Here is a 144,179-nt window from a genome sequence, read left to right on the forward strand (position 1 = left end):
ATATATTCCATTGGTGTTTAGGCATAATTATGCATGATCAAAGGGGGTTACTGTTTATGTTTTCTTAGGGACATGTGAGATAGGGAGCGGTCAGCCATGATTTTGAAGTGGGGGTGCCTCCTCCCCTGTTAGGCAGGGATAGGCTTGCCTTAAGGAGCTTGGTATCAGGGACAGGAATTTTCTTGCCATTTATTTGGGGTATAATATACCATTTATTCCACATCAGCTCCATGTACTACCCAGGAAGAAATGCATCTGCTCCAAAAAATGGGAGTGAATCTTGACATATATATATATATATATATATATATATATATATATATATATATATGTATATATATATATATATATATATATATATATTGTATTCTAATATTTGACTGTATGCACTCACCTGAAATCCTGATTTAACAGGGTCCCATTTACATATATGTATGTTGATGTTATGCCACCTATAATTTGAGTATCACATACCTCCTTTACATGATGTGCTGTTAACTTGATTTTTGTTGTTAGAGTATCTTTTAATCTGTATTGAGTAAATTACTATATATAATGTACTGCATCCCACACATTTTTGTAAGTAAGATTTTCACCTTACTTTTTGCAACAAAGACCAATTTTATTCAGGAATAGTTTGATACAATCTGTTACAAGATACATTTTACCTTTTTTTCCATAGTTGGTGACTTTTATTTGTAAGTGAATGAGTGAAAAGGATTTAGCTGCAGGTAAGGACCCTATTAATGGTGCTATTGTTAACCAAACTGGCCGATATCGTCCTGTGTAATAAAGATGGTGATCAGCCAATGAACAAGTAAACGCTCGTTCTCTGACGTAGCAGACCATTTTTACCTGTCAAAAAATCATTGGCCTCAGCTGAACATCTCACTATGTAGTAATGGATGACAACTGATGGCTAATGGCAACAAATGGCCACACAAACCGCCCAGTGCTCAAGCCATGTAAAGGAAAGGAAATATATGATCATGCGAGTGGGAGGGAGATGTCCTGTCCACCAGCGTGCAGAGCTTGTCAATGTTCTGAAGCCCCATAGAGAATGAATGGAACACTGGCTGTGTGTTCATTATGCGCTCTCTTTATTCCAGGGTATATTTCACCTTTGTTCTCATGAATAATGAAGGTATCTAGCTGATTTGACCCAGCAAATCAGCTAGATACCCCCTATCCTATCAAGAGGTGTTAACTTTTGACTGTGATACAGCCATTTTAAAAGTTGTGGCCCCTATTGAAGGTGGCCCTTGTGATGTCATTAGAAAGACCCCTCAAAAGAATAGATTGATGACCCTTGTCCTCTGTATGTAAAAATATGAAAACTTTCTTGTGCAAACACAATGTGCAGTAGGTAAATGTATTGAACAAATATTTAGGGGATATGTAAAATAAATATATATATGACACTTTTATAATGTTGTTTTGTTACTAAGTAGCAATAAGCAGTGCATACTAGTGACCATTGCAGATTCTCTACCATCTGCGTCAATGTCTCGTAAAATTATATAATTGAAACTTCATCTTCCTGTGTCATAAACGCATAAAAGTAGATGACGTGCTTTGGAAAGGGACATTTTTCCTGCAAAAAGCCGTGCAATAATGGAACTTAAAGGGGTACTCCAGTGGAAAACATTTTTTTTTAAATCAACTGATGCCAGAAAGTTAAACAGCTTTGTAAATGACTTCTATTAAAAAATCTTTACAAGTACGTTTTAGCAGCTGTATGCAACAGTGGAAATTCTTTTCTTTTTTAATTTATTGTCCACAGTGCTCTCTGCTGACATCTCTGTCTGTGTCAGGGACTGTCCAGAGCAGCATAAGTTTGCAATGTGGATTTTCTCCTGCTCTGGACAGTTCATGATAGGGGCATCAGGTGTCAGCAGAGAGCACTGTGGACAAAGAAATTCAAAAATAAAAGAATTTCCTCTGTAGCATACAGCTGCTAAAAAGTACTGAAAGGGTAAACATTTTTTAATAGAAGTCATTTACAAATCTGTTTAACTTTCTGGCACAAACTGATAAAAAAAAAATGTTTTCCACTGGAGTACCCCTTTAATGATTTCATTGGGCTACTCAGCATTTGACCCCTTTATAACCCTACAAGAATGAGCATGAAAACACTGCAGCCAGTTAAAGCCATTGCATTCACTTTATGTACATTTTTCTCATCCATGGAAGAAAGAAGGAGATTGACTTTACTTCACCTAAATGCAAAGGTTTAGTTTACTGCCTTAGCCCGCTATCTGAACAAAACTAATCAAGGCAAAGATGATGGTTGGCCCCACCCTAGTATCCAGGGCACATGTTTTGGTGGCCTTCCCCCTGGCTATGGCTGCTGGGCCTGCAACCCTGGTAGTTACATCCATGATCTATACAGCCTTACCTTTATTCTTGCTTTGTTTTCTTTCTTTTGAAAGTTTTTCCTCACATCCTTTATGTGCTTTTATTCAAACAGTTACAAAAGTACCGTATTTATCGGCGTATAACACGCACTTTTTAGGCTAAAATTTTTAGCCTAAAGTCTGTGTGCGTGTTATACGCCGATACACCCCCAGGAAAGGCAGGTGGAGAGAGGCCGTCGCTGCCTGCTTCTCTCCCCCTGCCTTTCCTGGGGTCTAGAGCGCTGCTGTCGGCCCTTCTCACCCCCTGGCTATCGGCGCCGCTGCCCTGGCTATCAGCGCATAGCAACGACGCCGGGGACGCACGCCGGAGGCCTGGAGCAGCGCGGACCCGACTCAGGTAATTATGCCACCGGGAATGGGGGGAGGCAACGGGGCAGCGGCGCCGGCAATGGGTGCCGCTGCCCCTTCTCTCCCCCTGGCTGTCGGCGCCGCTTTTCTCCCCCTGGCTATCGGCGCCGGCAATGGGGCGCCGGCACCGATAGTCAGGGGGACAGAACGGGCAGCGGCGCCGATAGCCAGGGGGAGAGAAGTGCCGGCAGCAGCGCTCTAGACCCCAGGAAAGGCAGGGGGAGAGAAGCGGGCAGCGACGGCCTCTCTCCCCCTGCCTTTCCTGGGGGTATATCGGGGTATACACGCGCACACACGCACCCTCATTTTACCATGGAAATTTGGGTAAAAAACTTTTTTTACCCAAATATCCTTGGTAAAATGAGGGTGCGTGTTATAGGCCGGTGCGTGGTATACCCCGATAAATACGGTAACTATGAATCCAAATTTCTTAAAATTTTCTTTCTAGTATTACGGTAAGCCCCATTTGAACCCCATTTACGGTATACATTCACATATAATCGATATAAAAAACTGAGTAAGTTAAAATATCTAATATTGTTAAAAACCTTTCACATGTCATAATGACAGCGATGCAATGTATACTGACTGCAAAATCATTTAAAAACATGAAAATCTGTATTAAGTAGTTATTAATTTTTTAAAAAGTCTATATACAATAAGGATAGATAATATGAGTTACTTATGTCTGCTAATGTTGATTCTTAAAGGGTACTCCAGCTTTTATCAAGCAAAGACTATTCTTTCTATAATAAGTTATACAATTTCCCAGTGCTCTTTGGAACTTTCAGTGTAGCAGAATGTTTTTTATACATTTCTCTAGATCTGTGCCTCCTCACAATCCTGTCTCTGAGCTCTACAGGCAGTTATTTCCACCTTATGGCTTGAACTTATATAGACAGGGCTGTGTCTGTCCAATGAATAAAATTGACCACAGGTGACTGCAATCAAGGTGTAGAAACATCTCAGAGATGATCAAAATGGAAAGGGGGAGGAGTTTGTCTTTATGTGAAATGAAGTCTGAAGGCCGCACTGCGGGAGGATATATGGAAGGGGGGCGATAATGGGGAGGCATTATGGGTAGAAATATATGGAGATAAAAAAAAAAAATTCTAATAGGGGTTTGCTATAAGCCACCAAACATAATGGAAGAGGCAGAAGATCAATTACTGAGGCAAATAAACAAGGCAGCAAATCAGAATGAGGTGATAATAATGGGGACTTTATCCTGATATAAACTGGGAGACTGAGACCTGTGAATCTCGTAAAGGAAACAGGTTTCTGACTATAACTAAAGACAATTATCTGTCCCAAATGATGCAGAGCCCGACCAGAGGGGGCGCCCTACTAGACTTTATATTAACCAACAGACCTGACAGAGGAACTAATGTGCAAGTAGAAGGACACCTAGGAAATAGTGATCATAATATAATACATTATAACTTGTTCTTCAATGAGGGAATCTCTCAAGGGGCCACAAAAACAATGAACTTTAGGAAGGCAAAGTTTGATCAACTCAGAGAAGCCCTTAACAATATAAAATGGGATTATGTCCTCAAAAAGAACAATACTGACACTAAATGGTAGACTTTTAAAAATATCTTAAATTATCACTGTAATAAATATATACCTTATGGGAATAAAAGGGTCAGAAATAAAAGAAAACCAATATGGATGAATAAAAACATTAAAGGGGCAATAAATGACAAAAATAAAGCATTTAACCCCTTAAGGACCGAGCACGTATGAGTACGCCCTGCCCCCTGGGTCTTAAGGACCAGGCACGTACTCGATATCGATCAGCAGTCACCCCGCGCAAATGCCCAGGGGGGTCATCAGACCCCCCCCCCGATGTCGGCGATCGGTGCAAATCGCAAGTGAATTCACACTTGTGATTTGCGCGATTCCGGGTCATTACAGGTCTATGGTGACCCGGAATATAAGGGGGATCGCGGGTGTCTAAGACACCCACAATCCCCCTGAAGAGATAGGAGTGAGGTGGCAGGGTTGCCACCCCTCCTATCCCTGCTATTGGTGGTCTAGACGCGACCACCAATAGCAGATCTGGGGCGGGGGGGTCAACTTTCGTTTTCCCTGTCCTGCCCACCCACAATAGGCAGGGCAGAACGGGGAAACGGCAGAGAAACGGCGCCGGAGTTCACTTACCAATCTGCGGAGGCTGCGGGCGATGATCGGCGTCGGAGATCGGCGGGCGGCGATGTCGTGTAGCAGACTCCATGGATCCGACGGAAGACGGTAAGTTGCCTAGCAACATCTGGAGGGCTGCAGTCCGAGACCACTATATAGTGGTCTCTATACTGTAGCACTCCAGATGTTGCAAAACTACAACTCCCAGCATGCACAGACAGCTGTTTGGGCATGCTGGGAGTTGTAGTTTTGCAACAGCTGGAGGGCTACAGTTTGAGACCACTATATGGTAGTCTCTGAACTATAGCCCTCCAGATCTTGCAAAACTACAACTCCTAGCATGCCCAAACAACTGTTTGCTGTCTGGGCATGCAGGGATTTGTAGTTTTGCAGCATCTGGAGGGCCACTGTTTGAAGTGGTCTCTATACTGTAGCTGTCCAGATGCTGCAAAACTGCAAATCCCAGCATGCTGGGAGTTGTAGTTGCGTTCCCTTAAGCTGTTGCATAACTACATCTCCCAGCATGCCCTTCGGTGATCAGTACATGCTGGGAGTTGTAGTTTTGCAACAGCTGGAGGCACACTGGTTGGAAAATATTGAGTTAGATAACAGAACCGAACTGAAGGTTTTCCAACCAGTGTGCCTCCAGCTGTTGCAAAAGTACAACTCCCAGCCTGCATGGTCTGTCAGTACATGCTGGGAGTTGTAGTTTTGAAACAGCTGGAGGTTTGCCCCCCTCCCCCCCCCCCATGTGAACAGGGTACATTCATACGGGCAGGCTTACAGTAAGTTTTCTGCTTCAAGTATGAGCTGCGGCGCAAACTCCTAGCAGGGAACTCACTGTAAACCTCCGCCAGTGTGAATGTACCCTAAAAACACTACACTACACTAACACATAATAAAGCGTAAAACACTACATATACACCCCGTTACACTGTCCCCCCCAATAAAAATTAAAAACTTATTGTACGGCAGTGTTTCTAAAACACTGGAGCCTCCAGCTGTTGCAAAACAACAACTCCGAGCATTTCTGGACAGCCACTGACTGTCCAGGCATGCTGGGAGTTTAGCAACAGCTGGAGGCACCCTGTTTGGGAATCACTGGCATAGAATACCCCTATGTCCACCCCTATGCAGTCCCTAATTTAGTCCTCAAATGCGCATTGGCGCTCTCTCACTTTGGAGCCCTGTCGTATTTGAAGGAAACAGTTTAGGGCCACATATGGGGTATTTTCGTACTCAGGAGAAATGACACTACAAATTTTGGGGGGCTTTTTCTCCTTTTACCCCTTATGAAAAGGAAAAGTTGGAGTCTACACCAGCCTGTTAGTGTAAAAAAATAAAATGTTTACACTAACATGCTGGTGTTGCCCTTTACTTTTTATTTTCACAAGAGGTAAAAGGAAAAAAAGACCCCCAAAATTTGTAACGCAATTTCTCCTGAGTACGGAAATACCCCAGATGCGGGCGCATAACAAGGCTCAAGAGTGAGAGCGCACTATGTACATTTGAAGCCTAAATTGGTGATTTGCACAGGGGTGGCTAATTTTACAGTGGTTCTGACATAAATGTAAAAAAATAAATACCGACATGTGACCCCATTTTGGAAACTACACCCCTCACGGAATGTAACAAGGGGTATAGTGAGCCTCAACACCCCACAGGTGTTTCACAAATTTTCGTTAAAGTTGGATGGGAAAAGGAAAACAAATTATTTTTTTTCACTAAAATGCTGGTGTTACCCCAAATTTTTTTCCCAAGGGAAAATAGGAAAAAAGCCCCCCAAAATGTGTAACCCATTTCTTCTGAGTAAGAAAATACCACAAATGTGGATGTAAAGTGCTCGGCGGGCGAACTACAATGCTCAGAAGAGAGGGAGCGCCATTGGGATTTTGAAGAGAAAATGTGTCCTTGTGTAAACGTGTGTTTACAAAGCCCCCATAGTGCCAGAACAATGGACCCCCCAACATGTGACCCCATTTTGGAAACTACACCCCTCACGTAATGTAATAAGGGGTACAGTGAGCATTTACACCCCCCAGGTGTCTGACAGATTTTTGGAACAGTGGTCCGTGAAAATGAAAAATTTAATTTTTCATTTGCTCAGCCCACTGTTCCAAATATCTGTCAAATGCCAGTGGGGTGTAAATACTCACTGCCCCCCTTATTACATTTTGTGAGGGGTGTAGTTTGCAAAATGGGGTCACATGTGGGGGGGTCCACTGTTCTGGCACCACGGGGGGCTTTGCAAACGCACATGGCCCCTGACTACCATTCCAAACAAATTCACTCTTCAAAAGCTCAATGGTGCTCCTCCTCTTCTGAGCATTGTAGTTCGACCGCAGGGCACTTGACGTCCACACATGGGGTATTTCCATACTCCGAGGAAATGGGGTTACAAATTTTGTGGGGTATTTTCTGCTATTAACCCTTGCAAAAATGTGAAATTTGGTGGGGAAACACACATTTTAGTGGAAAGTTTTTTGTTTTTTTTACATATGCAAAAGTCGTGAAACCCCTGTGGGGTATTAAGGCTGACTTTATTCCTTGTTACGTTCCTCAAGGGGTCTAGTTTCCAAAATGGTATGCCATGTGTTTTTTTTTTTGCTGTTCTGACACCATAGGGGCTCCCTAAATGCGACATGCCCCCCGACCCAAATTTGCTCTCAAAAAGCCACATATGACTCCTTATCTTCTGAGCATTGTAGTTCGCCCGTAGTGCACTTAAGGTCAACTTTTGGGTTACCTCCATACTTAGAAGAGATGGGGTTACAAATTTTGGGGGGTATTTTCTGCTATTAACCCTTGCAAAAATTTGAAATTTAGGGGGAAACACACATTTTAGTGAAAAAAACATTTTTTTTTTACATATGCAAGAGTTGTGAAACCCCAGTGGGGTATTAAGGCTCACTTTATGCCTTGCTACGTTCCTCAAGGGGTCTAGTTTCCAAAATGGTATGCCATGTGGGGTGTTCTTGCTGTTCTGGCACCATAGGGGCTTCCTAAATGCGACATGCCCCCCAACCAAAATTTGCTCTCAAAAAGCCAAATATGAATCCTTCTCTTCTGAGCATTGTAGTTCGCCCGTAGTGCACTTCAGGTCAACTTATGGGCTACTTCCATACACAGAAGAGATGGGGTTACAAATTTTAGGGGGTATTTTCTGCTATTAACCCTTGCAAAAATGTGAAATTTGGGGGGAAACTGTCAGGATTCGGCAGGCTGGATGTGGATCCTCTGTGTCAGAGAGGGATTGGCGTGGACCGTACCGGTGGACCGGTTCTAAGTTGCTACTGGTATTCACCAGAGCCCACCGCAAAGCGGGATGGTCTTGCTGCGGCGGTAGCAACCAGGTCGTGTCCACCGGTAACGGCTCAACCTCACTGACTGCTGAGAGTGGCGTGGGACAGAAGGACTAGACAGAGGCGAGGTCAGACGTAGCAGAAGTTCAGGGCAGGCGGCAAGGTTCGTAGTCAAGGGCAACGGCAGAAGGTCTGGTAACACTGGTAAGGGCAAACACAGAAACGCTTTCACTAGGCACTGAGGCAACAAGATCCGGCCAGGACAGGAAGGGGAAGTGGGTTTAAATAGGCATGAAGCAGATGGGAGCTAATTTCACTGATTGGGCCAGGCACGGCACGTGCACGCCCTAGAGAGCGGAGCCGAGTGCGCCAGGACGTGACAGCCGGGGAACGGGACAGGTAAGTAGATTGGGATGCGACCCGCGAGCGGGAGCGTCCTGCTATGCGAATCGCATCCCCGCCGGCAGTGACAGTGCAGCGCTCCCGGTCAGCGGGTCTGACCGGGGCGCTGCAGAGAGGAGAACGCCGCAAACGCTCCGGGGAGGAGCAGGGACCCGGAGCGCTTGGCGTAACAGTACCCCCCCCCCCTTAGGTCTCCCCCTCTTTTTATCTGCTTGTCCCTTCATACGAGACGAGGCCAGTGGGAGCGACTCTTGAGTCTCCTTCCAGATAAGTCCTGGGTTACTTCCTCTACGGCAGGAACTCCAGAAGAAGTGGGAATGGGGAGGGGGGGCAGAGGGTGAAGCTTGCCACGGGGCAGAGTGGTACCAGGAAGGAGGTAAGATCTCTGCTTGCTTTTTGCAGAAAATATCAGAAAAGTCCTGGTAAGCCTTGGGAGGGACCGGTAAGGGTGGAACCTCAGGAGTTAGACAAGTGGGAGCAGATGTGAGGCATTGTTTGTGGCAAGAAGGACCCCAATTTTTGATCTCCACGGTGGTCCAGTCAAGGGTGGGAGAATGACGTTGGAGCCATGGCAGACCGAGGAGGACTTCAGAGGTGCAGTTGGGCAGAACAAAAAATTCAATTTTTTCGTGATGCAGTCCAATGCTCATAAGCAGGGGCTCTGTGCGGTAACGCACAGTGCAGTCCAATTTTTCTCCGTTGACAGAAGAAATGTAGAGCGGCTTGATGAGACGGGTTACTGGGATGCTGAACCTATTAACAAAAGAGGCCAAAATAAAATTTCCTGCAAAACCAGAGTCCAAGAAGGCCACAGCTGAGAAGGCGGAGTAGGCAGAAGGAGAAATCCGCACAGGCACAGGGAGACGTGGAGAAGCAGTATTTACACCAAGGGACGCCACTTCCACGTAAACAGGGTGTGTGCGTGCGTTTCCCAGATGCAGGGGATGAATAGGGCAGTCCACTAGGAAATGTTCGGTACTAGCGCAGTACAGGCATAAATTTTTATCTCTGTGACGAGACCTCTCTTCATGGGTCAGGCGAGACCGATCCACTTGCATAGCCTCCTCGGCGGGAGGCACAGGGGTAGATTGCAAAGGATTCTGGGAGAGAGGTGCCCAGAGATCAAGGTCCTTTTCCTGGCGGAGCTCCTGGTGTCTTTCAGAAAAACGCATGTCAATGCGGGTGGCCAAATGGATAAGTTCAGACAGGTTAGCAGGAATTTCTCGTGCGGCCAATACATCTTTGATGTTGCTGGATAAGCCTTTCTAGAAGGTCGCGCAGAGGGCCTCATTGTTCCAGGCTAGCTCTGAGGCGAGGGTACGAAACTGGATGGCGTATTCGCCTACGGAAGAACTTTCTTGGACTAGGTTCAGCAAAGCAGTCTCGGCAGAGGAGGCCCGGGCTTGCTCCTCGAAGACACTACGGACTTCAGCGAAGAAGGACTGGACAGTGGCTGTGGCAGGATCATTGCGGTCCCAGAGCGTTGTGGCCCATGACAAGGCCTTTCCATACAGAAGACTAACTACGAAAGCCACCTTAGACCGTTCTGTGGGAAATTGGTCCGACAACATCTCCAAGTGTAGGGAACATTGAGACAGGAAACCACGGCAGAGTTTAGAGTCCCCATCAAATTTGTCAGGCAGGGACAAGCGGAGGCTAGGAGCGGCCACTCGCTGCGGAGGAGGTGCAGGAGCTGGCGGAGGAGATTGTTGCTGCTGTAGAGGCAGAAGCTGCTCTAGCATGGCGGACAACTGTGACAACTGTTGTCCTTGTTGGGCGACCACCGTGGCGAGGTCAGCAAGACTTGGCAGTGGTACCTCAGCGGGATCCATGGCCAGATCTACTGTCAGGATTCGGCAGGCTGGAGGTGGATCCTCTGTGTCAGAGAGGGATTGGCGTGGACTGTACCGGTGGACCGGTTCTAAGTTGCTACTGGTATTCACCAGAGCCCACCGCAAAGCGGGATGGTCTTGCTGCGGCGGTAGCAACCAGGTCGTGTCCACCGGTAACGGCTCAACCTCACTGACTGCTGAGAGTGGCGTGGGACAGAAGGACTAGACAGAGGCGAGGTCAGACGTAGCAGAAGGTCAGGGCAGGCGGCAAGGTTCGTAGTCAAGGGCAATGGCAGAAGGTCTGGTAACACTGGTAAGGGCAAACACAGAAACGCTTTCACTAGGCACTGAGGCAACAAGAACCGGCCAGGACAGGAAGGGGAAGTGGGTTTAAATAGGCATGAAGCAGATGGGAGCTAATTTCACTGATTGGGCCAGGCACCAATTAGTGGTGCACTGGCCCTTTAAATGTCAGAGAGCCGGCACGTGCACGCCCTAGAGAGCGGAGCCGAGTGCGCCAGGACGTGACAGCCGGGGAACGGGACAGGTAAGTAGATTGGGATGCGACCCGCGAGCGGGCGCATCCCGCTATGCGAATCGCATCCCCGCCGGCAGTGACAGTGCAGCGCTCCCGGTCAGCGGGTCTGACCGGGGCGCTGCAGAGAGGAGAACGCCGCAAACGCTCCGGGGAGGAGCAGGGACCCGGACCGCTTGGCGTAACAGTACCCCCCCCCTTAGGTCTCCCCCTCTTTTTTTCTGCTTGTCCCTTCATACGAGACGAGGCCAGTGGGAGCGACTCTTGAGGGGAAGTGGGTTTAAATAGGCATGGAGCAGATTGGAGCTAATTACACTGATTGGGCCAGGCACCAATTAGTGGTACACTGGCCCTTTAAATCTAAGAGAGCCGGCGCGCACACGCGCGCCCTAGAGAGCGGAGCCGCGTGCGCCAGGATGTGACAGCCGGGGAACAGGACAGGTAAGTAGATTGGGATGCGATCCGCGAGCGGACGCGTCCCGCTATGCAAATCGCATCCCCGCCGACAGTGACAGTGCAGCGCTCCTGGTCAACACATTTTAGTGAAAAATTAGGGTTATTAAGGCTCACTTAATTCCTTGTTACGTTCCTCAAGGGGTCTAGTTTTCAAAATGGTATGCCATGTGTTTTTTTTCTGTTCTGGCACCATAGGGGCTTCCTAAATGCGACATGCCCCCCAACCAAAATTTGCTCTCAAAAAGCCAAATATGAATCCTTCTCTTCTGAGCATTGTAGTTCGCCTGTAGTGCACTTCAGGTCAACTTATGGGGTACTTCCATACTGAGAAGAGATGGGGTTACAAATTTTAGTGGGTATTTTCTGCTATTAACCCTTGCAAAAATGTGAAATTTGGGGGGAAACCCACATTTTAGTGAAAAATTTGGGGTATTAAGGCTCACTTAATTCCTTGTTACGTTCCTCAAGGGGTCTAGTTTCCAAAATGGTATGCCATGTGTTTTTTTTTTTGCTGTTCTGGCACCATAGGGGCTTCCTAAATGCGACATGCCCCCCCAAAAACCATTTCAGAAAAACATACTCTCCAAAATCCCCTTGTCGCTCCTTCGCTTCTGAGCCCTCTACTGCGCCCGCCGTACACTTTACATAGACATACTGAATGTCATTTTGAATACTTTGGGGGTGCAATTTTTATAATGTGATCTTCTATTGGGTATTTCTAATATGAAGACCCTTCAAATCCACTTCAAACCTGAACTGGTCCCTGAAAAATAGTGAGTTTGAAAATTTTGTGAAAAATTGGAAAATTGCTGCTGAACTTTGAAGCCCTCTGGTGTCTTCCAAAAGTAAAAATTTGTCAATTTTATGATGCAATCATAAAGTAGACATATTGTATATGTGAATCAAAAAAAATTATTTGGAATATCCATTTTCCTTACAAGCAGAGAGCTTCAAAGTTAGAAAAATGCTAAATTTTCAATTTTTTCATCAAATTTGGGGATTTTTCACCAAGAAAGGGTGCAAGTTACCACAAAAATTTACCACCATGTTAAAGTAGAATATGTCACGAAAAAACAATCTTGGAATCAGAATGATAACTAAAAGCATTCCAGAGTTATTAATGTTTAAAGTGACAGTGGTCAGATGTTCAAAAAACACTCTGGTCCTAAGGTGTAAAATGGCCTGGTCCTTAAAATAGCACAGCAGTGAAGAGGCATTAAAAAGCTATAGAGAAAAATGTAAAATATATCAAAAACAAATAAAAGCCCCAAAAATAAATACAGAAAGACTCATTGCCAAAGAGAGTAAAACTATCCCCAAAATGTTCTTTAACTATATTAATAGCAAAAAGGTCAAAAATGAAAGTGTAGGACCCTTAAAAAATCATTAGGAAGAAATTATAAACGGGGATCAGGAAAAAACAAATATATTAAACAAATTCTTCTCCACTGTATTCACCGGGGAAAATGAAATGCCAGGTGAAATACAGCGAGTTAAGATAAACTCCCCAGTACAGGTCACCTGTCTAACACAGGAAGAAGTACAGTGCCGCCTACAAAAACAAAAAAAAAAAACACAAATCACCAGGTCCAGATGGCATTCACCCCCGTGTTCTAAAGGAATTAAGTAATGTTATAGACAGACCCCTATTTTTTATATTCCGGGACTCTATAGCAACAGGGACTGTTCCCCTGGACTGGCGCATAGCAAATGTGGTACCAATATTTAAAAAGGGAACAAAAGATGACCCTGGGAATTATAGACCTGTTAGTTTAACCTCTGTTGTATGTAAATTGTTTGAAGATTTTCTAAGAGATGCTATTTTGGAATATCTTGATACAAATAAATGTATGACTCCATATCAGCATGGCTTTATGAGGGATCGGTCCTGTCAAACTAACCTGATCAGCTTCTATGAGGAGGTGAGCTCCAGACTGGACAACGGGGAATCGCTGGATGTCGTATATCTGGATTTTTCCAAAGCATTTCATATGGTGCCACATAAAAGGTTGGCGCATAAAATGAGAAGGATCGGGCTGGGGGACAATGTGTGTAAGTAACTGGCTCAGTGATAGGAAACAGAGGGTGGTTATTGATTGACTGCTACTAGTGGGGTACCACAGTGGTCCGTCTTCGGTCCTGTTCTGTTTAATATATTTATTAATGACCTTGTTGAGGGGTTGAATAGTAAAGTAACAATCTTTGCAGATGATACTAAACTCTGTAAAGCGGTAAACACAATAGAGGACAGTGCACTGTTACAACTGGATCTGGATAGGTTGGAGGTTTGGGCTGGGAAGTGGCAAATGAGGTTCAACACTGATAAATGTAAGGTAACGCACATGGGGAGGAAAAATCTGGGCTGGGGTTATGTACTAAATGGGAGAACACTTGGGACAACTGACATAGAAAAGGACTTAGGAGTCTTAGTTAACAGTAAATTTAGCTGTAGTGACCAGTGTCGGGCAGCTGCTGCCAAGGCTAATAAAATCATGGGGTGCATCAATAAGGGGCATAGATGCCCATGACAAGGAAATAATTCTACCGCTGTACAAATCACTAGTCAGACCACACATGGAATACTGTGTACAGTACTGGGCACCAGTGTACAAGAAAGATATAGTGGAGCTGGAGAGGGTTCAAAGACGGGCAACCAGAGTAATACGGGGAATGGGAGGACTACAGTACCCAGAAAGATTATCAGAATTGGGGTTATTTAGTTTAGAAAAAAGAAGGCTTAGGGGCGACCTAATAACTATGTATAAATATATCAGGGGACCGTACAGAGATCTCTCCCATGATCTATTTATACCCAGGACTGTATCTATAACAAGGGGGCATCCTCTACGTCTAGAGGAAAGAAGGTTTCTACACCAGCACAGATGGGGGGTTCTTTACTGTAAGAGCAGTGAGACTGTGGAATTCTCTGCCTGAGGAGGTGGTCATGGTGAACTCTGTAAAAGAGTTAAAAACGGGTCTGGATGCATTTTTTGGAGAGTAATAACATCGCTGGTTATGTATACTAGATTTATAGGGACAGAATGTTGATCCAGGGATGTATTCTGACTGCCATATTTGGAGTCGGGAAGGAATTTTTACCTCTAGTATGAGGGTTTTTTGCCTCCTCTGGATCAACTCAGTAGGGACATAGGTTGAACTTGATGTACTTGAAACCACATTGTGATCCATAGGTGCAGGTCCTCCACTCCAACGTAGGTGCACAACTGCACTTGGAGTTGAGCACCTTGTATCACCTTAGATCACGTCAATGTAAGTGTTTGTTTAAAGTCAGTCATGTTTAACGCATCCACATACACATTTATCTGGTGTCAGGATGCCATTGTGGAACTTGTGACCGTTTGCAGGCATCCTCCATTGTATGCAATTTTTGCTGGGGGTCGCCCTTAGCAACGGTTTACAAGTGCAGGACCTCTGCCCCAGCAAAGGGGCACAACTGCACTTGGGGTTGAGTTTTCCTGCTATAACCATGTTCATGCAAATATAAGCTGTTATGTCTTTGCTTAGAGCTTATACTAATGCCCCCTTTTATCTTGCTGGGTAGCATTAGGGTTTCACCTGTGAGGCCTGCTATAAAAGAACCAACCAGGGTCGGGCTTGTAGATTGTCTACTCCCTCCCATTGTATGTGTGCTTAGATTCACACTGGAGGTGACTGAGGAGCAATCTGCAAGTCGGGCCTATGGCTGCCGTAATTTGGTTCCTGGTTTTATTTATCTGGCCAGGTAGGTTAGTTCATAGGACCCGCATCATTTGAGAAACCTTGGTGTGGTGTGCGGGCTCAAGTGTGTCCTTCATATAAGGATATACTGGCTAATGTCTCAATTTTACATCAGTTTTGAGGGTTAGCTAATGTCATTGTTTACATTAACCACAGTTGTGAAACCACATTGTGATCCATGGGTGCAGGTCCTCCACTCCAACGTAGGTGCACAACTGCACTTGGAGTTGAGCACCTTGTATCACCTTAGATCACATCAATGTAGGAGTTTACAATTGGTTACCTTTGCTTCCATACACTTTAACTGTATTAAAATAGTAGTAAATAATACTTCATAGTAGTAAATAATACAGCATTCGGCCTATAAATGAAAACCGTCATCTGTTCTACTAGAACACAATACTGGGCACCCTCTTGCCATGATCTTATACTCAAGCTGAATCTTCTGTAGCGTATTCTTGTAATGAAGTCATACATGGCAGTGAATTGATGGCATTCATCCAAGAAGAGGCAATGGAGATGTAGAAGATATGAGCCGATGAAAGATTCTGTCTGTCAGAGCGATTCCTTCGACTATTTACTTTATATATTCACATTCATCACACAATTGACAGAGTTATAACAATCTGTAGGATATTAGTTGACAGATTAAGATGTGAGCTCCTTAAACTCCTTCCTTCAAGATCACTTGTGCAATAAATGTGCATTTTTATGAAGGAGGGTGAAGTGGGGTAACCGGTGGACTCTGCAAGAACCCCTTGGAGCAAATAGGTTCCCCTCCTTTCAAAGAGTTATTCCGCGCCTAGACATATTATCCCCTATCCAAAGGATAGGGGACAAGATGTCTGATTGCAAAAGGGCTCGTGTGATCTCCCTGGTGCACCTGGCGTTCGTTTAGAGCGTCGGGTGCAGGGCCGGAAGCTCGTGACATCACCGCCCCTCGATGCAAATCTGTGGGAGGGGGCGTGATGGCTGTCAAGCCCCCTCCCATAGACTTGCATTGAGTGGGTATGGCCTTGAGGTCACGAGCCCTCACCCGTTCGCTCCGTGCACTGGATGTCCCAGACAACCCCAGGTGTTGCAGCCAAGATCACACAGGTCCCCAGCGGTGGGACCCCCGCGATCAGACATTTTATCCCCCTATCCCTTGGATATGGGATAAGATTAGAGATGAGCGCATTTTTTATAAATTCAATTTGGCCGATTCGGCAAATAAAAAATAAATTCTCAGTGAATTTTTATTACTAATGTATTTTAATAATGTGTTTAATAAAGTGTGTTTGTGTGTGTTTCACTTTTTTCTCTAAATTTTTTAGGTAGTACTACTATTTCCAGCATAGAACAGACAGTTCCATGATGGGAGCTGTAGTACCTGTGCTAATGGACAGATCGCCCCGGGTGTCACCCCTGACACCCACTGCGATCACCCTGTATAATGTATACATGCGGGCGGCTTTCACGCATCTAGATAGGACGATCGCATCGGGTGTCAGGAGTGACACCCGCTCTGATCTGTCCTCAACTGCAGGTACTACTGCTCCCAACATGAAGCACACTCTGCTCCATGCTGGGAGCTTTAGTACATGCATTAATAGACAGATCGCAGCGGGTGCCACTTCTGACACCTGATGCGATCGTCCTGTATAATGTATAGATGCGTCCAGCCGCTCTTCTCTGGTCCCACTGTAGTATGAGTATATGCCGTATATATACCTATTATTATTTCCCGCAGAGATCTGTGAGTGGCTGGAACCATCTGGCCAATAAAAGCTCTCTGCGGGAAATATGAAAAAGTTATGTGAATTCTATTCACATCACTGGCTGGCCGGCCGGAGTATAGTGCAGAGATGCGAGCGCAGGAGAAAGCCGCTCCATCTCTGCAATAGATAGGACAATCGTTTTGGGTGTCAGGAGTGAAACCTGCTGTGATCTGTCCTTAACTGCAGGTACTACTGCTCCCAACATGGAGCACACTCTGCTCCATGCTGGGAGGTGTAGTACCTGCATGAATAGAAAGATCACAGGGGGTGTCACTTCTGACACCCGATGCGATCGTCCTTTATAATGTATAGATGCGGGCGTCCGGCCTCTCTGCCCTGATTCCACTATAGTATGAGTATATGCCGTATATATACATATTATTCATATTTCCCGCAGAAAGCTGTGAGTGTCTGGAACCATCTGGCCAATCACAGCTATCTGTGGGAAATATGAATAAGTGATGTGAATTCTATTCACATCACTGACCGGCCAGACACAGTGGTTTGCTACTTGTTTCACAACCAGTGTGCCTTCAGCTGTTGCAAAACTACAACTCTCAGCAGTCACCAACAGCCAACGTGCATGCTGGGAGTTGTAGTTATGCAACCAGCAGATGCACCACTACAACTCCCAGCATGCACTTTAGCTGATAAGGGAATGCTGGGAGTTGTGGTGGTCTGCTAAGCAACAGCAGGAGGCCGTCACTCACCTCCTGCTGCTGCTCCGGGCACAGGTCAGTCCCGCCGCCGTCGCTCCTGGGGCCCCGATCGCAACATTGACGCCGGGGATTGGGGTCCCCAGCTCCCAGGGTCCACGTCCTGCACCCGCTCACGTCCTCCGGAAGAGGGGTGGAGCAGGTTGCGGGAGTGACACCCGCAGCAGGTGCCCTGATTGGTCGGTCGGTAAACCGGCCGACGAATCAGGGCGATCGTGAGGTGGCACCAGTGCCACCTCACCCCTGCTGGCTATGGCTGTTCGGGGCCGTTGGTCACCGGGTCACTGGAGACCCGATTGACCCGGAATCTGCCGCAGATCGCTGGACTGAATTGTCCAGCGATCTGCGGCCATCGCCGACATGGGGGGTCATCATGACCCCCCTGGGCGATATGCCGCGATGCCTGCTTAACGATTTCAGCAGGCATCGGGCACCGGCTCCCCTCCGGCTAGCGGCAGGGGGCCGGGATTTGACAGGACCTACTCAAACGTCCTGAGTCCTTATGGACTCAGAAAAGGGGCCGTTTGAGTACATCCTGCGTCCTTAAGGGGTTAAAATACATTAATAATAAAAAAAATTATTATAAAAAATATATAATTTTTACATTTAAATGGCCCCTTTCTACATTTTTATTTGTTTGTTACATTTACATTTGTTGGCTACATTTTTAGCTCTATGCCCGTCCACATAAATTGATACCTGTTTAAAAATTTACATTGACATTTTTTTTTTGTCTTTCAATTTTCTGGAGCGGGCAGGGACCTAAAAATGTAGCCGACAATAATAAAAATGTAGAAAGGGGCCATTTAAATGTAAAAATAATATATTTTTTATAATTCGTTTTTTTTTATTTTTTTTTTATTAGTAATGTATTTTAATATGGTGTTTAATAAAGTGTATTTTTTAGGTAGTGCTCCATGTTGGGAGCTGTAGTATCTGTACTAATAGGCAAATCTCCCCGGGTGTCACTACTGAAACCCGATGTGATTGTCCTTTCTATTGCGAAGATGGAGCAGCTTTCTCCTGCGCTCGCATCACTGCACTATACTCCGGCCAGCCAGTGATGTGAATAGAATTTGCATCACTTATTCATATTTCCCACAGAGAGCTGTGATTGGCCAGATGGTTCCAGCCATTCAAAGCTCTCTGCGGGAAATATGAATAATAGATATGTATACGGCATATACTCAATACAGTGGGACCAGAGAAGAGCGTCCGGCTGCCCACATCTATACATTATACTGGAGGATCACAGCTGGTGCCAGGAGTGACACTCGCTGTTGTCTGCCATGTGCTCCATGTTGGGAGCAATAGTACCTGAAGTTAAGGACAGATCACAGCAGGTGACACCCGAAATGATTGTCCTATTTATTGCAGAGATGGAGCGGCTTTCTCCTGCCCTCGCATCTCTGCACTATACTCCGGCCGGCCAGTGATGTGAATAGAATTCACATCACTTATTCATATTTCCCGCAGAGAGCTGTGATTGGCCAGATGGTTCCAGCCACTCACAGCTCTCTGCGGGAAATATGAATAATAGGCATATATACATCATATACTCATACTACAGTGGGACCAGAGAAGAATTTCCGGCTGGCCGCATCTATACATTATACAGGACGATCGCATTGGGTGTCAGAAGTGACACCTGCTGGGATTTGTCTATTAAAGCAGGTTCTACAGCTCCCAGCTGTGGTTAGGTGGATCCACTGACCTTTTGAAGAAGATGTCTTGGGCCATTCCAGGGAGAGGAGTCTAAGGTGCCACTGTTTTTTTTACCAGGGCTCTCCGCAAAGCGGAATTGACTTGCTGCGGCAGGCGGCACCCAGGTCGCTACCACTGATATGACTCGTCCCCACAGGGAACCGAGGTATAACATGGCACAGGAAGGATCAGGCACACAGAAGTAGTCAGGACAGGCAGGAGGTCAGGCGGCAATGAAGCAAGTTCAGGTCACGTAGCAGGAGATCAGAAGGCAGGCGGCACAGGAGCAAGGTCAGTATACCTAGCAAAGGATCAGATACATAGCAAGGCAAGGCACAAATATACACTTTCTCTTGGCAACTAGGACACAAAGATCCTGCAGGAAACAGAAGGAAGTGCCGGAACTAAATAGGATTGGTTTGGGACACGCACCAATTTTTGGTGCACTGGCCCTTTAAATTTTTAAAAGCCAGCGTGCGCGTGCCCTAGGAGGCGGGGAAGCGTGCGCCGGCAGGGCTGGGCAGGAGGAGAGGAACAGAGTGGGGCTCACAATCGAGTGTGCCCCGCAACCTGAGGAGAAGGTCCAGTGGGGACAGAAGAGGACAGGGCGGAAGGTAAGTGGCAGTCCGGGGTTCACATGCGGGCGCGTCCCGCAATGCCAAACGCGGCACTGCCGGGAGCAGAATATCATCCAGGTAGATGACTACACAGGTGTACAACAGATCTCGGAAGATGTCATTAACGAATTCTTGGAAGACAGCGGGAGCCTTGCAGAGACCAAAAGGCATGACAAGGTACTCAAAATGGCCATCTCGGGTGTTAAAGGCTGTCTTCCATTCGTCGCCTTCACAGATTCGAATAAGATTGTATGCTCCCCTAAGAGTCAACTTAGAGAAGATTCTGGCTCCCCGTAAACGATCAAAAAGTTCAGAAATCAAAAACAAATGGTAGCGATTTTTGATTGTAACCTTGTTTAACCCTTTAAGGACTCAGGGTTTTTCAGTTTTTGCACTTTCGTTTTTTCCTCCTTACCTTTTAAAAATCATAACCCTTTCAATTTTCCACCTAAAAATCCATATTATGGCTTATTTTTTGCATCACCAATTCTCCTCTGCAGTGACATTAGTCATTTTACCCAAAAATTCACGGCGAAACGGAAAAAAAAATCATTGTACGACAAAATCGAAGAAAAAACCCATTTTGTAACTTTTGGGGGCTTCCGTTTCTACGCAGTGCATATTTCGGTAAAAATGACACCTTCTCATTATTCTGTAGGTCCATACGGTTAAAATGGTACCCTACTTATATAGGTTTCATTTTGTCGTACTTCTGGAAAAAATCATAACTACATGCAGGAAAATTTATACGTTTAAAAATGTCCTGTTCTGACCGCTATAACTTTTTTTTTTTTCCACGTACAGGGCAGTATGAGGACAAATTTTGCGACGTGATCTGAAGTTTTTATCGGTACCATTTTTGTTTTGATCGGACTTTATGATCCCTTTTTATTCATTTTTTAATGGTATAAAAAGTGACCAAAAATATGCTTTTTTGGACTTTGGAATTTATCGATGTGTACGCCATTGACCATGCAGGTTAATTAATGATATATTTTTATAGTTCGGACATTTACGCACGCGGCGATACCACATGTTTATTTTTATTTACACTGTTATTTTTTTTATGGGAAAAGGGGGGTGATTCAAACTTTTATAAGGGAGGGGTTAAATGACCTTTATTAACACTTTTTTAAAACTTTTTTTTTTGCAGTGTTATAGCTCCCATAGGGACCTATAACACTGCACACACTGATCTTTTACACACATCACTGGCATGTATTAACACACCTGTGATCAGTGTTATCGGCGCTTGACTGCTCCTGCCTGGATCTCAGGCACGGAGCAGTCATTCGCTGATCAGACACCGAGGAGGCAGGTAAGGGCCCTCCCGGTGTCCTGTAAGCTGTTCGGGACGCCGCAATTTCACCGCGGCGGTCCCGAACAGCCCGTCTGAGCAGCCAGGTTACTTTCACTTTCACTTCAGATGCGGCGGTCAGCTTTGATCGCCACGTATGAAGGGTTAATACAGGGCATCACCGCGTTCGTTGATGTCCTGTATTTGCCGCGGGTCCCGTCCGTTGATAGCCGCCGGGACCGACCCAATATGACGCGGGGACACTGCGTGACCACGCGGCATATCGCGGGAGCCGGCGGAGGACATAAATATACGTCCTTTGTCGTTAAGGGGTTAAACCCCGATAGTCAATACAGGGACGCAGAGACCCATCCTTTTTTCCTACAAAGAAGAATCCAGCCCCGGCTGGAGAGGTGGACTTCCGAATGAAACCCTTTTGTAGGTTTTCTTGGATATATTTAGCCATAGCTTGCATCTAAGGTACAAACAGTGGGTAAATTCTTCCCCTGGGAGGATTACTGCCTGGTTGAAGATCAATGGGGTAATCATAGGGACAATGTGGTGGAAGAGTCTCTGCCTGCTTCTCGCAGAACACATCAGAATAATTTTGATAAGGGAGAGGTAGGCCCGTCTTAATAGAAGATGGGGCTGTATTACGCTGGGTGGACTCCAGACAGTGTTTTTGAAAGTTCCCCAACGAGAAACCTCTCCAGTGTTCCAGTCAAGTTGCAGAGAGTGGCGCTGAAGCCAAGGAAGTCCTAGAAGAAGTTTAGAGGTACAATGAGGAAGCACAAAGAACTCTATCTTCTCTTTATGTAACACTCCCTCCTGCATGATGAGAGGTTCAGTGCGAAACAGGACTGTACCATTCAGGTTCTCTCCATTGACTGAAGAAATATATAGAGGCTTGACAAGCCGAGACACAGGGAGAAAATGCTTTTGGACCAAGGAAGCATCAATAAAATTTCCCACGGAACCGGAATCTAAGAAGGCAGAAGTGGAGAAAGAAGCCTTCGTGGATGTATAGACGTGAGCAGGCATGGTCAAACGTGGAGAGGTACTATTCACACCCTGGGACACCTCTCCTACATGCCCTGGGTGCGAGCATTTCCCGAACGCTGCAGACGTATTGGACAGTCCTTAAGGAAGTGCTGCGAACTGGCACAGTAGATACACAAATTCTCCTCACGACGACGAGACCTCACCTGTGAAGACAATCTAGTCTGATCCACCTGCATTGGCTCCTTCTCTGGTGGCATTGGAGAACAATGGAGCCTACGTGTTCGTACAGGTTCCCTTTTGCGACAGAGCTCTTCCTGTCACTCAAAAAATCGGACATCAATTTGAGTGGCCAAATTGATTAGGTCACTCAGGGAAGTTGGAAGGTCTCGTGCAGCAAGGGCATCCTTGATTCTACTAGTAAGTCCTTTTTTGAAGGTAGCGCACAAGGCCTCATCATTCCAAGCCAGTTTGGATGCCAGGATGAAGAATTGTACCGCGTAATCCCTTACAGAAGAGTTCCCTTGACATAGATTCAACAGAGCTGTCTCAGCCAAGGAAGCCCACACCGGTTCTTCAAAGACATTGCAGAATTCTGTGAGGAAGGACTGGAGGTTAGCAGTTACCGGATTATGATCCCAAAGAGGAGTAGCCCAGGCCATAGCTTTGCCAGACAGAAGACTGGTGATGAACGCCACTTTAGCACCAGTAGGGAACTGGTCAGCCAAGAGTTCCAGATGCATAGAGCACTGAGTGACAAAACCTCTACACAACTTGGGATCTCCGTCATAACTAAAAGGCAATGATAAACAAATCTTGGAGCCACCGGAATATACTGAAGGTTCCGCTGAAGCCGGTTGTGGCTGTTGTGAGGTAAGAAACTGCTGCATCAGTGGAGTGAGCTGTGACAACTGCTGCGTTTGCTGCTCAATCTGCACGGACTGCTGTGCGAAAATTGCCGAGAGATCAGAGACACTGGGCAGAGGAACCTTGGCGGGATCCATGGCCAGATCTTGGTGTAACGGCTGTGGTTAGGTGGATCCACTGACCTGTTGAGGAAGATGGCTTGGGCCGTACCAGGGAGCGGAGTCTAAGGTGCTGCTAGTTTTCACCAGAGCCTGCTGCAAAGCAGGATGGACTTGCTGCAGCAGGTGCCACCTAGGTCGCTACCCCTGATATGACTCGTCCCCACAGGCAGCCGAGGTATAACATGGCACAGGAAGGATGAGACACAGACGTAGTCAGGAGAGGCAGGACGTCAGGGCAGGCGGCAATGAAGCAAGGTCAGGTTATGTAGCAGGAGGTCAGAAGACAGGCGGCACAGGAGTAAGGTCAGTATACGTAGCAAGGGATCAGATAAACGGCAAGGCAAGACATAAATATCCCCTTTCTCTTGGCAACTAGGGCTCAAAGATTTGGCAGGGAACAGGAGGAAGTGCCGAAACTAATTATAATTGGTTAGGGACAAGCACCACTTATTGGTGCACTGGCCCTTTGAATTTAGAAAATTAGTGTGCCTTAGGAAGCAGGGACGCGTGGGCTGGCAGGGGCGGGGAGGAGGAGAGGAATAGAGCGGGGTTCGCAAGTGGAGGAGAAGGTCCAGCGGGGACAGAAGAGGAAGGGGCGGAAGGTAAATGGAAGTCCAGGGTTCGCATGCGGGCGCATCCCACAATGGGAACTGCGGCACTACCGGGAGCAGAGGGCAGAGCCCTAACAAGTAGTACCTGCAGTTAAGGACAGATCACAGCAGGTGTCACTTCTGACACCCGCTGTGATCATCCTATCTATTGCAGAGATGCAAGGGCAGGAGAAAGTCACTCGCATCTATACATTATACAGGACAATCGCAGGGGTGTCGCTAATGAATAAATTTGTTATTTCGAATCGAGTCGAAGTCCGGATTTCGTCAGAATCAAATTTTTCATAAAATTCGGAACGTATCCGGCTTTGTTCGATTCGCTCATTTCTAGATAAGATATCTAGGGGCAGAGTACCCCTTTAACCCCTTAAGGACCCTTGAGGTACGCGTACGCCATGACACGCTGGTACTTAAGGACCCATGACGTACGCGCACGTCATGGAGAATTCCGGCCCCCGCCGCGCGCCGGGCGGGGATTGTACTGGGATGCCTGCTGAAATCATTCAGCAGGCACCCCGTGCAAATGCCCAGGGGGCCCCCCCATGTCGGCAATCGCGGCAAATCGCAAGTGAATTCACACTAGCGATTTGCTCGATTTCGGGTCATTACAGGTCTATAGTGACCCGGTGAGATCGGTCTATGGTGAGATCGGCGGGCAGCGAAGTCGTGCTGCTGGATCCTACGGAAGCCGGTGAGTTGCCTAGCAACATCTGGAGATTACAGTTTGAGACCACTATACAGTGGTCTCTAACTGTAGCCCTCCAGATGTTGCAAAACTACAACTCCCAGCATGCCCAGACAGCTGTTTGGGCATGCTGGAATATGTAGTTTTGCAACAGCTGGAGGGCTACAGTTTGAGACCACTATACAGTGGTCTCTAAACTGTATCCCTCCAGATCTTGCAAAACTACAACTACTAGCATGCCCAAACAGCTGTTTGCTGTCTGGGCATGCTGGGATTTGTAGTTTTGCAACATGTGGAGGGTCACAGTTTGGAGATCACTTTGCAGTGTTCTCTAAAACTGTAGCCCTCCAGATGTTGCAAAACTGCAAATCCCTGCATGCCCAAACAGCTGTCTCGGCATGCTGGGAGTTGTAGTTGCATAGCTCCAGCTGTTGCATAACTATATCTCCCATCATGCCCTTCGGTGATCAGTACATGCTGGGAGTTGTAGTTTTGCAACAGCTGGAGGCACACTGGTTGGAAAATACTGAGTTAGGTAACAGAACCTAACTGAAGGTTTTCGAACCAGTGTGCCTCCAGCTGTTGAAAAAGTACAACTCCCAGCATGCACGGTCTGTCATTACATGCTGGGAGATGTAGTTTTGAAACAGCTGGAGGTTTGCAAATGTTTCGCCGCAGCGCAAACTCCTAGCGGGAAACTCACCGTAACACGCCAGTGCAAATGTACCCTAAAAACACTACACTACACTAACACAAAATAAAGGGTAAAACACTACATATACACCCCCTTACACTGTCCCCCCCAATAGAAATTAAAAACGTATTGTATGGCAGTGTTTCGAAAACGGAGCCTCCAGCTGCTGCAAAACAACAACTCTCAGCATTTCTGGACAGCCACTGACTGTCCAGGCATGCTGGGAGTTTAGCAACAGCTGGAGGCACCCTGTTTGGGAATCACTGGCGTAGCATACCCCTATGTCCACCCCTATGCAATCCCTAATTTAGGCCTCAAATGCACATGGCGCTCTCTCACTTCGTATTTCAAGGAAACAGTTTAGGGCGACATATGGGGTATTTCCGTACTCAGGAGAAATTGCACTACAAATTTTGGGGGCTTTTTCTCCTTTTACCCCTTATGAAAAGGAAAAGTTGGGGGCTACACCAGCTTGTTAGTGTAAAAAAAATAAAAAAATTTACACTAACATGCTGGTGTTGCCCCATACTTTTTATTTTCACAAGCGTTAAAAGGAAAAAAAGACCCCCAAAATTTGTAACGCAATTTCTCCCGAGTACAGAAATACCCCATATGTGGGCGTAAAATGCTCTGCGGGTGCACAACAAGGCTCAGGAAAGAGAGTGCACTATGTACATTTGAGGCCTAAATTGGTGATAGGGGTGGCTGATTTTACAGCAGTTCTGACATAAACGCAAAAAAAGAAATACCCACATGTGACCCCATTTTGGAAACTACACCCGTCACGGAACGTAACAAGGGGTATAGTGAGCCTGAACACGACACAGGTGTTTAATGAAAATTTTTTCACTAAAATGCTGGTGTTACCCTAAATTTTTCATTTTCACATGAGAAAATAGGAAAAAATCCCCCCAAAATTTGTAACCCCGTTTCTTCTGAGTAAGAACATACCCCATGTGTGGATGTAAAGTGCTCTGCTGCAGAACTACTCTGCTCAGAAGAGAAGGAGCGCCATTGGGATTTTGAAGAGAAAATATGTCCGGAATTGAAGGCCACGTGTGCTTACAAAGCCCCCATAGTGCCAGAACAATGGACATGTGACCCCATTTTGGAAACTACACCCCTCACATAATGTAATAAGGGGTACAGTGAGCATTTACGCCCCTTAGGTGTCTGACAGATTTTTGGAACAGTGGTCCGTGAAAATGAAAATTGTAATTTTTCATTTGCACAGCCCACTGTTCCAAAGATCTGTCAACCGACAGTGGGGTGTAAATACTCACTGCACCCCTTATTAAATTCTGTGAGGGGTGTAGTTTCCAAAATAGGGTCACATGTGGGGGGGGGGTCCACTGTTCTGGCACCACGGGGGACTTTGTAAACGCACATGGCCCCTGACTTCCATTCCAAAAAAAATTCCCCCAAAAGCTCAATGGTGCTCCTTCTCTTCTGAGCATTGTAGTGCGCCAGCAGAGCACTTGACGTCCACACATGGGATATTTCCATATTTAATATTTAAATTTGAGGGAAAACTAGCATTTTAATGAAAAAAAAAAAAACGTACACATCCAACTTTAAAGGGGTACTCCGGTGCTTACACATCTTATCCCCTATCCAAAGGATAGGGGATAAGATGCCTGATTGCGGGAGTCCGGCAGCTGGGGACGCCCGGGATCATGCACGCGGCACCCCATATGTAATCAGTCCCCGGAGCGTGTTCGCTATCACGCCCCCTCCCGGAGGCTTGCATTGAGGGGCGGAGCGTGATGTCACACAGGGCGGGGGCGTGACGTCACACGTCGCCGGCCCTGCAGTCGACCGTAATCAGACCCGGAGCGAACATGCTCCGGGGACTGATTACATACGGGGTGTAGCATTGTAGCATCACCCACAAAGCATTTTATGTCCTAACATGGGGTATTTCCATACTCAGAAGAGATGGGGTTACACATTTTGGGGGGCATTTTGTCCTTTTATCCCTTGTAAAAAAAAATAATTTGAGGGAAAACTAGCATTTTAGTGAAAAAAAAAATCATTTAGACATCCAACTTTAACAAAAAGTTATCAAACACCTGTGGGGTGTTAAGGCTCACTGGACCCCTTGTTACGTGCCTTGAGGATGTGCTTTTTTTTGTTGTTGTTCTGGCACCATAGGGGCAGGGCCGGTTTTAGGCTTAGCGTGGCCCTGGGCAAAATCAAAAGTGGGGCCCCAAAAGTCGTAATAGTGCACTAACCAGATTTGAACATTGTTGGTCCCTTCAAATACTATAAAAAAATATCTAAAAAGCTGAAAAGTCCCATCAAAACAAAAATGGTACAGATAAAAACTACAAATAACAGGGCAAAAAATGACCCTCACATCCCCATATACAGAAAAATAAAAGAGTTATAGGGATCAGAATAGTACAATTTTATATTTTTGTACAGTCCCCCCACATTAGGTAGGCAGTATGATCCCCCACATTAGGTAGACAGTATAGTACCCCCCACATTAGGTAGAGTATAGTTCCCCCACATTAGATTGGCAGTATAGTTCCCCCACATTAGGTGCACTATAGCTCCCAACATTAGGTGCAGTATAGTTCCCCACATTAGGTGCAGTATACAGTAGTCCCCTACATTAGGTGCAGTATACAGTAGTCCCCCACATTAGCTGCAGTATAGTTCACACACAGAGAAGTATGAAAGACAAAAAGGGACAATGCGCCTATCTATGTGCCGTTATCCTTATTACAAGTGACAGGAGAGGAAGCGTAAGGAATGCTCTCACCTGGTGGTGTTATGCTGAGAGCATAACACCTGTTGCAGCTTGAAGGGGCCCAACTGGTGTGTGTAAGTGGAAATCCACGGTGTGCTGTCCGGATCCACCTGTCCGGCCGGACGGTCTGAGAGTATGAGTGGTAGTGGGGGAAAAGGAATCCGATCCTGGCGCTCACCCGTGTGGCAGCTGAGGAAATTATGTCAGGAGCCGTGATGAGGTAAAAGATGCACTTTATTTTGGATAAAGCAGGGACTACGCGTTGCGAGGGGACACGCTCCCCTCTTCCTCAGGTCCAATCAACTGATGATGATTCAACATAGTTGAATGAGCTGACAACAAAATCACACAAAAATTATGAATGGAAATCAAATTTATCAACCCATGGAGGTCTGGGTATGGAGTCACACTCAAAATCAAAATGGAAAACCACACTACAGGCTGATCCAACATTGATGTCCTTAAAATAAGTCAAAATGAGGCTCAGTAGTGTGTGTGGCCTCCACCTGCCCGTATGACCTCCCTAAAATGCCTGGGCATGCTCCTGATGTGGTGGCAGATGGTCTCCTGAGGGATGTCTTCCAAGACCTGGACTAAAGCATCCGCCAACTCCTGGACAGTCTGTGGTGCAATGCCATGTTGGTGGATGGAGCGAGAAATGATGTCCTTGATGTCCCATGATGTCCCAGATCAATCGGATTCAGGTCTGGGGAACTGGTGGGCCTTTCCAAAGTGTCAATGCCTTCCTCTTGCAGGAACTGCTGACAAACTCAAGCCACATGAGGTCTAATATTGTCTTGCATTAGGAGGAACCCAGGGCCAACCGCACCAGCATATGGTCTCACAAGGGGTCTGAGGATCTCCTATTGGTACCTAATGGCAGTCAGGCTACCTCTGGAAAGCACATGGAGGGCTGTGTGCCCCCCCCAAAGATATGCCACCCCACACCATTACTGACCCACTGCCAAACTGGTCATGCTGGAGGATGTTGCAGGCATCAGAGCATTCTTCACGGCGTCCACAGACTCTGTGACACTGTGACATGTGCTCAGCGTGAACCCGCTTTCATCTGTGAAGAGCACAGGGCGCCAGTGGCAAATTTGCTAATCTTGGTGTTCTCTGGCAAATGGCAAACGTCCTGCACGGTGTTGGGCTGTAAGCATAACCCCCACCTGTGGAGGTCAGGCTCTTATACTCATGGAGTCTGTTTCTGACAATTTGAGTGGACACGTGCACATTTTTGGCCTGCTGGAGGTAATTTTGCAGGGCTCTGGCAGTGCTCCTCCTTGGACAAAGGCTGAGGTAGCGGTCATGCTGCTGGGTTGTTGCCCTCCTACGGCCTCCTCCACATCTCCTGATGTACTGGCCTATCTCCTGGTAGTGCCTCCATGCTATGGACACTACGCTGACAGACACAGCAAACCTTCTTGCCACAGCTTGCATTGATGTGCCATCCTGGATGAGCTGCACTACTTGAGCCACTTGTGTGGGTTGCAGACTCCGTCTCATGCTACCACTAGAGTGAAAGCACCGCCAGCATTCAAAAGTGACCAAAACATCAGACAGGAAGCATAGGAACTGAGAAGCTGTCTGTGGTCACACCTGAAAAACCACTGCATTATTGGAGGGGTCTTGCTAATTGCCTATAATTTCCACCTGTTGTCTGTTCCATTTGCACAACAGCATGTGAAATTGATTGTCAATCAGTGTTGATTGACATTGTGGACCTCGGTAAGACTGTTTCTGTTTTATTTTATGATATGGCCCTGCAACTAGAACCGGAGATGCTCCGGTTTGACAGGATTCACAGTGCCAATGCCAGACCCAAGAACCCCAAGACCCCCAGGGACGTGGTCCTTAAATTGCACTACCCGAAGTTGAGGGATATTTTTGCTTCAAGCGGCAAGAAACACCCCCTTGCTCCCAGGCATGGCACCCTCTGTGCATTTATACTCTGACCTGGCACCCACTACCCTGGCCCGCCACAGGGAATTCCGACCCATCACCTTAGCCCTCCAAAGAGAAGGAATGAAGTACAGGTGGGGATTCCCTTTTTCACTAACTTTCTAGCTGCAAGGACGGACACATGTTGTCAAAACGTTCCCTGAAGCCCAGGACACTTTAAACAAAGAAAGGATTGCTCTAGTGGACTCACCGCCCTTACCACAGCAAGCGGGGTACTCGACCAGAACTCGACCAGACTTTCCCATCATTGTCTGGATTCCGCATGGATGGACACTGATCCCTCTGGATAACACCCCTAGTTACTGTGAGAGGACTTCACTTTTGACATTGTGGTTGCCACAGGTTAACATGTACTATGCCTGGGAAACTCTCCTGCTTTAAAGTGGCCTCTCTTTTCCTCACCATTCCCCCATGGGATTACATTTATAGCTTTTTTCCCTTTTTTATGCTTACCCTGCTCTGTTCCTCATTTATGCTTCTACTCCTCTCTTTTTGTTCTGCTTCTTCCCTTCCTCCTACCTTTACCCCTGCCTTCTCCGTCCCTTCATACCATATCTGTTTTTCCTGCATCTGCCTTTTTCTTCTCTTCTAGTATGCTGGGCTTATTCCGGCTCATACCACTGTGCCTCGTTACCCTCTTTCTGGGTCAGTGGAAGTAGAATGGCCCACGTTAATAAGTGGTCTGTCTTTCCCGATTTTTTGGTTATGTTGTTTTGTTTTGTCTGTGTTTTGTTTGTTTTTATGTACTGGTACACTAGTTACATATTGAGCCAATGGCTCTCTCCCTTAATGCTCCTGGCTGACCCCCTTAATTCTCTCCTGCAGATTTAGCTTTGTGACCACACTAGCTCCTCAAAGTTCCTAAATGATGAGTAAGGTAATCTCTCATAATGTCAGAGGTTTTAATTCCCCACATAAAATGGGTAAAGCTTTTAGGGACTATGCCCAGTTAAGACTAGACGCTATTTGTGCACAGGGCTTACATTCGTGCTTGTGGTTGCAACATTGAATACGGATTATACACGGCCCTACATTGACTTACCAGGTGGTTGAAGTTCTTTCATACTTGAGACTGTACTTTAAATGCAACCCTGTACACCTATAAAAAGAGAAAGACTAACTAAGCGGTTGAGTTGTGCCCAAAACCGCGTATGAGGGCATGCCTATAGAGGGCAAAAAAATCAAGAAGTAGATTTAATAACATTGTTCCTAACCATGATGACCAAGGCCACACACTAGTCATATCTATCTCCCCTAACTGTACTAACTGAACTAAAGAAACAAGAGTTATGCCTGCTGGCTGGCAAACACAAGAGGCAGTGCTTGATGTAGCTAAGCCATGGTATTCATGCCTACTACGAGCGGCCCGATACTGGAAACGGGACCTGACTACGTACTAGCTGATTAGTGCATGTCGACATACCTACTGTGCCATTGGGGAAACCAATAAAGCTTGTCAGGCATGACGTGTCCTCCACTCTCTGCTAAATAAGTGGCAAAAATTCACTGTTAGTTGGTGACGCACAACCTATGTGACAGACCCTCGGTAGATTTTGCCAGGCATTTAAGCACCCTGGTGCCTGTAGATGTGACAGGTCTTTGCGTAGACGTTTTGCCTGACGAGACAAACCTGATTCGAACCTCGTACCTGTAGGTGTGACAGGTCTTGAGTAACCCTAGTGTCTGTGGACGTGACGGATGTTGCGTGACGCTGACAAGCGTGGACGAGATCGGTTGGTTCGAGACTATGACCACTTGTGCGTCGTGAAATTTATAAACTTCATGACTTGTGTAAGGGAAACATTGACTATGCTGTAAATCCCCTGCAGGTGTGGCAGGAGACGACGATGTGGAACCCCTAAGTATGACGGTGTCATTGCTCTGAAGATGTGTCAGTAACAACAACCAAGTAGTGCATCCCCCTGCAGACGTGGCAGGCATGATGGGTCTACAACTACCTATGTGTCGTGATGTAGTTGCTCTGAAGACGTGTCAGCAACTACTATGCAGTGCATCCCCCTGCAGATGTGGCAGGCATGACCGGTATACAGCTACCTATGTGTCGAGATGTAGTTGCTCTGAAGGCGTGTCAGCAACAACTAAGCAGTGCATCCCCCTGCAGGCGTGGCAGGCATGACGAGTATACAAAGCCACCTATGGATCGTGAGGTAGTAGCTCTCAAGACGTGTCTGTAACAATTAATAAGCAGTGCCTCCTTCCGCGCGTGCACTATACACAACAATGTGACCATACCTCCTGCATATGGCACTGTGAGCGTGTGTACTGCATGCCATGCTGTACCTGTACCTACTGCATGTGACCCTAAGAGCGCATGTACTGTATCCAACACTGGCCATGCCTGCTGCAGGTGACACTATGATCGCGCGTACTGTGTACAACAGTAACTGTATCTACTGCGTATGAAGTATGAGCGTATGTATTACATACTACACTGTAACTGTACCTACTGCATATGCCCCTGTGAGCATGCATACTGTACTCTAACTGTACCCACTGCACATGACACCATGAACGCATGTGCCGTACACAGCACTGAACTGTACCCCTAACATGAACACTAAGCGTATGTACTGTATGCAACGCTGCAACTTACCCACTGTATGTGACATTACGAGCGTAAGTATTATATACGACACTGACTGTACCTACTGTATGTGACGCTATGAGCGTATGTACTGTGAACAACACTAACTACACGACACTGTATAATGTACCCACTGCACGGCAGTGAGAATGTATACACTGTGTACAACACTGACTGTTACCCAAAGCATGACACTGCGGGCGTGTGAGCTGTACACGACCCTGACTGTACCCATAGTATGTGACACAATGGGCGCACCCCCGCGCCAAACACTGACCGCACGCTCCGCATGTCTCCCTAAGGGCGCATGTAGCCCACGCATGCAGAGCATATGCCGCGAGCGCCCCCACGCAGTGTGAGACACCGTGATCGTGTATGCGTTGTAACCTACGTGCGGTGTAGAACTGCTATGTCGTAAGAGCAGCGATGCTGTGAGTGTGAATACCGCACTCATGTTACCGATGTGAGCGTAGGAAGCGTAGAAGCAATATGCCGCACGAATGCTAAGAGACTGGACGGTATGGGCGCTATGACTGCCCGATATGACAGCTATGGGTGACTGCACGGAATCACGGCTATAGGTAATTGTACGTTATGAAAGCTACGAGTAACTGTACGGTATGAAAGCTACGAGTAACTGTACGGTATGAATGCTATTAGTAACTGCACAGTATGAATGCTATTAGTAACTGCACAGTATGAATGCTACTAGTAACTGCACAGTATGAACGCTATGAGTGACTGCATGGTGTGAATGCTATTAGTAACTGCACAGTATGAATGCTATTAGTAACTGCACAGTATGAACGCTATGAGTGACTGCACGATGTGAATGCTATTAGTAACTGCACAATATGAATGCTATGAGTGACTGCATGGTATGGATGCTATGAGTGACTGCACGGTATGGCTGCTATTAGTAACTGCACAGAATGGAGGCTATGAGGGACTGCACGGTATGGAAGCTAAGAGTGACTGCACGGTATGAACGCTATGAGTGACTGCACGGTATGAACGCTATGAGCGACTGTATGATATAAATGCTATAAGTGCCTGCACAGTATGAATGCTATGAGCGACTGTACGGTACGAATGCTACAAAGGACTGTACGGTATGAATGCTATAAATGACTGCACTGTATGAATGAATGCTATAATGACTGCACGGTATGAAATGCTATAAATGACTGCACGGTATGAATGCTATCAATGACAGTACAGTGTGAAAATTATAAATGACTGTACGGTATGAATGCTATCAATGACAGTACGGTATGAAAGTTATAAATGACTGTACGGTATGAATGCTATAAATGACTACACGGTGCGAATTCTATAAATGACTGCATGGTATGGCTGCTATAAATGACTGCACTGTATGAATGCTATAATGACTAGATGGTACGAATGCTATAAGTGACTGCATTGTATGGATGCTATAAATGACTGTACGGTATGAATGCTATAAATGACTGCACGGTATGAATGTTATAAATGACTGCACGGAATACATGCTGTGAGAGCTACGGGACAAATGCTGAGGCACGGACTCAGTAATTCATGCATGCACATGTAAAGAATATTCTGCAGTGAATTCAAGGTGCCACAGGACAACCAGTGTGGGTTTCACTTGGTGGTCTACAACAGAAATATGGGAGGGTATCCTCTGGGGGGGCCACCCCAGCATGCCAAGGAGCAGCCAATCCCCAAAAGCACACCCAAGCAGGGCACAGACAGGCCCCACACTAGCGAGGTCACTGTCCGTATCCTGCACGCTGACTAGCCCGTCTGGCCAGTTCCGAACTTCGCCAGCAGGCTGCGCTGCTCTGAACCACCCTGCACGCACCACGTGGCCCCGCCGCGTTGCCCCGGCAACAAGATGCCGGAACACGTCGCAGGAGTTAACGGGACGCCGGCGGAGGCCAGAGCAGTCTCGCAGGCACGTGACCGGCCTCCCACGTGGCACCGCTGTGCTGCACCGGCCGTGGAAAGCCGATCAGGCCGCAGCGGATGCCTACTGCGGACGCCTACCGGGAGGCACGAGGCAGCGTACGGGGCGGCTGTGAATGCTGCCGCCGCTGCTGTCAGGAATGGATGCCGCGTGAGGGAGTGAATGACGGGGCGAGGTTCCCCGGCGGACACCGGGAGCGTGGCGGTGCACGGGCAAGGGGAACATTAGAAGGTGGGTGACTGCTATGAAACCAGGATAACACGGGCTTACCGTACTGGAACCACTCTGCACACACCCACTCCTTCCGAAAATGACTCGTACGCCCCGCCTGCATGGTGGATGGGCGTTTTATAGTCGTGCCCCCATCATGGCTCCGCCTAGAAGTGCGGGGGGCGTGGGAATTCACGCCCCTATGCACAAATTCAGCCTTAAAGGCTTCCCACTTATTTGCAGGAAACACATTTTACCAGAGAATCCAAGCCTCAGTTTTTCCATAAGTCATATACCCATTTCTATAGGTCTTCTTATGTAACTAAATGTAGGGGGGTTATGATTCTCTTGAATAACTCATTTCCTTTTCAGGTTCAAGATGTTCAGACCGACCCAGAATGCAGATATCTAATGTTATTGGGCTCCTTGTATGATAAAACTTTATGTCTTGTTAACTCTGATGCACCCACTGACTCTCCACTTCTCTTCTTTCAGAACCTTTGTGACATTGTTGCCTCCCTGACATATGACACTCTGATTTGGGCTGGAGACGTCAATATACAAACAATAGATGAGGTCCGGCACAATAGAGGCAGGTAAAATCCAGTGCTTTATTCAATATGCAAAATAACAAATAGTACAGGAGACAGTCGCCTACGCGTTTTGGCCTGTTGAGCCCTTAGTCATGGCATGACTAAGGGCTCAACAGCCCGAAACGCGTAGGCGACTGTCTCCTGTACTATTTGTTATTTTGCATATTGAATAAAGCACTGGATTTTACCTGCCTCTATTGTGCCGGACCTCATCTATTGTTTGTATGCAGCACGTGGAGAGGAACGCCACCTCCCTGGTCGGAGCACTAGAGCAGTGGTAAGGGGGATCGAGCGGAGGACTTTGTTGGAGACTTCAATATGGTCTAGAATGGTAAGCTAGATTGTTCACATACTGCCCCGTTTCGCAGGTCGGGAATGTAGCAACAGCTTTTGACTTCCCTCTTCACAGAGGGTTCCTTGGTGGATGCGTGGCGTGAACATAATGGTAGTGCTCTTGGCTACTCTTACTACTCCCCTGCTTAACATCACTACACTAGAAAAGATTGGATTCTCACTAATATACATGCTTTACCACAATTGCTTTATGCTTGACACATTCCGTCAGCTTGGTTTGATCACGATATGTTCATGGTGGCTATTAACTTTATATGCACCTTCTCTTATCCCTTCAGATGGCAACTTAATGAGTCACTCCTTACCATGCCTAGAGTAAAACTACAACTTGAGGAAGACCTCAGTTCCTACTTTACAGCTAATGCGCAACCTGCCTCCAATCCCAAGTGGGTATGGTTGGCTCACAAATAGTTCATCAGGGGCCGCATAATTTCTTTAGCAACTGAGATTAAGCGTGATCGGACAGAGACTCAATGGGCATTAGAGGCTAAACTTCAAAGGTTAACGTTTGCTCACCAACAGGACCCTTCATCCTATCTTTACAGGTTACTCCAGGACACCAGGGTTCAGCTGGACGCGCTCCAATCTACTGTAGTTGAGAAAGCTTTGAGGTGGACCAAAGCCACATATTATAAGTTCGCTAATAAGCCTGATCGTCTTTTGGCATCTATGTTAAAGAAGACGACGTCTATTAATAGGGTGCATAGTCTCCAGCTGCGCCCTGGTGTCCGTTTCTCACATCCCGACCGGATATACTCTGCTTTCCATTCGTACTATACAAATCTTTATACTGAACCTCCTTGCCCTCCTTCCTTCCTGGCTACTCTTAACGGCTTTTTATCTTCTATTTCCCTCACACAACTCACCCCAGATGCAAGAGAGATATTAAACACCCCATATGGCACAAGGAGGGGACTGTGACTCTTTCCAGGCTTAAGTTGGGCAAATACCCTGGGCCAGATGGACTCACTGCTATCTATTACAAGAAATTCACCCCGTTACTTGTTCCACGTCTTATCCTTCTCTTCCAATTCTCTCATGTCCCCCACCCCTCTCCCCCCTGAATTCTTAGATGCCCTGATAACCATTCTACCCAAACCTAACATAGATCACCTTCACACAGCTAACTACCGGCCCATATCCCTCTTAAATATAGACTCAAAATTGTTAACCTCTATTTTGACCACTTGTTTAAACAGATACCTGCCAACACTGATTAACCTGGACCAGGTAGGCTTTGTGCCAGGTCGACAGGCGCCTGATAATAGGAAAGTCCTCGACATAATCCAATGAGCGAACGCCAATGCAAAACCGGTATTGGTGTGGTTGTTCGATATAGAAAAAGCATTTGACTATGTGTCTTGGTGGTATCGCTTTGCGGTGCTCACTAAATTTGGGTTTTCAGGTCCTTATTTTCAAATCCTACACCACATTTACTCCTCCCCAACAGCCTTCTTGAAATTGTCTTCTACCTCAACTTTCTCCCCTTGATACAGCGAGGCACCCATCAAGGGTGTCCGCTCTCACCAGCTCTGTTTGCATTGATGATGGAGCCAATGGTGGCTCTGATCAGAGACCACCCGAATATTCAGAGGGGTAACTGTGGCCTCTTCAGAGTATAAAGTCAATCTGTTTACAGATGACCTTCTGATGCTGACCGAGCCCCTAGTGTCCCTACCGAATCTCTTTTCAGGGCTTAACGGTTAATGTCAATAAATCTGAAATACTTTATGTACCGATTCCCCTATAGCGCCTTATCTCGCTTAACTTCGGTTTCTGGGATTCCTCCACTGGTGTACCCTATCTTGATATAAAACTTACACCCTCCCTACATTCCCTGTATAAAAGCAACAATCTTACCCTTTACCGTTCTATATGGGTGGACCTGGGAAAGTGGAATTATCCCTACTTAATCTGGTTGGGGAGGGTCAACGTCATCAAAATGGTTATCCTACCCTGTCTTCTATACCTTTTTCGCTCCCTTCCCATCCATATAGTTAAAACAGACTTTATCCCCTTTTAGGGTAGGGTCACATTTGCCAAATTTCGCTGCTGCATATTTTCACTTACTCTGTTTAGTGAAGGTAAACCAGCAGCCCACAAATTCAGATCACTTTAATCAGATCACTACCAAGATGGTCCAAAGGAAGGCAAAAAAAAAAAAAAAACCCTCATACTAGGTGTCAAAATTCCTTCCCGACTCCAAATATGGAAATCAGAATAGATCCCTGCATCAAAGTTCTGTCCTTATTTCTAGGATACATAACCAGCGATGTTATTATTCTCTAAAAATGCATCCAGACCCCTTTTGAACTCTTTTACAGAGTTCACCATGACCACCTCCTCCGAGAGAGTTCCATAGTCTCACTGCTCTTACAGTAAAGAACCCCCGTCTGTGCTGGTATACAAACCTTCTTTCCGCAAGTCCTAGAGGATGCCCCCTTTTTATGAACACAGTCCTGGTTATAAATAGATCATGGGAAAGATCTCTGTCGCCCTGATATGTTTATACAGTTATTAGGTTGCCCCTAAGCCTTTTTTCTAAACATAATAACCACAATTCTGATAATCTTTCTGGGTACTGTAGTCCTCCCATTCCCCATTTTACCCTGGTTGCCCATCTTTGAACCCTTTCCAGCTCCACTAAATCTTTCTTGCACACTGTTGCCCAGTACTGTACACAGTATTCTATGTGTGGTCTGACTACTGATTTGTACAGTGGTAGAACTATTTCCTTGTCGTGGTTATCTATGCCCCTATTGATGCGCCCTATGATTTTATTTGCCTCAGCAGCAGGTACCTGAAACAGGTCACTACAGCTAAATTTACTGATAACTAAGACCCCTAAGTCCTTTTCCACATCAGTAGTTCCAAGTGTGCGCCCATTTAATACATAATCCAAGCCCGGATATTTCCTCCCCATGTGCATTATTTTACATTTATCAGTGTTGAACCTCATTTGCCACTTCCCAGCCAAAACCTCAAACCTATCCAGATCCATTTGTAACAGTACACTGTCCTCTATAGAGTTTACCGCTTTACAGAGTTTAGTATCATCTGCAAAGATTGCTACTTCACTATTAAACCCCTCTACAAGGTAATTAAATATATTAAATAGAATAGGTACCCTGTGGTACCCCACTAGTAACAGTCACCCAATCAGAATAAGTACCATTTATAACCACCTGTTATAAATCGGTTTCCTATCACTGAGCCAGTTACTTACCCACATTTTCCCCCAGCCAAATCCTTCTCATTTTATACACCAACCTTTTATGTGGCGTCGTATCAAATGCTTTTGATAAATCCAGATATACGACATCCAGTGATTCCTCCTGGTCCAGTCTGGAGCTCACCTCCTCATAAAAACTGATCAGGTAGTTTGACAGGACCGATCCCTCATAAAGCCATGCTGATATGGGGTCATTCATTTATTTTTATCAAGATACTCCAAATTAGCATCCCTTAGAAAACCCTCAAACAATTTACATACAACGAAATTCAAACTAACAGGTCTATAATTCCCGGGGTCACTTTTTGACCCCTTTTAAAAATTGGCACCACATTTGCTATGCGCCATTCTGAGGAACCTTCCCTGTCACTAGAGCGTCCCTTAACCCCTTAAGGACCAAGGACGTACCGGTACGTCCTTGGTCCTGCTCTTCTGATATAACGCGGGGTTACACAGTAACCCCGCGTCATATCATGGCGGGCCCGGCGTCATAGTGAAGCCGGGACCCGCCTCTAATAGCGCGCAGCGCCGATCGCGGCGCCGCGCGCTATTAACCCTTTAGCCGCGCGCTCAAAGCTGAGCCGCGCGGCTAAAAGTGAAAGTGAAAGTTCCCGGCTAGCTCAGTCGGGCTGTTCGGGATAGCCGCGGCTAATCGCGGCATCCCGAACAGCTGACAGGACAGCGGGAGGGCCCCTTCCTGCCTCCTCGCTGTCCGATCGCCGAATGACTGCTCAGTGCCTGAGATCCAGGCATGAGCAGTCATCCGGCAGAATCGTTGATCACTGGTTTCTTATGAGAAACCAGTGATCAACATAGAAGATCAGTGTGTGCAGTGTTATAGGTCCCTATGGGACCTATAACACTGCAAAAAAAAAGTGAAAAAAAAAAGTGAATAAAGATCATTTAACTCCTCCCCTATTAAAAGTTTGAATCACCCCCCTTTTCCAATAATAAAAAAAACACAGTGTAAATAAAAATAAAAATAAACATATGTGGTATCACCGCGTGCGGAAATGTCCGAATTATAAAAATATATCATTAATTAAACCGCTCGGTCAATGGCGTGCGCGCAAAAAAATTCCAAAGTCCAAAATAGTGCATTTTTGGTCACTTTTTATATCATTTAAAAATGAATAAAAAGTGATCAATAAGTCCTATCAATACAAAAATGGTACCCTTAAAAACTTCAGATCACGGCGCAAAAAATGAGCGCTCATACCGCCCCATACATGGAAAAATAAAAAAGTTATAGGGGTCAGAAGATGACAATTTTAAACGTATTAATTTTCCTGCATGTAGTTATGATTTTTTCCAGAAGTCCGACAAAATCAAACCTATATAAGTAGGGTATCATTTTAATCGTATGGACCTACATAATACATATCAGGTGTCATTTTTACCGAAAAATGTACTACGTAGAAACGGAAGCCCCCAAAAGTTACAAAACAGCGTTTTTTTTTCAATTTTGTCGCACAATGATTTTTTTTCCCGCTTCACCATAGATTTTTGGGCAAAATGACTGACGTCATTACAAAGTAGAATTGGTGGCGCAAAAAATAAGCCATCATATGGATTTTTAGGTGTAAATTTGAAAGAGTTATGATTTTTTAAAGGCAAGGAGCAAAAAACGAAAATGCAAAAACGGAAAAACCTCCGGTCCTTAAGGGGTTAATATTGAAAATAGGTGTCTGTCTACTACATTACTTAATTCCTTTAGAACACAGGGGTGAATGCCATCTGGACCTGGTGATTTGTCTATTTTGATTTTTTGTAGGCGGCACTGTACTTCTTCCTGGGTTAGAGTTGACCTTCTCTCGTATTTCCCCTGGCATTTCATTTTCCTCAGTTAATACAGTGGAGGAGAATTTAATATATTTGCTTTTTCCTGGTCATTTTTTTTTTATTTTAAAAGGCACACTTTCCTTTTTGACTTTTTTGTTATTTATATAGTTAAAGAGCATTTTGGGGTTAGTTTTACTCTCTTTGGCAATGAGTCTTTCTGTCTCTATTTTTGTGGCTTTTATCTGTTTTTCTACATAATTTCTCTATAGCTTTTTTTTTTAGTATCAGCAAACAAAATCCAACAGGACAGACCTCAGTTTCTACAAAAGAACAGGGTGCATGCCCCTGGATGGAACCTGATGGATGAGATAGCGGAGAGCCCAATCAAAACGCACTCACCTGTGCGAGTTGTGCGAATGGAGGCACAACACAATGCGTTTGATCAGGAATCCTGTGATAGCGGCTGCTGAGGCTCCCAACGTCCAGGTGCAAATATAGGTAAAAGGAGATCCAAGAAAGGGAGATGAATTGCGCTGCCACAAGAAGTATGTATAAAAGGTAAATTTATTGCACGCAAGGATGCACGCAATGCGTTTCAAAGCCGCTCTGGATTTTTTGTCTTCATACTTCTTGTGGCAGTGTGATTCATCTCCTTTTCTTGGATCTCCTTTTACCAAGACTTCAGTTTCGGCAGACTAATGTAGGCCATGACAATCATTCATGTTCAGCGGTCTTTGATGTATCCATTACCTGGGCTCATACCCTACCCAATAACCCTGACACTGTTGTCCCTTATGTGCTCCCCAAAATACCATTGATATTTTAAAGCCAAGGTTAACCTTTTGGAAAACTTGTGTGTGTGTGGCAAAGTTTTGCCACATTTATTGGCCATTGGTCCTTAGTGACTAATGATGGCAAAAATATGTATTTAGGAGGGAAAAAAAAGGATAATCCATCTTAATATTCAGTGAAAAATAAGACACAAAACAAGCAGAGGACAGTCATTTGTAGCATAATTTATATACATTTATGGCTTCATACAACAGATTGTTCTTGTGTCTGTAAATACATCAGGCACTTGTCTGCAGATATTGAATCATGAATTGTTAAGAAAATAAAAATAAACACATGAAAATGCTGCAATACAACAAAATAAAGCATTTTTTTTTACATGCCACCATTACACATATTGCTGATTTATTGACTTCATGTTGAATGGATGATGAAAAAACCAGGAAAACAAATGTCAGAGTTGTTTTGCTTGCATGAACCACTGTGTAGCCCCAGAGGAATATACAACTTATAATTAATATAAATCAGTCATAAATTAAAAGGGATTTTACAATTTTATAACTAAAAATATGAATAAAATATCAGCTGACGCACTGATAACTTTCTTTCCAGTGGTTTAACAAGTGCAAATATAGAATTTTATATTGGTCCGATCGAGACTCCCCCTGCATTTAAAGGGACACATTAACCCCTTAAAAGCCTAGATAAAATCTATATTGAAATAAAAAAATTTAATAAGTTTAACTGGAGTTGAGCACAATTTCCACTATACACATACAGACTAAGATTCAATAAGTCGAGATCCATCTTCCTTTGTGTTGCAGACAATAAAGGATTAGTTTAGGTTTCATTGTGCATGAACATATAGGTCACTAGTCAACTTTCTCCCCCCCCCCCCCCGTAAATTTTGGCTCAGTCTTATCTTACGCTTTTAGGGATATTTGGTGATTTACTAGTGCCTGCAGGTATTAGGATAGCGAAAACACCTTTAGGTGCCATATTTTGCTACTACGTATTTTCCTACCCATTGAAGTCAACAGGTATGAAATCACGCAGCAGCAAATATGCAGCAAAATACGGCACAGTTTTGCATTGTGTATTATCAAAGCATTGTAAATATGCATAAACTCAAAAAGGAGTGATATTCACTTTACAATACATTTGGCACAACTGCTGGCATACTGGCCACACTTCTTTTGTGTGTGTCCCATAAAATGGCTATAGCCCGTAAGAAATATGGTACAACCATTGGAAGTTATTCAGTCATGCCCTTCAATGCATCTTATCTCTCTTGTACATTGTCCAGAACAGGATTTACTTGGAGATTAATCTGCCCTGCCCTGCAAATGAAAACTTATTTTATAGTCACTCACATCTTATATGTAGATGTTGTGGCTAAAATACCATGTGTGAATTTATTCTTAAGATAAATTCACACTAGCAGAATACAGATTATTTTTTGCATCCATATTACGTCCATCCTTGGATCTCATGACAAAAAGACAGCAGTCAGCTCAGGCCACTGTTGTTCTGTATCATGGATGCAAAAAGGAGTCTATATTATGTTCGTATGAACATAGCCTTGTAGATCCTTATAAAAGTGATGGAAGTGGGTGGATAGGGTTGTGTTCAACTCCAATCATACATTTTTACATGTTGAGTTAGGCTTTAACTGCGTCTTAAAGCAGTTAGATCCTTGTAGGCAAAGATCAGCAGTATAACCTGCTCAGACACCGATCTCATATCATCCAAGTATCATCACTGAAGCCCACATGAGCTGGTGCAAAATATTAACAGCTTGCTTACTGTATATATTGCACGTTATACAAAGTGTCCAGTTACAAACTACTGGTGAGATAGCCACAAATATCTGCACAAGCAAGAGGAACTTCAGGCATGATCGCTATGTGGCCACATAAGTTAACATACATAACAAGCTTGCATCAAAGCAAGGACTTTAGCTTACCGACACATCAAGAACTGCACTGATATATGCCTAACTAAACATTATACATAGTACTAAAAAAAAAAAACAATGCATCTCCACTGACAATGGAACACAACATTAGAACTGTAGAGGCGGAGCTGAAAAAAGCTGCATAGATAAATCCATACAATCCATATATGTTTGGGTGTAAGATGGGTTTTCTATGCTAGAGGCCATGTTGTTTTCATGAAGTTATCGAATCGATTTAGAGAGTTTATTGTCATATGTCTAAGTATCCAGGTTAGTGTTGTTGCAAATAATGAAGAATGGGCACTTGCCGAGTTTATCATAAAACAGGAGAGGGGAGTTTTACCCTGAAATGTTCTGTATAGATATACCTAAATAACTGTTAGAATAGTTATGTAGACATTTCTACATGATGCATATGACAACATTAGTTCCAGTTTTGAAAGCGCATTTATTTTTGCAAGAAAAGGACTATTTTATTAAATTATACCCTAAAGAAAAGTGATTAGCCAGAAGTTAGAGAACAAAAGTCTATAGAGAGGCCCAAACTTCTTAAGGATGCCAGCCATGACCTTCTCTAATCACATGGTCAAGAAGATGTATTTTTATCTTGAAAGTAACACATGATGTTATAGGTTAAGAGGCTATTTAAGGAGAAGCTGTCTTAAAGGGGTATGTTCACACTGAGGAACTGACAAGGATTTAGGTTTGCCATTCAGCCACTTTCTACCCAGCTTCTAGTTGACATGAAATCAGAGTGGAATTCTGTGTGTATCCTCAGCGCGTAATTCAGGTGGTGTGATCAGGGAATGCTTGTGCACAGAATTCAGTGCGTAGATTCCTCAGTGTGAACATATCCTAAATGAGCCTAGACAGGTTGTACAAATAATATAAAGTTTCCAGTCAGAGAGTGATATCACAAAGAAATGCCATCAATGTATGATTGGTTGGGTCCAAACTCTGGGCTCCTGGTTGGGAGAATAAAAGGAATGGTGCACTGGTTTAGTGCTGCTTTCCTTCACTGTTGTTCCCCCGCACAGTGGCACCCAGCCAGCCTACTGAGCAGAAAACTGCAATGTAGCCCCAGTCAAGTGAATATTGCCTATTTGTAGTTTTCTGCATTGTGGGTGGCCCAGAGTAAAATGGTGCAGAGGAAATTCTCAATACTGCTTTAGTGCTGCATCCCTTTTGTATTCTAAGAACAGTGGGGGGGTTCCTAAATATCTGACCCAAAACAAAGTGATGATACATTAATGCAATATGCCATTTCTAAATGACATGGAAAAACAGAGTTGCAAGATGAGGGTAAACGTTTAACGCTTCTGTACTGCAGGTATAGGTGTCACATGCTTACTATGTAAGGCAGTACAAAACTACTTTTTCTCAGGTTTCATTTTGGAGACTTTATAAATATACAGCATCCTTTATCTATATTAAGATAACACAGGACCTCCAGGATATAAAGCAACTTTTGGTCATTTAGTACCCAGTTAGAAGCAAACTCATTGTATACTAGACCTATTATCCCAATAGATGACAAACGCTGCTTCATCAACATTGGCCGGCATTTATCACTGTAGGTGTAAGTGAAGCATTTTTCTACTGCTTCTTGTGTGTGCTGGTAATGTGTAGGAACACCTAATGTATTAAATGTTCACAGAGCATTTGATAAATTTTGTGCAGGTCACATTTTCTGAAATTTCTCTCTTCACAGACACCAAAAAGCTAAGCTAAGTTTGAGCTGGTGTAGTTTAGAGACTTTGCTTTGGGCCTTTTTTAAACAAAAAGACGCAGTTCATTAAACCCTTCCATATCATGTGTATTGCCATAATCAGTGGATTGCAACTCAAAATCAGCAGAAATGTGTAAACCAAAAAGGCACAAACCCTGCTTGCGCCTTTTTTTAGACACAAAAAAACTGTCTAAAGACAATGATAAATGTCGGCCACTGTGCCTACAAGTTACACATTCTTTGGCCAGGATCATAAAGGTTGCAGGTTAACAAATGCAGGGGGCAGTGTGCGGCCCATCGATTATGTTAATTTATCATAACTGAAGCTTGGCGGAGAAGGGACTTTATACCTTCAATTGCTAGCAAGTCACGATTCTCTACCAAGCAAGCAATACAAATAATTACACTTTTATTTTTGGCAAAATGAAGAAATATTTACTTCTTATTTACACAACATCCTCCATTTTTCCTTAAAAAAAAAATAATAATTATATATAAAAAGAAAAAAAAAGAAAAAGAAACTAAGTGGCAGGGAGAAGGACCCAAATTCTGTAGGTATAAAAGCGGTTGGAAAGCACTCAATAAAATACAGAATGCTTCTGTGCTATGTGGGACTCTAGAAGGCTGCAAAGATCAAACATCCATGATTATCCACAATTATTTACTTAAAAAGTGAGATAAAACAATTATACACAAATCTTAAAAACACTCTTTATACAAGATCTGACATAATCCATTGTCTCTATAGATCACTGCTTGTAGGATAAACTCTTGAACTGGATCTACATAAAGCCGTCCCAAGATGTGCTTGACTTTAGGCAGAGAGAGATACAATACAGGCACTGTATGTTGACAAACCAAAAGTACAAGCATGACAGAGCAAGTTGGAGTCCAAAAGATCGACTAAGTTTTGTATTAAAGGTAACACACATCTTCACAATTCTCTCTTTATCATCCCAGTGGATCTAATATGTAAAATAATGCTATTTTGCATCTATGAGGACCTAGGCTTCTCCATGGTTACAGACAACAAACAAACCTTGTGTAGTCTGATGCTGCAGTCATACTCTACTTATAGCTAAAATACCAAATGAAAAAGAGCAAGTTGAAGACCAATGGGAATAATAATGTTATTTTGTAGTTTGTTACCATGGAGACAAACAGGGCTCCATAAGATCTGTAAATGTGATCAATTAATGTTATTTTTCCATTTTAGATGCATTGGGTCAAAAAAATAAAAATAAATAAAAAAAAGTTAAGGTATATAGCCTTTAGGAAATATGTAAAGGTGAAGCTAAATATTGTGCACAGGTTACTCTGCATGGGATTGAGGGTCTGGAGCCTAAAGTATTTGTTGGAACTGAGATGTGCCCCTATGGGTCACAGTTACCTGTACCTTTTAGACTCATTCACAATTTTTCATCAAGAACTCCAAATGAGAAAACTCTGTCATTGTTGGGTGACGATAGCAGAGCTCCAATCGCCATCAGTTAAAATCAGCAGACTAAAGACTCTGCACTGGATAACATCAGTTTTTTTTTTACTCAATTTGTTGAGAATTTGTAGGGCACATACGTTTTTTTTAAACAAAATACTAGCACCAACTCTGGATTATGCGTATGTTGGTCCAATAACAGGGAGAATCCCTATTCACTTGGAATGTAAATAAATTAGACTGTTGCCGATAAACATATTTTGGCAGTTACCAAAGAGACAAATAGCATTAAAAAATTTGCTGGCGATAGCTCTTTATGCTTCTTGTTAGATCATTTAGTGCCTTAGGGACTTCTGTAGCTTCCAGTCATGAAAATAGAACTATTTTAGAATTAAGTCCCATTACTGAGCTGATCTCACATCCATAGCAAGCACCTAGAGCAAAGCGGGTACACATGACACCATAAAGTCATCATTTCTTTACTGCTCATACAAGCACCCGAATGGCAACAACAACTCAAGTTGTTTTTTCCCCCAGGAGATTTCTTTTTTTTTTTTAGTCAGTTTGGCACTTCATAAAAATAGAGGTCCAGGAGCAGCATAGGAAATTTCCATATTTCTTCAGGCTTGATGTAATATAGGCCAGAGAAGAGCATCTTTGGAGGTTTCTTACACTGTCCTTTATGGTGATGGTGCCTTAAAAAAGAAATAAATAAAAGTATATTAGTTCAGGAATTTAACAAGTTCTAGAAGAACACCTACACAAGACAAAATAGGTTATAAGAAAAACATATATATAATATACTGTATTTATCTGCGCATAACACGCACCCCCATTTTAACAGGGAAATTTAAGTAAAAAAAATAAAATGTAAAATAAATTACTTGGACTAAATGCCACATCATCCCCCCCAACTTTGTTTTCCTCTGCACCTCAGTTTGGTCCCGTCCCCTCCAGTGCCACATCATTCCTCCCCTTTTATCAGTCCCTGTGCCACATTTACCCCTCTTATCGCCACCCCCCATGTCTCATCATCCCCCCATGTCTCATCGTTTCCCCCTGTCATAGGCCACCACTAGCCATACAGACATTAAGCCTTTAGTGCCTCCCCCCACCATCATTTCCCCATCTCATCATGTCCCCCATCATTCTCCCTCATCATTCCCCCACCCTGTCTCATCATGTCCCCCATCATTCTCCCTCATCATCCCCCCACCCTGTCTCATCATGTCCCCCATCATTTCCCCCTCATCATCCCCCCTCATCATTTCCCCCTGTCTCATCCCCCCCCCCTCATCCTTTTCCCATCTCATCATCCCCCCATCATATTCCTCCTATGGCATCCAGTGGTCTTCAACCTGCGGACCTCCAGATGTTGCAAAACTACAACTCCCAGCATGCCCGGAAAGCCAACTGCTGTCCGGGCATGCTGGGAGTTGTAGTTTTGCAACAACTGGAGGTCCGCAGGTTGAAGACCACTCTTCCTCTTTCCTTACTTGTCTGCGCTTCGGCTGTCTTGTGGGCTGCGGTCAGTGAAGCAGATGAGTTACGTCCTCTCCTTGCTTCTCTGTGCGGCATCACGGATGTCACTTTTCGGCGGCGACTACAGGAAATGAAAAGTGACGTGAGTGATGCCGCACAGAGAAGCCGGCAGAGGACGTAACTCATCTGCTTCACTGACCGCAAGACCCCCCGCCTGACTTGACCTGCTGAAGCACAGACAGGTAAGGAAAATAAACAAAAACTAGAAAAAACAGGAAAAGGGGAAATGATGAGGGAGGGCGGAGGTAGTGAAACTGAAAAGTAAAACGGTCACTTGTTTCCTCCCGCACTATCCACAGGAACTGGTGGATAGTGCGGGAGACGCTGAAAGGTAGGGAAGATCCGGACAAGATAGGGCTCATTTTAATCAGCGTCTCCCGCACTATCCACCACACCAGTACCTGTGGATAGTGCGGGAGAAAACAAGGGACAGTGTGCGGAGGAGACGCCGCTGGTCACTGATTTAAAGTGGCCGCAGCCGTGCTGTTAATACTTAACAAGCAGATGCTGCTGCGGCCGCTTTAAATCAGTGACCAGAAGACTTATCGGCGTATAACATGCAGGCAGACTTTTTGCCTTAAATTTAATGTTAAAAGTGCGTGTTATACGCCGATAAATACAAAATAAATAATATAATTTATATATATATATATATATATATATATATATATATATATATATATATATACACATACACATACATAAGAATATATAATAATAATAATAATAATAATAATAATAGAGATGAGCGAACATACAGTAAATTTGATTCGTCACGAACTTCTCGGCTCGGCAGTTGGACTTATCCTGCATAAATTAGTTCAGCTTTCAGGTGCTCCGGTGGGCTGGAAAAGGTGGATACAGTCCTAGGAGACTCTTTCCTAGGACTGTATCCACCTTTTCCAGGCTACCGGAGCACCTGAAAGCTGAACTAATTTATGCAGGATAAGTCATCAACTGCGGAGCCGAGAAGTTCGTGACGAATCGAATTTACTGTAAATTCGCTCATCTCTAAATAATATAATAAATTATAATAAATAAAATAATAATAAATAATATATATAACAAACATATTTAATAAATAATATATAATAAAAATATATATATTACACACACACACACACCTTATCACGCGCCTTTATCTCCTATCCTTAGGTTAGGTTATAACTATCTGATTGCAGGGACCCCCTGCAATCTTGAGAATTGGGAAGAAAGTCTCCCCCCATAGAAAATGAATGGAGCGGTGTTTAACATGCAAGGCCACCACTACATTCTAAGGAAATAATCAGTTCCTCATTCTTGCAGGGTGTACTCTGTTACTCAGCGTTCCAAACTGTTCCAAACGTTGGAGCCGGCAGCTCGTGACATTATAGCCCGCCCCCTCATGACATCACACCCTCTCAATGCAAGTCTATGGGAGGGGGCGTGACGGCCCCTCCCAGAGACTTGCATTGAGGGGTGGGGTGCGACGTCATGAGGGGGCGGGGCTATGATGTCACGAGCTCCCGGCGCCGGCTCCAGCGTTCGGAAGAGTTTGTTCAAAACACTGAGCAGTGGAGTACCCCTTTAACTCCTCCATGATCAGATAGTCATCAGATAACGTTTGTAGGAAAACCCCATTAGGTGAGGGACAAAGCGGCAACTATAACCAGTTTTACATGGATGTAATAAAGCCACATTTTTGCATTTGTATTATAGCTGCAAGTCCTGCTCTGATTGCATGTCTGATGGTGCAAACTAGCACCCATCAGTTCAGGTCTTGTAGCCACAATAATACACGTGCAAAAATGCAGCAGTAATACACCTGTGTAAAACTGGCCTAAAGCAGAAGGCACGTCACAAAGTAATGCTATACACTACTATGAGGAAGGCTTGTATCACTGGGGAAAAAAAGTGTGATTCACAGAGTAGTTGTCACTATTGCACCATGGCTCATAAAAGACCAGATTGTTTAGAGTGTCATAGTAATACCACCTCTTATTTGTTGTCAAACACCAATGTATTGTAGTCCTGACACTATTTGGAGCTTGACAACAAGGTGCAGAACAACCTTTGATCTTTAGGTTAACTTTAAAATGGGATAATAAAAAGTACATTAGGAATCATGAAGAGTCTAATAGAAAAACTGTGGGAATAGGATGTATAATCTGCCCAAAAATGATGATTACTTGTGTTCAAATATTCTATAGGATCATAATAGAAATATAAAGCAATTCCCTAATTTGCATAATTTGAGAACTTCCCTATAAGCAGATTGTATTTTTACTGTATATGCAAGGATTTTTTTCTCTTTTTTTTTTACTACAAACATTAAAATGTATTAAAAGTACCATGTTCCACCTATTTGGCTGTACTTTGTGTACATTTTTAGTATGGAAAGTAAGTTGGATCGGTCAAATCTTAGACCCATTAACTTCTTGTATTTGACCACCCCCAGGAGCAGGGGTCTCAAAGTCCTACCCCGCAGAACGAAATTTTGTGGCCCCATGCAAGCGATTTCTTCAGGTATTTAGCCCTGCCTCGGCCAAGCAGCGCGAAATGCCGGAAGACTTCACACATGTTGGCACACATTGCTACTGTACCTATATCTTGCTGCTGCAGCCTATAACGAGCCTTCCTGGAGAGATGCGTGAAATTGGTGATGTCATCGCATCCGCAGTGCAGGATGCCAGCATCCTGCGTGGCGCATGTGATGACATCACCTAATGCGCGCATCCCTGCAAAGAAGGCTCGTTTTAGGCTGCAGCAGGGAGATGTAAGTACTGTAGCTGTGAAACTTAACTTGCCTAATCACTTCCCTAGTAAGGGAGGACCTGCTTATCACCAGGGGCTAATCTATCTTCTTAGGGGGCATAATTGTTTAAATAGGAGCCCTACCTGCCGGGGGTAATATCTATCTGGGGGCCTGTACACCTATTGGGAACCCCTACCTGATTACCAGGTAGGGCTCCCCAATAGGTAGACAGGCCCCAAGATAGATATTACCCCATCAGTGATGGTCATTTCTGGGGGCCTGTCTGGGGGCATTATATGTGAGGGGCAATATATATGAGGGGCGCATGATGGGGGCATTAAATGTGAGGGGAACATGCGGCCCAGCCTTACCGAGCCTCTATCTCCAGTGGCCCCAAGATAATTTGAGTTTTAGACCCCTGCTTTACTGTGTGGTATAAAGTTTTTATTTATGCAGTCTGTAATACATCTGTCTAAATACATTTTGACTCACAAATTTAAAGTGGTAATCCCCAATTCACAGGATAGGGAATAATTAGGTGACTAGTGGGGCCCAATGACTGGGACCCCCACCAATTTTAACAATAGAGATCAATTGTCCTCTGAAAAAGTGATGCAGCATTGTGTGTGGCCAGCTCTCCAAAGATTCGCTATTGAGCTTCCAAACGTTGCAAATTTAACATCTAAGAAGCCCAACAATAAATAGACCACCAGCCGCTCAATTTATTAGAAGGAAAACTGCCCTCAGTTCTCAGAAACAGAGGTCCCAGTGGTCAGACCCCCACCGATTAGCTAGTTATTCCCTATACTTTTGCCCTTGGGATAACCCCTTTAACAATGCCATACACAAGTCAAATACTTACAACTTTCTGTCTCTATCCCGATACCCAGCTGTGTGTGGTGGTTGTGACACTGTGAGGAAAGCTTTGGTTTGATAATAGGCTATCAAAGTTAAAATCTGCTTCTCCATCTTCCATGAGGTCATTCCGAATAATGGACTCCATGTCACAGTCCAAGCGTTCAACAAACATGTCATCCAAGTCACTTGGCAGCATCTCCTGGTGGATGGAGACTATGCCAACTCTGCCATAGCCATTACAGCTATTGGTAGGATAAGAACCCATGCTGGACATTTGATGGGGCTGAGCCATAGGCACTTGTAATGAAGTTTTCACTGTTGATAGGCGGCTGATACCAGCAGAAAGAGTCATGTTATTCCCACCATGGGGCAAGGCACGACCATTCATGGAGGGAGTATGTTGATGTGTATGGGAAATGGTGTTCATTTTGCTGTGGGGTGGCTGGGAGCCATATGCAGACATGGCAGAATTGGATGTCATCATGACATTCTGACTCAGAACCCTACCGTTGACTTGAGAGACTGCAGGCTCTGAGGCCAACAATTCATTATGTGGTGGGGAATCTGCAGTAAGCAGTTCCTTTAGAAGTCCAGCTGGAACATTATATGGGCCCACAGCCCTATAGGCCGGTTTACTGTCTGGAACACTTTGCATAGACATCTGTGATATGGAGTTTATGCCAGCTTGAGCATATGTATATTTTCTGAATTCAGGATCAGGGGAGCTCATATTGGTGCCTGGTGAGGTGAATAAATACCCAGATTGCTGCTGCATCATTGAGGCAGGGGAGGACTGTGTTGAAACGGTTAAGGAGGCGTTTGGAGATAACAGATTTAGATTATCTAAAAGATTCTCCATATTCTCAGAGTTACCAATCTCTGACAGACTTGGCAAAGTAGATGCCAATTTGGTAGAAGAAGAAGGATACACAAGACTGTGTACATCAGCATCTCCAAGGTCTTCTTCCTCTGGCATGATAGAGCTCGCGTTGGAGCTGGTTCTTGGACGAAACGTGTTCCACGCTTCAAAGTCGTCATTGCTGTGTGAACTAGGGCTCCCTGGCCACTTAGGGAACTGTGAACCAGGACTATCACTGTTGCCTTCTTGGCCGGACTGTAGAGAGGCTTTTTTCTTTGCAGCCCTTCCTCTACTTTTTGCAAATTTGCTGTTGTTATCCATAGAAGCAGCTCTTCTTCTTGGGGATTTACCATTCTTTCCACCTTCTGGATTTAGGATCCACCATGAACTTTTACCAGTGCCTTCATTCTGTACCCTTACAAACTTGCTGTGGAGGGACAGATTATGCCGAATTGAATTCTGAAAGACAAAGCACACACATAATCAATATATTATTGGATATGATGCTGCTTACTATCAATGAATTATATTTCCACTTCATTGCCCTATAGGAATACCAGAAGGATATGAAAACAATGAAGTTAATTCACCTTGGCTCATGTGTACAAACAAAGATCCTGTAGCCTTGCGCCTTTACATGTCAAGGTAATGAGTGAAAAGTCTTATAGTACTACAACATTCTCTTTGTAGGATATAACAGAGTGGTGAAATCTTCATTCCACATTCTATGAATAACCAATGCACAAATGGTAAACAACACAATACATCATCTCCAGAAAAGTATTAGCAAAATTCCCTGAACAACCTTTGTACTGCGATGTGCAGAATGGATCGTGGGACATCAACTTTATATCATTTGTCATTGAGAAATGGTAGGATGCTGGCAAACCTCAGTAGGTAATACTGGACTGTTTATAGTCTAGACAGCAGGGATAAAACCAGGATAAGGAATAAATATCACTCAGGGCCAAGCACCAATCTTGTCCATACAGTCCACTCATCACCAACATCATCCAGATTCCCCATTCCTAAAAAGAATTCGAGCGGCACTCGCCACTCCAATGCAACACCCTTTATGTGTACCCTACACAGAAAGAAAGGTCGGTTCACAACCTAGCAATGTCTGTTTTACGCAAAAAGTCTTCTTCCACCTTACACAGTAAGCCACTGTAGTTACATTAGTTTTATCCAATAACAGCCCTCTGTCTATTAGGCAATTCATTTTGGAGACTGTCCCCTGAGCCTTGTAAATGGGAGCTCTTGGAAACCTGGCCCATGCAGACAGGTACGGCAAGATCCATGTCCAATTACAACAAAAGCAGAGACAATCTGCATGCATGTAAATGGGTCTATGCAACACTGTTGACATTCTTTAGAAAATACACAGTATTCTTGTCCAAGTAGATTAAAGTTAATATTATAGACAAAATCATTGACGATTTGCCCCCATTAAATGACAATAGTCCTGATCCTTGTGTGAATCTGCTTGCAGATCCTTGCAGCCAATCTGTAGTAGAAGGCAAAGAGTTAGCCCCATTTCTGTTGCAGTAGTCCTGGCTGAATTATGGCAGGTTTCTGAAGCTGTGGGAAAAAGCACCATGCGCTTTAGTATAGGACGCCATGTGCAGCAGAGTTATACTACCACAGCCATTGCAGCATTCTCTGTCTTTGATTATTTACACATCAAGTGTCCTAAACCAGAATTACTACAGCAAGGACATCTGGGGTCAAGCATTAACAACACAGCCAAAAAATATTTTGGAGGGAGGGGGGGGGGGGGGGCGGCTAAATTTCCTAACAGGAAGGAGTCTACTTGGCCTATTATACAAATTCCTGTTTTTACAGAGAGCCAGCAGGTTATTAAAAATATCCACTGCTTTATTTGATTTGAACATCTATACCAGTGGTCTTCAACCTGCAGACCTCCAGATGTTGCAAAACTACAACTCTCAGCATGCCCGGACAGCCAACGGCTGTCCGGGCATGCTGGGAGTTGTAGTTTTGCAACATCTGGAGGTCCGCAGGTTAAAGACCACTGATCTATACAATGGTTTCTATATTAGGATCACTCTACATGTACACATATCAAGCTGGACCCTAAACATACACAGAATTGAAGGGGTACTCCACCCCTAGACATTTTATCCCATATGCAAAATATAGGGGATAAGATGTTTAATCGTGGGGGTCCCGCAGCTGCATGCTTGATGACAGGCGGTAGAGGGGCCGGAGTATTGTGACATCACGGGCTCACCCCCTCGTGACATCACACACCGCCCCTTAATACAAGTCTATGGGAGTGGGCGTGATGGCCCCCCACGCACCTCCCATAGATATGCATTGAAGGGGTGGGGTGTGACGATACTCCGGCCCCTGTATCGCCTGTCATCAGCCACATGAGCGGAGTTTGCTCTGAGTAGATGACGACACAGGGTGCTGCAGGAGAGATCGCTGGGGTTCCAAGCAGCAGACCCACGCGATCAGACATCTTATAAGATATCTAGGGAGGGGGGGGGGTGCCCCTTAAAATTGGCCCTAAAAAACCATGGCATCAAGCTGGGCCCTACACGTACACTGCATTAAAATGGGGCTTACAAAAACATGGCATCAAGCTGGGCCCTAATGCTCAGACAGCCACTGATGATACCAAGAGTCCATGGACCACTGCAAAGTCCACCCTTGCCTATGGGGAGGTGTTCATTATATTATATTAATGCCCCATTTACATGATAATGCATGCATAAGTGAACATGCATTACTAGAGATACAGTCCATGCACAAGAGTAGCACTGTTTCAACAAAATGTAGAATTTTCTCATGCAACCTAAAAAATTGGGTCAATTTACCAAAAGCCCCAGACACAAAAAAAAAAAGACACTTGGCTGCCAGGTTCAACTAAGATAAATAAGCTAAATTCAGATGTAAGTCTAAAAATGATCACATAACATTAAATTTAAAAAATATGATATTATGTCTAAAATTCCCTAAGACGCCGCCCAGCAGCAAAACAAATGCAGTGAGACAACTTCCACAGCCGGAGCAGTACATGGGTGGCTTCAGGGTCATGTGATCCCGGCCCTCTGTAAAAACACGTTTGTTGACAGAAATATGGTTTGAGCCAATTTCCATAGTGTGCACATTGAGAATTTCACTAGCAAATACGGCCAGGTCTGAAGTCACACTGGAAGCTAAACAAATTATTAAACTCTTTGGTAAAATGATCAGGGCATTTGTTTAAGGTGTCAGACGTGCACATGGCTACTGGAAAAAGGCGTCCTGGGTGCAGCTGCATTTCGTGCTCAGTGCTTCGCTGGTCCTGGCGGAATCATGCTCAGGAATGTGTGAAAGGACTAGAAAAAAAAAAAAAAAAGACCAAATGAATAGAGCCTTCAGCTTGTAAAGCTAAATCCAGCAACCCTGGCTTTAACTCTTCACAACCACACCATACAGATGTAGCAGATCTGAAGTGATAATTCTTTGGATTGGATTTGTAAGGCACCAACACAAGTTCAGCCATGTGTCATTGTGATACAAGAATAGGCTGTGACAGATACAGCCATGGCCGGAAATGTTGGCACCCCTGAAATTTTTCCAGAAAATTAAGTATTTCTCACAGAAAAGGATTGCAGTAACACGTTTTGCTATACACATGTTTATTCCCTTTGTGTATATTGGAACTAAACCAAAAAAGGGATTTAAAAAAGCAAATTGGACATAATGTCACACCAAACTCCAAAAATAGACAAAATTATTGGCACCCTTTCAAAATTGTGGAAAAATAAGATTGTTTCAAGCACATGATGCTCCATTAAACTCACCTGGGGCAAGTAACAGGTGTGGGCAATATAAAAATCATACCTAAAAGCAGATAAAAAGGAGAGATGTTCACTTAGTCTTTGCATTTTGTGTATGTGTGTGCTGCACCAAGCATGGACAACAGAAAGAGGAGAAGAGTACTGTCTGAGGACTTGAGAACCAAAATTGTGGAAAAATATCAGCAATCTCAAGGTTACAAGTCCATCTCCAGAGATCTAGATTTGCCTTTGTCCACAGTGCGCAACATTATCAAGAAGTTTGAAACCCATGGCACTGTAGCTAATCTCCCTGGGCGTGGACAGAAGAGAAAAATTGATGAAAGGTGTCAATGCAGGATAGTCCGGATGGTGGATAAGCAGCCCCAAACACGTTCCAAAGATATTCAAGCTGTCCTCCAGGCTCAGGAACCATCAGTGCCAGAGCTAACTAGCCGTCGACATTTAAATTAAATGAAACGCTATGGCAGGAGACCCAGGAGGACCCCACTGCTGACACAGAGACATAAAAAAGCAAGACTACATTTTGCCAAAATGAACTTGATTAAGCCAAATTCCTTCTGGGAAAACGTCTTGTGGACAGTTGAGACCAGGATAGAGCTTTTTGGTAAAGCACATCATTCTACTGTTTACCGAAAACGGAATGAGGCCTACAAAGTAAACACACTGTAGGAACACAGTACCTACAGTGAAATAGGGTGGAGGTTCAATGATGTTTTGGGGTTATTTTGCTGCTTCTGGCACTGGGTGCCTTGAATGTGTGCAAGACATCATGAAATCTGAGGATTACCAACGGATTTTGGGTCGCACTGTAAAGCCCAGAGTCAAAAAGCTGGGTTTGCGTCCGAGATCTTGCGTCTTCCAGCAGGACAATGACCCCAAAAATATGTCAAAAAGCCCCCAGAAATGGATGGCAACAAAGCGCTGGAGAGTTCTGAAGTGGCAGCAATGAGTCCAGATCTAAATCCCATTGAACACCTGTGGAGAGATCTTAAAATTGCTGTTGGGAAAAGGCGCCTTCCAATAAGAGAGACTTGAAGCAGTTTGCAAAGGAAGAGTGGTCCAACATTCCGGCTGAGAGGTGTAAGAAGCTTATTGATGGTTATAGGAAGACTGATTTCAGTTATTTTTTCCAAAGGGTGTGCAACCAAATATTAAGTTAAGGGTGCCAATAATTTTGTCCAGCCCATTTTTGGAGTTTGGTGTGACATTATGTCCAATTTGATTTTTTTCCTTCCTTTTTTGGTTTAGTTCCAAAACACACAAAGGGAATAAACTAGGGATCGACTAATATTGTTTTTTTTTTTTGTTTTTTTTAGGGCCAATACCGATAATCTGTGAACTTTGAGGCAGATGGCTGATAACTGCAGCAGCTTTTGTGGGGCAAGAGACTGCCAGCACCACCCGCTTCTCTCCACCTGCCTGTCCTGGGGTCCTCCAGAGTACAACCACCACCGCCGCCGCCCCCTGCCTATCCTCTGGCCAGAGACCGCCACCGCCCGCTTCTCTCCCCCTGCTGGTCCCGAGTCCAACCACCGCCGCTCCCCCATTGCCTCCCCATCCCCGGTTTTATAATTACCTGTTCCCGGGGTCCGCGCTACTTCTGGCTCTGGCGGCGTCCTGAGCTGTCACTGTGCGCACTGACTGTGACGTCACTTGTTGAGGACATCACTCGTGATTGCGCAGCACACAGCAATAGCGTATGACACCGCAGGAGCCAGAAGTAGCGCGGACCCCAGGAACAGGTAATTATAAAACCGGGGATAGGGGAGGCATTGGGGCAGCGGCGGTCTCTGACCGGGGGGCATTATCGGCATGGTAATTGCAGATAACGTCCAAAATCGTGAATATCGGACGATAATATCGGCCAAACCGATAATCGGTCGATCCCTAGAATAAACATGTGTAAAGCAAAATGTGTTACTGCAATCCTTTTCTGTGAGAAATCCTTAAAGGGTACCTCTCATCAAAAAAACTTTTGATATATTATAGATTAATGTATGCAGAATAACTTTACAATTGCAAGTTATTAAAAAATATGCTTATTTCTATTTAATTTTCCACTTTGAAGAAATGACCACTAGGGGTCTCCCTACCAGTCCTGGCAGCAAGCATTTCAGACTCATGCTGGAGTCCTAAACACTACGAGCTGCCAGTCTGCTTTGTTCACAAAGGAGAACACTTAGAGCTGACAGCCTGCTTTGTTCACAGCCTGTTTGGCTGTGAACAAAGCAGGCTGGCAGCTCTGAGTGTTTAGGACTCCAGCATGAGTCAGAAATGCTTGCTGACATGACTGATCGGGAAAAATACAATAGAAAGAAGCATATTTTTCATTAACATGCTATTGGAAAGTTATTCAACATTCATTAATCTAAAATATATCAAAAGTTTATTTGATGAGAGGTACCCTTTAATTTTCTAGAAAAATGTCAGGGGTGCTAACATTTTCAACCATGGCTGTATGTGAATGCGGCCTATGAGAAGCCCAAATGTGTAAAAATGGTGGTAGGTAACAGAGGCAAAAATGGAACTACACAAGTGCACAACTTTTCTACTATCTGTTCCAGTTCTTTCTAAGGCACCTGTAATGGGCACCAAATAGGAATTAGAGGGGGTTTTCCAACTTGCAAAATTATCCCCTTTCTATACAATAGGGTATAACAAATTGATCATGGCAGTCTGACTGCTTGGATAACAAGCAACCCTAAGGAGAAGAATTGTCCCACAAATGAAGGGAGGACATTACGCATGCATGACCAGCGCTCCATTTGTTCTCAATAAGGCTTCTGAGCATGGCAGAGTTTAGCACTCTGTTCATGCGGGAGGCAGTTTTCCTTTGCTCTGTTCTAGTGATCAGTGGTGGTCCCAGTAGTCCAAGCAGTATATCTGAAAACATTAACTTTTTTTTGTCACGGTGTCACTTTTTGCCTGTTGTGTGTCCACAGGATTGTAAGGATGTGGTATCCCTTCTGGGTGTCCCTCCTAGCGGTCTAGGGTAGGTGCTGCCATTAGGTTCCGCACCTCCCTGCAAAAACCCTGAGTACCAACTATTTACCAGCTCTGCGGGCAGACACCTTGGCTTTAGTCAAGGGGGATGCCGGGAGCATTTGTGGTCCCTTAGTGGCTTTGGTACATTTTAGTCCGGAGGCAAAGGGTAAGGGTTGTTGGGGTGCCTATCTCCTGTAGGAGAAGGCCTTGCGATATACCGCATCCTTTGTGCATATTGTGTTAGTGTAACACGTTCTGCACTTTTTCTTACACTTTGGGTGATTCGAGAGCACGTTCTTCAGCTCTTAGATAAAAAGTAGTTGGACCCTCACTTATCAGTTTCTTATCCTCTTTAAAATACCCCTTTAAAATTTTGGCTACTTTACTCGTGAGAAATGTTTAGATAATGGAGGTTACAATCTTTGCCTTCCCCCCACACTACAATTGTTACAACCTTTTGTATAAAAATTGTATATATTTTTTCCATAAAAGATCAAGCTCATCAGTCACCTTATATAAATTCTAAGGCAAGCACAGTGACATGCAATGTATTTTACCTATATACATACAAAAACAACCTTGGCCAAGCTCAAAGTTCAACCCCCAGGCTCAGCCTCCTTCAACAGGCCACTCGCTCACCTTTGCTACACATCAAACAGCAAGGCTCGTGCCACCCACTGACTTTATTCTGTACTGTACATCCTCTGCCCTAGTAAATGAAACCAGCAGTAAACATGGATTTGGGAGGGAACAAAAACAGAAAACATAAAGAGCAGGCTGGATACAAATGTGAAGACCTTGAGGATCAGCATTTTGCATTAGTTACAATTGAATTCTTCATCTGAAAGCAATTGAAAACATCTTGTAACATGGAGAGAACAATTCATGATCCTTCCCATAGGTTAACAGTGTGGAGAACGGACCGGGAATCTAAACTCAGAACTTATTTGTGTCCGACATCGTAGTCAGAATCACAAAGGAAATTCCTCTCACAGGAAACTGTAGAAATTTTAAGAAGTGACTCAAAGCCTGTAAAGAATGGACTAGGAGACGCAAAACAACCAGGACCATGAAGATACCACTAAGACTTTTAGTACAAAGTTTGTTCTCTGCTAAACTTCCATAGTTTTGTCAAAATTCCCAACGGGGCTTCATGTAGCAGAGCCCAAGAGTAATGTAAAAGAGGCCTAACACGTTGGAATTATTATTCAGGCCAACATTTCTGCACAATAAAAGCTGGATGTCAGTTTTATATAGCAGCGCATTGAATTGTACGCTCAACAAACCACAACAAATAAAACCACATCAGTGGCAGACAAATTTATAAATGTTAAACAACACCAACAAGTAACATTAGGCACCAGTGCATTTAACCACAATAACCAAAGGTCGATGTCCGATACCAAGTCATTTGCTATTCAAACAGTGGGGTACTTTTACTGTTGATATGGCAGAATACTGGCGCACTTTGCACAGAAAGAAAAAAAAAAAAAAACTATTGTACATGCCCTAAACAATTACCATATGCTTTATGCACTTTTTAGGTCTTATAAAAACTAGGAGGTGTGGCTTCACAGAGACAGGACTAACTTTATGGGAAGGGGGTGTGGCTTGAGAAGAGATTCCATGGGGGATGATTTATCATTGTACGGGTAAATAAAGTTCTTTTAACCCCCATTTTCCTGGAAGTACATCATGTGCACTTCCCCCGCATTTATCAAAGACGCTGGTGTAAAGACGTGCCAATTTTTTTAAAGTTGTTAAACCATTGACCACTGCAAAAAGTTAACCATGCTGCACTACATTGTTTTCTTAAAGGGTGTCTTCATACATTGCGCAAAACCTTGCGACTTTTTACCTAAAAAAATTTTTTTTTAAAAGAGAAATTATAAATTCCCACCCATGTGTCAAAGTTTTGACGCAAAGTAGGCCAAATAACTAGGTGGTGTGAAGTTGAATAAGTGCCTGAAGCATGAGTAACTTTAATAAATCTGGCACATGACAGTGTAAACATAGACTAGACATTCCAAGTCTTAACGAAGTACTCCGCTGCTCAGCATTTGGAACAAACTGTTTCGAACGCTGGAGCAGACGTCGGGAGCTCGTGACCTCATAGCCCCGCCGCCTCAGTGCAAGTCTATGGGAGGGGTGATGTCATGAGGGGGCGGGGCTATGATGTCACAAGCTCCCAGCGCCGACTCCAGCGTTCGGAACAGTTTGTTCCAAACGCTGAGCAGCGGAGTACCCCTTTAAGCAGTATTAGTAAAAATGCCCTAGTTAAAGGATACCTGTACCATTATGACCATTTCCTTAAATGATGTTTTTACAGCATCTATAATAAAAAATAAATAAAAAATGTAGCAACTCTCCAGATAGTCTTGGTTAAAATTACAGCTTTGTATCTACTTCTATTCAGACTTCTGCATCTCTATGGTAACAGACTACAAACAAACTGTGTCTGATTCCACTGTCATGCTCTTTTGCTAACTTACCAATTGCAAGTAGGCAAAACATAGGGGACAGATAAATGGGAGAAGGACTAGAAAACAAGGTCTCAAATAGCTAATTAACCTTAAAGAGAACATGTGGCCTCTCCTGAACTATAATTAAATGGACAAACAATGGATAAAGAACTACAAAATGACTATGGTCCATAAGAGGTTAAAGGGGTTATCCAGGAAAAAAAAAACTATTTTATATATCAACTGGCTCCAAAAAGTTAAACAGATTTGAAAATTACTTCTATTACAAAATCTTAATCCTTTCAGTACTTATGAGCTGCTGAAGTTGAATTGTTCTTTTCTGTCTAAGTGATCTCTGATGACACGTGCCTCGGGAGCTGTCCAGAGTAGAAGCAAATTCCCATAGGAACTGCACAGAGAAGAAGAGGTTTGCTATGGGAATTTGCTTTACTCTGGAAAGTTCCCGAGACACGTGTCATCAGAGAGCACTTAGACAGAAGCGAACAACTCCACTTCAGCAGCTGATAATTATTGGAAGGATTAAGAGTTTTTAATAGAAGTAATTTACAAATCTGTTTAACTTTCTGGAGCCAGTTGATATATAAAAAAAAAATTCAAAAAGTTTTTTCCTGGCATAACCCTGTAATATTAATTCAAAGTAAGTAAGTCAGTCAGGACACTAGTGCTAAAGTTTTCCAGGCAAGTCAGTGGCTATACACAACTATACACTTTAAAGGGGTTATCCAAGCAAAAAAAACTTTTTTATATCTATCAACTGGCTCCAGAAAGTTAAAAAGATTTGTAAATTACTTCTATTAAAAAATCTTAATCCTTTCAGTACTTATGAGCTTTTGAAGTGAAGGTTGTTCTTTTCTGTCTAAATCCTCTCTGATGACACCTGTCTCGGGAAACACCCAGTTTAGAAGCAAATCCCCATAGCAAACCTCTTCTAAACTGGGCATTTCCCGAGACAGGTGTCATCAGAGGGGATTTAGACAGAAAAGAACAACCTTAACTTCAGAAGCTCATAAGTACTGAAAGGATTAAGATTTTTTTTAATAGAAGTCATTTACAAATCTGTTTAACTTTCTGGAGCCAGTTGATATATATAAAAAAAGTTTTTGCCTGGAATACCCCTTTAAATATTTTCATGGCATTACAGTGCAGCATCATGACCGTCTCCGCAGCTGTGTGCTGGGTACCGACAAGTTCAGTTAAGTTATTTTCCAGAAGTTCATTCATCCTTGGACAGCTGTTCTCCACAAGATAAACTCCGCCGCTACCAGTGGTCACTCATGTATGAGCAGACAAATGACATAAAAATACATCTGCAGGTGTAGACGACCGTTGTAAACAGGAACAAAAACTTCTGACTGACAACAGACATCGCTCACATATTAACCAAAACTTCATCAATACCGGCTGCTTTCACTTTATGTTGGTAAAAAAAAAAGTTTCAACACAAAAACATATTACAAAATTGTCCCAGCGCAAAGTTCAGAAACCGATCGATGACCCAACAGGTTATTTCCCTTACCTTTAAAAATGGGAGGGGGTGTTTGTGGGGGAAAAGGACAAAAAAGGCCTCCAATACCTGGGAGGTGATCAACAAGAATTAAAAATAAATAAAATTAAAAAATAAAAATAAACATTTACAAAAGGAAAAACCCAATTGTTAGATATAAAAAAAAATAAAAAAAATTGTGTGAATACAGGTGTAGATGTAACAGCATAGAGCACTGGTTTTCAACCTGCAGACCTCCAGATGTTGCAAAACTACAACTCCCAGCATGGGGGGGAAGGAAGGGTGAGCTGGTCCGGGCCATCTATGCTGCAGGGACCGTCTGGTGGGGAGGGTTAGTCATTCGGGGGGGGGGGGGGCCTCTTCTCCGCGCTCCGGGCCTGCCCCGGACTAGTGACGTTGCCTTGACGACGATGCACAGGGACGTGCATGAACGTCCCTGTGCGTCGTCGTCCAGGCAACGTCACGAGTCCGGGGCAGGCCCGGAGCACAGAGAAGAGGGCCCTCCCAGTGAAAATGGACAGCCCGGAACGACTAACCCTCTACACCGGACAGTCCCTGCAGCATAGATGGCCCGGACCAGCTCACCCTTCCTTCCCACCGAGGGGAGGAGAGTAGAAAACAAAATGGAGGGGTCTGGATGATGACAAAGTACGCAGTGGCCTTCAACCTGCGGACCTCCAGAGGTTTCAAAACTACAACTTCCAGCATGCCCGGACAGCCGATGGCTGTCCGGGCATGCTGGGAGTTGTAATTTTGCAACATCTGGAGGTCCGCAGGTTGAAGACAACTGGCATAGAGGGTGCACAGAACTTTACTGTACCCCAGAATGCCTTTATTTTCATATATTGGCTTTAGGTGGTTACATGGCATCCACCATTGTATGCTGTATGTGCTGAGGGCATTGTAAGGGGCACACGGAATCCTGTATGGTTCCATTGTATGAGGTGTGTGTGTGTATGTCTACAGGCTCTTTGCTATTTGCATAAAGACTAGTAGTAACAAAGTCTGAGCCAGGTGAACCGAGGTTAGACAAGTCTCCTAGGCTGTTGTGGTAGAAATAGAGTATTAAATTGCCTTTGTATTGTATGTGAGCATTCACATCTTATGCAATACTTCACACCCTGCTTGTTTTATTCCAGTTCAATACAAAGTGACATTTTCAGACATGACGTGTAATGGTAGAAGAGGTTTCACAATACACAGGAGAAGGAAAAAAGGCTCACTGCTCATTAAAAGGGTACTCCACCCCTAGACCTCTTCTTCCCTTCTCTGCCGCACCCGGCATTCGTTTAGAGCTTCGGGTGTCGGGTGCAGCACCGGAGGCTCGTGATGTCACGGCCACGCCCCCTCAATGCAAACCTATGCATCCCTAGTCATCCGGCACGGAGCGAAGTTCGCTTGGTGCACCGGATGTCTGGGGGTGCCGCAGCAGAGATAGGATAGGGGATAAGATGTCAAGAGGCGGAGTACCCCTTTAACCATCTGCGAGACCAAGGTGGTGTAACCTGAGGTCCACAAATGGCCAAGTGGTTCGTCACTATTAAAACAAGTATCAATACTCTAAAAACTGTCCTGAGCTCAGCGTTTTTGCATAGGTATTAGGACTGGAACAATTTACAGGAAAGAATAGTTCAGTCTTTTCTCAATGAACCTGCCAATTTCCATTGGGCCGGCCAACTATCTAAGGTACATGGGGGCGTCTCTACTCTTCCCGCACAGCAGATGTCAGGAGAATGCAGGAAAGATAAGGGGTGTTGGTTTCCAGGAGTCTGACTCTACCCGCCAAAAACACAAACCTGCTTGGCTGAATGTCCATGTCTATGTAGCATTTGGCTGTTGCCACCTTTAGGCTCTGTTCTGGTCTTTTTGTGCCCAGCTCATACACTAAACAGATGGTAAAAACAATGATGTGGATTGATTCTACGGCGTACAGCCACACCAGTATAGCAGTCGTGGAGTCAGGGACAGTGACCTCTTCATTTACGCCCAAAAAACATACAAGGCCTTCTTGTTTAATATATTTTCTTTATTTAATCTCCAACATTATTGAAGAAGCAATAATTCAACATTGGGGGTGGGGACCCGATCTAAATGTAAGAGGGGAAGAGTGATGTATATTCAGCTAAGGAATGCCCGGTTTTCTCTCATTGGCTTCCTGTTAGCATAAACATCAGAACCAGACTTTGAAGTTTCGTTCCTCACAACCTTTGCCCTAATGGTACAAAGAATGCAGTCAGATAATAGCTTTATGACTTAAAAACAAAGACTATTAACTGGGATTGTGGAATATAAATCCTTAGAAGTGTTTAGGTCTTGCAAGGCCTTTTTCTTCAACAGCTGGATCCCCACAAGGTGACTTGAATGCAATGCTCCCTGGGAGAAAGTATGTAAATTGTCTCTCCTAATGAAGGAAGAACACCATCTCAGGTGCCACCTATATGTGGTTACTATGGGGGAGAATAATCAAAACCTGTGCAGAGGAAGAGTGGTGCAGTTGTCCATAGCAACCAATCAGCTCGCTTCTTTCATTTTTAAAGAGGCCTGTGAAAAATAAAAGAAGCAATCTGATTGGTTGCTATGGGCAACTGCGCCATTGTTCCTCTGCACAGGTTTTGATAAATCTCCCCCTTTGTAGCTCAACCTCTAACCCCTTAAAAAGGTCCTAAAACACTACTAGGGATCTCAGCCAAACCAGGGCAGTTTCCAGGTCAAAAGTTTTTTTTTCAGCCCAATCCTTTTGTTTTTAGAAAGATAAGCCACAACAAACAAAGTGATGTGTTCTTTATGTAGAACACACAAATGCTCGTGTTTATGGTGGGATCGGGAGAGATTTCCATTGGCCAAAAGTTACTGCACATATATGACCTTTGCTAGTGTAGTTCTTTAATTTTCATAGGGATACATCTTTATCATGACCATTTCATTTTGTTACTTCCACATTATGTAGATAATCTACATAGAGGCTGGTCATCTTTAGCTGTTTGTGCTTTTCTAAGAGTTTTGCCTTCTGATTTCCATTTCGATAATAATTTGGGCCCATGAAGGATACCATTCCTACATGCAATGCAGGCAGTTTTTTTGAAAACTGTAGTCATTTTGCCAATAATAGGATAACTCCCCGTATGTAGCCTCAGTCTATTACCAAATAATACATAGATATGAAAGTAGTTCTTAGTACCGACCGCATAACTCTTACTTCCACAATAAAACCATGGAAATTCCAGATCAGCCTCACAATATTTCTGATAAGCAACACACTGGACCTGATTTACTAAGAGTGGAGTGTGGTTTTCTGTGCAGCCCCCCTTGTAGACCGCAGCCCCCCCTTGTAGACAGCAGGGCACCCCCTTTAGACAGTAGACCCCCTGCAGAGGTTAGTAGCAGGCCCCCTGTAGACCGCAGCCCCCGCCCTTGTAAACAGCTCACCTGCAGCTGTCCTTTGACGGGTGCTGCGGCCCCGTTCTCCTATCCACATAGTGGCATTCTATGGAGGAGCACGTGACATACACGTCACTCTGCTCCATCCGTAGCGTTACGCTGGGAGCAGTGGAGGAGGTGGAGTGACGTGTGTGTCACATGCTCCTCCATTGAACGCTATGATGCGGACGGGAGGATGGGAGAACGGGGCAGCGGAGCGGCAGCAGGTATCGGATTTGGTATCGGGGACATTGAACGAGTCCCCGATACCAGGGAAATGGCTAGTGTCGGCCCCAATACTAGTATCGGTATCGGGACATCCCTACCCGAAAGCATAAACACAAACATTCCACATGCATTTAAGCCAATCCAGAAGTATTCTCTATAACCCAATGGCTAAGAAAAAGGCTTTAACAGACCACTGCAATGTCCAATAGATAGATTTGACTGTAGCTATAGGGATCTACTATAATCGGTCCATGTGGAATATGTGCAGTTGGCGGCTGAAAAAGGAAGGAACTGGAATGATGCAATTGGCCACTAAAAAGCAGGATATTATTCAGATAACAAGAAGAGAAAGGTCAGCAGATACACTACTGTATTGTAACGGCATAGCCAACCCTTTTTTCACAAGGAAAAAAAAAAATCTCTTTAGAGTGTAAGCTCCAATCCTCTACCATATGAAACAATAAAAGCACATCAATGGTCTATTCACACGTACAGTGTTCTGCACAGATTTGATATGCAGGATTTTCTGCTGCAGATTTTACTGTAAACTGAGCACAGCTTGAAATCATGCGCATCAAATCTGTGCAGAATACTGTACATGTGAAACGACCCTAAAACATAAAACACCTTTATAGCACAAAAGACAAAAAAAAATTATTAGATATTAAACATACACACAGTGCGGGTCATTAACCGCACATAACCCCTATGGCAGAATCTTGATTTGCCACACATATTGCTCACCTTTTCTCTCACTCCTGAGCCAAAGCCATCATTTCCCTGGAGTCCCATTGAAGGGCCCAGATGATAGCCTGTGCAGTCAGCAAGGGACACTGTGGCTAAACACTGGTCTCCGCAGTTGCATGCCATTCCGCTTGCATGTGATCACGGATGCCAGTGTTTGGCTGTAGTGGCCCCATACAGAATCTACAGGTGGTCATCAGGGCACTTCTAACTCCAGAGCTGCAGCACTTAACCAGGAGTTGCAGAAGAGCAGAGTATTAGTTTTTTGTTGTTGTTGATTTATTTCCACTAATAATCCATTCCTTGCATGTTTGCTGTAATCAGAAATCCTCTTTAATATGGTGTGTTATTTATATGTAACCCTACCATGTTTATATACAGTATGGAGTCCACTGCATTTCTGCAAATCATTAAAAAAAAAAATAAAATAAAAAAAAAAGGCAAAAACAAGTACAGCATGCTGTATGAGGGATACAGAAAAAAAAAGCTATATTCTATAAGAAAAAATATTGCCTTGAAGCCTGAATAATTTTCTATCCTGTCGTCTGAGGATACAATACAACATACAAGAAAATAAAGCAAGCGGCCCACTTCTCATTACCACTTACAAAGGAGACATTTTGCACATAAGATGAGGGCCTGTCCTGAGGTGCCCTAATGTACTGTATGCTGATCATGCTTAGATGAGATTATTACCTAGTAAAAAACGAAAGTGATTAATTGTCTTTGCCATCTTCGCATCACAACCTGACATGCAGCGAGGCGATCCTCGCCACACCTTGCTTTAATGATATTTTACATATCTAGTTAATGTGTCACCGCCGCCAAGATTCAGAACAGCCATAAAAATCCATTGTTCATGGCTAAACAAATGCACATGCTAACACGCAAAAGGAATGACTCCTCATGACTGACCAAGGTTTCATGAGCGGCTTACAAAAGTCGAGATGTGAACAGTTGCCAACCTTTTCAGTTTCAGATTAGCTCGGCTAAATGTTTTAATCCCAAAGACCTGGAGGGGAAAAAAACAGACCTGTTTTACACATGGTCAGAGGTCAGGAATTTCTAACCAGGATTCAACAACAAACAGTTCATGTGTTACGTAGGTCATCTTATCCATTTATGTCACCAAAACCTACCTGCCAATGACCCTTAGCACAGTGGCTATGGACAGTGCACCGCTCCCAAGGCCATTCAGAAGTACAAACGTAACAAAATAACAAAACAGAAAACATAACCGGTTACACTGTCACCATCTCTTACGAGATAATAAATGCTTATCTCAAACATTAGGATGTATGAAAAAAAAAAAAATTGTTCACAATGGTCCCTAAAGGAGAAGTCGATTTTTAAGAAACTTTCACTACAATAAATGGACTAAGATTCATACATTTAGACACAGACATTCCACAATTTGCACCTTTTTCAAAACAAGAAGCCCATAGAAAGTCTGCATCCCAGTCCGTACGCAAGACATGCAGATTTTACAGCAGACTTGTTTGTGGCAGGAAATCAGACCATGTGTCAAATTCACTCATACCATTTACTTAGGCTGCAGCAAAATCATCGGGAACTTCCACAGGCCAACAAGCCTAATCACAAAGTGATAGTAATGGACGAAGTAGAAATGGTCTTAACCTGCTTTTACAGTCTGACTCCCAGGAGGGTAGAATTTTAATCCAGCTAACATGTGGCCATCACGCCTAATTGATAACTTTCTACTTCGTCTTATGCTCAATAAGATGTGTCCAAACACACAGTAATATTTACTGCGGCTACCATGAGTATACTTGAATTGTAGGCGGTAGCTGGACTTGCTGCTTTAAAGGGGTACTCCACTGGAAACCCTTTATTTTATTTTTTTTAATCAGCTGGTGCCAGAAAGTTACAGATTTGTAAAAAATAAATAAAATAAAAAAAGAAGCCAGCACAACTACCTAATACACGGGTGCACGCTGCTGTGGCAAATACATTGCTGTGGCAAATAGCCGTGCACCCCTCCCCTTTTTCACAGGAGGTATTTTAATTTAAATTGATAATGGATCCAGCATGTCACCCAGTCAGAGGCTATATGCCCAGCAGAGGTGAGTGTTTTGAGTGTTAGGCTCAGATAGTGTGTTAGGGTCCCATCCGAAATGAGGCCACCTCCGCGTGGTGGATGGGAGGACACGTTTTGATCAAAAAGTGCACTAAGAGCCTCCATTTTTTTTTTGACCAAGTGTGCTGCTGCAACCTTCTTTTTCTGTATAAGATTTGTAAACTAGGTGTAAAATAAGTAATCAGAAGCGATCTTCTTACCTACTGGTAGGTTTCACTTACTTGCCCTATTGTCTATCCCAGGAAGACTACAACTTCTTTCATGAAGCAAATTTGTTATTACTAAATAATATACATGAGCCCTTTAAGAAGCTGGAGTCAGGATTGATGAGCTGGATCATTGCTCCTTGGCCCTGGTGGATTGCAGACAAGAGCTTGTATGAACACTAGAGGAAGTATTAGTTACCCAGGTCCTAAAGCCTTTTATAGCCAAGAATTAGCTGTTCAAGGATGGATACATTTGCAAAATAAACAAAAAATACAAACAAAATACAGAAGGCAGACTTAGGTCTACCAGTACTTCCCATTTGCAACCACGTGATCCACTTGCCAGACTTACAACGAACAAGAAAGAATGTCAGCATTACATAAACTATATTTAACATACTGACTATCCTAGCCTCTCGTACTACACTCATCAACTTGTCAGATCCCTTAGTCACTCCTCATTAAGTAATGGCAGCAAAATGCACACCCAGATTATGGTAACTTCTAATAACATGGCACCTCCTAGACAGTGTCATCGCTATGTAGGGTCAGTGTCATCAGCAGTTGTAAATTACAGACTATGGCAAATTAAGCACTAATTAACAAACATCCCCGTTAATATTTGCATCAAAAGCCTAATATAATTGTCACAAGTAATGCAGATCATTTACTCTATGGATACGTCTGTAATAAGCAGGTAATCCCCAGACCTGGCGTATAGTGTCGGCCCCAACCTGCTCCTTGTGATTAGATCCTAAATCATCCTGGTGTCAGCAAGTCCAAGTTGAGTCAGGGCTGTAATAATAAATGGGCCTTTTTCTGCACTTGTGGAGGAAACCTATTACGACTTATTGTGGATGGGTGGCAAGGCTGTTTTTACAGGAAAAATATAAAAACAACTAAGCCATTCTTTTGCAGTTTTTTTTTCCCAGACCCCAGTGGAACCAATTTTCATAAAGAAATGTTTTCTCAGTAAAGACCTGAAAGAAAAAAAAAAAAAAAAAAAAAAAAAAAAGAAATACAATGTGTGGCGCATGAAAAACACCAAAAAGGCACAAACAGCTTGGAGGAAAAAACGGAGTGAGAGAACAAGCATAGAAGGGTGCCAAAAAGAATTTAATTGATCAGCGCAGAGCCGTAAACAACTGCTGCCTATTATTGAAGCTGACCCTTTGTTATGAAGGAAAGCTGGAAAAAACCTACTACTTGCATCTGGGCAGCCTAAATGGACTTATTAGTTCTTATTTGGCTCGTGTTATTTTGCATATTAAGTTTAAAAACATCCATAGTACTAATCTAAGGATATGGGCAGAAAAAAAAGACATAGCACAGGTATTCCAGTTATAACTAACGTTTAGTTTGGATCATAGCTAGAAGGGAGACCTTGAGAGCAAAGGATCACCCATTTGGGAAAGGAACAAATGTTCCCTTAAATTAAAAAAATAAAAACACAGTACTGTCACTAAATTGGTGTTTACAGACTACCACATTTTTGCAAATTTGCAATATCCTATTTACAGGGAGCCACAACTTTAAAAAGCATCATTCTAGACATTTCCCAACACATCTGGACCCAAGACCATTCACATCATCACAAATTAATTTTGCTACTGGGTGATATAATAGTATGTACCGTATATACTCGAGTATAAGCCGACCCGAATATAAGCCGAGGCCCCTAATTTCACCCCAAAAACCCAGGAAAAGTTATTGACTCGACTATAAGCCTAGGGTGGGAAATACATCATCCCCCCCTGTCATCATCCAGACCCCCGTCATCATCCCCCCCCCCCTTCATCATCACCGCCTGTCAATCCCTTCATCAGTGGTCTTCAACCTGCGGACCTGCAGATGTTGCAAAACTACAACTCCCAGCATGTCCGGGCATGCTGGGAGTTGTAGTTTTGAAACCTCTGGAAGTCCGCAGGTTGAAGACCACTGCGGCCTTAGTCATCATCCAGACCCCCCCCCCCCCCCCCATTCGATTTATACTCATCTCCCCTCGGTGGGAAGGAAGGATGAGCTAGTCCGGGCCATCTATGCTGCAGGGACCACATGAGCGTCCCTGTGCGTAGTCGTCAAGGCAATGTCACTAGTCTAGGGCAGGCCCGGAGCCCCCCCCCAGGGAAAATGGACAGCCCGGAACGACTAACCCTCCCCACCAGACGGTCCCTGCAGCATAGATGGCCCAGACCAGCTCATCCTTCCTTCCCACCGAGGGGAGGTGAGTAGAAAACTAAAGGGGGGTCTGGATGATGACGAAGGCCACAGTGGTCTTCAACCTGCGGACCTCCAGATGTTTCAAAACTACAACTCCCAGCATGCCCAGACAGCCATCGGCTGGGAGTTGTAGTTTTGCAACATCTGGAGGTCCGCAGGTTGAAGACCACTGATTAAGGGATTGACAGGCGGAGAGTTCACTCAAGTATAAGCCGAGGGGGGCGTTTTAAGATCCGACACCTGTATGTAAAATCAAGGTGTGAATGCAGCCTTACCACTAAAACAAAGCTGAACTTGTCTATAGGTGATAGAGAGAGCTGAAGGACCTCTTGTAGCACCTTCTTAGGTCTACCCATACTATGAATAGATAGCAGTGAATAAGAACAATGGCCGACATTTATCATTGTCTTTAGACTGTTTTTTGTGTCTACAAAAGGCGCAAAAAAGGCTCAAGCAGAGTTTATTTGCGCATTTTGGTTTACACATTTCTGCTGATTTTGAGTTGTAATCCACTGATTTTGGCAGTACACATGATACAGATGGGTTTTGTGAACTGCGCCTTTTTGTGAAAAGGCGCAAAAAAGGCGCAAAGCCACTGAAAAGTCTCTAAAATTACACCAGCCCAGACTTAGCTTAACTTTTTGATGAGAGAAATTTCAGAAAATATTTACCTGCATAAAATTTTATTTTATTTAAATGTGCTCTGTGACCATTTAATACATTTGGTGCTCCTACACATTACCAGCATACAAAATTAAAAAAAATGAAAGTGTAGAAATGCCGGCCAATGTCTGACCACAGATCTCGGAGGATGAGACAGGCTTTATAATAGGATGATGAGATACTAATGTGTGGAATTAATTGCCGGTCTGGGATCTGTTCTGTTTAGCTTGCTGTAGGAGGAATTAGAAACGTTTCCCATCCTCACTTACACAGTAATTACTCATCACTATACTTATTATCATAGTATAATTGCTGCATTTGATCTCGCTGCGTTGGCAAAAGATATAGAAGGACTTTTTTTTTTTTTTAAATATCATGCGGCAGTCGGCTAAACCATTTGATTTTCATATACAAAGTCTCAACCTAAATGTGCTGAAATCACGGAAGGTAACTCTGTGCAGTTCCCGAGACAAGCAGAGATGTCAGCAGAGAGCACTGTTGCCAGACAGAAAAGAACAACTCAACTTCAGTAGCTGATAATTATTGAAAGGTTTAAGATTTTTATTGGAAGGTTAAGATTTTTTAATAGAAGTCATTTACAAATTTGTTTCACTTTCTGGAGCCAGTTGATATATAAAAAAAAAAGTTTTTTCCTGGAATACCCCTTTAACCCCTTAAGGACCAGGCCCATTTTATTTTTGCATTTTTGTTTTTTCCTCACCTCCTAAAAATCATAACTCTTATATTTCCATCCACAGACCCATATGAGGGCTTGTTTTTTGCGTCACCAATTGTACTTTGTAATTACATCACTTATTTTACCATAAAATGTACGGCGCAACCCAAAAAATTATTATTTATGTTGGAAAATTGAAAAGAAAACCACAATTTAGTAAATTTTGGAAGGTTTTGTTTTCACACTTTACGGTAAAAATGACATGTTTTCTTTATTCTGTGGATCAATGCGATTAAAATGATACCCATGTTATATGCTTTTCTATAATTGTACCGCTTAAAAAAAAATCTCAAACCATTTTAACAAAATTAGTATGTTTGAAATTGCCTTATTTTGACCACCTATAACTTTCTAATATTTCCGTGTATGGGGCGATATGAGGGCTCACTTTTTGTACCATGATCTGTAGTTTTTATCAGTACCACTTTTGCTTAGGTTTTACTTTTTATTTAAAAAAAATTGGAATAAAATATGCCAAAAAAAAGCAGCAATTTTGGCCTTTTTTTGTATATTTTGACGTTTACGCCATTCATCGTACGGGATAATTAACAATATATTTTAATAGTTCAGACCTTTACGCATGTGGCGATACCAAATATGTGTATTAATTACGCTTTTTTGGGGGGGAAATGGGAAAGACGGATGTTTTAGTTTTTCATTGGGAAAGGGGGGGGGGATTTTTCAAATTTTATTACTTTTACATTTTTTTATTACACTTTTTATGTCCCCATAGGGGACTATTCATAGCAATAATTTGATTGCTAATACTGTTAAGTGCTATGTATAGGACATAGCACTGCTCAGTATTATCGGTGATCTTCTGCTCTCGTCCGCTCGATCTCAGACCAGAGCAAGAGACGCCAGGAGACAGCCGGAGGCAGGTGAGGGGACCGCCGGCCGCCATGCTGGATGATCGGATCCAGCATCTGAGGGGTTAATCACGGCATCTGAGGGGTTAATGGCGGACATCCGCGCGATCACGGATGTCCGCCATTACCGGCGGGTCCCTGGCTGCTGATAGCAGCCGGGACCTGCCGGGCATGACGCAAGCACCACTCCAATGCTTGCGATCATGGCGGCACGTAAATGTAAGTCATGGTGCGTTAAGTACCATGTCACCATGATGTACATTTACGTCCATTGTCGTTCAGGTGTTAAGATCACAGTAGGTCACAGGACTGAGATCTAGTGTGATCTTAACATCTAATAAAAGTTTAAATTAATGACTAACGTAAAGGTCCATTTAAAACACATAACTTAGTGTTGACATTGTTTCTTTAGTCATGTGAGAAATATGAAAATTCCCTGTGTTTACCCCCAAATCAGTCAGCAAACTAAAGAATTGTGACAAAGGGGTTTTCCTGCCATAGAAAAATATTTTAAGTGTTCTCAGACATCATTATTATTATTATTAATAATAAATTATAAATAAAATAAATAAACACAAATAAAAAAAATCATTGCCCGCAGTGGGGACCTGGATGACAGCAATGGGAGAACAAGTAAGTGAATACTATTTTTGTTTAGCCAGACTAAGACCACCTATTTTTTGGACACACACAGCCCCTGATTTACTAGGAGTGGAGTTTTCTTTGTGGGTTTTAATTCCCTACCATTTACACAAGCTCTGATCTGTGGGGTTTTCCTCAGCTGAAATCCCCCATATTTTCTGTGGAAACCTTAGTAAATGTGTTGGGTTTTTGTGAAAGCCAGGACACGCCCCTTTCTGTAATCACGCCCTTTTCTGACAGCCACGCCCCTTTTCTGGTTTTCTAAGTAAATTGAAGAGTTGGTCAGGTTTTCTTCATTTCTAGCACAATGAGACAGAATTCTGGCGCACAACCAGACAAAACATGTCGGGTTTACAATAGTAAATCAGGGCCACATAATGTTATACAGCTTGCAAAAGAGAGGCTTTAGAGTTTTGTGGGGTCCCCTCATTGTAGAGGCGATTCCTATTATGGTAGAACCCATAAAATTGGTGAAGCTTGTTTTAGAGCAGTGTTCCCCAACCTGTAGCTCTCTGGCAGATGAATCACGTGGAGAGCCAGAGTTTGCAGGATGGAGGTGTAAGGAGAGGGAAACTATTTCTCCAGGAAAATGGATTATAAGGGGTTAAATGCACACACGTCTGAGTTTAAAGCATGAGAGGATTTACAGTTAACCTGCTGACGCCCGTACGTATATCTGTAACCTGTTAACAAGCCTTTTTATAGCCTGGTTTATAAACCTTCTGCGCTTATAACTTATGCTGACCGTACATATAAAATAGTTGTTAGGCCCCAAGATAGATTAGATGCCTCGGTAGTAGACAGGGTCTGCCTACATTAAAGGGGTACTCCGAGGGAAAACAACCTGGTTTAGATCATTTAGCGAGAGAAAAAAAATAAAAAGAGCGCACTGTGGTCAGACAAAAGAACAACTCAACTTCCTCTGTAGTATACAGCAGCTTATAAGTACTGGAAGTATTAAGCTTTTTTAACAGAAGTAATTTACAAATCTGTATAACTTTCTGGCACCAGTTGATATGAAAAAAAAAAAAATGAAGTTTTCCACCGGAGTACCCCTTTAAATGGCAATATGTATAAAAGAGAACACACAGTACATATACCTGCTAACTATTACATTCAGTCATGATGTTGACACTGATTTAGATGGTGATTCGGATAGAAATATAACCTGAGAGCTGGCTCTGTCACAGGTATAAGGCTGCATTTACAGAGCAGAAATACTTTAGCATATTTATTTTGTGACGGGCGAATGAAAGGGAGAAATATTGCATGCACTAATTCTCCCGTTACTTTCGCCCCCATCACAAAATAACGGCTGTTATTAATAACTGGCGATAACAGGTTAAAACGGCTATTAGAAAAATCCCATAGACTATAATGGGATTTTCTAATAGTCGTATAGGATTTTGTACCGGGCGCATAACTGCTGATTTCCAGGTTATTTATAATGGGCATTCATAACGGAAGTATTTTTATAGTGTGAAAGCAGCCTAACTGAGCAACGATAGGGTCCCATTGTCTGTATTTTTTGTTTTCTTAGTTTGATTTCCTATATTTATATAGCACCAACATATTCCACAGTACTGTACACAGACTGTGACCTCATTTAAGACAATCTAATCACCCTATCTAAGGCACACAGACATAGAAAGCCAATCGATCTACCAGTATAGGAGCATGGGAGGAATGGTGCGGTGCCCATAGAAAACCCACTTAAAGGGGTACTCCGGCGCTAAGACATCTTATCCCCTATCCAAAGGATAGGGGATTAGATGCCTGATCGCGGGGGTCCCACCGCTGGGGACCCCCGTGATCTTCCACGCCGCACCCCTCTAGAATCAGCCCCCGGAGCGTGCTCGCTCCGGGTCTGATTACTAGCGATCACGGGGACGGAGTATAGTGACGTCACGCTCCGGCCCCTCAATGCAAGCCTATGGAGGGGGTGTGACAGTTGTAAAAAAAAAAATAATAATAATTACGGTATTGGGATATCCCTAATATAAACCAACATTGCTAACTACTGAGCCAACATGCTGTCCTATACTCATAGGTGTTTACTGCACAGTTCTACTTTTTTATTGCCTTACATAAAGAATACCAACCAGTTAAATAATAATAAAAAAATAATAACGACTTGTCATTGAAAACCCCAATGGAATAGGCTAATAGCATAAATAAAAAATTTACTGTATTTACAATGATGGGAGTTACAGTTCGATTGGGCGCATCTACAGGTAGCTGCGACATACACAAGTAGGAGAATAAATCTCCGGCCCGTCAGCCAGGAGCTCGAACAGGACGTGTATATGCTGTAAATATCATTAGTTACTGTCAGCGCAGTCTTTTCCAGCACAGACACATGCCACTCTTTGTAGCCCAGCGGCTGCGAGTCAATGGTAAACATGTAGTCTACAGATAGGGGAATGGTTATCGTTGGTTGTAAGACGCCTAGTGAGGAGCTACCATATTGGGATTCTGATAAATCTTCTCCAATTTGGACCAATTTGTCTGACTCAATCTCCCCCTACGTGTTCTATGGGGCTTATATGTAACTATGTGCCTACAGCACAGAAAGAGGATCATATGCGGCAGGACTTTCATGTCTTTTACCACCCTCCCGTTCTTTTAATACGAGTACCCCTATGGCAACTTTATGCTCTCACAATATTCATTTCAGATCTTCTTTCTCCAGCTGCCAGTTTCTCAGGCGAAGTTAAAGAGTGTTAAGGCTCATTGTAGATAGCTGTGCTGCTTTTTAGGTTAAAGGTTAGCATATTTGCTTCACTGATCATGTGATACAGTGGATATTCTGGTCTAATAGAGCGTTAGACAACCAGTGTGCCTCTGGCTGCTGGAAAACTACAACTCCCAGCATGCCCGGACAGCCAACAGCTGTCCGGGCATGCTGGGAGTTGTAGTTTTGCAACAGCTGGAGGCACACTGGTTGGGAAACCCTGGTCTAATATAAGAAGGCATTAATAGGAGACCTAACCTTATAATAGAAGAAAAAAAAGTGTAGTATTTTGTTCAAAATGCCGAAATGGAAAAAAAAAAAGAAGCTGCAGTGGTGCTAACAAAGTCACAAGTGAGAGCGCAATACAGTGCCCGACTTAGCAGTATAAAAACACAGCTGTAAGGTCTTATTACTAGTACATCACACTCCACCACTTTTGGTAGTTATTTACCAGGTGAGCTATTATTCCAGACCTCTGATGAAGCCATTTAGAGCAAAAACACGTCAGGGGCGGCTATTTGTGTCTTTTAAAGTTCTGTGTCGCTAGGGTATAAGTGATCCCTTTCCTTGGATCTTGTTGAATAGTTACCGTATATACTCGAGTATAAGCAGAGTTTTTCAGCACGATTTTTCGTGAACTATTCGCCCTCAGTGGTCTTCAACCTGCGGACCTCCAGATGTTTTAAAACTACAACTCCCAGCAAGCCTGGGCAGCCATCAGCTGTCCGGGCTTGCTGGGAGTTGTAATTTTGAAACCTCTGGAGGTCCACAGGTTGAAGACCACTGCGGCCTTCGACATAATCCAGCCCCCCCCCCCCCCTCTCACCCCCTTTAGTTTTGTACTCCCCTCCGCTCAGCGGGACGTTAGGGTGCGCTGGTCCGGGCCATCTGTGCTGCAGGGACCGTCCGGTGGGGAGGGATAGTCGTTCCGGGCTGTCCATCTTCACGGGGGGGGGGGGGGGGGCCCTCTTCTCCGCGCTTCGGGCCTGGCCCTGGAATAGTCACATTGCCTTGACGACGACGCACAGGGACGTTCATGAGCAACACCCCTGTGCGTCGTCAAGGCAACGTCTCTATTTCGGGCCCGAAGCGAGGAGAAGAGCCCCCCCCCCGGTGAAGATGGACAGCCCGGAACGACTATCCCTCCCCACCGGACGGTCCCTGCAGCACAGATGGCCCAGACCAGCTCACCCTAACGTCCCGCCGAGCGGAGGCGAGTGATGTCAAAGGCCGCAGTGATCTTCATCCTGTGGACCTCCAGATGTTTCAAAACTACAACTCCCAGCAAGCCCGGACACCCTATGACTGCCCGAGATTGCTGGGAGTTGTAGTTTTGAAACATCTGGAGGTCTGCAGGTTGAAGACCACTGTATCAGACATTGACAAGTGGTGATGATGAAGGGGGGGGGGGGGCTGATGACATGTGGTGATGATGAAGGGGGGTGGGATGATGACAAGGGGATGATGAAGGGGGGTGGGATGATGACAGGCAGTGATGATTAAGGGGGGTGGGATGATGACAGGCGGTGATGATGAAGGGGGTATGATGAAGGGGGGGATGATGACAGGTGGTGATGATGAAGTGGGGATGATGAGGTTGTTAATGACGGGGGTCTGGATGATGACATGGGGGGGGGGGGGGGGGGGACGATGTATTTCCCACCCTAAGCTTAGAGTCAATAACTTTTCCTGGGTTTTTGGGGTGAAATTAGGGGCCTAGGCTTATACTCGTGTATATACGGTAGTTCCCATTTATCAGGTGAAAAAAAAAATGTAGCACAGTGCTTGCTGTCAACTTTTACGTGGTCGTTGTTTTAATCGCCCAAAATTAAGAGAGTCAAAATTATAAAAATAAAGAGGTAAATGGACTATTGCAGCCCAGCAACTGTATAGACTCCACAAATCATCCACTAAGCATGCCCAAGGCAGGCTATGGGCTGTGTCTCAAATGCTTCTTACTAGGTTGTCCTGGCTATCAACATTTCCAGAGAGTCATGGGCCGACTACTTCTCTATATTAGAGGACTCTAGTGTCCGCACTCTCGAATATAACATATATAATTAAGTGGGCACCACCCATAGTAGGAGAGTGCACGTCCCAAAAAAAAATTTGAGAAAATTACAAATCTTTATTTCATTAAAAAAAATAAAAAATAAAAACACAAACAAAATCCATGCATATACAAACTATCTGGTCAGGTCCATGTTCCTGAACATGGGCAAAGTCCCTTCCAAACTATAAAGAATGGTACCGGATAGAGATGAGCGAACTTACAGTAAATTTGATTCATCACGAACTTCTCGGCTCGGCAGTTGATGACTTTTCCTGCATAAATTAGTTCAGCTTTCAGGTGCTCCGGTGGGCTGGAAAAGGTGGATACATTCCTAGGAAAGAGTCTCCTAGGACTGTATCCACCTTTTCCAGCCCACCGGAGCACCGGAAAGCTGAACTAATTTATGCAGGAAAAGTCATCAACTGCCGAGCCGAGAAGTTTGTGACAAATCAAATTTACTGTAAGTTCGTTCATCTCTAGTACCGGAGATCAAAACAACATACATAAATGAAGATGCAATCACCAATATAACAAAACAGGACAGGAGGTGCCAAACGTAAGGTGCCCACCACCTTTCTTTATAGTTTTGTAGGTCATTTGCATAATGGGTGGTGTGGTGGGGGGGTGTCATGGTCTGGTATACAGGCCTGATTAGATTATAAATATAGACATATAACCAGACTGGAAAAAAGGAGAATAGATGTTATAGCTGAACACTCTTCGGTATGTGAGTAAAAGGAAAACGCCCTCCACCACCACCTAAAATATTGACACAACTCGCTTCATCTCTCTTCAATAACCCCTGGTCAGAGATAGCAAAATTTTAGTGTAACCACAATGGTGACTTAAATCCTCAAATACTAGAAAAAAAAAATATATAAAAAACACACTGGGGGAGATTTATCAAAACCTGTTCAGAGGAAAAGTTCCTGAGTTGCCCATAGCAACCAATCACATGGCAACTTTTTTTGAAAAGGCCTCTGAGAAATGAAAGAAGCAATCTGATTGGTTGCTTTGGGCAACTCAGCAACTTTTCTTCTGGACAGGTTTTGATAAATCTCCCCCCAATGTTTCTCCAGCTGTTGCAAAACTACAACTCCCAGTTGTAGTTTTGGAACCGCTTACTAGTTATTAGTAAGAATTAGAGAAATGTCTTTTTCCAACCCAATCCTACAATACCTTTAATTTTATTTTCTACCCAAGATCCATAAAATTCTTTTCAGACCAACAGGTGGGCGCCACTAAAATATTGTGGAATACTGAGTGCAATATGGGGGTGCATATTGTTGGTGTCCTACAATACAGACCTCCATAGACACATGGGGGGGGGGGTAATTTATCAAAGTGCAGAGGAAAGGTTAACCAGTTGCCCATGGCAACCAATCAGATCACTTCTTTCATTTTTCAGTGGACTTTAAAAATGAAAGAAGCAATCTGATTGGTTGCTATGGGCAACTGATCACCTTTTCCTCTCCATAGGTTTTGATAAATCTTCCCAATGGAGTTCTCTATCAAGTGTTGATCAAGTGTCCATCTGCCGAGACCTGATCAGTTGTATACTATGGCAGTAGGTGTTCCATTTGCCTGCAGCGCCACCACAGGGAAAAGGACGCATTACACAGAGCCCATTTAAATTATTGGGCTTTGTATAATACAGGACAAGTCCTCAAGGTGAGAGACACTATTGTAGCTGGTCTCATCTCATTGGGTGACGCCACGTCACTACCGCAAAATACCCTAAAGGGTTAGATGAAAATGGGTCTTCTAAACTGGACCTTTACCACCTTTTCACAGGTAGGGCCCCAGCAAGACAAAATGTATCACCTTTTCTGTAAATAGGTGATAAACGTAAATTCTGGGAAAAACCACTTTAAAATAGCAAATGGTCCTTGGACAGCGCTGTTATCAGAGATTGCTAGTCATATCTATATAAGTGAAGGCCACAAGGTTAATGTTATTCTTGATCTTTTGGCATACGAGTTAGATATAACATAAAACTGTGATATCACGTCTGCTCCCCTACCCAAAAGGGAAGCCTTCCAGTACTTAGCTGCTGTATGCTCTGGAGAAAGCTGTGCAGCTCTTTCCAATCTGACAACAGTGCTCTCTGCTGAAACCTCTATCCATGACAGGGATTGTCCGGAGGAGGAGATGTTCGCTATAGGGATTTGCTCCTGCTCCAGACAACAACTGGCCCAGACAGAGGTGGCAGCAGAGAGAACTGTGGCCAGACTGGAAAGAACTACACAACTTCCTCTGGAGCATACAGCAGCTGAGGATTTTTATTTAGAAGGTGTTTACAAATCTGTATAATTTCCTGGCACCAGTTGATTTAATTTTTTTCCCACCCAGATTACCCCTTTAAAAGGTTTGTAAATCTTGATATTCCATTTCCCATTGAGTAGAATACTCTTCCAGGTGGAAATAGAAAAAAAGGTAATCTCTCTCATCTGAGGCCTTTTAGGTGAAATATTCCAAGCATCGCTTGTGCTGCATAATTTTCAGCCCTATTACTCTGGCTCTGCCTCAGGATAAACCTCTCTATTCTTATTCCTGTAGACTGGATCTCAGTGCCTGGTGTACGCTGCCGCCACCACAAGTGTGCTATATACTGCAGGAATCATCCAGAGGTTTTGTATCTCAATGATTCTTGTAACCCGTCTTACCTGTGATTATGGTAAAAATACAAATAGAAGGTGCAAGCTATCCAATATATTGGTTACCAAGGCAAGAGGCCTTAAAATGAAAAAGGGTTCACAGTCTTTGTAGAAGTGGCCATGGACAGCAAACATTAATACGTAAACCAGAATAAATTCATTACAACTGATCAGTTATTGGTTTTGATGTCCTAATGCAGGATTTTCCAAACAGTGTGCCTACAGCTGTTGCAAAACTACAACTCCCAGCATGCCCGGACAGCCAAAGGCTGTTCTAATGAATAGGAGAAAATGAGAGTCCTCTCCATCCCTCCGGAGTGACCGCTCTAGCACCCGATCAGGAGACCAGAACACTTATGAAGGCTCTTCTTTGACTTTTGAAATGTTTTAACCCCGCTCCATGTCCTTCATATAAAACAAGCCCCTATAGAGGCCTTTAAAGAGAGCAGTCTCCAAATGTCTCTGTTAAATATATACAAAAATATAATATTGATGATAATTATAATAATGATAATATTGACATGGATACATCGAGAGATATCTATCTATCTATCTATCTATCTCTCTCTGCTTGGGCTATGCAGAGGTGGTCACCAGTGCTATGTTGGCATCAAACCACGGTAGTATAAAAAAAAAAAAAAAATGGCAAAGAACAAAAGTCTAGCCAATACAAAAACAAGTCAGTGCCTATATAAAGACCTACAGTGTAATACAAACAGCACTTGTGTAGCCTCCTTGGCACATCTAGCAGATCTCTTTTATAGAGAAAAATCAGAGAGTCCATGGTTCCATACAGTATAATACTGGGGCTGTACTGCAGTATTTATGCCATTACTCTGGTATCTGGAATTCCCAGTATTCCTGATTCTCTAGTATTCCTACAGGACATTCAGTGGTACTAGTGAGGCTGGAATCACTTCTGCAGGTACACTATGGACTAGATCAATGGTCCTCAAACTGCGGACCTCCAGATGTTGCAAAACTACAATTCCCAGCATGCCCGGACAGCCAACGGCTGTCCAGGCATGCTGGGAGTTGTAGTTTTGCAACATCTGGAGGTCCGCAGGTTGAGGACCACTGGACTAGACTGTCCAATAGACTTCAACAGATAAGAGCATTTCAGGGTAAATAAAAAAATTTATAAAAAAAACACAAAGTCTGATGAACAGACCACAGAAACTAAGGACACAATGACACATCCATTACACAGCAGCAGAGGAGGCGGACATGGCAGAAGCTTTCATCAGTCAGCTGACAGAGCCAGTCAGGCATCCTAACCTGCAAACCTCCGGGATTACAAAAGGAGCAACTCATATTCCAACACCGAAACGGACAGCAGGTCTGCAACGCCAGCCCCAAAGGAGAAACTAACAAGTGGTGGTAACTTATCTGCTGAGATTATATTTAGATTACACATACACACATTTTTGTATGTATATTTATATAGGACAAGACACTGGTTACAGCAGTATTTTCCCCAACAGTGGGGGAGATATATCAAATCCTGTCCAGAGGAAAAGTTGCCGAGTTGCCCAGAGCAACCAATCAGAGAGCTTCTTTCATTTTGCAGAGGCCTTGTTAATAATGAAAGAAGCGATCTGATTGGTTGCTATGGGCAACTCAGCAACTTTTACTCTGGACAGGATTTCATAACTCTCCCCCCGATGTGTCTCTAGCTGTTGCAAAACTACAGTTGTAGTTTTGGAACCGCTGGAGACACTGTTTGGAAAACAATGGTTTACAGACTGCATGGAACACTAGTGTTGTTATAGGGAGAGTAGAAATCACAGCAACCCGGGCCCAGTAAGTGTTGTTCTATGACCTTGTGGTCGTGCAGTGTACTCTCAACAAGTAAATCTAAAGATATGGACCCTCCTTGTGCCAATTCAAAAACCAATTTATACCGCATATAACAACAAGTCCAGGGATCTAGAATCTGTGGAATTAAGCCATCAAAACATCAGACAGCCTTATACAGAGGTTGGGGAGTAGTATCATGCAAGTTTTATGATCGAGAAATCTATGTTTGATGCCTCAGCCGCAGGTACAGCAAGAGTCTAGGAGGCGGGATCTTCTGTGCAGATGTCCAGACAGCAACCCTAGCCCATCCCCTATATCAGTGTTTCCTAACCAGGGTGCCTGCAGCTGTTGCAAAACTACAACTCCCAGCATGCCCGGAAAGCCTTTTAGTGCATGGATTGAAGATCCATTTTGTGACTGTAATATGTAGTGTATAAAGAACATTCTATAGCAGTGTTTCCCAACCAGGGTGCCTCCAGCTGTTGCAAAACTACAACTCCCAGCGTGCCCGGACAGCCGAAGGCTGTCCGGGCATGCTGGGAGTTGTAGTTTTGCAGCAGCTGGAGGCACCCTGGTTGGGAAACACTGTTCTACATAATTGGTCTGTAAACTGAGGACCTCCAGCTGTTGCAAAACTAACAGTTAGGGCACCAATGCGCTAAACTATGATGTCCTGTTTGGACATTAGAGCTGTCACTCAGAGCAGGGGTTAGGGAAGCCCTTTATATGGTGGGTTCAGAGCATCTAACCAGAAGGGCCCAACTCATTGGCATCTGCTGCAGCATTGGCCAAGACTTCAAACAAAACTGACCAGCATTTCATGACCACAACACAAGGTAGGGTTACACTTCTCTCCCTGTACTCTCTATAGGGCTGTCGGAAGATCTGAAGCCTCAAAACTGCTGACAGTTTCGCTTGAAGTATGAGGGAAATCACAATTTCAGACACAAACATGTTTATGAATAAGAGACATGTACATAACCAGTAAACTTTACTGCACTGTAACCTACCTATATTATATAATTGTTGCATTTTTACCCCGGAATAAGACATGATGATCGAACACCTTTTAGGCTGGATCCATCATAATTTGTGAATTGCTGCGGTGAGAAGCTCATAGGGGAACTAACAAGGAGGGATAAGGTAGAATTGTCATTAGGGATCGACCGATATCGATTTTTTAGGGCCGATACAGATAATCTGTGGAGGTTAGGGCCGATAGCCAATAACTTATACCGATAAACCGCCCCCCCCCCCCGGCAATACCGCTGCAGATCATTGATTTAAAGCGGGCGCTTTAAATCAATGAACTGCAGCGGCTTTTGCGGTGCCAGAGACCGCCGCCGCCACCCGCTTCTATTCCCCTGCCTGTCCTGGGGTCCTCCTGAGTCCTACCACCGCAAGCAACTCCCCCCACCCACCACCGCACCACCCACCGCACCGCCCCGGCCAGAGACCGCCGCCGCTGCCCCATTGCCCAACCCCCCCCCCCCCCATTATCGGCAAAAATCAAGTAAAAAATCGTGAATATCGGCCGATAATATCGGCCAAACCGATAGTCGGTCGATCCCCAATTGTCAGTGCTGCTTTCTACAATAAACACAAATGTAACTTCTACATACAAAAAATAAAAAAAAAATAAAAAAAGAAGAACAGAAATGTAGTTGAAGTTCCCACATGCACTTAGGGAGAATTTATCAGTGTTTGTGTGGGTGAAGCGATTTTCTAAATGCTGCGAAGTTGCGTTCTTTTGGCATACAAGCACCAAATTTATAAAACAGGCGCACACCGTATGATGAGTTAGTCACACACACACATTACCCATGCAAAGGGTCCTCGATATTTTTTTGTAAGCCAGCAAAACTGTATTGTTTTGCGCAAAACTGTAAAAAGGCGCATTTGATAAATGACCACCATGTATAAAGGCGAAACATTTCCCCCTAACACAAGGGGGGAGATTTATCAAACCTTGTGTAGAGGAAGAGAGGTGCAGTTGCCCATAGCAACCATTCTTAGGGGCTCTAAAAAATGTAAGAAGCCATTTGGTTGCTATTGGCAACTGGTCAACTTTTCCTCTGCACAAGTTTTGATAAATCTTCCCCAAAGTCTCTACCACTAATGATAAATTCTCCACTTAGGCCGAGTTCACACTGTATAATCTCCAAACGGAGACCCCGAGTGCGGGCATCACCAACTAGTGCCAACTGAATCAGTCAGCGCTAGGACCGTGCAGAGATTGCAGTTCCCACAGACGGTAATGTCTGTGGAATGGAGATCCACCAGAACTTTGAACATTGAATTTTTCAAGGGGATTTTCCAGTCAGATAGTCCACCTCGAAAACTACGCATTTTCCACTGTCACAGCGGAATCCCATTGCCAGCAATGGGACTCTGCTCCACCGGAATTTCAAAATTGAATTCTGCTCGGAAATTCCTTAGTGTGAACCTGGCCTTAGGCTCAATTCACACTGGAGTCATATTCCATTATACAGGATACATAACATTTCGGTGATCATTCAAGATCAGTTCTGATACTAAATTTAGTTTTCCTTTCTTTTGACTTGGGTGTGATATCTTATTTTTCCACTATTCTTAGGTTCTGCTTGCAGCCTCCACCTGTAGTACCATTAGATTTGACAAGAAGAGCAAGCACGGCACATGCAATTCTTCCCATAAAAATGACACCATGACGGAACAAAACAAACCTTATAGGTTAATGGGGTCCAATCATCGCCAAATCCAGCACGGCCATCAAAAAAAAAAAATAATAATAATAAAAAAAGTAAAGCCTGAAGCAGTGTTCAAATTTGTGTCAGAGGTTCTGGGCTCTGTCACAGAAATAATCACATTTAAAGGGGTACTCTGGTGGAATTTATTTATTTTTTTCAAATCAACAAGTTCCAGAAAGTTATTCAGGTTTGTAAATTACTTCTATTAAAAAAATCTTAATCCTTCCAGTACTTAGCTGCTGTATACTACAGAGGAAGTTGAGTTGTTCTTTTCAGTCTGACCACAGTGCTCTCTGCTGACACCTCTGTCCATGTCAGGAACTGTCCAGAGCAGGAGAGGTTTGCTATGGGGATTCGCTCCTACTCTGGACGGTTCCTGACACGGACAGAGGTGTCAGCAGAGAGCACTGTGGTCAGACAGAAAAGAACAACAACATCCTCTGTAGTATACAGCAGCTGATAAGTACTGGAAGTATTTGGATTTATTTTTTTTAACAAGTAGTTTACAAATCTGTTTAACTTTCCAAAGCCTGTTAATATGAAAAAAAAAAAAAAAAATGTTTTTCCACTGGAGTACCCCTTTAATGTAAAGAATATTGCAGCACACAACGCTATTCTTTGCACAATGACACCTGAGGGATCCCATTAGAAATCAACGGGGTCTGTCAGATGTTTCTAGTGCCCGTCATGTAGCGGATCCAGAACTCTATCTTTTGTGTTCCTATGATATAGACTATAACAGTGTTTCCCAACCAGTGTGTCTCCAGCTGTTGCAAAACTACAACTCCCAGCATGCCCAGACAGCCTTCGGCTGTCTGGGCATGCTGGGAATTGTAGTTTTGCAACAGCTGGAGGCACACTGGTTGGGAAACACTGGACAATAAACATGGAATAGATAACACATACCATATGTGAACTCTTCTAACTAAAGCAATAGGCCATAAAGCTTATACAGCAGTTCCTCCGCACGCTCAGGTCACCCCACACATCCCCAACACTGAACACTCATCAGGTCAGAAACAAACAATATCCAAGCCCTGGGGTGAGTAACCTATGCAAATATTACATCTCTACCGGGACATTTATCTGAGTTTTGGGGAATTAGTCATACTACAAATGACGCGCAGATTATTCACATCTGCCACACTTGTGGGTTTCTGTCAGTCTGCTCCACCCCTGCTATTTCCTCTGCTGAAACAAGCGTGGCCCATACACTCATCTAGGGAGCATTTCTTTTATGGTAAGACTGGTTAAAGGGGTACTCCACTTTTCTTTTAAATCAACTGGTGCCAGAAAGTTCAACAGATTTGTAAATGACTTCTATTAAAAAAATCCCAATCCTTCCAGTACTTATCAGCTGCTGTATAATACACAGGAAGTTCTTTTCTTTTTGAATTTCCTTTTTGCCTGACCACAGTGCTCTCTGCTGACACCTCTGTCCATTTTAGGAACTGTCCAGAGTAGGAGCAAATCCCCATAGCAAACCTATCCTGCTCTGGACAGTACCTGACATGGACAGAGGTGTCAGCAGAGAGCACTGTGGTCAGACAGAATGGAAAGTCAAAAAGAAAAGAACTACATGGGTATTATACAGCAGCTGGTAAGTACTGGAAGGATTGGTATTTTTTTTTTTTTTATAGAATTAATTTACAAATCTGTTTAACTTTCTGGCACGAGTTGATTTAAAAGAAAATGCTTTTCCAGTGGAGTACCCCTTTAAGGGAGAGAACATCTGCTGATTTATCAAAAAAGACATTAGGACATTTAAAAGAAAAGTTCTACCTGTTATAAATGATGGAGAGACACATGGACATAGTCATTCATGAAGCTGACTTGACGCACACATTTCTGAAAAGCACATTGAGATGAATGGGATGAATACATTTTAAAAGGTTACATTCACCAATCAGGATTTTGTAGGGTTCCTGCAGTTGGACCCCCACAATCTGACAGGATAGGTGATAAGATCATTTTATTTGAACACCTCTTCAATAGAAGGGTCAAGAAGACTGGAAACTCCACAATATGTAAAACAGTTGTCCAAAGCAGACAATTTACTTAAAAAGGGGTCTGACCGGTATGCAGTTTTTTAGGCAACCGGTAGCTTTACATTGAAGAATGATCCCAATATTTGCAATATTTGTTAATTCATTTCCTTAATTTTTTTTTCCCATTTGACAATTTCATACACTGCAGCACACAGTGACACACTTTGATCCCAGCAAGACCTTTATGCTGCCAGACGCCAACAAGACCTTTATCCTGAGGTTTCTGATAGGGATCGACTGATATCGATTTAGGGCCGATACCGATATCGATTTTAGGGCCGATACCGATAATTCGTGACCTTTGAGGCCGATAGCCGATAACTTATACCGGTATTCCAGTATAAGTTTCAAGACCGCATACCCCCCCCCCCCCCCAAGCTGCTGCAGATCAATGATCAAAGTGGACGCTTTAAAACAATGAACTGCAGCGACATTTGCGGGGGCCAGTGACCGCCGCCCGCTTCTCTCCCCCTGCCTGTCCTGGGGTCCTCCCTAGTCCAACCACCACCGCCGCTGCCCCATTGCCTCCCCCATCCCTGGTTTTATAATTACCTGTTCCCAGGGTCCGCGCTACTTCTGGCTCCGGCGGCATCCTGAGCTGTCACTGTGCGCACTGACGGTGACGTCGCGTTGAGGACGTTACTCGTCATTGCGCTGTGCAGTGCCGTGCAGCATGCAGGACGTCGCAGGAGCCAGAAGTAGCGCGGACCCTGGGAACAGGTAATTATAAAACCGGGGATGGGTGAGGCAATGGAGCAGCGGCAGCGGCAGTGGCGGGTCATTATCAGCATACCAGCATGGTAATTGCCGATACCGATCATGTCCAAAATCGTGAATATCGGACGATAATATCTGCCAAACCGATAATCGGTGGATCCCTAGTTTCTGGTTTATGAAACTAATGCCAGGGCTTAAGTGATGGCTGACTAAAAGACATACAGCAAGAGGACACATTTTTCGGTGACTTTCAACTGACTAGGGATTGTTTTGGCAAGCACATGTATTTCGGCAAGCCCCACAATAGGACAGTCACAGAAAGCTCTGCTAATCGGGATTTCACTTTAAGGCTAGGGTTACACAGGTTTTTTTCTGGACAGGTCAGGAGCAGTTTTTCAATGGTGCATCCTGCTGCAGGGGTCAGGTTTTGTTTACTCAGTGGCTCCATATATTTTGTCACTGGTTTAAAAAAAACACATGTATAAATGTGTGTTGCAGTTTTTGATTTATTTTTTCCACATTCTAAAAGAAAATGACCAAATAAATCGCACTTACCCAAAAACACATTTTAGTCAAAACACTGTTTTTGGAGTGTATTTATTAAGAAAACATTTTTACACCTCAGAATTCCTTCATTAATTCCCCATTGAATCCAATAAGAAAATGCTTGACCTTTCAAATGTTGTGTTATTTTTTTTTAGCTGTAACAATAACAGCCACTAAAAAAGGGCATTAAAGCCATATTTTAAGTATAATACAGGCCTTTTAAACAAAAAACAAGGCTAGGTTCACACTATGGAGTATGAGATTGAGTGCAGCCAGCGACGACTGAATAAGTAGCTGCTAGGACCACGCGTGCATTGCTGTTCCCATAGATGGCAATGTATCCCTGGCAGATTCCAAATAAGCGGCGGGATTTCAGCAGCTGTACAGTGCAGTGAAATCTTATTGCCAGCAATGGGATTCTGCTGCACTGAAATTTCAAAGTGGAATTGTAAAGCAGAATTCCACATAGAAATTCTGCTGTGTGAACCTAGCCGAAAATTGCAAGTAAAAGGAACAGATTTGCAAAGAAATACCCATAAAGCACACCAAATGCAAGAAATGTTCAGGGGAAAAAAAGGATTTTTGAGCATCAAAATACACTGTGGGGGACATGTATCATTATTTGCGTATGGTAGAAGCAGTTTACCCCTTTTGCCGACTTCAAAATAATGCGCAGATGCGCTAAATTTATCAATCTTGTGCAATGAGTTTCATAAATTGCGGGTAAATATAGTAGTCTCCTCATACCTCCGCCGGACACCGCCGCTCTATTTTGTATATGCTTGGTCTGTAGCGTATCGGAACATATTTAAATCATAACCATGGCCCTTTTTTTTTCTAAATTTTAAGGTCCAGTGTTTCCTTGTAAATATTTCCAACATCCCTGTTGTCCTATAGAGAAGTAAACAACATTTTTTTTTTGGTAGATGTCTAACAATTACCTTAAAGGGGTATTCCCGTGGAAAACTTATTTACGGTATTTTTTTTTTTTTTAAATCATCTGGTGCCAGAAAGTTAAACAAATTTGTAAATTACTTCTATTAAAAAATCTCAATCCTTCCAGTACTTTTTAGGGGCTATATACTAGGGATCGACCGATATCGTTTTTTTAGGGCAGATACCGATAATCAGTTAAAGTTAAGGCCGATAGCCGATAACTTATACTGATATTCCGGTACAAGTTATCGGATATTTATCCCCCCGCGACACCGCTGCAGATCATTGATTTAAAGCGAGCGCTTTAAATCAATGCACTGCAGTGGCTTTTGCGGTGTCATAGACCGCAGCCACCACCCACTAGTCTATCACCGCCACCCCCGCACCGCTCCCCCCACCGCTCCGCGCCCGCTACCGCCGGGGTCCACTCTACATCTGGCTCCGGTGGCGTCCTCCTGAGCTGTCACTGTGCGCACTGACGGTGACGTTCCGTCGCGCACGGTACGTCACTCGTCATTGTGCACAGCGTAACGCAGGACGCAGCAGGAGCCAGAAGTAGCGTGGGCCCCGGGAACAGGTAATAATAAAACGGGGGATGGGGGAGGCAATGGGGCCGGGGCGGTGCGGTGGGGGGTGCGACGTGGTGCGGCGGGTCGGGGGGGGGGGGGGGGGGCGGTCAGAGTGCGGCGGGCGGGATTGGGCGGTGCGGTGGGGGTGGTGCATTATCGGCTTATTGGCAAGTTAATTGCCGATACCAATAATGCCCAAAATCGTGATTATCAGCCCGATCCCTACTATATACTACAGAGGAAATGATTTACTTTTTAGATTTCTCTGATGTCACAATTACAGTGCTCTCTGCTGACCTCTGCTGTCCATTTAAGGAACTGTCCAGAGCAGCATATGTTTGCTATGGGGATTTTCTCCTGCTCTGGAAAGTTCCTAAAATGGACAGCAGAGAGCACTGTGGTCATGACATCAAAGAAATCTAAAAAGTAAAGCATTTTCTCTGTAGTATATAGCCCCTAAAAAGTACTGGAAGGATTAAGATTTTTTTAATAGAAGTGATTTACAAATCTGTTTAACTTTCTGGCACCAGTTGATTTAAAAAAAATAAAATAAAATAAAAAGTTTTCCACGGGAGTACCCCTTTAATGGATCTGGCCCTGCAGGGGATGATGCCTTTGTTATCTTTACACTTTGAGAAGATCAAGATCAATATTTAGGAAACATTACAGACAACCATAAAAGTATTTAAACCAATAAAGAAGGTCAAGAAAATTGATTGAAGTAACACTTAAGAACCGAATTACAATTGTCAATTTGAAGGGCATAAGATAGAGAGGAAAGGTTGAACATTATGGATACTTATTATTCCATTCTGAAAAATGAAATCGATGGTTTAGGGCAGTGGTCTCCAACCTGCGGACCTCCATATGTTGCAAAACTACAATTCCCAGCATGCCCGGACAGCCAACGGCTGTCCGGGCATGCTGGGAGTTGTAGTTTTGCAACATCTGCAGGTCCGCAGGTTGGAGACCACTGGTTTATGGCATCTTGCTACGTGCAGTCCAAGATGGCTTATATTTGCATAAAAAATATGGTCATTGCGGACGTTTTCTGAGGGTAAATGACATGTACGCAGTTAATAAATTCGTGTGTACTGAATGTATCACTCCAAGGTATACAGAAACCTACACATCTGGAGGAAATGCGTACGCAAAAAAAAATTTTTTTAAATAAAAGACGCAAAAAAAATTGCTTGGGCAAAATTTTGTGCAAAAGTGTAAACACAAAAAAGGGGTAAAATCTTTGATACGTGTCTCCCTGTGAGTATAGCCTTATGATCTTTGAAGGAGACATACAGGACCTATGTGCAGGGCTTTGCTGCGCACTTTAACGCTAAAGACAGACAACTTTAACCCCCTACCTGCTAGCACTGCACATGAGAGCGCGACACCTGAAACCTATATGTAGACTATATAAAGTATATTATTTACACTATGATGAAAGCAAAACAACGGCCTTCACTGTATCCTTGAATCCTCGAATCCCAAAGATGCTGCCGATCTGTCCGCGCGCTGTATTTACGCACTCGCACGCTCATTATTTTCCATTTAGTACCTCATTACTTTTACAACGTATTTGTCGTCAGGAGCATTCGTTGCCATTGTTATAAAAACTCCGCCATAAGCCGTAGCCTTCGTTTATAGCCAAGGATTTTATGATGGGATTTGCAGGCAAACCCTTCGTGTCATTACAGGTAGCGAGGAGATTTTGGAGGCTCAGAAAAATTTATTGTTCAGCTAAATACTCTTGACCCTTCTGGCAAAAAAAAAAAAAAAAAAAAAAAGGGGGGAAGACACAATCTGCCTTTGTTTCGTGAATGGCGTGTGAAGTTTAATCCCTGAAGAATGTAGGAAAACCTTCTGTATCCAAGGCCTGTCTGGTTCTCTTTAAGAGTCTGGAGAACAGAAACTGGGTCCACTTTGAGCATAAAGATGCCAAGTACTGTCTACACTCTATTACAGTGTTCGCCAACAACGCCCATCATGCCAAGACATCCAAAGGTCAAGCTGTGGTTCTCAACTACAACTTCCATCATGCCCAGATAGCCAAAGGCCAACCTGTGGTTCTCCAGCAGTTGCCAAACTACAATGCCTATCATGCCCAGACAGCCAAAGGCCAACCTGTGGTTCTCCAGCTGTTGCCAAACTACAATACCCATCATGTCCAAACAGCCTTTGGGTCTCCAGCTGTTGCCAAACTACAATGCCTACCAGGCCCAAAAAGCCAGAGGCCAACCTGTGGTTCTCCAGCTGTTGCCAAACTACAATGTCCATCATGCCCCGACAGCCGAAGACTGTCGGGGCATGATGGACGTTGTAGTTTGGCAGCAGCTGCAGACCTACAAGTTGGGAAACACTGTTCTACTGAATGCACGACCACAAGTCACACTTGCTATGGGGCAGTACTTTTGGCACCAACATACAGTACCAATAAAGTGTACGGTATAAGCCACCAAAATACTTCCTGAAGGTCACATGTAAACCATCCTCTCACTACCTATACATGGGTGAACCAAAACAGGCTGTTCTACTGTAAAAATTGCTAGCAAAACTACAAATCCCATTATGCCATGATGAGAGTTGAAGTTTTGCAATGGCCTCAGGTTGGGGAAATACTGTCCTACAAGGATTGTAAGCTTCTAATAAATAACTATTTACAAAGAAAACAAATTATATAATTCAAAATAAGAGCAAAATAAAATTTAAAAAAGTTAATAAATAAATAAGTGTTGTGTCATTCGGTTCCACACCATTAATGGACCAGGTAGGAGGAGAGCAAATACTCCCACACTTGTCTAGTCAGAGAACAGTCATAAACCGCTAGCTAATAGTGACAGGAAGATTTAAAGGGGAAATCCAGGTTTAGCAGAACATCAATTCAGATTCCTGAGAGTTTTTTTTTTTTATTATTTATTTATTTATTTTTAATAATATTAAGTCTCTAGAGAGATCGAAGCAGATTCTCAGACAGTTTTTTTTTTTTAACCAAGGTTCCTCTGGCTGTTGCAGGACTACAATTCCCAACATGCCCAGAGAGCCATCGACTGTCTGGGTATGCTGGGAGTTGTAGTTTTGCAACAACAGGAAGAAGCCTGGTTTGGAAAACAATGCCTTAGAAGAGTGTTTTCCAACAATGTGCCTCCAGCTGTTGCATAACTACAACTCCCAAAAAGCCCGGACAGCCAACGGCTGTCCGGGCTTGTTGGGAATTGTAGTTTTGCAACAGCTGGAGGTACATTGTTGGAAAGCACCGTTCAAGGTGTTTCTGACACTTTAAAAAGTATCAGGACCATCTTGAGTTACTAAGGTAGCTGGGGAAGGAGATCTGGAGTTATTTTTAAGGATATACAATGTACATTGCACGTGTATGTGGAAACAAAAAAACAACAACATTATCTTTGGATATGGAGGGATTTATTCACAAACTATTCTAAGAGAAAGGGGAGAGCAGGTAGAACAGGTGCACTGTTCACATGATGTGGATCTAAAACACACACACATTTCTGGTGCAGAAACTGCAGATCCGCATTGTGAACATACCCCAAAAGGTAGTACTGGGGGGGATATTACTTATGCAATATACTAATGAAGAGCAATAACCTATACCAGAGCGCAGCTATACCACACCACTAAGCAGCAGCTCCTATTGTTTACATCAGTGCTCTCCAACCTATATGACTATTGGGAAATGACAACTCACAGGATGCCCTGTGTCACAGGTTGGAGTCCACTGGTTTACAGGAAGGGTACACAGAGGAACTGTCCTGAGATTGGACAATCACCAAGACCCTTTTCCCACTACAGGTATCATCCTGTAAAAACCTCCGTTATTACTCCCGGCAAAAAAGTCCTGAAAATGGACTTCAAAAAAAATCCCATGTATGTCAATGGGATTTTTTGACCATCCTTTTGCATCAGATATGTCTGTTTTTACTAATGTCCATTATTTTTGCAGGCACAAAACACTGTGCATGCACTAATTTTTTGGTCCGGAAAAAATGGTTAAAAAAAAAAAAAAAAAAAAAAAAAAAACCTCTGTTAAAAGGTGTACAATGGCTTTTTTATTTATTTATTTATTTATTTTTTTTTTTTTTTTTATTATTAACCCTCCATGCCCAGGCTGCAAAATGAAACAACAAACTTTAACTCACCTGCCGACGTCCCCCCGTTGCTCCGATGTCGGTGTCCCGTTCTACGGTCCCTGTGGGTCGGTGAGTGACGCTGCTCTCTGCATATCACCAGCAGCAGCAATGTCCCACTGCGGCTGGTGATATGCTGAAAGCAGCGTGACTCACCGACCCACAGGAACCGGAAGAAGACAGGGACCGGAGAATGGGACACAGACATCGGAGCAAGGGGGTAACGTAGGCAGGCGAGTTAAAGTTTGTTTTGTTTAATTTTGCAGCCTGTGCACGGAGGGTTAATTAAAAAATAAATAAATAAACAAACATGTACTGAGCAAGCGCAGTACAGCTTTACAAAAAAAAAAAAAATAAAATTTACATTTTTGTTAAAAGGAAAACTGACGACTTTCTCCCCCCGCACTAACCAGCGGTATTGGCTGGTAGTATGGGGGACACAGATCAGTTTGGTCCTTACCATGCCCGTATCTGCCGCGCCGTTCGGCCGTAATCTTCTATTTTCGGAACATGCAAATGAGGTGCTAACTGGCACTGGCCAGGCTAACTGGCACTCTGACGTCAGTGCTGCTGGCTGCAGCGCCGTCCAGCTCATCACTATTCCTCAACTCCCTCTTCTTTACAGAGCGAGGAGAAGAGGGAGAGGCGAAGGGAGGGGAGGAATACTGATGAGCTGGGCAGCGCTGCAGCCAGCAGCACTGACGTCAGAGTGCCAGTTAGCACCTCATTTGCATATTCCGAAAATAGAGGATTACGGCTGAACGGCATGGCAGATCCGGCTACAGTAAGGACCAAACTGATCAGCGTCCCCCGCACTACCAGTCAGTTCCGCTGGTTAGTGCGGGAGGAGAAAGCTGACAGTTTTCTTTTAAGAAAAAACCATTAAAAATAACAGATGGTGGTCATCAGTTATCCGTTATTACCAGTTATTGCATCAGTTTTTTTTCCATCCGTTATTGTAAAATAACGGCAGTAAAAAAAAGCAGGATGATACCTGTAGTGTGAAAGGGGCCTAACAGGGACCCCATAGGTCAAGTTCTTTTATTAGAACTAAACATGATATACAGAACTGGAAAAGACATTGGGGCTCACTCCTCTCTAGTGCCCCTCAGGATATCATGGCTGATCCATGTACAATGGATCCATGTTTTTTCTCTCAGAGGAGTAACCTGACAATGAGCTCTTCCTCAGGATATACTCTGGAGGAAATGAACAGTGGAGAGAATGTGTCACTACACAATGTACTATAAGGGGACACACTGAGGATCTTCTATAAGGGCTGCATGCATAAAGCCCACCATAAACACTATAAAGACATAAAAAGAGAGAATGTGCCATAAATCCAACCCACCGAGGCACCATGCATAGTAGAGAAAGTGTAACATCGCACACCTTACTAAAAGGACTATCCATAGTAGAAAAACTATTCCATCATACCCACTACTAAAAGTACTAATACATACAATCCACTAAAATGCTACCCATAGCAAAGAGTGCATGCCATACATGCTATCCCCGAAAAGTACCATCTATAGTAGAGAAAGCATGTCATACATACAATACACCAAAAGTACTGTACAATAAATACAATCCACTAAAGTGCAGAAAAAGCATGTCATATAAACCACTAAATGCATCATCCAGAGCACTTCATACATATTACCCACTATATCAGTGGACTCCAAATTGTAGACCTCCAGCTGTTGCCAAACTACAACTCCCAGCATGCCCGGGCAGCCGTTGGTTACCCGGGCATGCTGGGAGTTGTAGTTTGTCAACAGCTGGAGGCCTACTGCACTGTAAGAACCATCTGTATATGCAAGTCATTAAAAAAAAATTAAAAGATAAAAACACTTCTCATGCACATATAGAAAGAATTATTAAATACTATCTACAGCTAAAAAAAAAAAAAAAAAAAAAAAACATTACAAGTATAGTATATAGCAGTCAGGAAGCCACACTTAAAGGGGTACTCCAGTGGAAAACATTTTATTTTAAAATCAACTGGTGCCAGAAAGTTAAACAGATTTGTAAATGACTTCTATTTAAAAAAAATAAAAATCTTTAACCTTCCAGTACTTTTTAGCAGCTGTATGAAACAGAGGAAATTCTTTCCTTTTTTAAATGTATTTTTTGTCTTGTCTGCTGACAACTCTGTCCATGTCAGGAACGGTCCAGAGCAGGAGAAAATCCCCGTTGCAAACCTATGCTGCTCTGGACAGTTCCTGACATGGACAGAGGTGTCAGCAGACAAGACAAAAAAGAAATTCAAAAAGAAAAGAATTTCCTCTGTAGCATACAGCTGCTGAAAAGTACTGGAAGGGTAAAGATTTTTATATATAGAAGTAATTTACAAATCTGTTTAACTTTCTGGCACCAGTTGATTTAAAAAAAAAAAAAATGGTTTTCCACCGGAGTTACCCTTTAAACCCATAACATGTAAGCTGTATAGCAGTCAGGGCACATGACACATGTATTCTACACAGCATGGCATACATAAGAGCCACTAAAAGTCTCCAGCAGTAAGTGCGTGGCATGCATACAGCCCATGGCAACTCCTCAGAGCCCTATTATATTCAATTCGGGATTATCATGGGGATAGCTCCTCTAATCAGCCCTGAGCCCTGGAGCCTGTCTAATAGCGGCGCAGACACACAGACGGGGGTCCCCAGCGTCTCATCCAATCCAGACAATCCCCTTAGCCCAGATCATCCCCATTGTCAGGGACCGGCACTGCAGGGTTACCTCGTGGCACTGACACCTTGTAGCCGGTTATCGCACTACAGTAATCTGACACTCAAGTGCTGGTTACACATCAGGTATTGTGTCAAGTGTCAGGGCTGGAGGTAACAATCTGCAGAAGCGGCCACATTCAGGAGCACTGATTCTATTAGGCAAGTGGTGGAAAACAACTACAACTCCCAGCATGAACTGACAGCCAACTGCTGGAGAGCCCTGACATTATAACTTTACAATTGTAAGCGCTGCGGAATCTGTAGGTGCTATATAAATAAATAAAAAAACAAGAGGCACAGATGACAGAAACTCTTCTAGAGTACAGTCATGGTGATTGATCCTTGATCGTACCGCGATGGTCATGTGATGTCAGGTCAATCTCTAAGCAGCAGAATATTATCGACCTTGTACACTTCAAAACTACAACTCCCAGCATGCCCTGACAGCCACAGGCTGAAGAACCTCCATAGAGATGCAGCAGGATCACAAATCACAAGGCAACCTGTTGTCATCTGACTGTCAGGGCATGCTGGGAGTTGTAGTTCTGCAACTCCTGCCACATCTAGACTTTTCAGGCTCACAACTAGTCACATGCCAAGCTCTGGCTATCAGGGCTTGCTGGGAGTTGTAGTTTTGAGACTGCAGGAGAGCCATATACACAGCAACAGGTTCACTTTTGCTCACGTCCCATCACATGCCAACCTGCTAACCAGTGGTTAACAAGACTACAACTCCCAGCATTTGTATGTAGTTGCTTCTGCTAGTGGCTCTCCAGTGGTTACAAAGCTACAGATCCCAGGGTTGTTGAAGACTGTGAGTTGTAGTTTTACCAACAGCTCTAGAGCCACATACAGATGTAACAGGTTCATGTCATCACATTAATACCCGTTGGGGACAAAACTACAACTCCCATTATACATTGGAGAGATTCATACAGATGCCGCAGGTTCGGCAGATCATCTACAGTGGTTGCAAAACTACAACTCACAGCATTTGTGGGCCCGCTGCCTTCATGCGCAAATGTTGAAGACTGAGAGTTGTAGTTTTGTAAACAGCTCTTACAGATGCAACAGGTTCACATCACCACATTACAACTCCCATCATGCCCTGACAGCCAAGTTGTGGTTTAGTAGCCACTGGAGGTCATGACTCATGTACAGTGGTTGCAAAACTACAACTCCCAGCATCCGTAGCTCTCTGGCGGATGCAAAACTGCAACTCCCTTTGGTTGTTGAAGAATGGGAGTTGTAGTTTTGCAAACAGCTCTAGAACCACATACATATCTCATCGCATTTAAACCTGTGATTGCAAAACTACAACTCCCAGCATTTGTGGGCCCGCTGCCTTAGTGCGCAAATGTTGAAGACTGGGAGTTGTAGTTTTGCAACAGCTGGGTTTAGTAGCCACTGGAGGTCATGACTTATGTACAGTGGTTGCAAAAGCACAACTCCCAGCATCCGTAGCTCTCTGGCAGATGCAAAACTGCAACTCCCTTTGGTTGTTGAAGAATGGGAGTTGTAGTTTTGTAAACAGCTCTAGAGTCACATACAGATGCAACAGGTTCACATCATCACAGTACAACTCCCATCATGCCCTGACAGCCAAATTGTGGTTTAGCAGCCACTGGAAAGATGCATACAGATGCAGCAAGTTCATGACTCACATACAGTGGTTTCAAAACTACAACTCCCAGCATCTGTAGCTCCCAGTGGATGCAAAACTACAACTCCCTTTGGCTGTGGAAGAATGGGAGTTGTAGTTTTGCAAACAGCTCTAGAACCACATACATATCTCATCGCATTTAAACCTGTGATTGCAAAACTACAACTCCCAGCATGCCCGGACAGCCAACGGCTGTCCGGGCATGCTGGGAGTTGTAGTTTTGCAACAGCTGGAGGCACCCTGGTTGGAAAACACTGCAGTAGATGTGACAGACAGATGTGGCAAGTTAACTATGGCCCACAACAACCTTGTGGCCATCCAGCAGGCTGTCAGGTCACGCTGGGAGTTGTAGTTCTACAAGTTTATGAGACTTCTAGTCCAGTTACCTTCCATCCGGCGGAGCTGTTGCTGTCCCCCTTGTCCTTGAAGTAGGGGACACTCTTGACCATCCAGTCGTATATCTGGGACAGGGTGAGCCTCTTCTCCGGGGAGCTCTCTATGGCCTGGCTGATCAGGTCGGCGTAGGACAGGTTGCCCCAGGCGTTGCGGCGGGAGGAGCTGCTCTTGCGGGGCTGCTGGGCTCCCATGGGGGACGGGGAGGACGCCGGGGACAGGGCTGGCACACTGGAGGGTGCATGCAGCGCTCCGGGCTGGGGGTGCTGAGGCTGCGGGGTGTGAGGGGGATGCGGCTGCAGCTGGAGCACGTCCTGGCACTGGAAGTCCCCGCACACCCCGGGCTCGTAGTCCTCGCCCTCCTCCAGCAGGCTCATGAAGTCCACATTGCCGGCCGTCGGCTCGGGCTGCAGGGAAGGAGCCGGGGACGAGTTGGCCGAATTGCTAGGGTTAAACTCGGGACGGGGCAGCGGCCAAGTGCAAGAGCGGGGCCGGGATAAAGGCTCGAAATCCGGGTCTATCTCCACCACGGGGGGCTGCGGAGCCTCGGCCATGACTCGGCAAAGTGAGGAGGAAAACTTTGCCGTAATTAAAAAAAAATAAAAAATTAAAAATGTAAAAAAAAAAAAGTTTTCCCTCACTTCATGCGCGTCGCCGACTGCGTCACTCACGAGTCTGCGTCACGGCGAGCGCTCTGTGCGTCACGACTCTGCGGCAGCAGCAGCTCCTCACTGCTCGGCAGCTGCCTGTTGAATGTCCGACCTGCCCCCCGGCAACAGGCTGCAACTTACTGGAACCCACCGTCACGAGCCGGCCACACCCACTTCTACAAAGAAGGGAAAAGGAGGGGTGGGCGGGCTCTCCTTGACAGAGCGCAGGCCAATCGCAGCTTGCCTTCGCTGTCTCCACCCCTTCGTAACTTTATTTCCCCGAGTCCACTGCCTGAGTGGGCGGAGACGGGGATAGTGACGTCGTTGGGGTTAACCCCGTCGTCGCCTTCCCTTTCGGTCCGATGGGCGTCTGTGATTGGCTGTGATAGCGTGGAAGGGGTTAAAGGGCAGCGCCGGCCGATCCCGTGCTCTTATTATGGTTGTGTGTGTGGGATGGCGAGGAGTGCGGTTTGTTTATGTCCCTTGCGTGCAACGTGTCGACAGCCAGAGCCATCCAAAGAGCAGAGAGGGGAATGACCCTGTGCAGATGACGCGGCTGCTGTGCGATACGAGCACGCGTTTTCCCCGTGATCATAACAACAGTGTCGGGTGTCGTGCTGCGGATTAGACAACACAGCACTTGTCAAAGGGCAATGTTTTTCAGCCACTCCTCACTGCCTCATGGTAGACTGGCTACACGTGTGACGTCATGTTTACATCACTTTATACCTTTTCCCAGTCCACTGTTCTGAAGCTACTGCAAAGCTACAAGGTTCTCTTGATGGAACATGTGTTTCCCCATCTATTCCGGAGAGAAGCACAGTTTTGCAACCACTGTAGAGTGGTCCCTCAACATACGATGGCAATCCGTTCCAAATGAACCATCTTTGTTGAAACCATCGTATGTTGAGGGATCTGTGCAATGTAAAGTATAGGACAGTGGTCTTCAACCTGCGGACCTCCAGATGCTGCAAAACTACAACACCCAGCATGCCCGGACAGCCAACGGCTGTCCGGGCATGCTGGGAGTTGTAGTTTTCCAACATCTGGAGGTCTGCAGGTTGAAGAACACTGGTATTGGAAGTTATACTCACGTGTCCGGACCGTCACCGCTGCCCTGGATGTCGCCCTCCACCGCTGTTGCTGCGTCCCCAGGGTGTCCCCGATGCTCCGGCAAGGCCTCTGCTTCCCTGGCATCTTCGCTCTCCGTCGCCGCCATCACGTCGTTACGCACGCCGCTCCTAATGGATGATGGGACGGCGTGCGCAGCGATGTGATGACGACGATGGAGAGCGCCGACGATGCAGGGGATCCCGAAGAGGGCGCGCAGGAGCCCCGAGGACAGGTAAGTGATCGTCAGCGGAGCACACGGGGCACCGTAAACTGCTATCCGGTGGCAGCTGAAGCAGTCTGCGCTGCCGGATAGCCGTTTATGCGATGGCCCCGACATACAAAAGCATCGTATGTTGATGCTGCCTTCAACATGCGATGGCCTCTGAGAGGACATCGCATGTTGAAATGATCGTATGTCGGGGCCATTGTAGGTCGGGGGGTCACTGTATAACTACATCTCCCAGCAATTGTACACCTGCTGCATCTGTGTGTGGCTTTCCAGTGGTTGCACAACTAGAACCTACAGCCATCATCAACCATGGGAGTTGTAGTTTAGCAACCGCTATAGAGTCACATGCCAATGCAGCTGGCTCACAAATGCTGGGAGTTGTAGTTTTTTTTCAACCGCTGGAGAGCCACAGGTTGGCAGGTAAGGAGTTGTAAGATGCAATGAACTTGCTGCATCTCTGTTTGGCTTTCCAGCAGTTGGAAAACTGCAATTCCCAGCATGCCCTGACAGCTCTCCAGTGATTGCAAAACTACAACTCACAGACCTCAGCCACCATGGGAGTTGTAGTTTGGCATTCACTGGAAAGCCACATACAGATGCTGCAGGCAAACAGATGCTGGGAGTTGTAGTTTTGCTAAAGGTTGGCATGTGATGAGTTACAGTGAACTTACCGCGTCTGTATTTGGCTTTCCAGCAGTTGCAAAACTACGACTCCCAGCATGCCCTTGTGGTGAACATGCCCTTGTGGCAGATGTTGTTGCCCAGGATTAGATGGTATTAACCCCTTCGTGTTCCTGATGCCAGGGCGTGATTTAACCTTAATCACCCGAAAGTAGCACCCCTAGTCCTAGATTAGGCAGGGGCAAATAATAATCCAAGGCCAGGCTATGGTTAACGTTCGCTTTTACTGAGGTTAGACAAGTGTTACAGTCTATACTGTTCAGCCAGGATCCCAGAGAGGTGACCAGTAACACAGGGGACCTCGCAGCTTGCTGGGACTTGCAGTGACTTGACAGACTATAGGTGCAGGCCACGCTGACTACAATTGACTTGACTGAAGATGAGGACAGATGATAAAGAGGACTTGACTTACTGACTTGTGGCTGCAATTTAGGGTGAGGCCTCCAGATGTGCTGGACACTGACCCCCAGACGTTTGGACTGGACTGAACCTCAGCAGGAAAGAATCACAAGAGAGAGATTGCAGCTCCTCCCTTCCTTATAAAGGGGGCTGTGCAAGGAGCCCATAAGTTACTAGCGAGGTCACTGGTGTTCTCTGGGTAACAATATGAATTAAACATGTGACATAATCATGTGACTAACAATACAGGTCCTTTACTCTTTCATGTGAAAACTTATATACCCAGGGGGAGATACTGCAGGAGAGCCCCCGGGGACAGACATATCCCGTATTGGGACACGGCAAACCCCATACTTGAGTAAAGTCGCCCTCGATGTCCATCCTGGAAGGCTGAGGAGCTAAATGGCCACGGGCCGCATGCAGTCCTGGGGCATTGCAATTAATGTCCATATGCAGCCTGTTTGTTGACAAACACTGAGAATGCAAGAGAGTCTCTGTATCAATGTCCATAAATGCTCTGACAAATTGTAAATCTCAACAACATTAGGACTACTGGAGAGTAAGGATGAGTACTCCTAGGAACATACTTAGGACTATGTTAGGAACATGACCTATTAACCTTATATTTGACTATGAATAGGACTATGACTATGCATATTATGACATTTGACTATGACTATGCATGCAACAACACTTTATTCATATGGCATAAGACATAACGCTGGCGGATTGGGTTGCCAGAGGCTTTCTGCCCAATGCCTTGACTACTGGGGTCCCTTGGCATGACACACTTCTCCCAGAACACTAGATATTTTTAGACATTTGCAAGATAATATTTGACACTTGTTACCTTTTATATATATATATATATATATATATATATATATATATATATTTTTTTTTTTAGGTACATGCATTGTGGGTACAGGAATACCTTCTGGCCAGCAAAGTATCCTGAGCACGTGGAGACAAGAAAGTTACATTAGACATGTGAGACATAGGACACTCAAAGACATTTGAATGTAACATATATAATAACATAGTTCATATGGTTGAAAAAGACCAGAGTCCATCAAGTTCAACCTATAACCCTAATAAGTCCCTACTGAGTTGATCCAGAGGAAGGCAAAAAAAAAAAAACAACTCATTCTAGAGGTAAAAATTCCTTCCCAACTCCAATATGGCATCAGAATAAATCCCTGGATCAACCTTCTGTCCCTGTAAATATAGTATACATAACCAGCAATGTTATTATTCTCCAAAAATGCATCCAGACCCTTTTTAAATTCTTTTACAGAGTTCACCATGACCACCTACTCCAGGAGAGAATTTCACAGTCTCACTGCTCTTACAGTAAAGAACCCCCGTCTGTGCTGGTGTAGAAACCTTCTTTCCTCTAGACGTAGAGGATGCCCCCTTGTTATAGATACAGTCCTGGGTATAAATAGATCATGGGAGAGATCTCTGTACTGCCCCCTGATATATTCATACATAGTTATTAGGTCTCCCCTTCTTTTTTCTAAGCTAAATTACCCTAATTCTGATAATCTTTCTGGGTATTGTAGTCCTCCCATTCCCCATATTACTCTGGTTGCCCGTCTTTGAACCCTCTCCAGCTCCACTATATCTTTCTTGTACACTGGTGCCCAGTACAGTACACAGTATTCTATGTGTGGTCTGACTAGTGATTTGTACAGTGGTACAATTATTTCCTTATCATGGGCATCTATGCCCCTATTAATGCACCCCGTGATTTTATTTGCCCTGGCAGCAGCTGCCCGACACTGGTCACTACAGCTAAATCTATATATATATATATATATATATATATATATATATATATATATATATATATATAAAACTCAACGTGTGTGTGTGTGTGTATGTATATATGTATGTGTGTATGTATGTGTGTGTGATGTAGATGTAGTGTGATGTAGTGAGTGCTACAGCCCTAATGTACATTAACATGTGTACATGACTTTGTGTGTACTTATGGACTATGTGTAGTACACGACTTTAAAGGGGTACTCCGGTGCTTACACATCTTATCCCCTATCCAAAGGATAGGGGATAAGATGCCTGATCGCGGGAGTCCCGCAGCGCTTTGGCTGTGCCATAGAGTTGTATTGAGGGGGCGTGTCAGCTGCCGCCTCATGCAGTGGTCAACATACCCCCTTCCCGCGGGCTGCCGGGGCCCCGTACAGGAGATGGGGGGGGTCCCCAGCGGTCAGACCCCCGCGATCTGAAACTTATCCCCTATCCTTAGGATAGGGGATAAGTTTTTCAGCACTGGACTACTCCTTTAAAGGGGTACTCCGGTGCTTACACATCTTATCCCCCTATCCAAAGGATAGGGGATAAGATGCCTGATCGCAGGAGTCCCGCAGCTGGGAACGCCCGGGATCATGCACGGGGCACCCCGTTTGTAATCAGTCCCCGGCCGGCTATAGCTATCACGCCCCCTCCCGTAGGCTTGCATTGAGGGGCGGAGTGTGATGTCACACGGGGGCGGAGGCGTGACTTCACACGCCACCAGCCCTGAGGTCGCCGGTAATCAGACCCGGAGCGAACATGCTCCAGGGACTGACCCGTGCATGATCCCGGGCGTTCCCAGCTGCGGGACTCCCGCGATCAGGCATCTTATCCCCTATCCTTTGGAGGATGTGTAAGCACCGGAGTACCCCTTTAAAGGAGTAGTCCAGTGCTGAAAAACTTATCCCCTATCCTAAGGATAGGGGATAAGTTTCAGATCGCGGGGGTCTGACCGCTGGGGCCCCCCACCATCTCCTGTACGGGGCCCCGGCAGCCCGCGGGAAGGGGGTATGTTGACCACTGCATGAGGCGGCAGCTGACACGCCCCCTCAATACAACTCTATGGCACAGCCAGAGTGCTGCCTTCGGCATTTTCCAGCTCTGCCATAGCGCTGTATTGAGGGGGTGTGTCGTCCGCCGCTTTGTGCGGTGGTTGACACCCGCTATCTGGCCAGCGAGCCGGGGGCCCATACAGGAGATCACTGGGTGGCCCCAGTGGTCTAATACCCCCCACCCCCACGAGCGTGCGCAATCTTAAACTATTTGCCCTATCCTTAGGATAGGGGATACGTTTTTCAGCACTGGATATCTCCTTTAATCTATATTAAATCTTGACTGTACATGTGTTGGCGGTGGGGGGGAAATGTTGCTTCTCCTGACTGCTCAGGATACCCCCTGCAAAGAAAACTGCCAGACACCAGAAAACACGGTACACTCGCCAAGCAAGAAAAAGCAAGAGCACATAGGGGCGCACACCAGCAATTATACAATACGTAATTTTATTGAATCACATGAAAAAGACAAAGAAGGTGTATGTGACAAAATTAAAAACAATTAAAATGTGGGAGCCAGTAAATACATGGCCTCCCTACGAAACAGAGGAGGACCCCCAGGAAACTGGAGAGTCCCCTCAAGGAACACCCGCAATCACTATGTACAAATAACACGAATACTCCCCAATTACTTAGTACCCCAATACGGATAAGCAAATAATGTGAAATAAATTGCACTAGTCCTGGCAACAGTATTGGATAAATAATTCCAAATCATATAATAGTATCTGTGCAAAGGAGCTATTAAAAGCAACAACCGTTAAGAAGTATAAGGTCACAATACCCGCAGTCACAAGCTGGTAATAACACTAGTCTTTCTGATCACAAGGGGGAGGAAAAAGCATTAAAGGGGTATTCCAGGATTTTTTTTTATTTGACTATGCTACAGGGGCTGTAAAGTTAGTGTAGTTCATAATATAGCGTCTGTACCTGTGTGTGACGGTTTTCTCACAATTCTTCTGTGATTTTCACCCCACTGTTTATTTTTAACAGAACAGCATACAAAATGACTGTTGTCTCAGATTTTTCCCAGCTTGCAATGCGGCCGAGACCTGACTCACTAGTCAGCTGATGACAGGGAGCCTGTCTGCTTCATTGGGTGGAGGGATCGCTTGGTGGGAGAGAGATCAATCTGCAACTAATACAACAGCTGTAGGCACCCTGATTGAAAACCACAGGTCTTATGTTTCAATGGGTGGGGTCGCTGATGTGTGGGAGGGAGGAAAATGGAATTGTGGGATTTGTAGTCAAAAAAAGAAAAGTCAAGCAGGAAATACAAGTTCACAAAAAGCTAGCCACAGTGTTATGGTAATCTCATGACATAGCCATTTAGCCCCAAGACAAGCACAGATCCTTCCTAAGCATGTCCATTACTGTCTGCCAGGTACATACTAAAATCACCTTATGGTGGATAACCCCTTTAAAGATACATCACATAATAGGTACAAGAGGGGGTGTCTCCCCCCCCCCCTCCCGCGCGTTCCATCACCAAGAATGACTTCCTCAGGGACACTGCCAAGTTTGCACTGAGGGGCACTGAGGAAGTCCCCCTTGGTGATGGAACGCGTAGGGACCGTTTTTGGGGGGACACCCGCTCCTGTACCTATTCTGTGATGTACCTTTAATGCTTTTTTTCCCCCTTGTGATCAGAAAGACTAGTGTTATTACCAGCTTGTGACTACGGGTATTGTGACCTTATACTTCTTAACGGTTGTTGCTTTTAAAAGCTCCTTTGCACAGATGCTATTATATGATTTGGAATTATTTATTATTACTCTGTGTGTCCAATACTGTTGCCAATACTAGTGCAATTTATTTAACATTATTTGCTCATCTGTATTGGGGTACTAAGTAATTGGGGAGTATTCGTGTTATTTGTACATAGGGGTTGAGGGGGGCCCTTGAGGGGACTCTCCAGTTTCCTGGGGGTCCTCCTCTGTGGCGTAGGGAGGCCATGTATTTACTGGCTCCCACATTTTAATTGTTTTTAATTTTGTCACATACACCTTCTTTGTCTTTTTCATGTGATTCAATAAAATTACGTATTGTATAATTGCTGGTGTGCGCCCCTAGGTGCTCTTGCTTTTTCTTGCTTGGCGATTGTTCTGTCTAGGATGTACTGGTAGCACCCAGGTTGTGATTTATTGAGGTTGAGCCCACATCTCTTTTTAAACACGGTACACTATGACTTTCGTGTACAACAGATTATATACATTTTATATATTATAACAATTATAGTATGGAAACACAATTATGTCCCTCATGCATAATGGCGAACAAAAATATATTACTATGACAATATGTACACAGATGTCCATGTATCGATCAATAGTCCAGATACACTAGAGAGTTCAGGCTCTGTCAGGTTCGAGAGAATCTTGGCCAAAGCCGGGCACAACACTTACGAGATTAGTTACCACAAAATTTTCTTGACAAGTTCTTCAGGCTATGTACTTGAACGTTGCTTGTAAATCTGGAACAATAAAAAGAGTGTGCTGGCACACAGAAGTTAGTCTTACGACCAATTTTGGTAAAGTTACTGTACATGAGTACACAAATAGTGAAGTTTCTTTACATAGGTACTCTTCCATTCCAGCCTCGCCTGTCGGACTGTTTCCTAGGTTGGGACTCTTACCTAGGACCACGAGACTGGGCCCCCTCCATGGGGTTGATATGGGTGTTCTACGAAATGTGGGAAAAATGAGATTCTGTGATGGTCGGGCTCAAAGTGACCACCACTTGTACAGCAGCAGCTTGCGCCACCGGGAGAATGACAGTTGATGCCTGTTGGTCTGGCCAAACGCCCGCAACAGCTGGAGTAGACCCAGGCACTTTTGTTGGTGCCTGCTGTTCAGGCCAACCTCTGGGGTAACAAGAGTAGGCCTAGGCACTTCCGTTGGTGCCCGATGGTCAGGCCAAACCTTCACAACTGCATTAGTAGGCCTGGGCACATCTGTAGATGACCCTTGACACAGATACTTGGGGTCCATAGCAGGTGACTCTGGATACCATTCCTCTTGAACGACTGTCCCCTTGATGCTTGGTGGCAGGAGACCAAATGGATCTGAGTCCCAATCTTCAGAGGGGAAATAGGCAAAGGGAATTTGTGTGGGATTCTTAGGTCTAGTGACAGCTGCTGCCCATTCCCCTCGCAGACTCTGTACAGGCGTGTACTCCTGTCACGATGCCGGCTGGCAGGTAGTGGACCCTCTGTGCCAGAGAGGGATTGGCGTGGACCGTGCTAGTGGACCGGTTCTAAGCCACTACTGGTTTTCACCAGAGCCCGCCGCAAAGCGGGATGGTCTTGCTGCGGCGGTAGTGACCAGGTCGTATCCACTAGCAACGGCTCACCTCTCTGGCTGCTGAAGATAGGCGCGGTACAAGGGAGTAGGCAGAAGCAAGGTCGGACGTAGCAGAAGGTCGGGGCAGGCAGCAAGGATCGTAGTCAGGGGCAACGGCAGAAGGTCTGGAAACACAGGCAAGGAACACACAAGGAACGCTTTCACTGGCACTAAGGCAACAAGATCCGGCAAGGGAGTGCAAGGGAAGTGAGGTAATATAGGGAAGTGCACAGGTGAAAACCCTAATTGGAACCACTGCGCCAATCAGCGGCGCAGTGGCCCTTTAAATCGCAGAGACCCGGCGCGCGCGCGCCCTAGGGAGCGGGGCCGCGCGCGCCGGGACAGAACAGACGGGGAGCGAGTCAGGTAGGGGAGCCGGGGTGCGCATCGCGAGCGGGCGCTACCCGCATCGCGAATCGCATCCCGGCTGGCAGCAGGATCGCAGCGCCCCGGGTCAGAGGACGTGACCGGAGCGCTGCAGCGGAGGGAGTGAAGCGAGCGCTCCGGGGAGGAGCGGGGACCCGGAGCGCTCGGCGTAACAGTACCCCCCCCCTTGGGTCTCCCCCTCTTCTTGGAGCCTGAGAACCTGAGGAGCAGACTTTTGTCAAGGATGTTGTCCTCAGGTTCCCAGGATCTCTCTTCAGGACCACAACCCTCCCAGTCTACTAAAAAAAAATTTTTCCCTCTGACCTTTTTGGCAGCCAAAATTTCCTTGACCGAGAAGACGTCCGAGGAGCCGGAAACAGGAGTGGGAGGAACAGATTTGGGAGAAAAACGGTTGAGGATGAGTGGTTTGAGAAGAGAGACGTGAAAGGCATTAGGGATACGAAGAGAAGGAGGAAGAAGAAGTTTATAAGAGACAGGATTAATTTGACACAAAATTTTGAAAGGACCAAGATAGCGTGGTCCCAACTTGTAGCTAGGGACACGGAAGCGGACATATTTAGCGGAGAGCCATACCTTGTCTCCAGGGGAAAAAACGGGGGGAGCTCTTCTTTTCTTATCCGCGAACCTCTTCATGCGTGAAGAAGCCTGTAAGAGAGAATTTTGGGTCTCTCTCCATATAATGGAAAGGTCACGAGAAATTTCATCCACAGCGGGCAGACCAGAGGGCAAGGGGGTAGGGAGGGGGGGAAGAGGGTGACGGCCGTACACCACGAAAAATGGGGATTTGGAGGAAGATTCAGAGACCCTGAAGTTATACGAAAATTCGGCCCATGGAAGGAGATCTGCCCAGTCATCCTGGCGGGAGGAAACAAAATGTCGCAAATAATCACCCAGGATCTGGTTAATTCTTTCTACTTGTCCATTGGACTGGGGATGATATGCAGAGGAAAAATTTAATTTAATCTTGAGTTGTTTACAGAGAGCCCTCCAGAATTTAGACACGAATTGGACCCCTCTATCCGAGACAATCTGCGTAGGCAACCCGTGAAGACGAAAAATGTGTACAAAAAATTGTTTAGCCAACTGAGGCGCAGAAGGAAGACCAGGAAGAGGGATGAAATGTGCCATTTTGGAGAATCGATCAACGACCACCCAAATAACGGTGTTGCCACGGGAAGGGGGTAAATCAGTAATAAAATCCATACCAATCAGAGACCAAGGCTGTTCGGGGACAGGCAGAGGATGAAGAAAACCAGCGGGCTTCTGGCGAGGAGTCTTATCCCGGGCACAGATAGTGCAGGCTCGCACAAAGTCCCCAACATCCGTCTCCAGAGTCGGCCACCAATAGAAGCGGGAGATGAGTTGCACAGATTTCTTGATGCCCGCATGACCTGCGAGATGGGAGGAGTGACCCCATTTGAGGATTCCGAGGCGTTGGCGTGGAGAAACAAAGGTCTTTCCTGGAGGAGTCTGCCTGATGGAGGCAGGAGAAGTGGAGATCAGGCAGTCAGGTGGAATGATGTGTTGCGGAGGGAGATCAACTTCTGAGGCATCCGAGGAACGAGAGAGAGCATCGGCCCTAATGTTCTTATCGGCAGGACGAAAGTGAATCTCAAAATTAAATCGGGCAAAGAACAGAGACCACCGGGCCTGGCGAGGATTCAGCCGTTGGGCCGACTGGAGGTAGGAGAGGTTCTTGTGGTCGGTGTAGATAATAACAGGAAATCTTGATCCCTCCAGCAGATGCCTCCATTCCTCAAGTGCTAATTTAATGGCTAGAAGCTCTCGATCCCCGATGGAGTAGTTCCTCTCCGCTGGAGAGAAGGTCCTAGAGAAAAAACCACAAGTGACAGCATGCCCGGAAGGATTTTTTTGTAGAAGAACAGCTCCAGCTCCTACTGAGGAGGCATCAACCTCCAATAGGAAGGGTTTGGAAGGGTCAGGTCTGGAGAGCACGGGAGCCGAAGAAAAGGCAGACTTGAGTCGTTTAAAGGAGTCTTCTGCTTGAGGAGGCCAGGACTTGGGATCAGCATTTTTCTTGGTTAAAGCCACGATAGGAGCCACAATGGTAGAAAAATGTGGAATAAATTGCCTGTAATAATTGGCGAACCCCAAAAAGCGTTGGATAGCACGGAGTCCGGAGGGGCGTGGCCAATTTAAGACGGCAGAGAGTTTGTCTGGATCCATCTGTAGTCCCTGGCCAGAGACCAAATATCCTAGAAAAGGAAGAGATTGGCATTCAAACAGACATTTCTCAATTTTGGCATAGAGTTGGTTGTCACGAAGTCTCTGAAGAACCATACGGACATGCTGGCGGTGTTCTTCTAGATTGGCAGAAAAAATTAGGATATCGTCCAGATATACCACAACACAGGAGTATAACAGATCACGAAAAATTTCATTGACAAAGTCTTGGAAGACGGCAGGGGCATTGCACAGTCCAAAGGGCATGACCAGATACTCAAAGTGTCCATCTCTGGTGTTAAATGCCGTTTTCCACTCGTCCCCCTCTCTGATGCGGATGAGGTTATAGGCGCCTCTTAAGTCCAATTTAGTGAAGATGTGGGCACCTTGGAGGCGATCAAAGAGTTCAGAGATGAGGGGTAAGGGGTAGCGGTTCTTAACCGTGATTTTATTAAGACCGCGGTAGTCAATGCAAGGACGTAGGGAGCCATCTTTTTTGGACACAAAGAAAAATCCGGCTCCGGCAGGAGAGGAGGATTTACGGATAAAGCCCTTTTTTAGATTCTCCTGGACGTATTCGGACATGGCAAGAGTCTCTGGGGCAGAGAGAGGATAAATTCTGCCCCGGGGTGGAGTAGTACCCGGGAGGAGGTCGATAGGGCAATCATAAGGCCTGTGAGGAGGTAGAGTCTCAGCTTGTTTTTTGCAGAAAACATCCGCGAAGTCCATATAGGCCTTAGGGAGACCGGTTACTGGAGGAACCACAGAGTTACGGCAAGGGTTACTGGGAACCGGTTTTAGACAGTTCTTGGAACAAGAGGACCCCCAACTCTTGATCTCCCCAGTGGACCAATCCAGGGTTGGGGAATGAAGTTGAAGCCAGGGAAGTCCAAGGAGAATCTCCGAGGTGCAATTGGGGAGGACCAAAAGTTCAATCCTCTCATGATGAGATCCGATGCTCATAAGAAGGGGCTCCGTGCGGAAACGTATGGTACAGTCCAATCTTTCATTATTTACACAATTGATGTAGAGGGGTCTGGCGAGACTGGTCACTGGGATGTTGAACCTGTTGACGAGAGAGGCCAAAATAAAATTTCCTGCAGATCCAGAGTCCAAGAAGGCCACTGTAGAGAAGGAGAAGGCAGAGGCAGACATCCGCACAGGCACAGTAAGACGTGGAGAAGCAGAGTAGACATCAAGGACTGTCTCACCTTTGTGCGGAGTCAGCGTACGTCTTTCCAGGCGGGGAGGACGGATAGGACAATCCCTCAGGAAGTGTTCGGTACTAGCACAGTACAGGCAGAGGTTCTCCATACGGCGTCGTGTCCTCTCTTGAGGTGTCAGGCGAGACCGGTCGACCTGCATAGCCTCCACGGCGGGAGGCACAGGAACAGATTGCAGGGGACCAGAGGAGAGAGGAGCCGAGGAGACGAAACGCCTCGTGCGAACAGAGTCCATATCTTGGCGGAGTTCCTGACGCCTTTCAGAAAAACGCATGTCAATGCGAGTGGCTAGGTGAATAAGTTCATGTAGATTAGCAGGAATTTCTCGTGCGGCCAGAACATCTTTAATGTTGCTGGATAGGCCTTTTTTGAAGGTCGCGCAGAGGGCCTCATTATTCCAGGACAATTCTGAAGCAAGTGTACGGAATCGTACGGCATACTCGCCAACGGAAGAATTACCCTGGACCAGGTTCAACAGGGCAGTCTCAGCAGAAGAGGCTCGGGCAGGTTCCTCAAAGACACTTCGGATTTCCGAGAAGAAGGAGTGTACAGAGGCAGTGACGGGGTCATTGCGGTCCCAGAGCGGTGTGGCCCATGACAGGGCTTTTCCGGACAGAAGACTGACTACGAAAGCCACCTTAGACCTTTCAGTGGGAAACAGGTCCGACATCATCTCCAGATGCAGGGAACATTGGGAAAGAAAGCCACGGCAAAACTTAGAGTCCCCATCAAATTTATCCGGCAAGGATAAGCGTATCCCAGGAGCGGCCACTCGCTGCGGAGGAGGTGCAGGAGCTGGCGGAGGAGATGACTGCTGAAGCTGTGGTAGCAACTGTTGTAGCATAACGGTCAGTTGAGACAGCTGTTGGCCTTGTTGCGCTATCTGTTGTGACTGCTGGGCGACCACCGTGGTGAGGTCAGCGACAACTGGCAGAGGAACTTCAGCGGGATCCATGGCCGGATCTACTGTCACGATGCCGGCTGGCAGGTAGTGGACCCTCTGTGCCAGAGAGGGATTGGCGTGGACCGTGCTAGTGGACCGGTTCTAAGCCACTACTGGTTTTCACCAGAGCCCGCCGCAAAGCGGGATGGTCTTGCTGCGGCGGTAGTGACCAGGTCGTATCCACTAGCAACGGCTCACCTCTCTGGCTGCTGAAGATAGGCGCGGTACAAGGGAGTAGGCAGAAGCAAGGTCGGACGTAGCAGAAGGTCGGGGCAGGCAGCAAGGATCGTAGTCAGGGGCAACGGCAGAAGGTCTGGAAACACAGGCAAGGAACACACAAGGAACGCTTTCACTGGCACTAAGGCAACAAGATCCGGCAAGGGAGTGCAAGGGAAGTGAGGTAATATAGGGAAGTGCACAGGTGAAAACCCTAATTGGAACCACTGCGCCAATCAGCGGCGCAGTGGCCCTTTAAATCGCAGAGACCCGGCGCGCGCGCGCCCTAGGGAGCGGGGCCGCGCGCGCCGGGACAGAACAGACGGGGAGCGAGTCAGGTAGGGGAGCCGGGGTGCGCATCGCGAGCGGGCGCTACCCGCATCGCGAATCGCATCCCGGCTGGCAGCAGGATCGCAGCGCCCCGGGTCAGAGGACGTGACCGGAGCGCTGCAGCGGAGGGAGTGAAGCGAGCGCTCCGGGGAGGAGCGGGGACCCGGAGCGCTCGGCGTAACAACTCCACAATCTCCCTGCTCTTCAGAGAATGCATAGCTGGGAATAGATGGTCCCTTTGTACTGCCCTCCTGTTCACTAGAAGGATGCCCCAGTGTTGGCAGTCCATGAGGGTGCCAAACCCCCTCACTTTGTCAAATTTGATTGCTGTTGCGCGGCAGCGCTCCAGGGGTGGCTCACCCTCTCGGGAGTACTCTAACTTTCCAATTATACAGAGCCTCCAATTTTTTTGTATCTTGCTGCTGCTCCTGTCGCACCTCGTATGGTATCTGCTTCGACTCATATCTCTCCATCCTCTGAACCCTCAGTTTCTCCATAATGGCGGCCACCTCAGCATCTCGCTTAGCCCTTTTGGACTGGGCCGGAGGAACTGGGGGAAGCGACTTCCCTGGCAAGGGAAGAAGGTGCACCCTCATGTATTGGATCAAGTTAGGCTCATTGCCGAACAACCACCTGGGCAGAGGTGCTGACTGTGGTTGTGCAACTAACTCTGCAGACTTCTGGGCCTGGGGACTTGGAGTGGAAGGAGGGGCTTGGAGTGGAAGGAGGGGTAGAAAAAGCGGCCTCAGCCAAGGTACTTACTTCTGATCCTCCGTGTAGATCTCCGCCCAGGATCCCCAGGTCCGGTGGTGGGGTGACAGCTTCACCGGCGACGGTTCTTGTGATGACTTCGGCGTATCCTCTGCCGGGGTTGCGGCCCACTCTCCATTGTTCTCATGGCAAAGGCACCTTCAGGTGGGCGTCTTCGGCCCAGGGGTGGGACGCTGGCTTTGGCAAGACTTTTCACGCGCTTCTCTACCAAAAGAGTAACCCTTTCAAGTACAACGGCAGACATTTTGGCACATAACATTGCTCCCTTACGGATCTTGCACATAATGTTCACGACTTCAAAGTTATTTTCAACAACGGATAATGGACTCCTTTTCACCTCCCCCACTATTTTACCAGCGCCTTTAGTAAAACACATTACAATTAGAACAGTCCTGTACACTTTTCTGACGCAAACTTTTTTGCATCAGCATGTGATTCTTCTCGAACACAGTTCAGATTAGGGGGGGAGGACTTGTGGCTTTGTGGCATATGGCACACACCCAAATCCTGTTTGTGACGCCAAAGTTTAGATGTGGTGGGCCATGGGGTGTGAGGTGATGTGTAAGGAGCAGATGGTTTTGCCCAGAGGTAGATGGTATTTGTGTTTGTGACCCGAGGGTGTGATTTAACCTTAATCACCCAAAGGTAGCACCGCTAGTCCTAGGTTAGGCAGGGGCAAATAATAGTCCAAGGCCAGGTTAAGGTTAACGGTAGCTTTTCCTGAGGTAGACAGATGGTACAGTCTATACAGTTTGGCCAGGATCCCAGAGAGGTGACCAGTAACACGGGGGACCTCGCAGCTTGCTAGGACTTGCAGTGACTTGAGAGACTATAGGTGCAGGCCTTGCTGACTACAATTGACTTGACTGAAGATGAGGACAGATGATAAAGATGACTTGACTTATTGAATTGTGGCTGCAATTGAGGCCTCCAGATGTGCTGTATACTGACCCCTGAGACGTCTGGACTGGACTGAATCTCAGCAGGAAAGAATCATAAGAGAGAGATTGCAGCTCCTCCCTGCCTTATAAAGGGGGCTGTGCAAGGAGCCCATAGGTTACTAGCGAGGTCACCTGGTCACTGGTGTTTTCTGGGTAACAATATGACTTAAACATGTGACATAATCATGTGATTAACAATACAGGTCCTTTACTCTTTCATGTGAAAACTTAATATACACAGAGGGAGATACTGCAGGAGAGCCCCGGGGACAGACAGGGACTCAACCTGATGAGACAGAATGACCATACGGGACCATATCCTGTACTGGGACACGACACCCTGATAGCCTGAAACTGTCCAGGCATGGTGGGAATTCAAGGTTTGCAACTTCTGTATGGCTGTGAAGAATCATAAGTCATGGTGAACCTGCCCCATCTGTTTGCCGCTTTCTAGAGCAGCGTTTCCCAACCAGGGTGCCTCCAGTTTTAGCAAAACTACAACTCCCAGCATTGCCTGACATCCAGATGGCCACAGGTTGGCATGCAAAGAGTTGTGACCCTGTTACATCTTTATGTGGTTTGAGATAAGTGCTGTAGTGTAACCCCCAGTTTCATTATATTTGTAATGGTTAGATCCAGAAATGTGGGTCTTGGTCAGCCACATACCATATGTATAGTGGGTCTATGGCAGTGTGACCTGGGTGCCTCCAGTTGTTGGGAAAAACTGGTCTCTGGGGTGGTGGATCAGAATATACTAGTACAGGTCTGAGCCTTGATACCCCACAGAAAATATGGGCACCAAAATTGGATCCTGTCTTGCAAAAAGTGCAATGCCTAACCTCTTTGGCTTTACAAGAGAGACTGGTGCCGGCCGCCCACCGGTGAGTTTACACTTAGGCCTTATTCATGTCTTCGTCAAGGGTTCTCTTTGAAGGGTCCATGGAAAGTTCCAACTGAAATTCCGGACAAAGTAGCGCAGCGTGCTAAACTATATTATGAAATAAAATAATGGACACCATAATGGAAACCCCAAGACCCCATTAACTTAATAGCAGTCCATGGGTACCAATGGTATATCTTTTTATGCCATTTTAAATTAATTATGGAGCCCTAATTCATTGCATGGGCCCTAGAACAATACCATCAGTACTGGCCTGATGGTGACCGTGCACAGATATCTGTATCCATAATAGAGAAATAATGATACATTTAACATGATTAAAGGGGAAATCCTAACTCAAATCCTTACCCCCTATCCAGAGAATTAAGCTAAGAACAGAGGAAAAGCTGTCTCCTGAATTAATGGAGAGCAGCGATTATACATGGCCAGTCTCTGCTTCTACTGTGGCCCCCCAAACATCCAGTGCACGGAGCGAACTTCGCTCCGTGCCATATGACTGGCGGTGCGGTGGCTTGAGACATCACAGCCACACCTCGCTTGTGATGTCACGCCACCCCCCCTCAATTCAAGTCTTTGGGAGAGGGCGTGACGGCCGTCACGAGCATGCTCAGAACCCCAAAAATTTTTGGGGTGGGTTTATTAACTGAACAATAACAGATACAAACGGATAACATCCGTTTTCATCCGTTATTTTCCATTTTTATTTTTGACGGGAGAAGAATGGGACGGGTCTAGACGGCCGTGTGAACGCAGCCTAAGACATTATGGTGAGTTTATAACAATATAAAATGTGTAAAATAAAAATAGATCTTTTTAAATTAGTGCAAGGATATTAGTGATAGCACAGTAGTTTTTACGCATATATCTGTTCCTAGTAAAGCTGCATGCTAATCAATATAGCTGTCACTATGTGTGTCATTCAGCTTTTACAGACTCCTGAATGTCTGATCAGCTTCTTTGTCATTCAGGAGTCAGAAAAAGCTTTGGCTGTTCAAGGATGCTGGGAGTTGTAGTTTTGCAACAGCCGGAGCTGCAGTGTTTGTAAAGCATTGTGTTAGAGCAGTGTTGCCTTTATCTGTTGCAAAACTACAAATCCCATCATGGGAGTTGTAGTTTAGGAACAACTGAAGGCTGTAGTGGTGCAGCAGTGATCTCCTATCCTGGATACCAACACACTTTACAGCTGGCATCCAGTATGCTGCAAAATACAGAGTAGTCTGTCTGCATAAAGATAGATGACCCCTAGTGGCGGCTATTAGAGATGAGCGAATCGAAGTTGACGAACCCAAATTCGTTACGAATTTCGTGAAAAATTTGTTTCATAACGGATGCGAATATCGTCGCGATTCGATTGTGCGAATCGCTTCATTAAACTCCATTTTACAGCGTTCCAGGCTATTGTAGAGCTAAGATGGCGGATCCACATGTGAGTACATGGGGCAGGGGATTATGGGAGGGTGGGAAACAGCGGCTGGAATGAAGGTAGGCGGGCCCACCCTGAATAACATGTGAGATGCAGCCTATCAATGTTCACTGACCCCTGTGATGTCACAGTCCCTATATAATCGGCGGCCATCTAGCCTCTCTTCATTTCATCTATGCACTCAGATGGAGAGGACGGGACTGTGTGTGTGTGAATAGCTCATACCACAGCGTTACACTGCAACTGCTAGTCACATCAGCATTAGGGAAAGACAGGAGTGCAGAGTGCTGTGCTGTTACACTGAGAAGGATCATTGATAGCTAAAACTCCTATTCACATTATTGAGCATTGCAGCAGAGAGGGGCAGATAGCTGTCAGCTGCCTCATACAGATCTTCAAGCTGCCTCAACTTTCTGAAGCATCTTAACTCCTCATTTTTCCGCCCAATTGAGTTTATTTTTATTTGCTCCACAAATCTTCTGCTGCTCAGAATTGTGTGACAGAGTGCAATTTAGGGTTTAATCCCTGGATTCTTTTTTTTTTGTGGTGCTGCACTGTTGGGTCCTGCTGCTGTTCAGAAATACGTGATTGTTCAGTGGACTGTAGTGCATTTGTAACATTTTGTACCTGTTAATCTGTCAAGGGGCTCCATACTGTGCAAGTCCAAACAATAGTATTCACTGGCTGTTTTTTTTTTTTTTTATTGTTTTTTTCTGCGTATAGTTAGGCATATTACTGCCCTCATCAGTGCATAGCGCATAGGTACATCCAAGTATTGTACCATTTAGTACCTGTTAAGCTGTCAAGGTGCTCCATACCCTCAAAGTCCAAACCATAGTATCCACCGGCTGGTGTTATTACAAAAAAAAGAGTTTTTTTTTTGCTAATAGGCATATTACTGCCCTCATTAGTGCATAGCCAAAGGTACATCCAACTATTGTACCATTTAGTACCTGTTAAGCTGTCAAGGTGCTCCATACCGTCAAAGTAGCGCTGCGGAATCTGTAGGCGCTATATAAATAAATAAATAAAATAAGTTCAAACCATAGTATCCACCGACTGGTGTTTTACAAAAAAACTGAGTTTTTTTTGCTAATAGTTAGGCATATTACTGCCCTCATCAGTGCATAGCGCATAGGTACATCCAAGTATTGTACCATCTAGTACCTGTTAAGCTGTCTAGGGCCTACATACTGTTCAAGGACAGCCGTAAGTAATCACCTGCTGCTGTTCTAGACAAATACTGTTTAAAGAGTAGTATAGCATATTGTAACACCCTCATAAACGCACTAAGTATGTCAGGCAGAGAAGTGCCAGGACGTGCACAGAGGAGTGGCAGAGGCCTAAATACTTCAGGCAGAGTTGGCAGCAGACTTGGAGCGAGTGGCAGCAGGAGTCGCAGCGAGAGGCCTGAGCTCCCTTTATCAGCCAGCGGTCCTGTCTCCACCAGCAATCCATCTACCATCGTGGATCTTAAGCCTCCACTGCCTGGACAAGTCTCAATGGCCCTTCAGCATACCATGTGTGCAGGTCACGGCGGTGTCACGCTGTTCTTCACATGGTTTGCCTTGGCGAGAAGTCTTGGAAACAATTGCCAGTCAGGACAATGGAGACGTTTCGCCTAAATCTCACGGCCACATGAGCCCTGTGGGGGCTTGTTGGATTTGGTCCTTCGTACCCACACGCTGGGGTCCGGGACACGCAAAGGTTGTTTTAAATTTCAAATCAAAAAATGATGGCGCTGCTGGGCCTGGGTCTGGGAATTTCAAATTTTCTCATGGGTAGCACCCGCTATCCAAAATCTTTTTCAAAAATTTCTAAAATTGTGGTGTTTTTTGGGGTGGAATGTGAAGCCCTGGTGTGAACTCGTGCATCAGCCAACTCCAGGCTGTGTCATTCAGGCAATATATGGGTTACTGATGCCGCTGTTGGGCCTGGGTCTGGTAATTTCAAATTTTCTCATAGGTAGCACCTGCTATCTAAAATCTTCGGATTAAATTTCTTAATTCATCTTTTAATCTTAGGGATTGTGAAGGCCTAGTGCCTACTCATGCTGCTGGCAACTCTGGGCTGTGCCATTCATCCACTATATGGTCTCCTTATGCTGCCAACACCTCCACGTTGTGCCATTCAGCCACTATATGGTGTCCTCATGCTGACAACATGTCCATGCTGTGTCATTCAGCCACTATATGGTGTCCTCATGCTGCCAACACCTCCACGCTGTGTCATTCAGCCACTATATGGTCTCCTCATGCTTCAGCCTCATCCAAGCTGTGTCATTCAGCCACTATATGGTGTCCTCATGCTGCCAACACCTCCATGCTGTGCCATTCAGCCACTATATGGTCTCCTCATGCTGACAACATGTCCATGCTGTGTCATTCAGCCACTATATGGTGTCATCATGCTGCCAACACCTCCACGCTGTCATTCAGCCACTATATGGTTTCCTCATGCTGACAACATGTCCATGCTGTGTCATTCAGTCACTATATGGTGTCCTCATGCTGCCAACACCTCCACACTGTGCCATTAAGCCACTATATGGTGTCCGCATGCTGCCAACACCTCCATTCTGTGTCATTCAGCCACTATATGGTCTCCTCATGCTTCAGCCTCATCCAAGCTGTGTCATTCAGCCACTATATTGTGTCCTCATGCTTCAGCCTCATCCAAGCTGTGTCATTCAGCCACTATATGGTCTCCTCATGCTGACAACAAGTCCATGCTGTGCCATTCAGCCACTATATGGTGTCCTAATGCTGACAACATGTCCATGCTGTGCCATTCAGCCACTATATGGTGTCCTCATGCTGCCAACACCTCCACGCTGTGCCATTCAGCCACTATATGGTCTCCTCATGCTGCCAACACCTCCACTCTGTGTCATTCAGCCACTATAGGGTGTCCTTATGCTGCCAACACCTCCACGCTGTGTCATTCAGTCACTATATGGACTCCTCATGCTGCTAACACCTCCACGCTGTGTCATTCAGTCACTATATGGTCTCCTGACACTGATGCCACCACCAGGCTCTGTCATTGTGCTGCTGTGCGGCAGTGATTCTAAAAGCGATGCCAGTAATCTGCATGTTATTCTGAATAACAGTATTATATCACTACCCCAGCACACTCCATATGTGTTTTAGAACACAGCAAAGTGTTCTATACCCCTATAGAGGCTGTATGTAGGCTAGAAATAGCCTTTTTTAATATAGATTTGCTGCGAAAAAATTCGTATCGAAACGAACTTTTTCGGAAAATTCGGCAAATCGGCTGAATCGAATTTTTGAAAAGTTCGCTCATCTCTAGCAGCTATTTTCATTTTTTAGTAAAATTGACATTTTCTTTTAAGTAAATGTATATTTTAAAAAGTCATCTTATTAGTAGTACTACAAAATATAAAACATTTTTCATAATGACAGTGCCTCTTTAATGCAGCCCCACAGAAAGGAGTTGCAGGGTGTTAGATCTGGTGATTAGATAGGCTAGCACTATATTGGTGTATTATTTCTGGCTGACAGCCTGGTGTTCAGTGATCAGGCTACCTTTCACCTCACTGAAAAGGTCAATGGCCACAATGTTTGGAGCCCTTTTCCAGCACATAAGGGATTCATTTAACGTAAACATGTTCTGTGCAATGAGCAGGCGCAAAGTCTATGCTCCCAATTTTTATTTGCCGAGGATACGATTACTGGCCACTCCTACCGGGACATGTTAAAGGAGTAAGTTTTTGTATTTGAAAACAGTAATACAACCATACTGACCACCCATATAAAAACGTCATAAAAAGATGTAACAGGTTGTGTAAGTTTTTGTACTTATCAGTTTTTCTCCTTTTTTTTCCTGTGCACAAAACTATAGTTTGTACCATGGTTTTGTATCCTGTTCTGTCCTGTTTTGGTTTTTGTTTACATAGGGTTAGGGGTCTCATATATATATATAACATATACAGTTTTTATAACATTGTAGTCAATGCAAACTGTATGAGCACACAATTGCATACAGTTTTGTCAGTTTTTGAGGTATGTGTTTAAAAAAAAAATGATTCAAAACAGTGAATCTACCCCCATCTGTTTGTGGTTCTCTAGAGCAGCGTTTCCCAACCAGGGTGCCTCCAGCTGTTGCAAAACTACAACTCCCAGCATGCACTGACAGACCATACATGCTGGGAGTTGTAGTTATGCAACAGCTGGAGGCACATTGGTTGAGAAACCGAGTTTGTTACCTAACTCCGTGTTTCGCAACCAGTGTGCCTCCAGCTGTTGCAAAAATACAACTCCCAGCATGCACTGAGAGATTGTACATGCTGGGAGTTGTAGTTTTGCAACAGCTGGAGGCACACTGGTTGCGAAACACTGAGTTAAGTAACAAACGCTCAGTGTTTCGCAACCAATGTGCCTCCAGCTGTTGCATAACTACAACTCCCAGTATGTATGGTCTGTCAGTGCATGCTGGGAGTTGTAGTTTTGCCACAGCTGGAGGTTTGCCTCCCCCCATGTGAATGTACAGGGTACATTCACATGGGTGTGTTTACAGCAAGTTTTCTGCTGCAAGTTTGAGATGCATTGCGAATATTAGCGAGCAACACTATTAGTGAAGTGATAGCCGAGCATGAGCACCTCTAGTCCATTCACTTGGGGGACAACTGGCCTACATTCTTGCGATTATCAAGAGTCCTGTCAGCTAGTTCTCTTTTGTCCTTAGACTAGGGGATATCTTTTAGCTATTTATATAAATAGTCTTAAAGGTGTTAATGGGGTACTCTGGTGGAAAACTATTTTTTTTTTCAAATGAACTGGTGCCAGAAAGTTGAACAGATTTGTAAATTACTTCCAGTACTTATCAGCTGCTGTATACTACAGAGGAAGTTGGGTTGTTCTGCCTGACCACAGTGCTCTCTGCTGATACCTCTGTCCATGTAAGGAACTATCCAGAGCAGAAGAGGTTTGCTATAGAGATTTGCTTCTACTCTGGACAGTTCCTGACATGGAAACATGGATGGTAGTCAGACAGAAACGAACAACTCAACTTCCTCTGGAGCATACAGCAGCTGATAAGTACTGGAAGGATTAAGATTTTTTAATTGAATCAACTCAAAAATCTGTTTAATTTCTGGAGCCAGTGAATGTAAAAAAAATTTTTTTCCTCCGGAGTACTCCTTTAAGGGGTTAATTGACAGCTCTAGCATCCAGTCAGGAACCCACTGGAGCTGTCAAACATAACTGAGAGGAGGGGCGGGGGAAGCAGAGAACTCTTGGCATCTGATATGAAGAACCCACCTCATGGGCACATGTCATTTTTCTCAGTGTAACAATCATTACACTCCCCTCAGAAACATCTTTATAGAGCTGTCAGCAGTTTTTAACCCCTTCAGGACGGAGCCCATTTTGGCCTTAAGGACCGGAGCGTTTTTTGCACATCTGACCACTGTCACTTTAAACATTAATAACTCTGGAATGCTTTTAGTTATCATTCTGATTCCGAGATTGTTTTTTCGTGACATATTCTACTTTAACATAGTGGTAAATTTTTGTCGATACTTGCATCCTTTCTTGGTGAAAAATACGTAAATTTGATGAAAAATTTGAAAATTTAGCATTTTTCTAACTTTGAAGCTCTCTGCTTGTAAGGAAAATGGATATTACGAATACATTTTTTTTTTGGTTCACATATACAATATGTCTACTTTATGTTTGCATCATAAAATTGACATGTTTTTACTTTTGGAAGACACCAGAGGGCTTCAAAGTTCAGCAGCAATTTTCCGATTTTTCACAAAATTTTCAAACTCAGTATTTTTCAGGGACCAGTTCAGGTTTGAAGTGGATTTGAAGGGTCTTCATATTAGAAATACCCCATAAATGACCCCATTATAAAAACTACACCCCCCAAAGTATTCAAAATGACATTCAGTCAGCGTTTTAACCCTTTAGGTGTTTCACACGAATAGCAGCAAAGTGAAGGAGAAAATTCACAATCTTCATTTTTTACACTCGCATGTTCTTGTAGACCCAATTTTTGAATTTTTACAAGGGGTAAAAGGACAAAATTTTTACTTGTATTTGTAGCCCAATTTCTCTCGAGTAAGCACATACCTCATATGTCTATGTAAAGTGTTCGGCGGGAGCAGTAGAGGGCTCAGAAGGGAAGGAGCGACAAGGGGATTTTGGAGTGTACGTTTTTCTGAAATGGTTTTTGGGGGGCATGTTACCTTTAGGAAGCCCTTATGGTGCCAGAACAGCAAAAAAAAAACACATGGCATACCATTTTGGAAACTAGACCCCTCGGGGAATGTAACATGGGATAAAGTGAACCTTAATACCCCACAGGTGTTTCACGACTTTTGCAAATGTAAAAAAAAAAAAAAAATTTTTACCTAAAATGCTTGTTTTCCCCAAAAAATTTTATTTTTAAAAAGGGTAATAGCAGAAAATACCCCTAAAAATTTGAAGCCCAATTTCTCCCGATTCAGAAAACACCCCATATGGGGGTGAAAAGTGCTCTGCTGGCGCACTACAGGTCTCGGAAGAGAAGGAGTCACATTTGGCTTTTTGAACGCAAATTTTTCTCTGGGGGCATGCCGCATTTAGGAAGCCCCTATGGTGCCAGGATAGCAAAAAAAACCCCACATGGCATACCATTTTGGAAACTAGACCCCTCGGGGAACGTAACAAGGGGTTAAGTGAACCTTTATACCCCACAGGTGTTTCACGACTTTTGCATATGTAAAAAAAAAATTTTTTTTTTACCTAAAATGCTTGTTTTCCCAAAAATTTCACATTTTTAAAAAGGGTAAAAGCAGAAAATACCCCCCAAAATTTGTAACACAATTTCTCCCGAGTACGGCGATACCCCATATGTGACCCTAAACTGTTGCCTTGAAATACGACAGGGCTCCAAAGTGAGAGCGCCATGCGCATTTGAGGCCTAAATTAGGGATTGCATAGGGGTGGACATAGGGGTATTCTACGCCAGTGATTCCCAAACAGGGTGCCTCCAGCTGTTGCAAAACTCCCAGCATGCCTGGACAGTCAACGGCTGTCCGACAATACTGGGAGTTGTTTTGCAACAGCTGGAGGCTCCGTTCTGGAAACAGTGGCGTACCAGACGTTTTTCATTTTTATTGGGGAGGGGAGGGGGGCTGTGTAGGGGTATGTGTATATGTAGTGCTTTTTACTTTTTATTTTATTTTTTGTGTTAGTGTAGTGTAGTGTTTTTAGGGTACAGTCGCACGGGCGGGGGTTCACAGTAGTTTCTCGCTGGCAATTTGAGCTGCAGCAGAAAGTTTGCGGCAGCTCAAATTTGCAGCCAGATACTTACTGTAATCCTCCGCCCATGTGAGTGTACCCTGTACATTCACATTGGGGGGGACATCCAGCTGTTGCATAACTACAACTCCCAGCATGCCCGTTGGCTGTCGGTGACTGCTGAGAGTTGCAGTTTTGCAACAACTGTAGGCACACTGGTTATGTATCACTGAGTTTGTGACCTAACTCAGTGTTTCACAACCAGTGTGCCTCCAGCTGTTGCAAAACTACAACTCCCAGCATGTACGGTGCATGGTGTACGGTGACTGCTGAGAGTTGTAGTTTGCAACAGCTGGAGGCACACCGGTCGTGAAACACTGAGTTAGGTAAAAAAAAACTCTGAGTTTCACAACCAGTGTGCCTTCAGCTGTTGCAAAACTACAACTCTCAGCAGTCACCGACAGCCAACGGGCATGCTGGGAGTTGTAGTTATGCAACCAGCAGATGCACCACTACAACTCCCAGCATGCACTTTAGCTGTTTGTGCAAGCTGGGAGTTGTAGTTAGACAACAGCTGAAGGTACACTTTTCCATAGAAAGAATGTGCCTCCAGCTGTTGCAAAACCATAAGTCCCAGCATGCCCATAAGGGAATGCTGGGAGTTGTGGTGGTCTGCCTCCTGCTGTTGCATAACTACAGCTCCCAGCATGCCCTTTTTGCATGCTGGGAGCTGTTGCTAAGCAACAGCAGGAGGCTGTCACTCACCTCCAACGATCCAGACGCTGCAGGTCAGTCCCGCCGCCGCAGCTGCTCCTGGGGCCCCGATCCCAACAGGGGCGCCGGGGATCGGGGTCCCCAGCACCCGGGGTGCACGTCCCGCACCCGCTCACGTCCTCCGGAAGAGGGGCGGAGCGGGTGCGGGAGTGACACCCGCAGCAGGCGCCCTGATTGGTCGGCCGGTAATCCGGCCGACGAATCAGGGCGATCGTGAGGTGGCACCAGTGCCACCTCACCCCTGCAGGCTCTGGCTGTTCGGGGCCGTCTCTGACGGCCCCGAACAGCCAGTAATTCCGGGTCATCGGGTCACTGGAGACCCGATTGACCCGGAATCGCCGCAGATCGCTGGACTGAATTGTCCAGCGATCTGCGGCGATCGCCGACATGGGGGGGCATAATGACCCCCCTGGGCGATATGCCGGGATGCCTGCTGAACGATTTCAGCAGGCATCCGGCTCCGGTCCCCAACCGGCTAGCGGTGGGGGCCGGAATTCCCACGGGCGTATGGATACGCCCTCGGTCCTTAAGGACTCGGGATTCAGGGCGTATCCATACGCCCTATGTCCTGAAGAGGTTAAGGATCTAAACTGCTGATAGACTTTCTTTAAATATGCTGTATGTTTAAATATTTTTAAAGGGATTTTATAATAATGAAACCTATATTGAACTGTCTACTGAATTAACATAAATTGGTAAATAAAGTTACTTCACTACCTTTCTGGGGTTTTCATGCTTTTCTACTGTGTCTGAGACAAACTGTGTGCTCTAATGCCTTCATTGCCCCACTTTCTGTCTATTGTACATCCTATAATGAACTTCCTGTTCAAGCTGACAATCTAGCTGGGATTTCAGCCAACTCTATCTCCCTCCCGCTATGTACGGGGCTCCTGTGAATGTAGTAGGCTGGGTTATAGTAAAGGTGGTAGGTAGAAAGGTAGAGTTTGTTGAAATATCAGCTACTGTGTACAGCAGAAGCAGGGCATCAATTCTTGCAGTTTTATTCATTAGTTTTATCACAGTACAGCTGAGCTACGGTCACTACATTGGGTTTACCGCCAACAACTGTCCTTCCATAATAGTTTGGAACTATAGGTGTAGCATGGTGAATATCAGGTGGTAACTGAGGCTTTGCCACACAGTGTACAAGCAGTCTTGAAGGGTTTTTTTTGTGTGTAAATTTGGCCACAATAATTTAATGCATTAGAGCACTAATATACTGTTGGTGACCACAATATAGGTATCAGATATTTATTTATGGGTGGGGCATATTTATGGGTATAGATTTCTATAGAATGGAAAATATAATGTCTGTGCTAACCCTTAGGCTATGTTTCCACTTGGTTTTTTTTCTGGCAGTTTTTGGAATACTGCCACTGCAGTTTTTGAGCCAAAGTCAGACGTGGATCCATAAGGGAGGAGAAGTATAAGTCCTTCCTTTATATGTCCTATTCCTTTAGAATACACTTCTGGCTTTGGCTCAAAAACTGCAGTGGCAGTATTCCAAAAACTGCCAGAACAAAAAACAAGTGGAAACCTAGCCTTTGTGCTCTTCGTTCATCTAGTGTTACTTAAAGCATTACACATAGACCCAGTGTAATGCACAGAAAGGCTGCCTATTTTATTCCTTGTGTTAGTAACTGTTGTCTGCGCTGGCTGTCCTATATGGGACTTTTGTCCTTGACAAAAAAAATTAATAGGTGTAAGTTTCAGTTCCTTGTTGACAAAAGAACAGTGTAAGAATCCTGCAGCATCTGAATTCACACATTTCAGTATGTGCACACTAAGGCTATGTTCACATAGCGGAATTTTGCGCCAAAATTCAAACTGTTTACTTAAAGGGGTACTCTGGCACTAAGACATCTTATCCCCTATCCAAAGGATAGGGGATAAGATGCCTGATCGCGGGGGTCCTGCTGCTGGGGACTCTCGTGATCTTGCACCCCATTATAATCAGTCCCCAGAGCATGTTCGCTCCAGGGCTGATTACTGGCTGTCACTGGCTGTGTGACGACACATGGGGGCGGGGCCGTGACGTCACAATGCTCCGGCCCCCGTGATCGTCAGTAATCAGACCCGGAGCGAAAATGCTCTGGGGACTGATTATAATGGGGTGCTGCGTGCAAGATCACGGGAGTCCCGAGCAGCAGGCATCTTATCCCCTATCCTTTGGATAGGGGATAAGATGCCTTAGAGCCGGAGTACCCCTTTAATCGGCTTTTACTATTGGATTCCACAAGAATAATGAACATTTTTATTCTTCCACCGGAATTCAATTTCGCTTTGGAAATATCCATGCAGAAATTAATCTGTGTGCACAAAGTAGCAGAAAACCCTTTGAAGTCAATAGGAGTGTTAGGCAAGACAGAATTCGTGTGGAATTTAATGCCCATATTCCTTGATTTCCACCTTGATTTTTCACAGTGTTAACAAGCCTTTAAGGGGTTATCCAGGAATAGAAAAACAGAGATACTTTCTTTTAAAAACCGCTCCCCCTCTCTCTCCAGGTTTAGCGTGGTTCTGTAGCTCAGTTCCATTAAAGTGAATGGAGCCAAGTTGTAATACTACATCTAACCTGAGACAGATGTGGAACTGTTTTTGAAAGAAATTAGCTCTGTTTTTCTATTTTTGGATAACCCCTTTAATGAAAATGATGAGGAAAATTTTCCCACTGAAGTTTTGGAGTTGAAATCCTCTCTGCTCCATGCTGAAATAAAGCAGAAGTATGTGCATTCATTTTGAGGCCTAGGGATGTCACGATACTGATACTGATATCAGTGGCGATACTGAACATGTCTCCTAACCTGCCTTCAACTTTCAGCCCCTCCTTAACTGATGTACATATCCCTGTATGTCAATAAAGGGGAGGGAGGAAGATAAAGGCAGAGGCCAGGCTGTACCACTGGAGCAGCTCATCCCTGCCTCCTTGACACTTGGCTGAGACATAAAAAGGCAATTGGAGAAGTGGCAAACAGTGGCAATTTGATAAGTGCTCCAGGAAAGAAACAGTTTTGTGATCAAGAGCGCGCATGCGCTCAAAACATATCCAACTGGGCTGAATACCCATAATTCCTTTACATGCATAAAAATCTGCTCGGTGCAGATTATAATGTCTACAGCATTCTCTATATTCTGCATCTAAAAGCTTCAGATAAAGGATAATATGGTGGGGGCAGCCTCAGGGTTCTGCCACAGATATTTTATCTTTCCTTTTTATTATACATTTTGTAAAAATGTTCTTTTCATTTACATTTGTGCTATTTCCTCGCTTAAAAAAAAAAAAAAATATATATATATATATATATATATATATATATATATATATATTACTATTATATAAGCCTCATAGGTCTCCAGTGAAATAAAGGCCTTAGAAAGCAGAGGAACGATTGCCATGATATGTTGTAAACCAACATTCCAATTTCGAAAGAGAGAACTGTATGTGACATTTTTTTACCAGAAAGTCAGGGACAATCCATGAGCAGGACACAAGAGCCAGCTGGCACAATCGCAAGCACTAGTTTGCACAGAGAGGGCTTTCATAGGAGGTCCTCTCTCTTCTGGCTCCGTCCTGGCTGAAGCAGCTTTTCTGTGGCTGACCGTCGAAGCCAGATCCTCTGAACTCACTCTCAACATGACTGGCAATATGAAACTTATGCAGAAGTGAGCTTAAAAAAAGACAGCGAAATCCATGACTGCATATATTTAATCTCTGCAACAGCTAACATTGACTAAGCAAGAGGGAAGAAGTGCAGTACACTATAGTAAGTTTTCAATCACTCATCATAGAGCGCTCTCACTGACAGCAGGCAAAACATTGCAATGTAGAATTAGTTCAAAACACAACATTGTTTTTAGTCATTCTCCATAAAGTCGGACAGTCAATCTGCTATAGATATTGTAGAATTGCATCTACAGTTTTCATGGTTACTGTTATGGTGGGTGCTATAACAGAGGTTATAAGGAAGCCAAGTATTGCTTAAAGGGGTACTCCCACCCTAGACATCTTATCCCCTATCCAAAGGATAGGGGATAAGATGTCTGATCAGGGGGGTCCCGCCACTGGGAACCCCCGCATTATTGCATGTGGCACCCGCCTGTTTACTCACCGGAACCGCAGGAGGGTCTGAGTCGCAATTCCGGGAACGGAAGTCCGTGACGTCAGGACTCCGCCCCGTGTGATGCCTGTTCCCTCAATGCAAGTCTATGGGAGGGGGCGTGACGCCCCCTCCCATAGACTTGCATTAAGGGGACGGGCGTGAGGCTAAGGCTCCAGCGTTTCCGGTGAATAAACAGGTGGGTGCCACATGCAATAATGCGGGGGTCCCCAGCGGCGGGACCTCCGCGATCAGACATCTTATCCCCTATCCTTTGGATAGGGGATAAGATGTCTATGGTGGGAGTACCACTTTAAGGCTGCCTTTAACTGAATTAGAGATGTAAGAATAAGGTGCTGCCTTAGCCAAGAATAAGGTGCTGCCTTAGCCAATCATAGCTGATCTCACACTGAACTGCTCTGGGCTGTGTGTAGCAGAGGGAGGGAGGAAGTTCTCCCCTGTATGGCTTCAGATGATGTCACGCCTTCTGGGTAATGCCCCTTCCCAGTCTGTTAATCTGACTGAGACCGAGCAGAAAATACAGAGCAATATCAAGGTAGAGAACTAAAAAATAAAGGCGGGGGGGAACTACAATCATTTTATCACAGTTCATATATGAGGTCAGGATATAAGGATGGGATGTGAGGATGGGATATGAAGTTGAGATATGAGAATGGGATATAAGAACGGGATATGAGGTCAGGATATGAGGTCAAGACATGAGGTCGGGATATGAGGAAGGGCTATGAGGTCAGGGAGTGAGGAGGAGATACGAGGACAAGGGTGTCATTGTTTCTTTTCCTCTCTCACAAGGTTTAAATAGGAAGACAGACAATGCTTTTACTTTCATGCTGCCTGAACCACGATTCATCACCTGTTGTTTCTACCTGCCCCAACAGCCTTGATAGATTTTCCCTATACCCAACAGAGAGAGATTTATCCATCAAGGCAGGTTGAAAAAAAAAAAAAAAAAACAGGGACCCCACTGATGGTAAAAGTAGGCATATGAAAACTTTGCACCCTTCTTATTTTTTATATTGAGTCCAATACCATTATATATTTATTAACTATTTCTTATACCTATATAAAAAAAAAAATGCACCTTGATAGAAATGTTGGATTCCTGCAAAACTTGGCATGCAGTTGTGCCTCAAATATGTAAATGATTATAGGTGTGGTCTAATAGGACACTGGGTCATGCCACTAGAGGGCGTTAAAGTGCTTCCCCCACTACACTATAAAAGGGCTCTCAGAAGATACTTTTGGGTAGTGCACATCTGGTTTAGAGATTGTTCTACTATGCACTTGAAGACATTCTGCCCAGTTGACAGACAGATATGGAACCTGTATGCCTCCATGCCCAACCATATCTCATCTTATATCCAAGCTAAGGAGATCAACAGGGTACTAGAGCCTCTTTTCTCTTGTACAATTTTTACTCAATAAACATAGCCTTTCGATCCAATATTGTAATCACTTACATATATGATCATTACCTATACACATATAGGGGGAGATGTATCAAAACCTGTCTAGAAGAAAAGTTGCTGAGTTGCCCATAGCAACCAGATTTCTCCTTTCATTTTTCAGAGGCCTTTTCAAAAATGAAAAGAAGCGATCTGATTGGTTGCCATGGGCAACTCAGCAACTTTTTCCTGATACAGATTGTAACCATTCACAGCAGTCTCTGTCTCATAAGGATGCCCAGTCTAGTTTTCCTTCTTAGACACATACAATAAAGCTAATCTAATAGGAAGCCAATTAACATATCAGTATGTTTTATACAGTGGGCAAGGAAACTGGAGACCTGGGAAGAAACCTGCAGAAACACAGTAGACCGTACAAACTCCGTGTAGATTTTGTCCCTGGTTGAATTTGTATCCAGGACTGCAAGGTTATTGCGATGTGTACACATAAAAGTTCTCAGAACTGGATATACAGCCATGTCAAAAGTAATGTAATCACCATACTAAGAGAATGTCCCCTGCAGCTGTTCTACATTGTAGCAAAAACATAAATTGAACATATGACAGAAAACAATGTTTTTTTCCAAAAGTTGGACATGTAGGTTACATGTAATATCCCTCAGTGAACTAGTCTGCAGTGAAAGGGGAAAGGGAGTTCATGTACAGTTTACCAAGATGGGGACATTGTTAATTGAAAGAAAACTTGGCCCCAACAAGAAAGTTCTAGCAAAAGATGTTGGTTGTTTCCAGTCAGATTGGTGGAAAATATACTACAAGGTCATGAAAAAAAAAAAAAAAAACATATGGATGTTGAATATGGCTGAGAGAAATTTACAGTATAGTAAAAGTATAATAAAGCCAAACAAAAACAGCTCTAGAACCTACATAGAAGAAAGCAATGTTACAGAGAACTGGAATAATTTATAATGTAGTGTGGAGGATTGGATGAAAGTGATATTCAGTGATCACAAATGTTCTTTGGGCAAGGTTAGAAGATAAATTATATATTTACTGTCATGGCCGTAAATGTTGGAACCTGGAAATTATATTATTGGCACCCTTAACTTAATACTTGGTTGCAAAAATAACTGAAATCAGTCGCTTCCTATAACCATCAATAAGCTTCTTACACCTCTCAGCCGGAATGTTGGACCGCTCTTCCTTTGCAAACTGCTCCAGGTCTCTCTTATTGCAAGGGCGCCTTTTCCCAACAGCAATTTTAAGATCTCTCCACAGGTGTTCAATCGGATTTAGATCTGGATCTAGATTGCTGGCCACTTCAGAACTCTCCAGCGCTTTGTTGCCATCCATTTCTGGGTGCTTTTTGACGTATGTTTGGGGTCATTGTCCTGGTGGAAGACCCAATATCTCGGACGCAAACCCAGCTTTCTGACACTGGGCTGTACAGTGCGACCCAAAATCCGTTGGTAATCCTCAGATTTCATGATGCATTGCACACATTCAAGGCACTCAGTGCCAGAGGCAACAAAACAACCCCAAAACATAATTGAACCTCCACCATATTTCACTGTAGGTACTGTGTTTTTTCTTTGTAGGCCTCATTCCATTTTCGGTAAACAGTAGAATGATGTGCTTTACCAAAAAGCTCTATCTTGGTCTCATCGGTCCACACGACGTTATCCCAGAAGGATTTTGGCTTACTCAAGTTCATTTTGGCAAAATGTAGTCTTGCTTTTTTATGTCTTTGTGTCAGCAGTGGGGTCCTCCTGGGTCTCCTGCCATAGCGTTTCATTTCATGTAAATGTCGACGGATAGTTCGCGCTGACACTGATGCTCCCTGAGCCTGCAGGACAGCTTGAATATCTTTGGAACTTGTATAGGGCTGCTTATCCACCATCCGGACTGTCCTGCATTGACACCTTTCATTAATTTTTCTCTTCCGTCCACGCCCAGGGAGATTACAGTGCCATGGGTGGCAAACTTCTTGATAATGTTTTGGTTCTGGAAATTTTGGTTCTCAAGTTCTTAAGACAGTCCTCTTCTCCTCTTTCTGTTGTCCATGCTTAGTGCGGCACACACAGACACAATGCAAAGACTAAGTGAATTTCTCTCATTTTTATCTGCTTTCAGGTGTGATTTCTATATTGCTCACACCTATTACTTGCCCTAAGTGAGTTTAAATGAACATCACATGCTTGAAACAATCTTATTTTTCCACAATTTTGAAAGGGTGCCAATAATTTTGTCCAGCCCATTTTTTGAGTTTGGTGTGACATTATGTCCAATTTGCTTCTTTTTCCTCCCTGTTGTTGTTTAGTTCCAATACACACAAAGGGAATAAACATGTGTATAGCAAAACATGTGTTACTGCAATCCTTTTCTGTGAGAAATACTTAATCTTCTAGAAAAATTTCAGGGGTGCTAACATTTACGACCATGACTGTATATCTTTATATATACAAAATTTGTGCAGCTCACACCTCAACTAGCTGGGATTAATTACACAGAGGTACAGTGGGGCGAAAAAGTATTTAGTCAGCCACCAATTGTGCAAGTTCTCTCACTTCAAAAGATGAGAGAGGCCTGTAATTTTCATCATAGGTATACCTCAACTATGAGACATGATAAGAAAAAAAAATCCATAAAATCACATTGTCTGATTTTTAAAGTATTTATTAGCAAATTATGATGGAGAATAAGTATTTGGTCACTTACAAACAAACAAGATTTCTGGCTCTCACAGACCTGTACCTTCTTCTTTAAGAGTCTCCTCTGTCCTCCACTCGTTACCTGTATTAATGGCCCCTGTTTGAACTTGTTATCAGTTTAAAAGACACCTGTCCACAACCTCAAACAGTCACACTCCAAACTCCCCAATGGCCAAGACCAAAGAGCTGTTGAAGGACACCAGAAACAAAATTGTAGACCTGCACCAGGCTGGGAAGACTGAATTTGCAATAGGCAAGCAGCTTGGTGTGAAGAAATCAACTGTGGGAGCAATTATTAGAAAATGGAAGACCACTGATAATCTCCCTCGATCTGGGGCTCCAAGCAAGATCTCACCCCGTGGTGTCAAAATGATCACAAGAACAGTGAGCAAAAACCCCAGAACCACACGGGGGGATCTAACGAATGACCTGCAGAGAGCTGGGACCAAAGTAACAAAGGCAACCATCAGTTACACAGTACACCGCCAGGGACTCAAATCATGCAGCGCCAGACGTGTCCCCATGCTTAAGCCAGTACATGTCTGGGCCCGTCTGAAGTTTGCTAGAGAGCATTTGGATGATCCAGAAGAATATTAGGAGAATGTCATATGGTCAGATGAAAAACTCAGAATGAATGAGGCAATGTATTGTGAGATTTTGAGTGAAAACCTCCTTCCATCAGCAAAACATAGAAGATGAAAGGTGGCTGGGTCTTTCAGCATGACAATGATTCCAAACACACCACCCGGGCAATGAAGAAAGGCCTTCGTAAGAAGCATTTCAAGGTCCTGGAGTGGCCTAGATCTCAACCCCATAGAAAACCTTTGGAGGGAGTTGAAAGTCCATGTTGCCCAGTTACATCCCCAACATCCCCAAAACATCACTGCTCTAGAGGAGATCTGCATGGATGAATGGGCCAAAATCCCAGCAACAGTGTGTGAAAACCTTGTGGAGACTTACAGAAAACATTTGATCTCTGTCATTGCGAACAAAGGGTATATAACAAAATCTGAAGCAGACCAAAAACGTATTTTCCACCATAATTTGCATAATTTGCAAATACATTTAATAATAAATAATAATGTTAATAATAAATAATAAATTTAAAAATCAGACAATGTGATTTTATGGATTTTTTTCTCATTCTGTCTCATAGTTGAGGTATGCCTGTGATGAAAGTTACAGGCCTCTCTCATCGTTTTAAGTGAGAGAACTTGCACAATTGGTGGCTAACTAAACACTTTTTTGCCCCACTGTACCTGTAGTGACTAATACCCAATGTGCTTGGACTATAAGTAAAATAACAATACAATAAAACAAAAATACAGTCCTGCTGTTACTTTATGCTCTCCGGCCGCACATGCTGGCTGTTACGCCTAGCGCTCCGGGTCCCCGCTCCTCCCCGGAGCGCTCACGGCGTCTCTCTCCCCGCAGCGCCCCGGTCAGTCCCGCTGACCGGGAGCGCTGCACTGTCATGGCCGTCGGGGATGCGATTCGCACAGCGGGACGCGCCCGCTCGCGAGTCGCATCCCAGGTCACTTACCCGTCCCGGTCCCCTGCTGTCATGTGCTGGCGCGCGCGGCTCCGCTCTCTAGGGCGCGCGCGCGCCAGCTCTCTGCGACTTAAAGGGCCAGCGCACCAATGATTGGTGCCTGGCCCAATTAGCTTAATTGGCTCCCATCTGCTCCCTGCCTTTATCTGACCTCCTCCCATGCACTCCCTGGCCGGATCTTGTTGCCTTGTGCCAGTGAAAGCGTTTAGTGTGTCCAAAGCCTGTGTACCTGAACTTCTGCTACCCATCCTGACTACGAACCTTGCCGCCTGCCCCCGACCTTCTGCTACGTCTGACCTTGCCTCTGCCTAGTCCTTCTGTCCCACGCCTTCTCAGCAGTCAGCGAGGTAGAGCCGTTGCTAGTGGATACGACCTGGTTGCTACTGCCGCAGCAAGACCATCCCGCTTTGCGGCGGGCTCTGGTGAAAACCAGTAGCCTCTTAGAACCGGTCCACTAGCACGGTCCACGCCAATCCCTCGCTGACACAGAGGATCCACTACCTGGAAGCCGAATCGTGACAGTAGATCCGGCCATGGATCCCGCTGAGGTGCCGCTGCCAAGTCTCGCTGATCTTCCCACGGTGGTCGCTCAGCAATCGCAGCAGATTGCCCAACAAGGACAGCAGCTGTCGCAGTTGACCGCCATGTTACAGCAACTTCTGCCTCTGCTACAGCAGCAACCATCTCCTCCGCCAGCTCCTGCACCTCCTCCGCAGCGAGTGGCCGCTCCTAACCTACGCTTGTCCCTGCCGGACAAATTTGATGGGGACTCTAAACTCTGCCGTGGATTTTTGTCTCAGTGTTCCCTGCATATGGAGATGTTGTCGGACTTGTTTCCTACAGAACGGTCTAAGGTGGCGTTCGTAGTAAGCCTTCTTTCAGGAAAGGCCTTGTCTTGGGCCACACCGCTCTGGGACCGCAATGATCCTGCCACAGCCACAGTCCAGTCCTTCTTCGCTGAAGTCCGAAGTGTCTTTGAGGAACCTGCCCGAGCCTCTTCTGCTGAGACTGCCTTGCTGAACCTGGTCCAGGGTAATTCTTCCGTTGGCGAGTACGCCATACAATTCCGTACTCTTGCTTCTGAACTATCCTGGAATAACGAGGCTCTCTGCGCGACCTTTAAAAAAGGCCTATCCAGTCGCATCAAGGATGTGCTGGCCGCACGAGAGATTCCTGCCAACCTCCAAGAACTCATCCATTTGGCTACCCGCATTGACATGCGTTTTTCTGAGCGACACCAAGAGCTCCGCCAGGAAAAAGACTTAGATCTCTGGGCACCTCTCCCACAGCATCCTTTGCAGTCTATGCCTGGGCCTCCCGCCGAGGAGGCCATGCAAGTGGATCGGTCTCGCCTGACCCAGGAAGAGAGGAATCGCCGTAGAGAAGAAAATCTCTGTCTGTACTGTGCCAGTACCGAGCATTTCTTGGTGGATTGCCCTATCCGTCCTCCACGCCTGGGAAACGCACGCACGCACCCAGCTCACGTGGGTGTGGCATCTCTTGGTTCTAAGTCTTCTTCTCCACGTCTCACGGTGCCCGTGCGGATTTCTCCTACAGCCAACTCCTCCCTCTCAGCCGTGGCCTGCTTGGACTCTGGTGCCTCCGGGAATTTTATTTTGGAGTCCTTTGTTAATAAATTCAGCATCCCGGTGACCCGTCTCGCCAAACCGCTCTACATTTCCGCGGTCAACGGAGCCAGATTGGACTGCACCGTGCGTTACCGCACAGAACCCCTCCTGATGTCTATCGGACCCCACCACGAAAGGATTGAGTTCTTCATTCTCCCCAACTGTACCTCTGAGGTCCTCCTCGGTCTGCCATGGCTCCGGCTTCATTCCCCCACCCTTGATTGGACCACCGGGGAGATAAAGAACTGGGACTCTGCCTGCCATAGGAAGTGCCTCTCCCCCCCTCCCAGTCCCGTCAGGCAAACCTCTGTGCCTCCTCTTGGCCCCCGTCCTGGTGTCACACTGCCCCGTGCCAGGCTTCGCCCTCTGCCCTCCCTCCCCATTCCCACTCCTGCTGTACTGCCTGCCGTTGAGGAAACCCTCCATTCTTTCCCGGTGTCCTCATCCCAGGGGAGGCAGTTACCGGTCAAAGAAAAGGGGAGACCTAAGGGGGGGGGGGTACTGTTACGCCTAGCGCTCCGGGTCCCCGCTCCTCCCCGGAGCGCTCACGGCGTCTCTCTCCCCGCAGCGCCCCGGTCAGTCCCGCTGACCGGGAGCGCTGCACTGTCATGGCCGTCGGGGATGCGATTCGCACAGCGGGACGCGCCCGCTCGCGAGTCGCATCCCAGGTCACTTACCCGTCCCGGTCCCCTGCTGTCATGTGCTGGCGCGCGCGGCTCCGCTCTCTAGGGCGCGCGCGCGCCAGCTCTCTGCGACTTAAAGGGCCAGCGCACCAATGATTGGTGCCTGGCCCAATTAGCTTAATTGGCTCCCATCTGCTCCCTGCCTTTATCTGACCTCCTCCCATGCACTCCCTGGCCGGATCTTGTTGCCTTGTGCCAGTGAAAGCGTTTAGTGTGTCCAAAGCCTGTGTACCTGAACTTCTGCTACCCATCCTGACTACGAACCTTGCCGCCTGCCCCCGACCTTCTGCTACGTCTGACCTTGCCTCTGCCTAGTCCTTCTGTCCCACGCCTTCTCAGCAGTCAGCGAGGTAGAGCCGTTGCTAGTGGATACGACCTGGTTGCTACTGCTGCAGCAAGACCATCCCGCTTTGCGGCGGGCTCTGGTGAAAACCAGTAGCCTCTTAGAACCGGTCCACTAGCACGGTCCACGCCAATCCCTCGCTGACACAGAGGATCCACTACCTGGAAGCCGAATCGTGACACTGGCCATGAGTGCATGGTCCCGTTACCTGCTGCTGCCGGTGGGGCTGATACTCACATCGCAGAACGCGCCTGCATGCGAGCCCCAGTCCGTCACTCACCTGGTGCTACTCCTGCCCCCGCCTCTCTGCTCCGGCGCACATGTCCCCGTCCCTTACGTAACGCACACGCCGGAGCTTTAAGATTGAAAGGGCCAGTGCGCTCATTAGTGTAATTCACCTGTGGCTCATTGATAAATTCCTCCACCCTCCTCACTTCCCTGCCGGATCTTTGTTGCCTTGAGCCTGAGAGAAAGCATTCCTGTTATTACCTTGCCGTGCATCTGATCCTTTGCTCTGTGACTTGACCTTGCTCCTCTGCCGCCTGCCTACTGACCTCCTGCTACATCCTGACTACACTACTGTGCCACCTGCCCTGACCTTCTGCTATCCCGACTACGAGCTGCCTTACCCGACCTGTGCCTCGCATCTCCTCAGCCACCTGTGTGGTTGAGCCGTGCCAGGGGTAGCGACCTGGGAGCCACCTGCCGTAGCAAGTCCATCTCGCTTTGCGGCGAAAACCAGCGGCACCTTAGACTCCCTGGTACAGTCCGAGTCATCTGTCACTCAGGTCCAGCAGATCCACTTCCACCGGGGTTCCTGTCTTCCGAAACATGTGTGTTACACCTGCTAGTAAAATAACAATAAAGTAACAATAAAATTAAATTAACCCCTTAACGACGAAGGTCGTAAATGTACGTCCTGGTGATGCGGTACTTAACTCACCAGGACGTACATTTACGTTCTAAGCATAACCGCGCATCGGAGCGATGCCCGGATCATGCGCGGCAGGTCCCGGCTGTTGATCGCAGCCAGGGACCCGCTGGTAATGGCGGACACCCGCGATCCCGCGGATATCCGCCATTAACCCCTCAGATACCGTGATCAATACAGATCACGGCATCTGCAGCATCGAGGTCACTTAATTGGATGATCGGATCTCCCGCAGCGCTGCCACGGCGATCCGATCATCCAGCACAGCAGCCAGAGGTCCCCTGAGTGTAAAAGTGTAAAAATAAAAGTAAAAAAGTAAAAAAAATGTGAAAAACCCCCTCCCCCTATAAAAACGTAAATTGCCCCATTTTCCCTATTTGACCCCCAAAAAGTGTAAAAAAAAAAATATTTTATATACATATTAGGTATCGTCGCGTGCATAAATATCTGAACTATTAAAATAAAATGTTAATACCGTACAGTGAACGGCGTGAATGTAAAAAAAAAAAAGTCAAAAATAGCTGCTTTTTTTATAACATTTTATTTAAAAAAAATTAATAAAAAATGTATTAAAAGTTTTATATAAGCAAATATGGTATCAATAAAAAGTACAGATCATGGCGCAAAAAATGAGCCCTCATACCGCCGCTTATACGGAAAAATTAAAAAGTTATAGGTCTTCAAATTAGGGGGATCTTAAACGTACTAATTTGGTTAAAAAGTTTGTGATTTCTTTTAAGCGCAACAGTAATAGAAAAGCACGTTATCACAGGTATCATTTTAATCATATTGACCCAAAGAATAAATCACACATGTCACTTTTACCGTAAATTGTACGGCGTGAAAACGGAAGCTTCCAAAATTAGCAAAATTGCGGTTTTCTTTTTCCTTTCCCCACACAAATAGTATTTTTTTGGTTGCGTCATACATTTTATGGTAAAGTGAGTGATGGCATTACAACGGACAACTGGTCGCACAAAAAACAAGCCCTCATACTAGTCTGTGGATGAAAATATAAAAGAGTTATGATTTTTTGAAGGCGAGGAGGAAAAAATGAAAACGTAAAAATAAAATTGAATTCGAGTAGAATACAGACATAGCGCACATCTACAATCATGTATAATGATCTGATTGCTTCTCAGCACAATATCAAAAACTAACAGGTTGTTAGTATACATTTTTGATCAAAAAGTACAAGCCCACTCGCCACGTCAAGGCCACCTATTCAGACTGGGTCCCTAACGTCCCTAGCATAAAATGGCGTAGCACCAGGCGGCGACCACCACCGCCGCGACACAGGTGCCCACGGGGGGGGGGGGGGGAGCGACCCACTGGAAGAGCGGCCCCAATGCCTCTCAAACCAGTCTATAGGCCGCACCCGCCCGCAGACACAGCGCCACGGCAGCAACAGACGCCGCCCCGCACCACACCAGTGTGAACAAGGTGTAATGGCTCACTTACCTTGCTCTCCCAGTCAGACTGGGAGGCAGCTAGGAGTGAAATGGCCCTAGTGTGGCTAATTACCACCTATATAGGTTTGGGCTGAGGGGGTGGGGAAGAGTGCAGCACATGTTAAAAAAAAAAAAAGGGGGAAGATAGAAATCACAATATGAATTCGAGTAGAATACAGACATAGCGCACATCTACAATCTTGTATAATGATCTGATTGCTTCTCAGCACAATATCAAAAACTAACAGGTTGTTAGTATACATTTTTGATCAAAAAGTATAAGCCCACTCGCCACGTCAAGGCCACCTATTCAGAGTGGGTCCCTAACGTCCCTAGCATAAAATGGCGTAGCACCAGGCGGCGACCACCACCGCCGAGACACAGGTGCCCACGGGGGGGGGGGGGGGAGGGGGAGAGTGACCCACTGGCAGAGCGGCCCCAATGCCTCTCAAACCAGTCTATAGGCCGCACCCACCCGCAGACACAGCGCCACGGCAGCAACAGACGCCGCCCCGCACCACACCAGTGTGAACAAGGTGTAATGGCTCACTTACCTTGCTCTCCCAATCAAGGTGTAATGGCACACTTACCTTGCTCTCCCAATCAGACTGGGAGGCAGCTAGGAGTGAAATGGCCCTAGTGTGGCTAATTACCACCTATATAGGTTTGGGCTGAGGGGGTGGGGAAGAGTGCAGCACATGTTAAAAAAAAAAAAGGGGGGAAGATAGAAATCACAATATGAATTCGAGTAGAATACAGACATAGCGCACATCTACAATCTTGTATAATGATCTGATTGCTTCTCAGCACAGTATCAAAAACTAACAGGTTGTTAGTATACATTTTTGATCAAAAAGTACAAGCCCACTTGCCACGTCAAGGCCACCTATTCAGACTGGGTCCCTAACGTCCCTAGCATAAAATGGCGTAGCACCAGGCGGCGACCACCACCGCCGCGACACAGGTGCCCACGGGGGGGGGGAGCGACCCACTGGCAGAGCGGCCCCAATGCCTCTCAAACCAGTCTATAGGCCGCACCCGCCCGCAGACACAGCGCCACGGCAGCAACAGACGCCGCCCCCCACCACACCAGTGTGAACAAGGTGTAAAGGCTCACTTACCTTGCTCTCCCAGTCAGACTGGGAGGCTGCTAGGAGTGAAATGGCCCTAGTGTGGCTAATTACCACCTATATAGGTTTGGGCTGAGGGGGTGGGGAAGAGTGCAGCACATGTTCCAAAAAAAAAAAAAAAGGGGGAAGATAGAAATCACAATATGAATTCGAGTAGAATACAGACATAGATTGTAGATGTGCGCTATGTCTGTATTCTACTCGAATTCGTAAAAATAAAATTGTCTGCGTCCTTAAGGCTCAAATGGGCTGCGTCCTTGAGGGGTTAAAAAAAAATCACATAGTACAATTATACTAGCAGGACTTTATTTTTATTGTTATTTTAAGGTTAGAAGATAATGGAAGGTTTGTCCAGTGCCGTTTCAATGAAATATATGAAGAAGATGCCAGACAAAAACAATCCTATTTCCTTGCTTATTAGGATTGCATCTCTTGTAAAGGATCAGAGGAGATGGCAATCGGTACCTCAGCAGTCAATGCAGAGGAATGCATTGAAATTTTGGAAACTTTGTTTTTAGAAGATCAGGGCCAATATCATACTTTGTAAAGTCACACCCCCAGGTTAGCACAGCAACTTCCACCAAGAGGCACTGTGTGAGCTTTCTACCTACACGGTTTTCAATGGAGGT

General features: G+C 45.0%; 1 protein-coding gene across 1 annotated transcript; it reads right to left on the reverse strand.

The window, feature by feature from the left end:
- Window positions 1–41,735: 41,735 nt before the first annotated feature.
- FOXO1 (forkhead box O1) lies at window positions 41,736–102,299 on the reverse strand. Its single transcript, XM_056561983.1, has 3 exons — window positions 100,968–102,299; window positions 51,791–53,104; window positions 41,736–47,347 (listed from the first exon to the last, which is right to left on the reverse strand). Exons 1-2 carry the CDS (start codon window positions 101,526–101,528, stop codon window positions 51,803–51,805), a joined length of 1,863 nt encoding a protein of 620 aa, XP_056417958.1. The 5' UTR covers window positions 101,529–102,299; the 3' UTR covers window positions 41,736–47,347; window positions 51,791–51,802.
- Between the last annotated feature and the right edge of the window lie 41,880 nt (window positions 102,300–144,179).

Source organism: Hyla sarda, chromosome 2, assembly GCF_029499605.1.
Source record: "Hyla sarda isolate aHylSar1 chromosome 2, aHylSar1.hap1, whole genome shotgun sequence".
In the NCBI taxonomy this organism is placed as follows: domain Eukaryota; kingdom Metazoa; phylum Chordata; class Amphibia; order Anura; family Hylidae; genus Hyla; species Hyla sarda.

Bases quoted from the DNA above. Each gene is read 5' to 3' on its own strand.
- FOXO1 (XM_056561983.1), bottom strand. From the start codon at position 101,528: ATGGCCGAGGCTCCGCAGCCCCCCGTGGTGGAGATAGACCCGGATTTC. The intron at 53,105-100,967 runs GTAACTGGACTA...TTTGTCTTTCAG, and splicing joins ACAGCTCCGCCGGATGGAAG to AATTCAATTCGGCATAATCT.